At 36.0% G+C, this 121,896-nt stretch overlaps 1 protein-coding gene and 1 long non-coding RNA gene across 3 annotated transcripts; one reads left to right on the top strand and one right to left on the bottom strand.

The window, feature by feature from the left end:
- Positions 1-18,923: 18,923 nt before the first annotated feature.
- LOC139075056 (uncharacterized) lies at positions 18,924-28,060 on the bottom strand. The gene is made up of 5 exons (XR_011525084.1): positions 27,899-28,060; positions 27,163-27,322; positions 22,969-23,006; positions 21,616-21,657; positions 18,924-20,643 (listed from the first exon to the last, which is right to left on the bottom strand). It is a non-coding gene; the product is annotated as an uncharacterized lncRNA (long non-coding RNA).
- GABRA1 (gamma-aminobutyric acid type A receptor subunit alpha1) lies at positions 25,170-82,753 on the top strand. 2 transcript variants are annotated; one of them, XM_070569093.1, is made up of 10 exons: positions 25,170-25,877; positions 28,177-28,265; positions 31,586-31,695; positions 45,066-45,133; positions 52,178-52,398; positions 54,694-54,776; positions 61,215-61,358; positions 70,349-70,501; positions 75,082-75,284; positions 79,869-82,753. In XM_070569093.1, exons 1-10 carry the CDS (start codon positions 25,569-25,571, stop codon positions 80,178-80,180), a joined length of 1,692 nt encoding a protein of 563 aa, XP_070425194.1. In that variant the 5' UTR covers positions 25,170-25,568; the 3' UTR covers positions 80,181-82,753. The 2 variants fall into 2 exon arrangements, with proteins under 2 accessions (XP_070425194.1, XP_008527581.1); XM_008529359.2 differs by having other exon boundaries at positions 25,830-26,000.
- The last annotated feature ends 39,143 nt before the right edge of the window (positions 82,754-121,896 follow it).

Genomic DNA, 121,896 nt, shown 5'->3' with positions numbered 1-121,896 from the left:
ACACACACACACTCTGTGCTGAGGGAGTAATGAATATATTCATCACATTCTATGATTTTTCCCATGTTTTTATATCTTTGGGGACTTTTAATTTTTCTCTGGCAATCTATTATTCAATCTCAGTTGTTTTCATCTTCCTCGGAAAGCCATCCCTGGTACTTCCTTCACTGGAGGCAATCACACTTTTCTTTAAACTTTCTCTAACCTTTATTTATGGGCACCTTAATGAATTTGTTTATTGAATTATTATTCATTTATTCCCAAAATGAATTTCCTGTTGAGAGATTACTTTTCATTTGTCTTGTGTTTCTTGTGTGTAGTAGCCTTGGGTTTAAGATTGTTTAGACATTCAACAAATATGTTCTAGGTTAAAGTCTGCCTTTCGTAGATACAGAAATCCTGAGTAACTACTACGCATGTGGAAATAAAGTGAATTCAGCTTATGCAGTAAGAGTAAAACCATGATATTTGTTATTAGTCATTTGCCAAATCCCACCTGCAAAAAATACTGTAACTTGACAAAACAAAAGGAAATAAAGCATAGATTCTTAGTGAGATTGCCATCACTCTTAGGAATTCTCATGCTTTTTTCTTTGTGGCTGTGGAAGTCCATATGTATGACAGATATAATGCAGAATAAAGGATACAATAGAGTCAATAAAAAGCTTTATTGTCTAGAAAATTGAACTTGGGAGAAATGTGTCAATATACCACAGATACTACCTTCTTTATTGTTTTGATTTAGGCACTTTAAAAATAGTGTGTCCACTGAGCAACTCTGCTGCAATTTATGAGGGGTTTTGGTCTTTATTCTTTTATTCAGAATGCTGCTGGCCTTTGAAACTCCAGGGCCTTGGACATGTCAGGAAAGCAGCAGTATTTATTACCTGAGGAGGCAGCGCACTACGAGATCACTCTCAGCTCTGACAAACAGGATCACACCTGTGAAGGTACTTGAAAAAGTTAAAAGAAAAAAAAATTCTATTCATAATCCTGGTAATAATGGAATATGACATACCTTCCAGATTCAAGATTGCAGAAATTAGAAAATAGACTACATCTGCCATAAAGAAGAGACTTCAGGGGATATATTTATTATTCTGTTGAAAGTTATCGTTTCCTCCTCAGATTTCCTCACCTCCTTTCACAAGGCCGCTGAACTATCTAAAAATAACATAAATAAAAGTAATGTTCTAATGAATTAATTACTTCAGAAAAAGAATCACAGACCTCAGGGAATGTGTGAATTCAACTAGAGTCTAGATATTTGTGGGTAAGATCTTTGTTTTTCTTGTTTTCCCCTGTAGATCCTGCACATAAAACAGTGGGACAAACATGGTAGAATCTCAATATTTGGGCACTAACAAATATTTTATTGAATACTTAACCTAAATGTAAATGAAAATCACTGTATTCTTTCCAATGATCAAGTGGTCTTCACTATTGATATATCTATTATTATATATAATACAATATAATATAATTATGTGATACATAATTATTATATATAATAATGTTATCTATTGTTATATTAATATATTATTAAAATTATATATAATTTTAAAAGATTTTCTTATTGAAAGGACCTCTGATATTCCTCTTACCCAGATGTTCCAGTTGTTGAAGTTTGCTGCATTTTTCCTATTACCCAATCTATCTATCTCTATGTATGAATATATAGCCATTATCTTTCATCTCTTCCTGAACTTTTCAAGAGTGAAATGGAGACATATTGTCCCCTCCTTCCAAACGATGCAGTGTTTATATTCCCAAAACAAGGGTATTTTCTCGAATAATGATCATATGACCTTCCAAATCAGGAACTTAAATAGATACGATATTACCATTCAAGCCCAAGTTTCCATTCAAATTTTGTCAGCTGCCCCAACAATGACACTTCTCCCCTTCTGGGTCTGGTTCTTATCCAAGACTCCATGTTGCATTTAATTGTCAGGTCTCTTCTGATTCCTCCATCCTGAATCAGTTCCTCCGTGTTTTCCTGTCTTTTGTGTCTTTGACATGTTTAAAGGGAACAAGTCTTCCACTCTGTAGCATGACCTTCAACCTGGGTCTATTTGATGATTCTTCATGTCCTGACTCACGTCACACACTACTGGGAGTTGATCCACAGAAATGATGTTGCGCACTTATTGGTGCACCACCTCAGGAAACACTTGATGTGGAAAAATCCTTCCTCTGGTGACTTTAACCTTAATCACTTGGTGATACTGGGCTCTGCCAAGTTCCTCCACTATACAGTCACCATTTTCCCAGTTTAATTGATTAGTATATTGTAGGGAAGTATTTCAAAAAGATTTCATCAACCCATTCTTCAAGCCACCACCAAATGACTTTAGTATCCATTGATAGCATCTACTTAATTAACCAAGATCTCTAACAGTTGCTAAGTGGCAATTCTCTATTTCCATTATTCCTTCAAAATTTGTTGGCATTTTATTGTGAAGAAGAATTTTAGCTGTACATATATTTATTTATGTAGCTATAATAGAATACATATAGTCTATCCATAATAGAACCTATAATTCTATTCATTCATTCATTCACTCCTTCATTCATTCATTATTATTAGCATAATATCCTGGGTTCCTTTCTTATTCAATGGGATTTTAACTTATTGTTATATATTTTGATGTCAAAATCATCCCATTCAAACAGCTTCTATGTGCTTTAGATATGTCCCCCAGCATTCACTGAGCATTTGCCTTAATTTTAGGCACAATGTGATATTCAAGGCTCATCTCTCAATTTCCCTGTTCTAGTCCTAGAAAAGGTTAGTTCTCCAAGAAGCCCTGACAACAGCATTAAGTGACGACAGCATTAAGACATCAAGGTCTTGGCACTCACTGTACTCATTGGTACAAGACTGTCATTGCCCTATCAATGCACAGAGCTTGGATTCACAGGTATATAAATGCGTATACAGCTACAACTATTTATCTATATATATAGTTTTGTGTATATATTACAAACTTATGAGTCCATACTGAAATCTCCAATTTTAGTCCAACACTCCATATTTCCTTACATTCTTTACCTTTCTTTGTTAATATCATCTCTTGTTCCAGAGGCTTCATACTATTCTGAATACATTTACTTATTTGCTCAATGAAACCAAACTCTAGTCATGCAGGCCATCTCTTCTGCCATCTCCAACCTCCTCCCATCACTCCCATTGTTGGTCATCAAATCTTCTAGTCTGCTAGCAGTGTTATCTCTAACCCTTTCCCAATGCTCTGCATCTCTGGCCACCATCCATCTTGCCGTCCCACCTCATGCAGTTCTCCAACTCCCTCTTCCCTCACCACATCACATTCTAGGCATCATATGTTCTCCTCTACACAGGGAAGAGAAAGGAAAGAAAAACTCGTAAATGAATTTTTCACAGCATTTTTTCCCACTGAAGAGTTCTTCAAGAAAGATTCATTAAAAATAGTTGATGCTGTACATTCTTAGAATACCAACATAAAAAGAAAGGAAGAGGGGAAAAAACATAGCTCTTTCTGTTTGCTTCCTGGGTTACATATTTAAATTTGAGTCATTTAAATTTGAGTCACTTGTGCCTAAGATTTTATCTCTTTGTAGTTCTATCCCCAGAAAAAAATTAAAAGATGTGTATTGTAAAATTCAAGACCTGCCATTTGTAAACCCTGGTATTAGAACTAAAAATGCTGTGGTGCAATACTCATTATATGAACAGTTGTAGGTTTCTTTCTAGAGAATATTCATGTAAAAGTTTTCAAATTTTTAATTCAGTAAAAGTGACTATATATTATATGCAAAGCACAGCCCTTACATAACAGCATATGTAGGTGGGGCATATTTGCTGTCACCATTCAACGTAAGAGAACACTTAGCCCAAGGGATCGAAAAGTTTCCTAAGGTCTCCTAAGAATCAAATTCTTCCAATTTCACTATATCATGCTCCTGACTTTAAAATAATGTGAAACATAGACCTAGAGAATATTTTACTTTTTTCTTCCAAAAATATACTGTACTGTGGTAAGCTCTTCATGGACGACTTTAGCCACAAACAATAGAATATCTCAGTTTAAGGGTTAATCAGTGGGGACATATATGACCTCACACAACAGGAAGCTCAGTGTCAATAACTGTGAAGGATCTGAGATTTTACTCTACCTGCAAGCCAAAAAATAAGCCTGCAGCAGTTTCATGAGTGCACGTGAACACTAGACTCTGGGAGAAAAACAAAGGCTTATTACTCACAGCAATAATGATGGCCAGAGATCAGCTTTTTGCTCTGATTCCATGAGTCCAGTTTCCACAGGGAAACTCATGCCTGTACATAAAGCTGGTTGCGATACAGGAAAGGAACTCTAAGCTTAGGAAACTGGAATCTTTTAATAGGTTGTAAGCTTCCCTAAACTTTATCTTGGAGGTAAACATTATCTTTATCACACTCAAAAGTAAACCAACCAGCTCTTTGTTGCAGAAGGAGCCTCTATTTTCCAAGCCTGCTCATTATACAAACATCCTTGAAAAGATAGTCAGGAACAAAGGCAGTCAGTACCACTGCTTGCAAGATGTGCAGAAATGTAAAAGAGCCATGTGAAATCGTCTCTCAATGCCCAGCTGCAGGTGGATTCTAGAGCTGGTTGTGCAAGTCAGCAATATCATCATGGACCCAGGTGCTCGGGATGGTAGTCCTCTGTTGTCCTCAGCAAATTGGAGATGTTTTTACTCATGATTGTAAGATGTTTGCAGCAGTTTCTTGGTATCATTTTGACATATGACCATATCTTATGAAAAAGAGGGATGCTTCTAATCTTGCATCTTTTTTGTTGGTGAAGTCACTTTGATAGATTTACCTGCCTGTTCTTTCGTCCAGGATCAGGTCACACATTCATGCCTAATCAATGGCCACCAAGGAGTACGAGACCTATCATCATTCTCCCCCTCTTTTCTTTTCTGAATGATGTGAGGGTGAACATCCAAATAAACAGCACTTCTGTAACAAAGAAGTAGGTAGATGGGGCAACCAACTGAGACTGCCCAGGGACTGGATTCCAAGGACATTTCTACTTCCCTGCTCTGTAAATTTTAAACATTTCTTTTGCAGCATAGAGATGGAAAATGGTCTTTCTCTTCCACCTAGAATTATGGAATAAGAGCAATTGCAAAGCCTTCACATTTGTGGAAAACCAGTTGGGGCTAAGTGGGACACAGTTTCATCCTATTATCTGAGAGTCTGTAATTCTTACTCAATTTGTAGGGTTGTAATTCAGAGGTTTGTTTTCTTTTCACCCTGAGGATTAGATGATGAGCATCAGCATTACTGTCCCTTTAAGAAACCCTTCCCAAGCTTCCATTTTAAAGTGTTCCTTCTTATTTATATCTTGAAAAAATATATGAGTAGGACTGCTCTTTAAAATCAAATTTCTTTGTGTTCCCTTGAGAGTTTATCATTATCTTCTTCATCAAGAAGTCATCTCTTGAATTACCAGAGAGCCAATTAGCATGATTCCGAGAGCAATTTGTATTTGAATGGTCTCTAAATATGTATTCTATGGAAGGAAAGTGACAGATATCTATTTGATTAATTTAATTACTAAAGGTGAAACTCCAAGAAACAGAATACTTTCCCTCCACTACAGGGGCTCTTCTTTTTCTCGAGGCTAAACTTTTAAATCCAAGAGCACTCAAACATGTATCCTGCTGTGATACAATGGGATCTTATGAAAGTGGGTTACTAAGTATTTCTAGAAGCCCAAGGAAGATTCTTTATTCTTCTAACTCATAGAGCCTCAACTGAATATAATAAAGGTCTTTTATTGTTATTTGAAATAATGTGTTCTCATGTCTCCCTTCCTTAAGGGAAGTAAATACATTAAACATTCTACGTAGTTTCAAGAATATGATTTGAATTATGTCACGTTTGGTTTCTAAACAGAGCACCTTTCAGTCTTTTATCTCTGCCACTGATTCAAATGTTTCTTCAACCGGTTTTTGTAGATTTTTTTTTATCAAGATTGTACCTTCTATCAAAAATTCAAAAAATAAATGTGTCCTAGTTCACACCTACATGCCTATCTACTTTATCGAAGGGGAAGGGGCAAAATTAGAGTCCTAGTCCAGTCTCATGAAATATACTGCTCATATGGAAATAGAAGGTTGAATTTAATTGAAGTAAAAGAGGAAATTCTACCATGTGCAATAATGCCTTTTTCTTTTGAATTTGTGCTCTAGGACGTCAGTAAAACTTTAATAGATGAATGATAACAAAGCAGAGGTAGTGTTCACCACTAGGCCACGCCAAATTCATTTTGGGAACCAGGTGGAATCCAAATAGAAATAAACAAACTACACTTTTCCAAAAGTAGGCTATTTTCACATACGTTTCTAAGCTATCTAATCATTATTTTCTAATTAAACTATTTATTTATTAAATCCTCCAGATATGCAACACCATCACACGCTTTTCCCCTCAATCTGTGTATTCAGCCTTTGCCGTAATTTGATGGAGGTAGTGATACTTTCTACCAAAAATCCTCATGAGTACTGATTCTTGGATACTTTCTCTTGCATGAGATGATGTATTTCATACACTTGAAAGGAAAAAGTTTCCTAAAAGGATAAAGTCAGAAGTAGGAGTCTTTGAAAAGGAACATAGATGTTGGGCTAAGGCAGCATGGATGAAACTGAGTTCTAATTCTCCTAATTCTACACTGACTGATTTCTCCCAGAAATATAGTTGGCAAATGGAGGTGATGAGAGTTGTGGATGGTATATAAATGGTAGCAAAAACCATTATTACAATAATGAAGAAATGTACCTCCAACCATCTCAACAAGAAAACCCTGATAAAAATGTAACTTCTCAGCTAGGAACCTCACTCAAACATATTTTAAAGTTCCTCAAAAAAGGTTGCAAAGTAAGCACTCTATACTTAAAAGGTGGTATTGTTCAAAATCTCCTTAGATTTTAAAGTGGTAGGAGGTTGGTACAAGAACTCATGAGGCTGGATATGCACTTCTGTTCTTTTAATTTTAGAGATGGTAACAGATCCTAAAGGTGTTATTGTTTCCCAGGGAAATAATGATTTCCTCTGAAATTGAGACTATGCAGATTTTCCTTGATGCTGTGATCATTGGTTCCTGAGCGTAAATGATAGCACTTCAGTGAAAATGACCCTGATCTCAGTCACAATGCTCTAAGTGAGCATACTGCTGAACGCCACAGTGCACTGTTTCTCAGCATCTTCTCAATGCCAGGAATGGTGGGCCCTGGGAGAATGGAACCCCTTGACTACAAATATGAAGAGAGGAGTAGACTCTGTGCTCTTATCCTGGGATAGTGATGCGTCTGCAAAGTGGCAGAGAAATCAAAAGCATCTTTAGCATGGAGCCAGCTGAGTGTTAGTGGGAGAATCAGATTAGATCAAAGAAGTGTCTGCATTCTTGTACTCTTATGAAAAAGTAGTTCTTTAAAAAATTAGTGAATGGCAAGTTTTTTTAAATTTTAATTCATGGAATCGGTTTCTTCAAACATGGCCTTTCTATTGATGTAATAGTCAACATGCCTTTATCTCCTATGATTGTTCATGGAATTGGCATTGTTCCATGAATAAATACTAGTGGCCTTTTACTAGTCAAAGAAGTTACTAATGCAGTAGTTTGTGCCTTTTTGATATCTGCTCTTGACGGTTCCAGAAGACTCCAATTTAGCTTTCTTGTATCTCATTTTATGCCCTGTCCCACCCACTTCCCCAAATCAGCTTCCCTCTGCCATTCTCCACATGGATGCTAAAGAGGTCATTCAAGAACACAAATTTGATCTTATTTTTCCTTGCTTAAAATTGCTTATTAGTCCCACATTGCCTAGAGTATAATGCTTAAGATCTTTAGATTGGCATAAAAACCCTTTCATAGTTTGGCCTTTGTCTACCTCTCCAAATGTGCAATCTGTCCCACGACCACATATCCACCCAAAAGACCATCTCATTTCTATTCTCTAGCTATATCAAAGATGCTGAATTTCTCAGGAAACATCATATTGCTATCTCTTTTCATTTATTACATTTTCTACCTGTCTTGTATTTCCATTTCTTTCCTATTTAAACAACTCCTATTCATCCCTCAAAATTTAACTGAGCTTCTTTTGGAGAGACTTCCACGACATACTCAGAGTCAAGAACTTTCTCTTTTATTTTCCCAAGACTTCAGCATTTTGCACAGTGTCTGGCACATGGTAATTTCTTAATAGTTATTTTATTTATGCATGTATTATTTATGACAGTAATTTTCAGGATCTTTAATGAGCAAAAGTGCCTGCAAACCTTTAAGAGGAATGTGGAATATACAGAGTGTATCAGGAATTGCATCCAATTGCTGGTAAGTAACAGAGATCTGGCTACAATGGCTTAAACACGTGTTTCATATTCTCACCAAAATCAGTTAAGACATAGATATACCAGGGCTGATGTGGTAGTGCCACACAGTAAATTGAAGTTTCATCTACAGGTTTTTGTAGTGTAAGCCCTGACAATTGGCTTTTCTTTTTGTAATGTAAGTGCCTAACTTAAGCTTTGATTGCAGAGGCATCCACTTCAAAGATGGCTATCTCAATGAACACACTGCCAGTCCCCCCTCAGGCTGTTTTGTTTTAGAGAACCTGATTGATGTTGATAACTGAGCAGTCAGGCTGGCTTTTTTCCCTTCTCATGCTTTAAATTCCCACGCTTACGTTTTAAATTCACTAATGCAGAGTGAGCCTTCATTAACCATTGGCCCCCATTCTCGACCCCAATAAAAGCAGAACCGGATGCCTGTACGCCCGAGCTCTCTCTGTCTCTACCTGCGACCTCCCTGTGTGGCCTCAGATGTGCCGTGTAATTGCCAGGACTTGTAAGTAATAAACTTTATTTTCAAAGTTTCCTGATGGTTATTGCTGAAGATATTGATAGGCTGAGACTGGCGCAAAACGGTTTTATTATGCTAATTTTGTGGATTTTATTCTAAAAGCAACCCAATGTCACCAGATTGTGAACTACTGGAACTCCAGTCATCACACAAAACCAACAAGCATAAAAAGTAAAACAAAGAAGTGGCAGAATGGGTCCCCTCCAAAATTTCTTACAGCCCTCTCCAAAGAACTTTCTTCATAGTACAATCCAAAATTAGATTTACGTTTCATTGGCTTCCTCAATGAAATATAGGCTGGGAAATACACACACACACACACACACACACAATGTATTAACCTGGTTATAATACATTATATTAACCTGGTTATACCCCTTCCCCAATTAAAACTAAACAGGGTTCTTTTACTAAGAAAGAAGAGATATGGATAAATAAATTCTGCTGGAGGTTTTTCACACTATGAAATCTTAATTTCATAAAACATTAGCATTTCAAGAAACACGCGTTGTTTGCAACACAGTTTTCGAAATACTGGTCTAGACAATCTTTTAGACATTTTGTCCCAGTGTAAGACTGTGTCATTACTTACTAATTATGTAAGGAGTGAATTTCAGATCCCTTCGGATTTGATGTTCTATTATTTTATTAGATCAGAATCTGCCTTGTTAGTTCAGATAATCTTTTGTTTTCCCTTCCCTTTGACTTGGTGCATTTATGAAGCATTTTCTCTAGGATGATAATAATACTTTCCCTTTAGAGATATTTTCCAGAAACTCATCACTTTCCTTCCAAAGGACCAAAGTCTAGAGGCACCTGGAATAAAGCATGGGTCAGCTATATTTTCATGCTAGATGACCAATTTAGGCACTTCTGCCTATCTTATTGTGTAGACATTGTACATCTGCTGTCTGCTACGGGATCCACTGGAAGAAAAAATGTTATGTGCTGTATTTCAGATGCTATATAAAGCCAGGCTTTTCAAACAATGCAGATAAAAACCACCAATCAGTTTGTCCCATGACTGAACCTAGCAATCTCTGGGATACCACAATTCTCTGTCAACTGAAGACAAGGCTGCCTGCTTTATAAGGGAAGAACATCTGCAGCCTAAAGATGCTGCTTTAGAATACAGGCTGCATATTCTGCAGAGATCCTGGCTCTGAAGCCCAATAGTTCCAAGGTTCAAATCCTGGCTCAGGCACAGGCTAGCTGGAAAATCCCAGGCAAAGAACTTCACCTCTCTGAGCCTGAATTTCCATCTCTGAAAGGAGCATTGAAGCTTTTGCAGAGTAAGTTTGAAGTTTAGAAGTATGTAAAGCATTGAGCATAGTTCTTGGCACACTGAGCGCCCCCATGATTTCTTGTTTTCCTCCTTGTCTTCCTCCTGCTCCTCCCCTTTCTCTTCATCTTTATATTGTTATTTTTAGCAGTGATAGAGGATTAGTGTTTTAGATGTAATAGTAATAGTAATAATTATTTTCAAATATGCTTACTTCTGTTCTCCAAACATTTCTAGGTAAAGGCTTTTTTTTTTTCTAGAAGTTCATACACCTGCATTCCACAGTGCAAATGTGTTCCTTATTTTCAGAATACTCATGGCATCGACAAACTTTGTGTCTTTTAAAAATAATGAGGAAAGTGAGCCAATTTAACTTCATAAAGGCAAAGAGACAGCATCTAGCCCTTGTGATTGCCCACTGTAGTCTACAATTTTCAATGTGATCTAGCTGCTGCACAAATTGCTAAATTCATCTGGTATCATTTTTCCTCTCATTATGTTCCAGCTACACTGCTTTTCTTTCTCTTGTTCAAGCCTCAGTGTCTCAACTCATGCTGCCCCTCTCTCTCTCTCTGTGTCTTTCCTTTTTCCCTCCTTCTCATCCTTTCCCTCTCCCTCTCTTTTTCCTTGTCCTTCTGGAATGTTCTTTCCCCAAAACTACATGGCAGATCTTATACCAAATGTCATCACTTCAGAAAGGCCTTCCCTGATCACCCTAATTAAAGAAGCTGTACTAATTACATTATCTTTTTCATTTAGCTTTATAACCATCGGAAATATAAAAACTTATTTATTCACCTATTACTATTTGTCTCTGTTCATTAGTAGGTGTGCAGCAAGAGAGAAGGGAAATTGTCAGTCATAGTCAGTACTGTATTCCTGGTACCTAGACTAATACCTGTCACATGGGAGGTGCTCAATATATGAATAAATAAATTAATGCTAAGTTAACCTTTATTAAAAATGAAGCAAGGGAACCACAGGCTATTGTTTACTCTTTTACCCTTCTAGAGTTCTTTTATATGCTGTATCTCTTTATTTCTCTATGTTCTGTCAAGAACTATGAAAGGTCTAATACTTTATCCTACTTGCAAGCTAACACTTTTTTATGCTGCAGTTTCATGGGTGCTGGCAGAGACATAAGACTCGTGCATCAAAGACAAAAGACTTTATTATTCAAAGCAGAGCAAGCAGCATGAGCATCAAGCATCAGGAGCATCAAGCCACATACCCCAATTTCCACAGGGCAACATGAAGGGGGCTAGATGATATCTACATATGGAGTGGGGTGCATTATAGGAGAGGAACCCTCAACTTAGGGAACCCACATCTCTCATTAGGAGAAGTCAGCATGCCTGCCCTTTGTTCCAGATGGAAACAGTATCTCTACCTTCCAAGGCTGTAAGAAAGCCTGCTCTTTGCTCTGAAGAGAGAAACTCGATCTTGCAAGGCTGTTTAGTACAAAAACAACCTTGACAAAATAATCTGGAATAAATCACTCATTGTCTCTATTCATAAGATGTGCAGAAATGGCAGAAAACAACACAGAATTGTCTCCCAATAAGTCCCACTAACTCTAACTCACACTTCACCCCAAAGTATAGTTTGCTCTTCTAGATTCTACCTTAGATGTGTCTTGCTCAATTCATTTTGTTTACTCTAAATGCTCCTGGCTCTCAGGGAGCTTACTGTCTAATATTGGTGAGTAAGGAAACCCAGATTTTCCAGCTCTGAAACCAGTTTTCCTACCCTGCTCTACTCCCATGAGCACAGCCTCCTTAACATTTGAAGTAGCTGCCACTGTTTCTCAGGGCTATCTCCCTAAGTACACCAGATGGGAGGTAGTCAAGCAATGCTTTCCAACGAGGATGGAGGGCTGGGTATCCTCTGAAGCACTTAGAATATTAAACCCAGCAGGAGAAGTTAAAGCATGATTGAACAGAGAAAAATCCCCTCATGTGAATCACTGTTATTGGTATTAGCCAGCTAATCAGCATGGCTCCAATACTTTAGAGTTGGAAATGTGCCTGTCGTAGTTTGGAATGAAATCAGTCCATATTTGTAGGGTCATGATTAGGGGAGGGAAGTTTTTAGTTCAGTAGAAGCCTAGGCACCAGTACTTGAACTGTCAAGTTTTTGAAAATGTTCAATAAGGTCTTTTATCTTATGCATAAGGGATATATGAGCTGATATACAGGGAAACAATATTCTTGCTTAATTCCTGCAACTTACTGTGACATAGCCTTTAGTATTCAAAAAGAAATAGAGAAGGGGATGGGCCATACACAATGTGCAACCCACAACATCAACGTATTTTTACTTATGCATAGATTCATGAAGCCAAGGAGAAGAAGTAATTGTGCATTCTGACTGATCTAACATCAGTGTTCCTATGACCTGAATATTTCTAAACTTTTATGAATATAGAATGTACCATTTAAGACTGGATTATCTAAATCCCATGATGACTGCTCATGCTAATATACATTGGCATCACTTCTTCCAGGAATCTTGAATTCAGCCATTAAATCCTAAATTGTACAGTGCATTCAGAGAGGAATGTGTTCCTTGATGTGTGGCATTTACACAGCTATTTTGTAAATTCTCAAGTAATGGTGACATCATGGTATTCTCTAAATAAAAATGTTATAGTGTCAGTCTCCAGTAAAGGTCACTACAGTGAAATTTCCCCTGGATTATTGATTTCTAACCTCACTGTAAGGAAAAAATATTAATCTCAATCTCTAGATTTAGAAACTGAGTCTCAGAAGGTTTTATTATAATAACGATAATGATAATATTATTAGGAAGAAAAGAAATAATAGAAATAATATCAGTAATATTTTTTAAATGTTTATTGAGCATTTATCACGTGCCAGGCACTGTGATAAGCATTTTATTTAAATAACTAATAGGCTTCATAAGAAAAAACTTGAAGTGGCTCTTACTCCTACTTTTCAAGTGAATAATCAGAGACACAGAAAGGTGAAGTGACTTGTCTCAGTTCAGCAATTAGCTGAGCTAGGACATGACCCATGTTTCGCTGAAACTGCCCTGCCATACCTCCACTTGGACATTTATTTCAGAGAGTTTGTTTTGAACAAAACCCCTCTGCTTTCTTTATGCCCATCTTAATGCCCCTGTCTCTAACTTCAACTCTCCTGATCTCAAGAGCAGAAGGGAAATCCTCCTTGTTATGACCAGCCTGGATGGATGCCTGCCACACTTCACTGTATTGTACGACGTGACCATCCAGTTAATCTTCACTGATTTCCTCTTCTGAAAAGCAAACTTCCTTAGGCTAGGTGAGAAATAAGAAATGCTAACCTCATCTACCATTACTCAATAGCAAAAGGCAATGATCAGAGTTTTAAATTTAGAAGTGTTTCAATAAGCTGCTGTGGATACATTTTTTTTTATCAATGATTGAGCCTGATCTTTTCATCTTTTAGACAGAAATCTGTGCTTCCAACTCGTAGAAAATAGATGCCCAAAATGCAATGTATATTCATATATGGAAGAATCATTATCTTCCTTTGTACAAAGATGCAAAGTAGAGCTATATTTCTCTCTTGATCATGAGTTTAACTTTTTTTTTAATGTCTCCATAAACACTGAACTTATAAAGGTACATTTTTTTAGGGATGACAACAAACAAACTTTAGACATTTAAATTTCCTCTCTATTTTAAAACTTACTCTCCTTGTTGAGGCTATGTGAGGAAAAAAAAAACCACCCCAAACAACAAAAAAAGCTTCCAAATGAGAGAGAAGAGCATGGTTGATAGGGATTTGGAGGTACTTACTTACATAACTGTTGTATAAAACCAGAGGCAAACTTATACATCATTCAGCATAAAGGATGAGGGGATTTATTTAACAATAGGACCATGAAAATTACATGACTAGTGAAGAGTTCCAAAGTCTACAGCAGAGGACTAGGCAAAGAACTCTGGTTGCCATCAACGTGATGCTAACGTACTTAAACATATGCTCCCTACGGTATTTAGCAGGCACAAAATGAATTGTGCCTGAAACCAAAAATAATGAACTGGCTTTAAGTCTCCACTCTAGTAATACTATAAAAATGATCTGCTATTCATAGCATGTACCAGAGAGTCTTTTATACTTAACCATGTCTGTTCAGTTGATTGACAGACTCTATTTTTTAATCATTTGTTATTGAATTTACAGTAAACCTATAAGCACATTATTTGGAGCAGTGCCTAAGATTCTGAACTAAGTGCCTTATTTCGGAAGGGAAGTGTTACTCCTGGATGACTATATAATTAGGGAGATGGAGAAAGTGAGTATGAGCTTCTAGCACCGTGCTGCCACTTCCTCCTCAGCTTCTAAGAGGAGTGAATGAAATCTCAGCAATTTTGAGAATCCAGCTCCTTCTAGGTGATAATTATGATAACAAACCTGTCTTTGTGAACCTAGAGTCAGACTTCTGGGTTTTTTTTTTTTTTTCCTTTTTCTCCCCAAAGCCCCCCAGTACACAGTTGTATATTCTTTGTTGTGGGTCCTTCTAGTTATGGCATGTGGGACGCTGCCTCAGCGTGGTTTGATGAGCAGTGCCATGTCCGCGCCCAGGATTCGAACCAACGAAACACTGGGCCACCTGCAGCGGAGCGCGCTAACTTAACCACTAGGCCACGGGGGCCAGCCCCAGACTTCCGGGATTTTAAGCGGACGCCAGTGTCATTGATTCATTTCGTCTGTACCCAGGAATCAAACTCATATTCTTCTCTTTTAGTCATTGTTTTATAAAAAATTTTATAAAATGTTTAGATACTAAAAAAAATTGTACTATATGGAAAGGATAAAATAAACAGTTATGATCTCTGTTGACAGTTGTGTGTATTTGAAATGGGTACCATTTCAGACTTGTATTTTATCTTGATGTTATACATATTTTGCAAAACAGAAATCATACTATTTAGATGTTTGCTTTTTGATTCAGCAATACATTGCAAGCATCTATTTGTGCCAATGGGTAAAGATTTCTTCATTTTTTTACAACACTACATATGATTTCATGATGTGAATATATCAAAATGTATTCAACCATTTCCCTGTTTTTGAGCTTTTAAGATGGCTCTAATTTTAGAGGTATTTACAGATGATCCTACATTAAACCTCCATTAGATTTACCCTTCCCCACTCGCACTAAAATATCTATTGAATAGATTCCTAGAAATAGGGTTACTGACTTAAATTTTGGTATCAAAATTTGGTGTATACTAACAGATTGCTGCCAATTCTATTACCAAAAACTCAGATGAACATTAAATAAGGACATTAAATTCTTTAAAAAGTTTTATTAATCTGCTCACCAGGACATTATATTTTTGTAGTTTGCATTTCCTTGATCACAATTGCAGTTCAATATCTGCTCCCATGCTTCTGTTAGCAGAATCTCATTACTGATGTACCATTTCATCCTCGGAACCCATTTCTCTGTGAGTTGTTTGCCTTTTGTTACTGATTTAATTGATTTACATAATTTTTGTAGATTCCTACCTTCCCCGGGAATTCATTTTTATTTACAGTTGGAAGTACAAATCTAAATTTAAGGGTTTTTCTCGTCTGTCTTTTGTTTCATTGTAATGTGTGACTCACAATCTTGTGCCATGTATTTAATAATAAATTGTGTCACATCAATTGGAAATACTACCTTTTCTTATAAAATTTCTCATACAAGCATGGATCTCTTTCTGGGCACTGCATTGTTTTTATAGCTGTACACATCTTTCTGAACCAGAACTATTGCATTTATTTACTATAGTTTCTAGGCATACAGATTGTTTTACCAGATAGACCAATGTGGCAGAACAATCCCTATGCTTAGATATATTTTTCCCAAAAAAATTCTTGGTGATTTTGTTCATATTTGGTCCTTCAGAGGAACTTTTGAATTGACTTAATCAGTTCTAAAAATAATCTGGTTATATTATTCAGTACATTTGTAAAGATTTTGTATGAAATAAGTTCTGGAAACTGCAAGGCAGTAATATATATAGATGCGAATTCTGCAAATGAGCCTGAGAAAGTGAAAGCAGTAGGCCTGAGCAGGTGGGTCCTTTAATAGAGGATGCTGTCAAATGAGGGAATCTCAAATCTGGATTTGGATTTAAATTTGGACAGTAGATAGAAATAATGATGTGAACAACAGATGTTTGCTGAGGCCTCTTCCAATGAAAACGGCACAAATAACTAGCTAATATTACTCAGGAATCATTTTTTTTAAGATTTTATGTAAAATTATATTTTTCCATGATATTTGATGTCCTGAGCTCTGAAGACCATACTTCTCTTTACGTCTTAATCAATGTATTTCAAAAGAGAAGGGATTTTAGGAACTTTAGGGTAAGAATGACGTATCAAAGGGAAGAAAGATAAGAAAATTGTGGACGACAATTTCAAATCTTACACTTTCTCTACCGGTACCCACGCGTTACAGTAGAGGAGCTACCATAAGGTTAAACAAATTTAGTCCTAAAATGTTTTTTATTTTTCTCTTATATTTTCCTGGTGCTTCACAAGCTCTTATCAAAGAAGGTATTAGCCCATCTTCTATTCTTATTTTTTATTTTCTTTGTTCTTATATGTTGCTCAGAGCCAAATTGTCCACTGATTTTAGGAAATGTGAGGGTAGGAGACCACAGTTTGTAATGGATTTTTTTTTTTCATAAGTGATGAGGTCTTTCACGACCATATATATGGGAGAGATGCTGCCCTGTCTGAGAATAAGGCTTGTATTTGCATCCTCCTTAAGCCTTTGACAAAGGCTTTCTGAACCTTAGCTGACCTTCCCCAACCATATTCTTCCAAAGCCACAGGGCAGATCTGAATTGCTGACTTGCTCGGGTGCCTGACAAAAATTTCTCCAGGCCCTGAAATCATGACTTACACATATGGCTGTCAGACTAACTTAGGACAGTTCCGTCCCTGAAATAGCTAGCTTTCCTAGAGGTATGAGTCTCTCAAGGTCACTTAAAAAGTCACTATAGTATTTTAACATGGTTCACAGAGCTAATAATGAAGGATAGGAACAGAACATCAGTCTAGTTAAGCTGCTTTTCAGACACTGTGTCTAAGTTCTCGCTTTATTTCACTTTGATAGTTTAGAAGAAATAGAAGCACACTCTTAACTCAAACCAGTCTATTAAACAAGTCTGTCAAAGAAGCATAAAGCAAAACATAATGTTTTATATGATTTTTAATTCAGTAATAGTTCCTATTTGTGTTTCAGAACAGTGATATGACTCACTTGGTTCACAATGAAATGAACTTCCCTGTTGAAATATTCCCATAAAAATAAATAAAAGAAAAAGCATGGTATAGAAATAGATCTCCACAAGAGTGTTCTCTGATTCTTTCTTTGTCTCGTAAAGTTTGCTTTGCAATTTCAGAATTTGCTGAATCCATAATAAATGACTGTCTGTCAATATTTTCTTCTAGAGTTTCTGAAGTGTTTCCTACTTCAGCAATATCTACTATTGTGACAAAAGAGTAAGACATAGCAAGAGTAGGTAATACTCCTTAACCTCTTACTTATTCATTAATTTTATCCCATTTACTTTGTATTCCATTTTGTCTGATTTTGATATTAAGCCATTCTCTATTTTCACTAAACCTACATTGTCACGTTGGCAAAATACTTGAGCAGAGTTGGATGGAGACAGAATTTTTCACCTCCTATTGCAGGCTTATGGTTGAGTCTTACAGTTACTTCAGCCTTGAGCATTTTATGTCTTATGTCTTACCACCTGCTGAGTCAAATTTCTCTGAAATAATGAATTCACTTTCCTTGCAAAGGCTAATGCTTTCTTGCTTCAGGCTATACCTATATGATATAAAAACCAAATGGTCAATCTGGTATATGATAAATTTTGGTGAGTGAGTTGGTTCAACTGCAAAGTCTCAACTTAATTGGTTTCCATGTGTAAAAAGTTAATTTCAATATTTGAAAAGCTAACAAATGTTCTATGAAAAGTTACATGTGTATCACAGGAGGTCACATTGTAAAGATTGTGTTAATAATAACCATAGCTACCAACCGTTGAAAATATTTTAACGTATTAACTACTTTGCAAGTACTATATCATGAATGTCCCGTGTAAAATGAAATTATTAATCTTCTATTACAAATAAAGAGACTGAAGTTCAGAGACATTAAGTGGCCAAACAGTAATTGACAAAGAAAGAAAATGTCTGACTCCAAATTCTACTGTCTTAAATACATTATTCTGCTTTCCCATACTAAACTTTTTAAAAATTTTAATTTATAAGAACTCTCATTCATCATTCCAAATATTTGCGATCATAAATATTCTCATGAGTTTCTCATGACAGTTCTACTCCCAGGCTACATGGAAGGGTTTTACCTTCATTGCCTTACAATCGCAAATTTTTGGAAGCCACAAAATCCATGCCTGGTTTCAAATCTGAGTTCTGATTTATAAGCCATGTGTCTCTGGAAAAGCTCCTTATTCTTTTTGAACCTAGATTTTCTATCTGTGAACAGAACTATTGTAAGAATGCAGTTGAAAGAATTATGTGAAAAAAAAAAACCCTGAGTATACTGTCTGGTATGTTATAGGTACTAAATAAGAGCTTATTTAGTAGGAGGAAGGAGTATTTTGGAGTTCCTTCTCTCATTTCCTCGAGCGAATTTAAGAATGGTCTACTTTATGTTAAATTTCTTTTTTTTTTTAAGATTTTATTTTTTTCCTTTTTCTCCCCAAAGCCCCCAGGTACATAGTTGTATATTCTTCGTTGTGGGTCCTTCTAGTTGTAGCATGTGGGACGCTGCCTCAGCGTGGTTTGATAAGCAGTGCCATGTCCGCGCCCGGGATTCGAACCAACGAAACACTGGGCCACCTGCAGCGGAGTGCCCGAACTTAACCGCTCGGCCACAGGGCCAGCCCCTATGTTGAATTTCTAACACTGAATGTGAGTAGTGACAAACAGTAAGCCCACTCACTTGCTTTCAAAATCACATTTTACATGTTTCAAAGGCAATTATGTGCTGTCATCTTTATAAGCAGTTGAAGTGTGGGGCAAGTAAATATATCTTCATTTATCATCTTGATTCTTTATGTTAAGTTGGTATTGGATGATATGGTTTCTCATATTGTATCTTTTTACTCATCCAGAGCAATGCTTTCTGGGACAAATTGTGAGTTCTCGTGGGAGAAAGTCTACATTTCTGAGATTTGCATGGGCTTATCATTGTTTCATCAACAAAATTACTTAAAAATGATTATCACTAATCTTTAAAACTCCCTCCCTACCCTTGCTCAATATATATACAATTAAATTGGAGGTTATGAAATTTTCTCTAAGAAAACTCTTGGTGAATGTTATTATAAGCAAAATTGGAAAGGGGTAAGTTGAGAGAGATTCTTTTGTATAGTTGTAAATTATAGTAAAAAATCTAATAAGTTATATTTTCTACATTTAACACAAGAATATTTGTCACATTTGGATATATTTGTAAATTTCCATAATAAAAAATGCATCCACATTTCACCAACTCGTTTTCATTTCGTTCCACAGAACACAATTATTGTAAACATCAAGGATTGGGAGCTCTTAAACAGATGGGGCATTAGTGTCTTAATTCTTGACCTTTGTTCTAGTAAATCCTTCCATTTCGTATCCTTTCCACAAATCCTATGGCCATTCGGGGCATGATGAACGATTTTTTTAAATGCTGCTTTAATGTTTGTGTCACTTTTTGTGGTTTATGATTTCAAACAAATATGTAAATGCATCTGCCCAATAGGATAATGAGGCCACATTAAAATTCTCAAATATTCTAGGTATATCCTAATCATGCTATAAGATTCTGCATAAAGTAAACGCAATTTCTTGGTGGCAACATATCTATTGTTTTTTATTATTTCTGATAATTAATCTCTCTAAATTGATTCCCCAGCTGAGATCTTTATTTTTCCTTTCTGCATACCAGACACTTACTAAATGATATTGATTGAATATCTATTCATTTTGTTCACCTTAACAAAGAAAAACAGGGGTAAATAAGCATTCTTACGATTTAAAAGAGTTTACACAGAGACAATGTGTACACATACACACATACTTAAAGTTTGCCAAAGAAAACACATATACATCCTGAATGCCTTAATTTTGTTATAAAAATAGAGAATGAACGTTACCTTAATCAAGTCATATAAGACATAGCATTTTAAGATATCTAAGCTAGAGTTGTGATAGCATTTTAATAAACTATGCTCATTTTCTTACCTCCTTCCTGGCTTACACTGCAATATTCATGTTGCCAATAGAATCTAGAGTCCTAAACCCTTATTCAAAGTTTTTAAAATTGTTGATATTTGGAAATAAATAATTTCTTTCAACTGTTAGCTTATTATCACTCCTCTTAACTCTGAATAAGTCTGCATTTTCCTGCTTGGGTTGATGGGTTTGACATCTGTGAAAAGAAAAGATTTTGAAAGAAAATCAGTGAATCTAGGTTACATGTGAGTTGTTGATAAACTGAAAGCTGCCACAGAAGAAAATTGGATAGTGTCCTACTTACATGATTATTAAATAGAGTCTGGGTCGCACATATACATTTTATTCCTGACGGGTATTGGTTGGATCCTTCTTAAATCTTATGAAAAAATAATGTTGTAAAATGTTCCTCTGGGGGAGTCCGTGGCTGACTGTAGTAGCTGTGGTTGAAACATGTGCTGTGGTTGGCTCTATCTTGGAGCATATGCTCTTTAAATCTTCCTGGTTTAGAGTGTATGTAAAATACTCTATGCCTAAGGCAGGTGTAGTGAGAAGCATTCATTTTCTCAGAACACCTTAGAAATAAGCACATGGGCTTAGGATTAAGGTGGCATGGGACCTAACTTGTCACACTATCTTGTTTGATAACCGAGGATTTTATGTTTCAGTTAAATCTTAATGCAAAATATGGATAATAAAAACAGTATTAGGAGTTATATGCATGTGCCATAGAGAATGCACTAAAATGCACAAAAAATAATGAATTTGTTGAGATAAGAGGGAGAGAGGAAATTGGCTTCATTGCATACCTGTTAGTTGTCATGCAAGAGGACTATGTGATTCACATTTATTTTCCCATATTATTCCACAACCAGCTAATAATGTAACATTATCTCATTTTAAAACTTTAGAAGATGAGGTTAGGAAAGTTCAGGGATGTACCAATGGTCACACAGCTATTAGGTGTCTTCAGATATCTAGCCATGTAGGAGCATTCACTGTGCCATGCTAACCTGGGTTCAACTTCTGCAAAGATCACAGCAATAATTATATAATCTTTGTGATCTGTCAAAGTGGTTGGGGCAGACAATCTCTAAGTTCCTTTAGAGTGCCAAACATTTATGACTCAGATATGAGAAAATTTTGGTTTTGATTTTACTGTACTTACCATGTCTGTCACTATGCTGAGATGTCAAACTAGCCTTCCAGTCTGCAAAAAGAATTTGTCTGAGTAACCCACATGACAAAGGTGTCTACATTAAGGTACGAAAACTATTCTATTACTTAAAGCACAATTCTTTTCTTTTTCTCAACTAAGCTATTATCTCAATACCAGTTGTAAAAGAAGAAATAACCTCTGGATGTGCTAGTATAGTTCATTCACAAGATGGTCTGTATTATGCACAAGGAAATTAGAAAAAGTGAACTAGTTTGGTGAGTGTAAACATTCTATATAAATATCCAAGTATATATACATAAATATAGGAGAAATCATGTTTAAATGCAACCTGTGGGTTTACTGTTGCTGATTGATAACCATGTTCCATAGGATGTTAACATTAAAATATGTTTTCAATGTATCTATCTGAGCCATGAAAATACCTTTATAAAGAGCACTTTATTCTAAATTTTAGCTGAAACTTATTTGATATTTTATCATTTTTACTTGGCTCTTCTCCTCCCTCACCCAAAATTATTTTGTGAATGATAAAAAGCCACACTGAATTAATGAGAACACTCTTGCTATTTTTTTTTCTCATTTGGTTCACATTTAGTTGGAGGAAGTAAAAACATTTTTGTTGAAAAGAATCAGTACCACTTCTTCAATTAGGTCAGGGCTTCCTGCCATTTAAAATTGACAGAAAAAGCAAAATGTACCAGACTGCGACACTGGAAATAGAGCTATCAGGCCTCCCCAGGATCCCTGGTCCTGGGTTTGACCTCAAATCCCTTCTGCCCAGAACTCGAGACTATTTGGAAGGCCTTTGCAGCTGGCCTCCTGAGACAGAAGGAAGTAGCAGAAAACTTGGAAATACTACAGTAAACCTGACATTATGCTGCAGTTGGATGCACTAGATCATTGAAAGAAAGAACGTCATCTTGAATAAATATTTTTTTTAAATATTCAAAGGTAGGTTTTATGTAACTGATATGAAGACAGCCAAACATAGACATAAGAGGAATAAAACAGATTTTAACGTAAGCTCACAACCACATCGTAAGGAAATAAAGTAATGTAGAAAGAAGTGTGGTTAAGAGAATAAGCTTTGAAGTCAGAAATCTGGGTTTGCATTCTAGCATGAGCACTCATTAACTGTGTGACCTTGAGCAATCTCTCACTCTCTCTGATCCATAATTTATTGAGCGATTTGTAAAACAGAGATATTAAGACTATCTCTCATGGACTTGTGCTGAGAATTAAATTGAATGATTTATGCAAATTGGTTAGCACATTACTTGGCACTGAGTAAACACTTTAAGAATATTAAACATCATGGTTATTATTGTTTCAAGAACTTACTTCAATCAGATGTCCACACTTTGAAAGGATTTATTCTCCTGGGTAACAGAAAAAACAAGAATGTCAACAATTATGTAAAAGAGTAAATGTAACAAGACATTATAAAGTAAATTATATCTTTGCTACTAATTTCTTTTTTTGTTTTTTGCCATTAACTTATTACATTTTATTCCCTGTTTTTATGTGCATATGTTAATAATACCTTAGATGGAAAATAATAAACACGTTCATAGTTTAGAGTTGCAATTGCTGTTTTTGGAGCAAATTATTAATACTTTAAACAACTACAATTTATTTATTAAATTTATTTATTAAAAACACACATGTCCCAAAACAAATTATATACACATTATCTAGTAAAAACTACTTTTGAGTATCTTAAATAGAGAATCATAGTATGGACATTTCCATTTCCATATGCATGGTATAATTTTAAGATAAACTCAATAATTATTTATAAATATTTATTTGTTTTAAAATATATGGAAATGCTGAGCAATTGTACCCTGTTGGATAGTCACATAACACTTTTAGTTTGAGGCAAGATGTGATTGGCATTGTTCTCAGAGATTACTACTCAAATGATAAAGATTCAGTGACTGTGCTTGAAAAAAACATAATCAGTAGAGTGATTTGGTTGTATGTCATCAGATGGATAGGAAGTTATTCTAAATTTGTAGAGGAGAGTAAAAGGAACTGTGACAATTTAACCAGGAGAGAAAAAAAAGACTAAAAGCTCACATTTTTAGGACAATCAGTCCTTGTTGAATCAAAACAAAACCATGGAATTGCATTATATATTGTCAGGTGAGAAAATAATGTTTTCTAATTGTTAACCCAGGGTTTCAAAACCTTACTAAAGTGAGTTTTAGTCTCAGAACTGCTCAATAAGTGAGTTAATGAATAAGCAAATAAATAAATAAAAATTAGGAAATGTCACATAGGGAAGCTATGATGTTTCTTCAAAGGATCTCTTTTAGGATACATTGACATTTGTTGTTTCTGAACAGAGTAGGCAACTCCTGCCCAGAAACAAGCATATCATATAATCTTCAAATCTCCCTTCCTTGAAGATTTATTTCTAAAATCATTTCCCAATAACACTTCTCTTTCAAAACTCAGAAAATAAACTAGCCCAACTCTGAATATAGCCTTCAATTTTATATTCCTTGTCATTTCAATACCTGTCTTAAGTTTTAATCATGTAAGCTGATCGCATTGCAGCACAAGGTCAAAGAACACTTGTAGAATCAGAAACCTCTGAGGGGACTGGTCATTTAGAATTTTTCTTCACTTGGCCAAGCTCCGCCCCGATCCCAAACGTCTCCTCTGCTAGAAGTCCTCTTGGGGAAAACGGCTAGGGAGCTCACCAAAGTTCGGACCTGACTCACCAGAAGCGTTACATGGAGGCGCCCCGTCTCTTCAGCACCTCCTACCTAGTCCGGGCGAAAGTGCTGAAGGGACAGCTCCAGTGTTTTAGGTCATTTCGGTAAGCGCTCCCAGGAAGACAGCACCCGTCTCCTCCCTGCTACAAACACCCATTCACAAAATCCAGGGAGAGAACTACAGTCGTCTCTGATTCCTTGGAAATGTAGTTAGACTGATGTGGAAACACACCCTCCTTCTCTAAGTGTATAATTATTCGTGGGTGGAGAGCCACCAGGGAGAGGAATAAAAGAGGGCAGAGAAAAAAAGTAGAAGAGGCTTTTGTCCTGACTTCTAAAAATCTTTTTGTTAATCTTCTCTCCTCCCCCTCTTCAATTTTCCTAATCCCGAGAATTATGGAGTTCGAGGCAAGCGAATGATTCCGGAAATGGAGATATGACTCTCAAACCTAGAAATGATCCGGGCGATTTATTCAAAGTTAAATACTCCTCATCCTAGGAACCCAGCACAATCCAAATTTAAGGGAGCCTGCGTTTTCCCCATCATAACATAAACAGACAAACAGTTGCCTTCACAGATTAAAAACCCTGTTCCGGAGCGCGTTTTTGCTGTCCTCTAAGCTACAGACTAAGATGGGATGGAAAGCGCTCACAACCTGTGAAAGTGCGAAAGACTCTCTAAACCCGGTGGCCAATTCCCTACTGGCCAGAACTCTTCCCTACAATCCCTCATCATCCGTGACTCTGCAAGACACAGGGACCAGACATGTGTGTGGGAGTACGTGTGAGGGAGAGGAGAGAAGAGCATCGCTCTCCACATGTGTAACCCTGCATCGCCCTGTTTCGTAGCTTGCATTCATTCATATGCATGCAGTGGTTAAATATTTGATCAAAGGTGAAATAGTTATACTGATCAGTTGTATTTTTAATGGACATCCCTTAAAATAGAGTGCTCATAGATTGAAAGTGTGAAAAGATTCTAAGTGTCGTCCGTATGTCTCTAACCCTTTCTACCCTTCCCTCCCCCATTCCTATTCCCCCCAAAAGGGAAAGCTTGCAGCAGATTGTAGAAGGATTTGAGTCTGCAGCTAGAGAGAAGGGGATTAGGGCCAGCGCGGTGCAAGTTAAATTGTGCTGCATATAAAAAATGGGCGGATTGGTCTCCAGATCCAGAGGCTGGTACCACCTTCCTTTCTAAAATAAAATCTCTCTGGCATGAAGTCACCGCCTATTTCACATCCGGTTTGCCCTGGGACGTATTACTACTGTCTTGGTAAAGAAATCTTTTGTTGTATAGCTGCAGATTGGATATTGGGAAGCAAATTTGGGTGTGAAATCTTCAGCAAAGGAGCACGCAGAGTCCATGATGGCTCAGACCGAGTGAGTGAGAGGCAGAGCGAGGACGCCCCTCCGCTCCCGGCGCGCCCGGACTCGCGGACTCGCGCTGGCTCCAGGATCTCCACGATTTTCTCTCGCAGACTTTTCCCGGGTCTTGAGCGATCCTGTGCCCAGAGGGGGCCCGAGGTAAGTGCGGCTTGGGACTGCAACACATAGAGCTTTGAACGTGGCTTTTCCTAGCTGGAGAGACAGGAATGCTATAGACAAAACAGAAAGAGGGAACAGGACAAGAGCGTGATCCCATAGCAGGTAGATACAACGAATGTTTTTCTTTCTGGGCGAAAACCGCAGCGATAGGAGCGTTATTTTCTTCTCTGTCTCTCTCTTTTTCTTTCCCCCTTTCTTAGGCAGATTTGAATTTGTTCCGCGGGGTGGGTGGTGACATGTTGTTTTGGTCTTTTCTTGCAAGAGGGAGCTGGGATGAGGTGGGGAGGGGCGTTGGGGGCCATCGTCTAAAGTTACGACGCTGGGACAGAAAACCTGTCTCGATGTTCTATCCTGGGGAAGGCACTCTCTCGTTCTGGCTGTAAAAATGCCTTTCTCCTTTCCAGTGGACGCTGCTGATATGCCCTCTGGTGTAGGGGTCTCTCCCATTCTGCACACGAAAAACTCAACTTATCATTTGATATGGGTGGCATGGGGTATGGGTATCGGAGTACGTGTGTTTGATGGGGGGGGGGGGGTTGAAGGTGGAAAGGGGTGAGGAGGGAGCTTAGCATTTCTTTTAAACTGTTCTGTTTGCATTTGCAAGAAACTTTCTTAACAACTCGAGTGCCATGATACGTTTGTTTTTCTCTTTTTAAAATGTCAGAGGAGGACAAAAAGCTCTGGTACCTTGCCTTGGCGTTTTGTTTTCTTTCATTTACCCCTTCAGGCATTACCTTTTTTTATAAAGACCAAAAAATATTCAGAGTCAAAGAAGTTGTTTTTCCTTCATAACAGATGTTGAAGATTAATAAAAGGGTGAATTATAATTGTGGATTTAGGTGCAATATTTTAACATAATGATATTTATCCAACATTTCTTGTCATATTCAACTCATCTGTGTCAAAACCAGCCACTAAATCAAATAAAAATTATGAAGCTCATTGCTCTTATCTCTAGATTTAGACCATTTCACTCTAAACACATCAATTATGTTTCATTGCTTACGTGCCTGTTTGTAATGGTTTTTACTGATATAAATGATACCCGAGAGTGTGGAAGGCATTTGTGTAGATGTACGTAAAAGCAGACCACATTAAAATATAGAGTGCTTAATGAAAAATAAGCTTTAAAAGACTTGCAATCCATTAATCATTGACTCTGCTAAAGAGTATAGATCCAGGGAAGTGCTAACAGATACCTTGAACATTTCTCAAATTATGGTTGGAATTAATTCTAGCATATTAAAATAAAGTGTTACCATACCTGCTTCTTAACCAGGTAGTGCACTGATTTTTAAAAATTGACTCCACAAATTGATTACAATTTTTAAAAATTCTCTAAGCTCTCCGTACTCCTCCATTCCTCCAGCATCCCACTACCAAGTCTAAATTCAACAATCAGATGGTGATTGATTGCACTTTACCTAAGAGAGAAAAAAAGATTCCCTTATTCATGCAAAGCAAAGCACTCCAGCTTCCATCTGTTTGAGATGAAACATTTTCCAGCAGCAACCTGGCAGAATTGGAGAGGGCTTAAAAGATGCGTGTGCGCATGTTTGTATACATTTATGTGAGTGTGGTTTGTGTGTGAGAGGGAGATCAGCACATGGCTTGACTATAAATTGTGTCCTTTAGCCTCACAGAAGCATTAGTGAGCATATATAAGAAGGCAATCACAGGCAGAGACTAAAAGCATGACTTCGGCATTCAACAGTGTGTTTCCTATGGGTTTTTAAAAAAAGATAAATATGGTTGCTTCTGAAATCAAGGAACATCCAGAATTCAAAGATGAATTCAGTCATCAAAGCATATTAACCTATCCCATCCCAACCCCCAAACACGCTTTCCCTGTTATAGACACCAGCTTAAAAATTTCAGTGCACAGTTTAGTTGTGGCAACTCAAATCAGAAAGGTCAAAATTTTCGGATGATAAGCAACAAGAAGAGAGTAATTCAAACTATATTGGAAATATAAAACCTAGAGAAAAAAAACAACTCACAGTTTTTATGTTGAGCAATATTGTCACCTGAAAGCATTTCAACTTGTATTCTTTTGCAGGAGACATTAAGACACTGATATATTTCTGAATGGAGAAATGGAAGGGAAAAGTGGAGAATGGATGGTCCAGGTTTCCATTGCTTCCAATGAGGTGTCATATCCCAGTGAGGTCATTTCCTGACTTCAAAGCATTCATCTGAACTGCCTCAGTCAGCCCTAGTGGTTATAACCTGATGTTTCTTGCAAGAGACATTGATCTCTACTTGTTCTACTTTTCAGCTGCACAAGCCCGCGATGAAGAAAAGTCCGGATCTCTCTGACTATCTTTGGGCCTGGACCCTCCTTCTGGGCACATTGACTGGAAGAAGGTGGGGACACTTTATTTTAAATCTGCATGAGAATTTCTGCAACTTTTTCATTTATTTTTTCAGGGGGAAGAAAATTGTCCTTAGATGAATTCATGACTAAGGGAATTCAAAAAACTTAACTGCAATAAAATTTCAGCTAAGAATAAAGAAGAGCAGTGTGAAAAAATAATCATCTTATTTGCATGTTGGTTAGAATACGTTTAGCACACTTTTGTTAAGGAATGTATTAACATTAAAGTCTTAAATTGAACTTTTCAACTGTTCAGTTGTAACTGAACAAAACATGCGGTTTCCTAATTCATAGAAAAAGTTAACCCAGTTAATGTCTACATACCATGAGAGTTAGTTTTCCAACAAGAAAATTTCTAGCCAATTGGAAAGATCATAGAACAACTTATGACTATAAGGAGATAGAAAGTTTGAAACAATATTTGTAATTTGAAAGTCATAAGGCTCTGTAAATGTATGTGCATATTATGTTTTGAAACCATTATTTATATAACCAATAGAGATAGACTATACCAGAAAAAATTTTAAGAACATTAGATAAAATCAAACTTGTCTATTTAAGTGTAACTACTTTGGAGACAAGTCATGGGCAAAATTTAATAATATGCTTAACCATATTCAAAATACTTGCTAATGATTCAATCAAGCGTATAAACATTTTATAGTAGCAACCATATAAATGACTAAATATTTCAGATTCTCTGTAATCTGCTTTTATATTTCTTGTTTAGTCTACTCCTATGGCACGTAAGAAAGTCTCAGACATATTATAAAAACCTGAGATTATTCAAAATGGAACAGAAAGTGAGCCCTTATGAGTTAAGGCAGAGAAGTGGAATTGTCTGGAAAGACATGAATTTAGAGGATGTTTTAAATTGAGAAGTTGTCTGTTTTTGTTTTTGCCTCTCCTGTATGGTAAATAATGAGTGCCAGATGAATGGGAAATGCATTATTGCCAGATACTCTTAATCTGAGGAGTTAAATGTTCTTCACTGCTTTTGAGAAATTATCTGAAGTGTTACTATTGTAATGACCTGTAGATGGAGTCAGTGCACAGTGTTTTATTATATAGTGGTTCATATGGAATCAAAATCAGGTACTGCAACTGACATTTGTCTTCAAATTATATGTTCAATTTAGGAAACATTACATTGGCATAAGTGTTTAATAGCAAATAAATAATCTTGATCTTTATCCTAGGGTTGTTCTCTGACAATTACAATTGGACACAGTAAATTAGAGGTGAAGACTAAGAATAACCTGATTAGAAAATCACGTAAAAGAAAGATTATCATTCCAATTGGGATGGTGGAACTAGTTTTCTGGGAGGGAGGGAAAAGCGTCTTTCAGGTGTTTGTATTCCAATGCAAATATTTGGTGAAAACAGCATTTATAAGACAAAATCAGGGGAAAGAAGCATTTTCTGAATTTGATATAAACTGTAAAAACAAAGGGAATGCAAGTAAAGATAATAGACAACTCCATGTTCTAGGAATCGTATTAACAGTCTAATTGTGCTCTGTCATGTCCCCATCTCATCTTTTCCTCCCTTCTTATTTTACTGCTTTCTTCTTTAGACTACTTGATCAGGCCCTCCTCACAACTTAAGGTGTGCTAGCATTTCTTTTCCACCTATGTCAAGATGACCTTCCAATATCCTTGAAAGATGCATGCATGGCAGTTGTTTTTGTGACAATGAGTTTTAATAAACAATTGCATTTGGAAAACTATTTTTGCTTTCTGCACTCATATGCTAATGAGACATCCTGAAAGACACAGAGCTCGTTGAAAATTTAATTTCAAAAACTAGTAAGATGTTTAATTTTGCCAAAGGACAGTAAACTCTCAATCTGCAGGGTATTAATGTTGAATTTAGGAGAATGAAAAATTATTTCATCAAGATGTGTTTCGTATGTTTAATATCTTCATTAGCTTTTAGTTATAATAGCTTTGTTAAATTAAAATTTTCTCATAAAAATGGTTGTTGCATTTTGCCGATATAAAATTAATTACCTAAAAAATAGTGTTTGTTTTTGAAATGATGCTTTGATTATCTTTCTTGCTCCTGTCAAATGAATGAATCCTGGTTTCAAATGTTACTGTTTTGCTTAGATTGATCAGTAATATAAACACATACGAGTGAAGCCAAAAGCACACTAAATAGAAACTATGAAAGTGATATTTTTGTGGCAGTTTCTTAGTTTACACTCTATATTCGTTTTTGTTTACTCAAGGTCAGAGCTATCATTGAAATATATCAGTGAGTGTAATCCATCTTAAGATGGGAAACTCTTCTCTCAAAGGATTTTGAAGGTGTCATCCTAATCATTACATAAAATATGGTGCAAGGAGCATAGATAATAATGTGATTGATGTAAGAAATACACAATATTTGAACTGCAGTAACTAGCGTGAAACTCAAAGACTGGTAATGGTAAGGGATAAAAACTATACCTTCAAGTAGGAAGATCTAAATAGAAACAATTTCTCCAATATAGAAGAATGGAAATAAAGTTTTAGGCAAAAAGTTGAAGAAAACTGGGTTCTAGTTCAAGCTGTGGTCATGAATAGCCGTGTTTTCTTAAAGAAAACACTAATCTTGCATTATAGTTTAGTAAACCATATATTAAGAATATTGGACCATATCTTTTTCAAGGTATCTTTTACTTCTAAGACCAGAAATAACATTCAATTAATTAGAGGTTGGACTAGATAAGATAAAAATTTGTTCATAAACTTTAAGGGGAATGGAAATTGCACACTGATGTAAAATATAATTGTCCTAAGAAACAAGTTTTATCTATTTTTCTCATCTAAATGTCTTGACAGCATCAAAACAAAACAGTTATATATGAAGTGGATGAAGGAAAGGATGTTGGTAGGCAAAATCTTAGGCTTACGCTACATGTTAAATGAAAACAAAACTATTAATTATTTTGGTATCTCATAAATGCATATATCTACTCAGGAAGAAGTTTCTCAGATTTGTTTTCCCTAGCATGCGTTAGCAGTCTTGCTCGCCCCAAGAAAATAGGCACTACAGCATTGTACACATTCTGAGAATTATAAAAGAAAAGAGACAGAACTCGTTTCCTGGAATTTTCCTTCCATAGTTAGAAATATTAGAATAAAGAGCTTACCATCTATGAGAAAATGGAAGAATTAGAGTATAACTTTTTTGCTTTACCAGAAGGGCTTTTCAAATTAAGATCCAATAGAAAGGAATGTAGGAAAATGTGGGGAAGACTTTATTTGGAAAAAGGTTTGAGTAGAAATGTATAATTTAGATATCACCTCTATGCTTTTTTCAGCTGTGGACAACCATCACAAGATGAACTTAAAGACAATACCACTGTCTTCACCAGGATTTTGGACCGACTCCTAGATGGTTATGACAATCGCTTGAGACCGGGATTGGGAGGTGGGTCCATTATTTTTTGTTTTTAATTTTAGAGAACAATATTAGATCTTTTCTATTAATGCCATGCTTTCCTTCTAAATGGTAAAGTAATAGGAGCGGCAGTATGTAGTTTGACAACTAATCCTATTTTTAATAGATTGCTCAATGTTAATTCAATTTACCATGGTAGTTCCATGCACATTCCCCTACGTAGTAAAAGGCAGATACAAATTTCTCATAATGATACGAAAGAAATGCTGCATTTACTTGACAATCATAATGTTTTCCTTGTAGTGATTTCCTTATACAGGGAAAACATAGGGGCAATATTCTCCCTTCCAGCCCAAAGACTGCATCTCCTTCATTCGGCATTGCTATGTCTGCGTTGAATTCAAGTAGAATATCTCTCATCTATTGCTCCAAACATTTGTTTTGGAATATTGATCACTATTGTTTTGGAATATTGATCACATATTGATCGCTATTTTGTGTTATATTACCATCACCTCTAGGATAAAAGGTGAATGAGACAGATGGTAATTTGTTTTAACCATGCATTTGAACTTAAACCTTAATGCTCTATAGTAAATTGTATTTTTCTTTGTATACCAATTAATTGGTTATACTATTAAATTTCCACTTTGGAAGAAAATAGCACTTACAAATACAATATTTATAACTATAAGAGTAAATAGTGCTAGACATTACACACTTATTTGAATAATGCTTGAATACAACAATCAACCTGTCTTATATAGTTAAACAAAGTCTAATGAAGCCAAAAGAAAATATTGATCTCAGAGTAAAAGAAGTGAAGCGAGGAAATACATTATATTTCAAAGTCACATAAGAAATCAGGGTTAGAATCTATGATTTCCAACTATGACTTATGCTGTACCTTCTCGAAAGCATGTGTAGAAAGTATTCAATAGCAATACTGAAATTACAATTAAATGGCAATATTAAGAAAATCATCTCTTCTTCATTTAGACAGTGAAGATTTGCAAACAATAAGAAGCTTAAGAATTCAAATTTCGATTTTAAAACTAAATGATAGCATGGATTTAGTCTTTTTTTTTTTTTAATACTTCGGATAGTGTAATCACATGGATGTGGATCATGGGTCTGTTTTGAAGTTGCCAAATATCATCAGTGTTTCAGAGGTTTAAGGGGAACTGCTTTATCAAGGACACAACTGGAATACACGTCAAAGGTCTGACTAGGTGTCCTTTCTTACCGATCTCAAGCATTCATTCTAGGACATGTGATTCAAGTTTCTTCAAGTTTGTACTCTACCTACTTTTCCTTTACTAAGTTCTTAGGAAGAAAACCTTAAGGAACAAAGGTATTGGTCACAAAACGGAGTGCATAATTGTGTATGTGGTGTATTAATAGAATGTCTGTGCATATCTAAGCAGCTGGATTGGCTTCAGGAAAGTCCTTCTTCATTCAGAAAATTTGAAATAAATTACAAAGACTGCAGGTAGGGGAGGAATGTACAAAAAGAAGAAACAGTCAAGATAGTGATGTAACTTTTGAAAAGCAAGACTTTCTAAAGGACTGATGGGCAAGTGTCTGATTTCCTTACTTATTCTCTTTCCCACTTCATGATATCAATCCTTACAAAATCAGTAGAATTTTATAACACATCTAGAAAACCTTGTCTTCATTCTAGTTTAGGAAATCCCAATTAATACTTTAATATGTGAATATGAGTATCCTCTGTAAGTTCTGTGCATAGTTTTCAGTTTTGTTATAGAATTTTACATATACACACACGTACACACACACACACCCCTTGTTTAATGATCAGCTGTGTGGTTGTATTGTTGTTTGGAGTACAGGTAACAAGTCCATGACTGCTCATTTACATGTAATTACATGTAATAACTCTTTAATAAATGTGTATGTTGGCTTTTTAATCAAATACAGTGTAAGCACAAAGTATTTTACCTACTCCTCATATCTGCACCCATGTTTTGGAGAACCACAGACCTTAAGGAGGTGTAATGTAGACTAAGAATAGGTTGAAAAGTTAATTTTCAAAACGCAAGATAACGGTAGTTTTGTTAACAAAAACAACTACATTAATTCATATGGGAATATTACTGTTTTCGTAGAATCTACTTTTATTATCTATTTAATCTCCCAAAAAATAACAAAAATAGACATGTATTTAAAGAACAGAAATAGTAGTTGGCCAAATATAGACAAGGTACAATCTTTTTAATTGAAATGGATATAAAGTGCTATAGTAATAGAGAATTCAAGGACTTTGGAAAATTAAAAAGAATGAATGTGCTTTAACCTTTGCTAAAGTTGATTTTTTTGATTTTTATGATTCTTGGAAACAGTGATTTTCAGGATATGATAGACATTAAAATGAATTAAAAAGTAGCTCAAATATCTTCCTTCATTTCTATTTTATGTATCATCCTGGAACATATTGCAATTAAATTTGATGGATTTGAGATTTATGAAAAAGCTTTAATACTGACTAACTTAACTGTTATTATTGTTTTTAGAGTGCACTTTTTAGCCTTAAGGGATTAATGCCATGTGCTTCTTACATACATCTCCACAGTCATTAACATTTTAAAATACATTTTAAGAATGTCTCGCTGTCTTTAGAAAACAATACCTTAAGATATTAAACATAGTTTTTAGATATTTTTTAAAACATAATCTGCTACAGAATAAGAAAAAAATGCTAACATCATGATTTCTAGATACTATAAATTGAAATTATCCAATATATATTTTTCTGCAGAATTATTTAATTTTATTTCTTTACCATAGATTTCTGGCAAGTTAAGTATGACATGCATTCCAGTAGATCTCCATTGCAAAAAGGGACCTTTTTTTTTTTAACATGATCCATTTGATTTCAGATGAAAAGACTATGTAGAAGAAATACTCAAAAGATGATTATCACTAGCTTATAAGGGGTAAAAATTTCCTCTTAAGTAGGTTCATGATCACAGCTGGGATAATCTTCTTTTGCAAGAGAAAGGGGCCCACTCTCTTCTTATTACAACAAAAGTCTGGTTTTATAAAAATCACAACACTGTGCAGAAGGCAGGGATATTTCGTTCTGAATATCCTCAGAAAATACAGAAATGCTATCAGCTAAGACTTCAGACTAATGTAAGAAACTCTTGTTTGTGCAAATTCATCTTTAGCTGTTTGCAGAAACACACAGCTCATCAGAAGGTGGAGCATAACTCTTTGGAGATGCACACCCTAGGTCCAATAACTGAGAAACACAATATATAACTTGGTTCATCCTGCTGATGGAAATCAGTCTGTGGACATTGTAACACTATTTAGAAAGGCTACCTTTTCAGGGCCAAGAGCACTCCTGAGAAACTGAAAAGAAACGGATAACAGAAAGAGAGACATCCTGGAAAAAAGAAACTTTTTTCTTTTTTTTAGATAGAAGAGCTAAAAAGAATAAGAATGTGTGGAATTCTAATAATATACTCTGTTCAGAACCATAATGAGAAAAATAAATTGGCCATGTTCATATTTTAAGTGCAAAGTTAAGGACAAAAACTTTGAATAGACTTCAATTGAAATACTCAGTAGCCAAAAAATACAAAGCCAATTGTCAGTAATTGTTGAAATCATTTTCATTTAAAATCTCTTTCTTTGAGGACACGGCGCAAAGGGCTGCTGCTTCATTGCAACCAGAGCCTGATGAACGTTTGTGAGAGGTTCTTGCCTAAAGCCTGGTCCAGATGGAAGAATAAAATGTTTGGGGACAGTAGGGGGAGGGAGGCAGGTAAAAGCCAGAAAAAATGGGAAGATAAGAAAGAAAGAAAAGGTTAGAGAAAAAAGGAGAGAAAAAGAGGGTACTGAAATTAAGGAAAGAAAATAGAAGGGAGAGGGATGGAGATTGTGAAGGAGGTCAGCTCAGAGGAGACGGTAAAGGAGAGGCATCTGTGTTTGAAGATGGGTGGGCTCAGGTGTCCTTGATTAATCAAGATTCCTTGTTTTATTTTAAATCAGGACCAAACCAAATACTATGTGAGAAAATTCGTTTTCCCAAGGTTTCTCCTTGTTGAGTGTGATTATAATAAACTAAAGAAGGCTGGATTTTCTCCAACTTCCTAAAAAATTCAATGATGTTGCCCTGAACTGAACCCACCTGGGTAAAATTTCAGCTACCATCATCGCAGCTCCCCATGCACTCTGGGTGGGGGGGGCAAAACCGCCCCATAAGCATAGATCCAAAACTTAATTCTGAAGGAATCTTACAGGTTTTTAAGGACAAGTAAGGCCCCTCCAATGACAGCTTTCCCTTCCCTTTGGACCCATTATATATACAACCTACCCTTTATTGATGATGTGACAAAATCCCAGGTGAGCCAGGCAGATGCTGTATAGTTTATTGTCTGGAACATACCACCAGGCTGAGGGTTTGCCCTTCCTCCTATGCACGGGCTCATTGTCACGCATCTAGCTGACAAAAGACATGTTCTTCTATAAACGATTTCGTTTCACTTCTTGGAAAATAGATTAGGGCAAAATCATTTCTGCATGGAACTCAAACAGGATAGTGCCAAAAGAAGGAGATCTTGGTTTAGCCACATTTTAAAGGAATTACAGAACTTTTCTCCCTCTCCTTCCCTGCTAATGGTAGTTCCTGGAAATACTGTATAATTTCTAAATTCTGCCTTAAATTTAATCTCAATAAATAATGTATGGGATGCTGGATGTCTCTCAAAGATTTTATCATCAAACCATATAGAGAAAGAAAGGACAGGAAAGAGAGACAAATGCGTACTCATCATGTAACAAAATCCAGATGGATGGGAGGAGAAGTAGATAAATAAATAAGTAGGTAGAGAATTGGTTTTTTTTTTTTCCTACTATACCCTTAACAGATATTTAGTTAAGATCTTCTTTTTCCTGTAAGTGTTATAGAATTGAGGGAGGAACAGTGTTTTAGATTTTACTTAATTGAAGGTGTCAGTTAGATGAATATCTGTAACCAGAGTGTAACCGGGGTTTTCTCTCAAGGTATTTCAGCAGTGACTTTTTATTTAATGAACAATCTATGCCTCAAAGCAGACTTTCTCCTTATCTTCTTACTTTTCTTAATTTTGGATGTTTTTATGCCTGAATAAGACTTTTTAGACTTTCTTCAACCCAATTATTGCAAGAGACCTCAGCTTTAAGGTAGAAGCACCTTCATATAAGCAAGGTGAAGCACGCAGCAGGCAAAGCGACGTTGGCTCCTTGGGGAATTAACCTGGGATCTTGGGTTATGTTTCTCTACGTCAAAAGAAATAAAGGTGGAAAACTGAGTGCTCTGAAAAAAAAAGCAGATGAACTTTTTTGACGTTTTGCTCAACTTTGTAAATTTAGATGACTAGAGGTTAGGGAAAGCGGCATAGTTTAATGTTTTTTACAATTCAACTTCATTCTATCTCAAGATTATAAGACATCTGATATTCATGTGGTCTTTTATTATTTTTTTGGTACCCTGTTTGACATTGAGATCAGAGGCAACCATTTTATTCATGTTCAACTAAAGTTACAACAGACATTTTGCATTTATATTAAAAACCCAGAATTTCAAAAATTTAGGGGACAAGATATTTCTGTCACAATGTGATAACTTTGGATAAAATAAAAAGATTCTAAATTACTGACAATGCATATCAAAAAAATTTAAAAGGTTAGATTTATCCAATATTTGTTGTTGCTGTATTTACTTGACCAGATAATGGCTTCTAGTATGATCTTTTGAAATTCTACTCTGGAACTCTTTTTAAATTTGTTATAGTTTCATCTGGTGTTTTTAATGTAAGGTGTGGAACAGTTACTCAGACTTTGGCAGAATGATATCTGTTTCCACAGAAATCCTGTGTATAGGCATTCCATAATTCAGTTGAATTTCAGAGAAAAGGCAGTTACCAAAAAACCCAAGAGGAATTGTTAAAATGAGCCGAGAGCACCTTTGAACCATTCCTAGCTGAGAAGTCCAGCCAGCTCCTGAAGCCAGCCTGTCTGATGAGTCCCCTCTAGATACCCAGAGGAATGTTGTAGCATGTTCAGAAACTTTCTGCCCTCGTCTTTTTCTATTGTCTATAAATCATCTACTGATCGGTGCCAAGAATTGCCTAAGATAAAATCCAGCCACTGCAACTATGCTCAAGTCATAAAGGCCAAATTATTAGTAAACGGCTGCACTTCATTTTTTGTGTAGTTACTTTTGACTTTTTATGTAGTTTCCATTTCCCATCTTGATTCTGGAGCAAATGTGGAATATTAAAAATATATATTTTTTCTATTAACGATTGCCTTTTTCAGATAGAATCTGAATTCTTTATTTGAAAAATAATGTTGTAGTGTTTCTGAGACAGGAATCCCATTGTTAATAGTCATGGACTCTGCATTTTGGGAAACTTAAGAGAAAACAAAGCCCTAAGTGGGTGCCATATCCTCTAAGGTTATTATATTGTTATTCTCATATAACTAAAATGCTATAATGGAAACAGGAAGCATGATGCCTCAATGCTCTTGCAGGTTATTCAACTTTCATCAACTTATATAGACCAAAAGAAACCCATTCCTTTAACACAGCAATCATACTGTTTTCAAAAGGTTAGCCCTCTCCCAATAGAAACTGCCATAATACAAGGAGGAAAGGAGGGAAATTCTCAGTGGACATGAGATAAATTTCTGCCTCAATAAAATTTACCTTTTTTCCTGGGAGATGCTTGTATCATTTGAGTTCTTAGAATCAGAAAACACCAGGGGATCAGAGATTGGTTAGACACTTTGAAATATGATTTCTATCCCATATCCAGGTTTAGTAACTGAACACAGCCAAAATTAAGTAGCTGTATCAGCTAGGGAAAATTGCCAACAATTCTAAAGAATTAAAGGAATGGAAATGAAGGATAGGGAGCAAAAATGTTGCTCCAGGCAGATAGGCAAGGAGCTGAAACATTGTCCAATCCAGGAGTACACCTTGATCATTCTGTAGGGAGCCCAGGATATTTTCAATTTCCAAACAGGACCGTTTCAAAGATATACTTTATTACGATGACTAATGCTAGTCCATTTAGTCTCCATACAATGACTGCCTCTGTGAATTAATAGACACAATGTAGCCTCACAGAGGCAATAAACCTTCTTCATAAGTTAGGAGTCCACCGAACAGGGCCCAGTGAATAGTACTCTGAATTCCTCAGCAGACAGCGTTTTCAGTGAAAATACTGCTAATGCCATGTTAAACAAATAGTTGTAATAGACATTCCTAATAAAACACCACCTATAATTCTTCACTGTTGATTCCTTCTTCCAATTTTTAATTACACTCTTACAATACATTATTCAGATAGCATCAGCTATCTTCTTAAACTGCAAGTAACATCATTTCACTTCATTACCCAAAGGTTTCTCATGGCATCAGAATAAAAGTCAACTGCTTAGTGAAATGCACAAAGCTGTTTAGGTGTGGCCCTACATGCTTCTAGAGTGTTACCTTGTACCATGATCATCAGCATCACCAGGCTCCAGATATATTGGACTTTTTATTTCTTAAAGGTAACACATTCATTCTCACCTCGGATCTTGTTCTTTCCTCTCCTTGAAATTTTTCTCCCTGGATCTGCCCATCCCTTAACTTTTCTCATTTTTCAGGTCTAAGTTCAAAGTTATCTCTTCAAAAGACATCCTTTCAGAGCATTTATAATGATCTGAAGTTAATTAATATAATTGGTGTGTTTGTGTTTGTACATAACTATGTATGTAATTATATCTATCTATCATCTCTCTATTGTCTATCAATCTATATTTCTATCTAAAATATTTTCCCTAAGACCATGACATATGCTACAGAAGAACAGGAACATTTGCACTTTTGTTCACCAATGTGTTACTGTTACTTACAACAGCGCCTGCCTGGCACAAAGAAAGTGCTCAGGAAACATTTGTTGACTAAATTAATGTAACCAACACACACAACTCAAAGTATTTTTCGTGTCACCGTCTTTTTTGACCTTCACTCACTCCAATCAGAGTAGTTGACTGCACGGGTATTATTTCTTCACTGAAAGAGTGAGAAAACAGGCTCAGAGAGATTGAAGCATTGATCTAACATCACAGTTTGTTCTCCAGAAAAATCAGAGTTAAAATTCAAGTGTTTTGACTCTTAATCCAATGTGCTTACCACTTACTATACTACACTGCTTTTCTTATTTCTGCCTCAAGCAGTAATCACCTTTTTGAATTATCACTTCAACACATCTGTTATTTCAATGCTTATCAGCAGGATGTCAACATTGCAAGAAATCTTCAGTAAGAACAGATCTACTGCTGTATAGCACCTGTAGAGTCTGTAATACAGTGTGTGTATTTGTGTGTATACTTGTATGTGTGTGTATATCTATCTATATATTTTTATATATATACAACATGTCTTTGAAGGATGTGCTTGTTTAAAGAATGATTTTAATTCGTTTAATACTTCATTTACATTATTCTACTATTTTAAGATATCCCCAATCACTGTAATAGTAACAATCATCATCATGATAATCTCATTTTACACAACTCTATTCTTTTTTTTTTTTTTTTGAGGAAGATTAGCCTTGAGCTAACTACTGCCAGTTCTCCTCTTTTTGCTGAGGAAGGCTGGCCCTCAGCTAACATCCGTGCCCATCTTCCTCTACTTTATATGTGGGATGCCTTCCACAGCATGGCATGCCAAGCAGTGCCATGTCCACACCCGGGATCTGAGCTGGCAAACCCCAGGTGGTGGAAGCGGAACGTGTGAACTTAACCACTGTGTCACTGGACCAACCCCTTACACAATTCTATTCTATGTTTATCCCTTGAAAACTTAAACAGGTGCATATATCTATATTAATTTTAAACAATCTGTTGATTTTTTTTACATTGGATAGGGAACGATTATTGTGAAGAAAATATTTTGTTGAAAGAAATTATTTGCTGATTAATCTACTCTTTGATCATTTCTTCCAACCGAGTTATTTTAATTGATTTCCATTTTCAGATGATTTTCTAGTTACATAAGAGGTTCATTCATATTTAATTTTTGGTAAGTGTATAATCATTCTAGTTGAACTTCATTAGAAGTTCCTGACTCCTGTTGTACACTCTTAAGTGGAATATTTCGAGGCATAAAACTATCTTGACTTTTCCTCACAAGATCTTTAGAAAGGCTGTGAGTACTTTCTAGGTATTTCTAATAAGACTTTAGAGTCTAGCGCTGTCAATACAGTCTGGTATTAGAGCATACGATTTAGATTCTAATGCTCCAACATTCCTTAAATAATAAATAATTTGCATATTATATATATGTATGTGTTCCTTAGACAATAAATAATTTACATATTTTATATATATGTTCTCCCCCTTGGGGATTTCAAGTTGGAAGGGAGGGGGATAAGATGACTAAATTTTCCCAGAATTGGGAAAAAGAAGTTTCCTCAACAATTCCCCTAGATCTCAGCAAAGTGCATACATATAAGCATATCTTCCATTTAAGCCTGGTCCTGGACCTAAAAAGGTCTTGATTTCAAACCACTATTTCTTTGCCAAAAAAGCAAGTTAACCATGTCACTATTTACAATTTGGCTGGTTTATTCACAACAATCCTCTGAGTATCTAGAACCTTTGCACTCTGGATTATAAATCTTTTGTCTTAAAGAAGAATGACTTCATGTTCCACTCAGGGAATTCCTAGTGAGCAGTAGTGAAAGACACACTTTTGGTCTAAGGAGCCTATTCCTTGTCATGGAAATTGTAGTCAACTGAGTGAGAATGTGGGTTGAAGATAATCAGTAAATAGATATTTTAATAGAAAAAATATGAGAGAATATGTCAAGATATTAACAGTGGATTTATGTGGATGGTGGTATTCCATGGAATGTTTCATTTTTTCATATTTTTCTGAAATTTCCAAACTTATACTATGAAGCTGTATTTTTTATTTTACTTTATATTTTTTTTATAAACAACATGTTTTATGTTGTCCTCATGCTTATCCTAAAGCTTTTGTAATGTCTTCGAGTAGCATTCCCAAATAAATTTGGGAAACCAAGGGTAAACAAAGTTGACCGCATTTATTTAAAACACGATTTCTTAGAGACATTAGCATGCTAATGTTCATGACGAATCTTCCAGAGGCATACATAATAAGCAGAGTGTTCCAGCAATGGAAACTTTTTGTTCCACTGGGCACTCACTAGCAGCTGATGAGAAGTCAAAGTAAACTGTTTGGGTGTGTGGCAAGGGAAATACATTAGAAGGGAAAGTGGAGAAAGTGGTTGTTCTCCTCTTCTGATTATCATATCCCGAGCTCCAGATGGCCCCCCCGGATTATGTTGCCCTGTGCTCCTTCCTCTTTGATGCCATCACTCACCTCTTCCATTTAGTAGTTGAGCGGTCACTGCAATCCCCAACAGGCAACCTTCAGTTTGGGACTTGCAAATTTTGCTAACTTCAGCTTAGAGTTTGTGAATTTGTTTGGAGGAGAAAAAGGATAAACAATGAGCAAACATCGGAAACTCTTTAAGGATATCTGTATGATTAGAGTGCATGGTGAGAAGGTCATTTGAGAGATGCATGAGATGAAGGCTTTTGGTCGGGGTATATGTCTTGGAATATTGCAGGAGTGAATTTTGGGAAATATCTTCTGATATTTCCAAGTGGCTAGTAGAAAATAAGATGAAGCACTGGAAGGTGATAAGCTAGTATAGTAAACACACTTAGGGGCGAGGATAGAGAAAAGATGAAAGAAATAAACTTCTAAAATGTGGTTATAACCGTTTATGTGAACTGCTTTCCATTGATACCTGATCTCTATATGGCACAATGAGAATTATGCTTGGTAATTAATGTCTGTAAACTTAACCATGTTTTATGTTCTATTTGATGGGTACAGTAATTGTTATAAATAGGCTTTTTGGCCTTTGGAATTCATTGCTTATAGCATAGTCATCTCCTAACAATCTAAAAGCAGCAGAAGGAAATAGCGCATATATTTGGCAAGTGGATATCTCTTCTTCAAAGCACTTTATCATGCTAAATAAAACAGATTGGTTGCTCCTAAAACATCTGGTAAGCCAATTTTCGTAAGCGAGTTACCTCGGAGAGTTACCTTAGAGTGCAGAAATTATGCCTCCTCATACTCAAGAACTAGATAATAGTGAAAAAGGAGTGCAGGAGGGCTGTCCCATGCCGCCAGGCACTTGCAAGTGGCACACAGGAATTAGCATATATTTCCCAAACAGGCATGCATTTAATGGTAGATTGCTGCCACAGAATAAAATGTAAGCATGGACATCATTTAATTCTATAGATGCCACTCGAGTTCATAAGGTATTCACCATAAATCGTATCATTTGTAATCCTGAGAGAACTGAAACTCAACCTTGGAAACAAAATTAGGTTGTCAACCAACTGCAAAATCAATAAATAACAAGAGGATCTATTTCAAGACTTATGTAGAAAGACAATGTAGATATTGGTTTTCCTTGATCACGCAATTTAAGGTGCTTTTAATTCCAAGATATTAATCTGTAAATAATAAGACATAAAATTATTTCCAATAAGAGGCATCCCTGGTACACAAGGAATTTAGGAGGAAAATATGCCCAACTCTCTATAATCTATCTTTCTTTTTCTACTTTTTTTCATGACAATAAGTGCATATTTTATTAAATCAAAGGAAATTCAACTGATGGCTCCTTTCCTTCATCTAGAAAAGGAAATGCTGACAAAGAGAGGATAAAAATAAGCTCAATCAATAAGATAAATTCTAGCTTTTGTGAATAGATAGGATATATTTACTTTTTATTGTTATTATTTTTATTTGAAAGCCAGTTCTCACATTCTAATAAAGTATGAGCTTGTGATAGCCTTAAGAAATAACAGATGTTTAAACTAAGGAAAAGAGTCCTTCTGGTAAAAAATTTGTATGGAAAGAGCATGTGCAACAGAGAGAGAGATGTATAGATTGGGAAAATGACTGCTGGAAGGGGTGAGAATGGGGACCAGTATTAAAGACAAGTAGTTAATACAGGCGACATTTACTGCTGACAGCTGCTCCTTTCAAGCTACGCAGTTGCTGGAGAATGTTAAAGCTGAGGTTGGAAGCGAGTTCTAAAAACACAATTCTATTTTTCTTTATCTCAAACTATGTCTTCCATTTTGAAGTTCTTAAAGGGGAAACCCCAGAAATTTTTTATGTCCAGGGGCTCATTTAAGCATTTGGGAGCCAATGAAATTGATTACCAAAAAAAAAAGACAAAAAATATTGGATTGGTTGGTGGAGGGACTATCTCTGCCTCCAAAGTATTTTTTCGTTTGAGGTAGACATTATGTGGAATGTATAACATGACCTCCTTGAAAGAAATTTATACTGAAAATATTAGCTATTTACAAGTGAATGGCTGAGGGATAAAATTCTTGATTTTCAAAAGAACTCATTATTGCACATATTGGATCACCTTTTTGACATCTTATGACAGACATACAAATGTCTTGATAAATGAAATGAATTACTTAAGATACTGGACCATTATTTCTCAAAGCTAAAGTTGAACATTACAAATTCATCTTTTCCATTCACACCCCTCAACAAATTGTTTCCTTTTATGCAAACAACATTTTTTTGGTGAGTGACTATATTTTGTTGAAAATGTCTGTGCTGAGTTGTCAGCAAACTACGACAAAAATGTTTTATTGGTTGATATATATACCTCAGAGGCCAATAAAATAAAATCATGTTGAACTTCAAATGGAATCTATTAAATGAACTTTTTCTGTGCCATAATATGTTCTTCTCATCTTTAAAATTGAAGTTACCTATATAGGTTGTCAGATTCTTCCCAGGGATTAATTTGGATAATTCAGTTATGATTTAGTGCCAGAAAGCAATCATTTGCAAAATATACCCGTGGGTCCTTAAGGAGTTAATAAAGCTTGCTACAGTATACTGTATACTTCCCAAGAGTAGTCTAAACACCTGGAGGATCTGGTGAGCTGTAGGAATATTTAAGCTTAATCCGTACCCACCTGCTAACATATTTTTATTACAATGTGAAATGGTTCGGTATCATTTAGGAAATTGTGTCCATTCTTGAAGAATTTATTAAGCAGCAGCTGACTTCTCCATAAAGCCTCTGCCTCCCAAAGTGGAATATTTAAGCTCCGTTCTCCACTGAAAAATATTAAGTGTGAAATTTCATGTGTAAGCAGTAAATTATCGGGACTACACAGTGGACCAATTTTAGAAATAGCTAATCAAAGCCAATAAATTTCCCATTTGGATGTGAGGATGTGGTGGTGAGATCTAATAAGGACTGTTGATAGACATTCACTGTCCCAATTTCCTGCTTCATCAGAGCGTGTAACTGAAGTGAAGACTGACATCTTCGTCACCAGTTTCGGACCCGTTTCAGACCATGATATGGTAAGTGACACTGCATTTTTGGTTTTCTTGAGGTATTTTCTAAATTTAACTTTAAAAGAAAAATGTGGACTAAGTATTTAGCGAGCAACTTGGAATAGCTTGGCTATATATTTGTGTCTCTCCGTGTGAGTAATAGGTAATACATGATATATATAATATTTATATAATAGAAAATATCCGTTTACTTCCCAGGCCGGGTCTATTTAAGGCTATCAACCACTGAAGTCTTCTTTTTTTCCATCGTGGAAATGATTGCTTTGCCTTAGTTTATGTTCTGTAAGCCAAATAGTGAGAGTCGACTTACATTTCAGTTAGGAGGACATGTTGATTCAAGGATGCTAGGTTTCTGAGTAGCTAGCACTGTTATGGAACAGCCATAAACATTGTGATTTATGAATTATTTTTGGCTGAAAAGGAGAAATGATTTTAAAAAGCAGCATGAATACTTGACCAGAATTAGACAAGGAAATAATCAAGGCATTTGTTAAATTACTACCAAGAGTGGGAATAAAATGAACACATACCTTTTCTTTGTTTTCCGACCCAAATAAATTAACGTGAATTTCTCTTCTATCTGATGAGAACTGATAAATCAGTAGAGCTCTGTAGATATTATATAATATTTGTGAACTCATAACAGCCAAGCTCCTATATAAGCAAAAAAATCATAAAGAGGCCATGAAGACACATCATTATGAATATTTCAAAGGTATAATAATGGAGTGTTATTTTTGAAATGCCCTTTTTTGACGCCAGACTAACATAAAAACCCTCTGATTTCATAGTAGCTCAGATTAATTCAGAATAAAAGTTACAAAAAATATCGACTTCGACCACATTTCTCAAAGTGTAGAAATTCACACTGGATGTACCTTGGCAGGGTAGAAGCTCTGACAAGTCCTGAAGTAAGAAAACCTGTTTAACTACATTTAATCTAGTGTTTTTCAATCATATTTGTCATGCGATAGTTGTTGACATTCTGTAGCACTAGTATGCTGTGGGTCAAACATTGGGAAATGCTGGCTCAGGATAATGAGATATTTTACATCTTAAGACAGGTAATGAAATGTACCAACCATGCAAATTAGAGTCAGTGGAGCATATGAGAGACAGCAGAGTGGTAGGGAAGAATACAGATTTCGGAATCAGAATGACTAGATTTATAATCTCAGCTCCTCCACTTACAAAGTTGTACCCTTGGGGAAGTTACTTAATATCTCTCTGCCTCAGTTTCTTCATGTGTAAGATGGGAGGAATAATAACACCTCATGGGGTTACCACAAGTCTTAAATGAGTTAATGCATGAAAAGCACTTAAAAAATTCTTGGCATATAATAAGTACTCAAAAATGTCAGCCATTTTTAGTATGTAAGAAATAGAGATATGAAAGTTACCATAATTATGGGTTTACCCCTCTGGCAACTCATTTCGTCACTGTGGTCAGTCTGTAGACCTCTTTATTGAAATACTTTGTGATACAATATGTTTTGCTAAATTGACTGCTCTCTGAGGACCTATTATGTTGCTTCCATGTTGGAACTCATTCTTCCCACAGCAGTAGTCTCCCAAGCTACTCTTCTAAGTAGGAACATTTGATAGATCCCAGTCAGGTTTAAGGTCAAATTTAAAGTCCCCTGCCTGTATTCCATACAACCCACAAATGCTTTTACCACTTGTCCTCACTCCTTCCCGGTATTGACTATTGACTTTAGTCATTTGCATAAGTGCTACTTTCTGTGAGGCAATACCACTCGTGGGCCAGGAGGACTGGCTCTAGGATTCAGCCTGGTGGAATTCCAACCCTGCCACCCGCAGCAGAATGACTTTGCGTGAATAACTTAAGCTTACAAAGCTCAAAGTCTCTGAAGTGGGTGTGTTATTAAAATTGCCTATCCTTGTAAGATTGTCAGAAATTTTAAATGAGATATGAAACTAAAGTGTCTATTGATAGTGCTCAATAAACTTATTATTATTTTTACCCCTGAACTCTTTTGCATGCCATGTACTCTCCATGGAAATTTCCTGTATTCTTCACTCATCTGAATCCTATATTTCCACAAAGGCCCAAACCAAGACCCAATGCTTGATGAAAACATTTTTTTATTAACCCAATAACAAATTTGCTTTCTCTTTCTGCATTCTAATCACATTTATTGGCTGTAAAATACAATTTAGCTTTAGGTCTCATATACAGTACTGTTTTGCAAAGTTTTTTCTCTTATATAAATGTCTTATTTTCCTAAAGTGATGACAAAAAATGTAAAGACACACTTGTTTCACATTCCTTACAGTATCAGAGCATTGCTGATTTACCATAAGTGTTGAATTACTACTTATTTGATGATAGGTTTCGGAGTCTGTATTATCTTTAAAAACTTAAGGGCTTAACAGGACTCAGTAAATAACACCTTCTTCCCTACCTGAGTTCTGAACCTTTTGAGAAATAAGACAATAGAGTAAGGGCTATGGAAAATGAGAATATCATCTTTATTAGTAATGATGATATTGCAGAAGGTGGTTTATGTCGGCAGACAAGTGGGTTTCCAGGGAGTAAACATTGGGATCAGCCAGATTAACCAACCTAGTCAATTGGCATGTTGGCCTACCTCTGCCAGGGTGTAGCCTGTCCATGCAAAAGTTGTAGCATGATGGAAAGCAGCAGAATTTGTGAGTCCGATGGACAGTCAGCTTCCAAAATGGAAAAGACAAGATAAATAGGCTGAGATAGGCAAGATTGATTTCTCCTTACACGTTCACCCATCAGATTAAATTATTCCTCCCTCCTCCCCGCCCCAAATAGTAGAGTGTGAGGGAATGGAGAGCATTCAGAAGCCTTACCCTGGTAAAACTTTCTTCTCATTGACCGAAACATTAAGAGAGGTGATGAAGCATTGCAAACATCACACACAATAATGATATTACTTCTCCTAATAATAATAATAATTAAAAATGGATCTTCTTTCTCTGTCTCTTCTTTATCCCTGTCTCTTCTTCTCTATCTCTGAGAACCTAGCATGATGCCTCACAGAGTACATGCTCCCTAAGAGTTACTAAGAGAGAGTGCCCAGATAAAGCCAAATGCCATCGAAAACTTTTCTCTTGAAAAATATTTAGCATGCCTCTGAGTTATTGGTTCAGATTAACTGCAATTTAAAGAATCGATGATATCTTTTTTTCAGACTAAAGGTGAACAATAGGATTTTGATACCCATTAACCCTGTGATTATCATGAATTACTTTTCACACTTGGCCTTTGGTCAAATATCGGATAGGAAGATGGAACAGTGTCTAACCCAGTGATACTCCCTATTGCCTAAAACTCATGCATCAGACAATGTTTGAATTGTTCTCTCAAAGGATCAAATTATCCATAGGTCTGCAACTGATTTGCTAAGTGGTTAGTGGAAATTGTACCTGACCACTTTGTTTGAGAAGATTAATCATTTAAACCGCATAATGGGAGAATTATGCATAAGAAAGAGCAGTATGATTTAGAGGCTATCAAAATTAGAAGGCAGAATGACAAAGCTATTTTTCAAGACTGGAAAAGCTTTGTCGTTTTTAAAGTGTGAACTAATAAAATACCTAATTAATAATATTAACCATAACAACAGTCTACATTATTGAATGCTTGCAATATGTTAGGCACATGCTAAGAGTTTTACAGATCATATTTCATCTAACCCTCATGCCAAACATTTTAGCTAAGTATTATTATTATCCACTTTTTTCCCGAGGAGGAAAGTGACCCAGCTAGGTAGCAACTTGAACTCAGGCTGTCTGTCTCCAGAGACTCCACAGCTCCCAAGGCATCTGACTTCATCTGGAATAGAAAACAAAATTAGGACAGCTCCTTAATTTTATCTTAAAAACCATTAATTGGCAATCAAACAGCACATTCCCAGAGCACCAGGTTCTGACAGAAATATCCAGGCAGTGCAGTCACAGAGCCCTGTTTTCCATCCTGCTTAAAATGCGTTAAATCAAAGCACACACAGAAGCTCACAAATGGTGCAAACGGGGACACCTCAATACAATATTTATTTAGGAGCATAATGGATGTTTTGTCCCAGTCTTCGGAATAAAGCTCACAGTCTCCAGGGACCTGCTCGGTTGAACCGGGTAACTTGGAGAGATTTTCACTTGCGTGGTGGGAGCTGGAACTTGGAATCTTAAACAGATTCATCACTAGAGCTTTCTAGCTGTGCAGACACTGTTCTGTGGAGTCTTCTCTTTCGCCTTCTGTTTTTGCTTTGCTTGGTGACGACCACCCTCTCACTTTCCTCAGGTTTCATGTCCTACCACCCTTCCTAAGAAATAGCACTTTTTCGTTCCCAGCAACATAGAAATCTAATATAAATTTGTGTTGATAAAAAAAAAAGGAGACAAATAATAACTCCTAGCATTTACTGAGAACTTCCTATGTTACAGACATTCTTGCAAGCTGTTCCTTTGTATTAACTCAGTTCTTACAATAGGTACGTGTAGTAAGTACTGCCCTGATCCCCACTTTATCGATAGGAAACTGGGGCTTGAAGAAGGTAAGAAAATGACCTAAAGCCATTCATCTGGCAGACGAACAATTCAGTTCTAGTTAGTTAGGAGGTTTAAAACTTACATTTGTAACCATTGTGCGGTGGCTCTGCCCTCTCCTCCTTCTTGTTCCAACTTCCTGAAGAGGGGGATCTGGCCCATCTTGGTCTAAATGCACTGTGACCATGAGGGCAAGGTCACCTGAGAGCTGCCAGCTGCTCTCATGGCAATCTTGCAAGGGCGATTTTTAGGAAATGAGAGAGCAAATATTTTCACTCTTGATTAGGCAAGATCTGATCACTATCAACTCCTTTTATTTCAGTCTTCATTTCTAGTTCTCACAGAGTGGAACATGGAAATAAAAGCTTATCTAGTTAGTTTTGTTCCGTGTATGTGTGCTTGTGTATGCTTGCATGCTTGTGTGACCAGTACAATATTTGAAGGGAGACTATATTAAATGAATTTGGGGATTTCATTGTCTGCCATTAGCACCGGTAAGTAAAGCTGGCTGTAACATGCTAAATATGTAAACATCAGGTCTTGGTAAATTTTGATGTAATTTTTTGAAATCATTGCCTTTGGGTTATATCTTATGGAAGTTTGATAATAAATATATTTTAAGTTTATTTTATAGTTAACATTTTATTTTCAAAAATCTCCTTAGACCAAGCAAACAAATGTACAAAATTTTTAGCTCCATGGGAACATGGTCAGTTTAGACATCTTTGGAACTTTGGTCTACAAGTGGCCACTCCCTCTGCTGTTGACCCAGCGAAAGTAGTTCAGTTGGACAGAGAACAGAGCTTATGTGTCTGATTCCCAAGTAATAGGAATCTTATCATTATCATACCCCTGTCTCATAAGCTTACCTGTCTGTTGTCCAGAGAAGAGAACGTGCACAACCCAAAGTAAATCCATCCACTCTACTTCCCTGGCAAGCGCTGCTGCTCCATAGCATCTCCTGACGTAATCCACAGGCTCCCTCCCCATTTCTCTCCTCATGGAAAATACCATTCTATGCCCATGCTACTCCTCCATGAGTTTTTCTTACAGCATCCAAGTCTAAATAGTTTCTCCCTCCGCTGAATTTAACAGATGCTTAGGAAATGTTTCTTGGTGAGTAAATTCCTGTGTCCTGCTGCCTTTCAGCTGACGCTTCCAGACACAAAAAAACCTAACCAACAAACAAAGTAACTTCTCTTGCCTACAAGGAGAGACTGGCAGCGTGTTACACTTCCTTGTTTCTATCTCATCGGCATTTAGCACTATGCCTGGGGCATTATAAACTATCCAAAAATACTTGTTAGTTACTTGATCTGTGAGAGCTCAGCCATACCAAACACGTGCCAGAGGGATAAACCTTTATTCAGTCTTTACCCAATCTTGCTTAAACCTTGGGAAAGAGAGGGGTAGTTAAATTCCTGCACAAAACACCTACACACAGACATTAATTATGTCTGTCCTAAAGACGATATGTACAAGATTAAAAAAAGAACAGCTTTCTGACGCATCAAGGTTTACAGGATTAAGTAAATGTAGCATGATGTTTTCGCGTTAGTCTTTCTTCCTGTTGGGAGCATGCTAAGAATAATGGAGAATGTGGCCATCTTTATTTCAAACCATTGAGTTCCAAATTTAGTGTCAGAGTAACAAGTACTGCAAGAAAGATGGATATTACCCTTTTCAATTTTAGGAGCTGCGAAGTCATATTGCTTGCTTTCAGATTAGCAGATGTTTGTCTCTGGGTATTGCCATAAGGAATGCTGTGTTTATTCAAATAAATAGATTCCCTGGCTGTGAATGATGATGAGCTTCACACATTTCTTATGCGTCTCATACACACATGCACTCACAAACACACACTGATGCACACTAGCGTATTCGGCATTCTTTTTTTTTTCCTTGGAAAAAAATCCAAATTACCAGTTAAACAAATTTCTTATTTTCATTGTGTGGGAGAATTGGAAAGCTGTATACAATGTCTGTGAAAAAAAAAATGTTTACTTAGCCAAAAAGAAGATGGGATTGTCACACCCACATTAGAACCACAAAGAATTTCACATTGGGTGTGAGGTTTTCTGAGACCACAGGAGGGCCTCCCCAAAAACACTGTGCTTTATCTTTATAACTGGAATTGTCTAATTTAAACATTTTCCTATATGTAATAACCTCCAACATGAGTTTTGTTTTTGTATGCAATAAGTTCTGTCTCTTCCAGCGCTGATGTAGTGGAGGGTGTTATTTTCCTTTCACGTATCTAAGGAGATAATCAGCGGAATTTTTTGGACCAAGGAATATTTCAGGCATTTATGATATTTTCAAAAATGGTTATACCAATCAATGATTCACTTGACACCAATATGTACAGGCCACCACAAGTTTACTTCTAGAAACATCACCTAGCTCATATTTTGCTTTTACAGTTGCAAAAATGGTGCATTGTCTGTGTAAGCTATTTGCATTGCATAATACAGCACAGTGAATTCTTTGCCATTTTCCAAAATTACCTAGGAATATACAATAGACGTATTTTTCCGTCAAAGCTGGAAGGATGAAAGGTTAAAATTTAAAGGACCCATGACAGTTCTTCGGTTAAATAACCTAATGGCAAGTAAGATTTGGACTCCGGATACGTTTTTTCACAATGGGAAGAAGTCAGTGGCACACAATATGACCATGCCCAACAAACTCCTGAGGATCACGGAGGATGGCACCTTGTTGTACACCATGAGGTGAGGACGACTGCCTTTCCGTTTGTGAATCTGTCTGTGCTTTTCTTTCTCTCCCAAGTGTAGGTGAGCATCAAGCTGATGGGCCAGGATAGAGCATCTGGTTTCCCGTTTTCCCTGTTTTTTCAACTTTAATAATTACCTTCCTATGAAAAATAAACTGGTTAAAATATTATTCAAGTATTCAAGTGTTAAGTAAAATGATTAGATAAAATGGAAAAGCATGTTTAAGATGTATATTAAGTAATGCAATGTATCTCTCCAACATACTCTAATTCAATATGAGAAACTTCCTCTCCCTACTATTAACCTTATATATTCCTGCATTCCAGTAAGGTCTAGATTAACTTTCTAGAAGCTGTCTCAAAGCATATATCTGAGAATGTTTCTACTTAATAAGAAGGGAAAAAGAATGAAACTAGGGAAATCTCCAGTCTTAAAAAGCATAGATTCATATGGGAGTATAAATTTGAAGAAATATATGAATCCACAATGATATTGCTAGATTGATACTGTAGATATTCTTAATTTTGCTTAAATTGAAAACTACATATATATTTCTGCTTTATCAACGTTTCCTCCATTTTGAGATTACTAGGAAGCCCAACACCTAGATACTAGTCATTCATTTATGATTGAATGAAGGAAACATGGATCAAATAAGGTTTTGAATATTTTTAAAGAAAAAAAGCAATGTTTAGAAATATTCCTAATTTATGAGAAATAAGAATTGTCCGGGACTCATTCTTAAGGGAAGCGGTTATTTTATACACAGATGACTTGTTAGAATGTTGTTTTGTCGATCTGGACAGCACTTGGCAATTCAGGTTGTTCAATTATTGCTTTGGTATGAAAAGGTAATGGAAGCAAAATCCTAGACTTAGTGGATTCTGTTTAGCATGGGAATAGAGGGATATTTTGCTTTTGGAGAAAGCTGCCAGAACTCCTAGCTTTTTATACACAAATATGCAAATGAGGAAGAAAGAAAAAATGCTTCAAGAGCCATGTTAGATGTTGGACTCAACAAGTAAAAGTGTAATAGGATTTAAAGAATGAAAATTCCCAAAAGAGACAAAGAAAATAGAAGATCAGCAGACAGATGTGTTGAGACTTCTCCAGATCATCTGAGCAGGACCTATTTATATTTGAAATTTAAAATTTGAAATAGTCTCCCCCTGCAAAATACGCTTCACATGTTTTCTAGCCTAAATCCAATATTCATTCCACCCAGCTGGCAATTTTCTGGGGAGCGATTTGCATATGCTGCATAGTTTACCAATCAATGGTTTCTGATATATGCAGTGTTCTTCATCAATAACTAGCTTATATGTTCTATTTAGTAAGTTTCTCAGTACCTTTGCTAATGTGTTATTACTTGCCTTAATGGTTTGACTTAAGAATGCAAATTTAATCATTAATTTACTCATTTCCTATTCGGCTTACTCAATATTATAATCATTTAGGGCTTTTACTGGCTATAAAGACATCCTATCACATTTCTTGAGCTACTTAATAGATAAATATATTTTCTAAAAATCATGTGAGGAATTTGGATATAAATTCTCTCAGAATTCCACCACATGAGATCCAATCTATTTCAGTGAATTCCTTTCTTAACTACCCTTTCTCAAATGTAAATAGAATCAGCATTCCCAGAACACAGGGACCAAAGAGAAGCAAAACAAAGTGCTGGCTTCAATTAGGCGGTGGATTTGTAAATAAAACTAAATGGTTGGAAAGTGGTTAGATCGCAGATAAAGTCTCAAGTAGACTTTGCATCAATCTCAATTTCGCAAAGCTGAGGGACAGTTCCTCCTTCACCTGTTCCTTTGTTGTGTTACGCATTTGGTACTACTTTAGAGAAGGAGGTAGGAAGAGCTCCAGTTAGGAAGGGAGAAATTCTCTTCTCTTCCTTGCTATCCATCTTCTCAACAAAGGATGAATTAGTATTTTGGCAAGTATTTATTTGCTTACACCCAGTTTTATTCTCAAAAGATTTCCTGTAACGAGGTGGGTTGTTTTGGAAAACGTTAGCAATGCTTGCCCATGATGCAAAATCAGGTGTCACCTATTTTCTCAAAACAAGCAAAAATATGGGTAGAGTCCAGTCATTGTTCTAAATAATTCTTTTTAGATCATTTGATGATTGACAGCTCAGAATAGCACTGCAGTTTGTGCCTGTCTCTCCTGCTTTGTTAATATATTTGCTATAGTTAGTGAGATCTCAATCAAATTTATCAGGAAGTATCTAATCTATAGGGCTCTTGTTTATATCCTATATTTCCCTTAATCGATAAGGCTGACGGTGAGAGCTGAATGTCCAATGCATTTGGAGGACTTCCCTATGGATGCCCATGCCTGCCCACTAAAGTTTGGAAGCTGTGAGTAAATTTATTTTAATTGTTTTTTATTCTTATGAGAAGTCTAAGTCTTTAAGCAAGAGACCTCCAATTCGTTATGTCTGCTAGAGAGACAAATAAAGAGCATCAAGAAAGTTTAAATAGTGATTTGCTGCAAGTACTTTCTATAAGTAATAATATTTGACTTCACTTTTTAATATTATTTCAGGAAGGGGATATTCCCAACTCCTGGACTAGAAAGAATGAGTTTAACTATTTTGTGGAAAAATTCTGTTTGTTGAAGTTGTATTCATAAAAATCAAGTGGAGAATGGATGCTTATACATCAAAGATAGCATTTTCTTTCCAATAAATGGAGATCATTGTCTTTATTTTATATCATTACTGACACTTGTTTGACCTTAAGAATGATTCAACTTGTTTATCAGATGGAAATATTGGTAGGTGGCAAAGGGCAATAATTAGGTGCTTCTTAATAATGAAGCCTACAGTTAAAAGGTGTAGCCAGAAAAGAATTTACTCTGATCGTCGTGTTGAAAAAGCTCTAGAGGCCAGTTTGGTGGTGTAGTGGTTCAGTTCATGTGCTCTGCTTTGGTGGCCTGGGGTTTGTGGGTTTGGATCCCAGGTATGGACCTAGCACCATTTGTCAAGCCACACTGTGGCGGCATCCCACATAAAAGAGGAAGATTGGCACAGACGTTAGCTCAGGGCCAATCTTCCTCACACATGCACACAAAAAAGTTCTAGATTTGTTTGTCTATCCCATAAAATTCATGTATATATTAACGCTCTGGAAAATATCTTAGATAAATCCCCTTTGTAATAACTTTCTGGGTTTCTGCTACTTGAAAATACGCAGGCATGTGTCAGAGGAAGCAAGAGAACAGTGGGCAGCAGAGTCAGGTCCTCTGGTCTTCCTCTCCCCTTCTGCTCTGACTAGTACGCATGCATAAAGTGAGTGGGAATATGTAGTCCTGGTTTCCTGCAGGGGAGTTACATACAAGGACTGAGTCAACTCCCAGACTACCTAACCAGCTTTCTGTTCTCACTAGACAGGCAGTCTGAGCAACTATTTTGGTGAAGATATGATTCATAGAAGAAAAATAGTGGTAGTGTAGGAAGACAGCAAGTAAAGAAAATAGCAAAGGGCCTTCAGGCTCCTAGCAGCACTAGTCATGGAGAGACAACTTCCTCTATTTATAAATCTCATTCTATCTTGAAACCCAAGGATAAACTACTTCAACAATTGTCAGCTAAATAGGCCTTTGGTGCTAATTCCTTTCTCTCCATTCTTTTCCCAATTTAATTTAATGTATATTCTATGCCAGGGACTATTATGTTTTCTCCTGATTACCAGTTCCATTTTTAATAATAATATTAAGTATCACATGTTAGTAGTATGCCAGGCAGTATATTAAACATTTGTATATGCATCGGCTCATCTAATCCTCAAAGGAACTCTCTGGTTAGGGAGATCATGCATCGTAGTTTGCCTGGAACAGCACTGATTTATTCCTAATACCCTGGTATAACTACTAATAGTACCCCCTTTTGCCTTCAAAATTATGTCATTTTGGACAATGAATTATATGTTTAGTATATTAGTCAAGAATGCTTTCAAGCAATGAGTATAGCTGGAAAAAAAAGAGGGGTTTATGTTTTCATATAAGTTATGCAAAGGAAAGTGACTGCTGATTGATTGCTGGTTAGTTCAGCATCTTAACAAGGATAATATCTTAAGATGTCCTTAGATGTTTTTCTTGACCACAAAATGGCTGCTGCAACTCCAGTCATTGCATCTGCTTTCAAGATAAAGAGGATGAGTGGGCAAAGAAGAAAGGAATAGTGCCTGCATCAAAAAGAAAAAAACTTTCCCTAAAATCCTAACAGATGTCTTCCCACACTTCGTTAATCAAAGCTGTGTCACCTTGCCAATGCTAACTACCTGCAAAGGAGGGTGGGAAGAGGTATTTTAAAATATATACATTGCCCTCCTGAAGAAAATTGGAGGTATTTTAGGAAGGAGGAAACGGATAGTGAGTAGAAAACGAATAGTATCTCTTATAAGAAAACCGAAGTTAAAGAAAAGTAAGCAAGCTATTTTCCACCTCAGAGCCTTTGCACATGCTCTTTTCTTTGCCTGGGTTACTCTTCCTCTGGTTCTTAGTGTGGCTGGGATTTTTTTCTCTCTCTACATCTCAGCATAAATATTCATCTCCTAGGGCCTTCCCTGACGACCTCATCAAAATTTGCATACAAGCTCATCAGCCTTCTTGATCACAAGACGAGTTTATTTTATACTGTTTGTCACAGAAATAATTATTCATTTTATTGATTTGTTAACATTTTTACTGTCTGGAGACTGTAAACTCTGTGAGAGCAATATCTATTTTGTTCAGTATTTCCTAGCATAGAGCCTAATACAGTGTAGGCACTCAATAAATTATTTATTGAATGAATAAACATTACAATAATCAGGTTTTAAATGCCCCTTCAGTATTTAAGTCTCAGAAAAGAGGGTTTAAGACCTATGGGGAATTAAACTTAAACAGAGTAGACTTGACATTGAAAAGTAGGCTCAGAGGGCACATGCTTGGTGGGGGAGCACACCATGACGGAACCATTGCCTGCCATTGGCATGACAGGAACAGTGGTGGTCCATTTATTGTGTAGCCATTTCTCTGACCTGGACTAACTAGCACATTTCAGAGATGAAGAAACTGAGGCAAAAGTGAGCTAAAAATGTTTTGACCCAATTTTTGAAGCAAACATCTTGCCAAACATCGGAGAAGAGAATCAGCAAGAGAAAAAGAAGAGGATTTTGCAATAATTTAGTAGAACACCATGTAATAAATGTTTATGAAGCATCTGAAGTAACTTCATCCATGTGTTGATAAGAACCAAACTTGGAAAGGCAGATGTTTCCTTACCACTCTCCATTGGATTCCGACTGTCAGAAGTAAATTACACTTTCTGCTTGTTGGTGATAAAGCCCTCTTCATAAGGTCGGATATCCTGAAAACAATGTGCATCATGTAGCGGACATCCTTCAGCTGCTTTTTGAGGAAAATACGAAATAAGGCTCTGATTCTAAAAGAAGAGATTCAGATTATATTTTTACAATAAGATCTGGGCAAGTGCTAGATCTAGTATGGACTTAGTAAATGATCGTTTCCTGACTGTAAGCGAGTCACAGAGAAATTTAAATAAATTCTGAACAATGAATAACTTTAGACATTACTCACTGTGCCTGCTTCATACAAGTGGAGAAACAAAGTCGCATAGATGTGAAGTGACAGTGCCAACGAGCAGATGCTCTTCTAAGTCCATGCTCCCAGTGCTGCATCACCGCAAAGTTCTTTCATAACCCCGACCCAAACCTTTTCGTCTTTTTAAAAATATTTCTTTAGGTAATCTGCTGATTTACTTGAGATCTGAACTTAATATTTTTGACTAAATAATTGGAGACTCTTTTTTAACCTTCTTTTATTTATACTGAATAGTCTTAAATCAAGAAACTTTTCATAGGATCTGCTTTCCAGATACTGAAGTGAAGAAACAAGGTATACTGATACCACCTATTGTGAGGCCATGGGCATATCCGTTTTCTACATCTGAAAACACCAATTTTCATCATGTGAATTAACTGTACATTTTGGGAGATATCCATTGAGAGACATGAACAATGAGTCATCTCATTTTCACAACAATGTCATGTTTATGATAGATTTCATACACAATAGAGTTTCCAAGAAATTAAGAAATGAAACACTGAATTACATGGAGAAGTCAATGGTGACACATTTTTTTCTCTCTTCGACTCTATTAGCAGCACATTGGTGACACCTGACAAGGTATAAAAAGATAGATGCCAGGCACTGTTGCGAATGACAGTGCGATACCGTAGCAAGAGCTTTAATTTATTATAAAATGACACAGGCCTAGACTTCATCAATAATCATGTGACAACCAAGTATCGTTGCGTGGCTTTTGAGCATATAATATACAGTTTTTGCCTAGAAAATCCTTACTAACAGCAGTGGAGTCGAATGAATGGCATTCTATGTTCTCATCTCAGTTTTCCCACTAAGCAGCTATGCACCTGTAAATAAATCGTTGAGTGTTTCTGTGCCTCAGTTTGCCATCTGTAAAATGAGATAAACTATATGACCTCTAGAGTCCTTCCACATTAGCATTCAATGATTCTATGTTACCATAAACTCAATATGTCTTCTTGGGTATAACCCTTCCTTTTAAAAAATAAGAATTTATCATGATCAGAAAAACATTTTGCTGAACATCGGTACCTACATTGTAAGCAATGTGGTTCTTCTCAAACTAGTGTGCTCTGCTCTCTTCAAAGGGGTTTTTTTTTTTTAAATAAATGAAGTTTTAGAGCCTCTTAACAATGCGATCCTCCAAGTATAAACAATGCTGAAATCCTTCAGGTTTTTTTTTAAAGTCAATAAGATGTGTTAACTCCATGGGAGGAATCCTTTCACAATATATACATATATCAAATCTTCACAGTGTGTACTTTAAATATCTTTCAATTTTCCTTGTCAATTATACCTCAATAAAGCTGAAATTAAATAAATAAATAACAAATTAACAAATAAAAGACTAGTGAAGTGAAAACAACAGTCAATGAGGACAACTACAATTAAAAAAGATAAGCTAATGAAGACAAATTCAAAATTATCCATTTGTCACTCTTAACATGTTTCATAAAAGAAGCAATACCACTAAATTAATTCCTAGTATATTCTCTCAAACTTCTGGAAAAATTTGTTTAACAAGATATCTGTAAGTTGTATGTTGGTCCATAAATGATGCTGGAGCAGACAGAATACCCACGTAGGGAACACTGACTACATTTTTCTGGGTCACTCACCCAAGGTACAAGTGGTCACTTTAAGAAGCTTTGTTCAGAGAATGAGGGGCACGGGCTCACATTATTTTAGGCAGCTCCATGCTTGGGTAAAAAGACAAACATCGTTTTACATCTCGTAATATTTCGGCTTGGATAAATACAGATTTGGAAAAACATCCAAGCCTTGTTACCTGGGGAAGGGGATTGGGTCAAGTAGGGACACGTTATGACTTTTCTGGGCCCTCAGCACTTTTGCATTTGTGGACTATCCCTCCAAAAATACATATTGAAAACTTATTTTAATTTTATGACTGTTGATATAAAAGTGAATGTAATTCAAGGTGGAGAATATTCATTTTTTCTTCTGATTTTGAAAGAAATTAGAACATTTTTGTGCCTCCTAAAAGCATTGTGAGCCCTGGGTACTGTACCTACTGTCCCTAATGGAGAAGTTGGCCAAGGGGTGAAGCTTTCACAGTAAGACCAACTTTTGCTATCATATCTTTCTCTCAAAATCCAGAAACAGTTTGGTTTTGCTATTGTGATATTCCTTAAGTACTTAATATCAATCTATATCTAAACAGAGAAGAGTATGTACCATTATTTCAACCTATGTGAAGCGGGTGTTCTGTGACTAGACATCAGAAAAGCTATGGAATTCCTCTTCCTTCTCTCTCACTCTGTATACCTCCTCCCCCAACCTTCTTGAATTAAAGATCAGGATTAAGACCTAACCTCTCCTATAGGAGGATGGCTAGGTGAAAAAGTGACATGGCAAATGAAAATGCTTGAAAGGGGTAAAGAGCTTTATGGTATAACACATTATCATCATCCTCATAATAACAAATACCTATAAAAACTTAATTTAAAGACAAAGAAAATTAGACTTCTTTTAGAATAGATGCTCAGTAAAATTTCCAGTGTTATTTTTCACATTTATCATGACCTTCTCCTGACCTGGCATAATCCGGACCCAGATTGCTGCCTCAAACCTCATTTCATCTCTCATGTACTTCATTCTAGCCACATTGGTCTTCCTGTTCTTCCTCAAACATGTCAAGATTTTACCTGCCCTCAAGAAGAAACTTGTTAGTTTGCTCAAAGAGAGTACTCTTCCCCAAGACTTATTTCTGTCATGCACTTGTATAAATGTCATTGCCTTAGTGACCCTCTGTGAGTCCCTTACCTCTTCATTCTCTATCCCTTTACCTGTTGTGTATGGCTTTATTGCATTTAACACTACTAGAGATTATATATTCATTAGCTTAGCCATCTTCGTCCTCATTACTGCAGTGCATGCTCCACAAGACCAGGAGACCTTGTTTGTTATGTTCACTACAGTATCCTCCACAAGGTATTTTGTCCTTTGCAGATGCTTAACAACGATTTGTCATAAGAGTGAACAGATAACTGAATGAATTGGGAAAATATGTTTTAGTTTTCCTACATTAGGGGATATGAGCTCTCCTTTCCAAGCCTAACCTCTGGAACCATGCAATAGAAAATATGAAGCTGATAGAACACACCAACTAATTAGGAGAAATGAAGTGACAAAACATGTGGACATTTTTCATTCTTTCCTTTCAGATGCTTATACGAGAGCAGAAGTTGTTTATGAGTGGACCAGAGAGCCAGCACGCTCAGTGGTTGTAGCAGAAGATGGGTCGCGCCTAAACCAGTATGATCTTCTTGGACAAACAGTAGACTCAGGAATTGTTCAGTCCAGTACAGGTAAATGTATTCCAGATATGGAGAAAGGAGCCTCAAAAGTTTTTGTAAGAATATGAAAATTCAGTGAGTCCTTCAATAACATAACTAGAGAGGGAAAAAAATTGCACTGAACTGGGGAAGAGTTGAGCTGAGAACTAGCATAAATTCTATAGACCTGTGACCTTGGACTTGTCATTTAAAGTCCTTTAGCCTTTGTTTGTCTGTTTGTTTGTTTTTAAGATTGGCACCTGAGCTAACATCTGTTGCCAATCTTTTTTTTTTTTGCTTCCTCTTCTTCTCCTCAAAGCCCACCAGTATATAGTTGTATATTCTAGTTGTAGGTCCTTCTGGCTCTGCTATGTGGGACACCTCCCAAGCATGGCTTGATGAGAGGTGCCATGTCTGCACCCAGGATCTGAACTGGAGAAACCCTGGGCTGCCCAAGTGGAGTGCTCGAACTTAACTACTTGCCCACAGAGCGGGCTCCCATTTCTTTGCAAAATAAAGCACTGCTTCTGTGTGATCAGTGTAGCACAGTCCCTAAGTATGAAAACTCTTGGAGAAGAACAACTGGGTTAAATTCTTACTCCTCCACCTTGCCAGTTGATTACAGTTACTTCACAGGGCTTTTGGAAGGAATAAATTAAATCCATGAAGAGTACTTATCACACTTCCTAGCAAATAAAAAGCTCTTAATAAATAATAGCTATTAATGTCATCCAGGCCCCATTTAATGCTATGATTCAATGAATCTTGGTGAATTTGGAGGAGTGATCATTACATACAGGATGCCAAAAAGCCAATTTCTTCTACAAATCCCCCTGTATTTCTAGCCAAGGATCTTCCACAGCTAAAACCTACAGAAACATAATCACATTACTCATCACTCCAGTTTGGAATCAGAAGTAGGTAAGATGCTATCCCTCTTAGTATGGTAACTGTTTTACTAATGAAATACTCAAAACTAGATCAGACAGGGCTAGACAGCTGGATACAAAATTTTAAATTTTTAACGTTATTGCAAGAAGTAAGATGAGTTTAGTTATGCAAGTATCCATTTTGTAACCAACTGAATGTGATCATAAGGCCATATAATCATAAGTAAAATTTGGATTCTAACAATTAGGAAAACTTACTCCCCCTCAATCCCAAAATTTTAAATTATGTTCAATTATTGAAAGCTTAGCAAGGGTCAAGAATTACTTTTATGGTTGTCTTTAAAATTTTAAATTAGTTCACTCACTCTGAGTTGTAACTTCTAAAGAAAGATAATGTAGTAATAAATAAGGACAAGACTGAGATTTTTCTCAGAAAAATTTCTTTATTAAATTTCAAACTTTATATGGGGACCCTGATCATGTTAACATATTCAAGTAATAGGTCAATATATCTTGCTATGATTATTGGGTAGTCCCTGCTTAGCAGGATCTGTCTTTTGCTTGTTTTAAAGCATCTATGGCTACCCTAGAAGCTTACATATTTGTGTCTCTTGCTTTGAAAAATAAAGAATATTGTTTCCCAGCTTTGTCCACATTGGAAATGCACATCACATAGTGGAAAGGTCGTTATTTATCCAATTAGAAACTCTGGTCTCTTTGAAGAATGTGGACTACAATTTTGCTTTAAGGTTGAGGTAATATAAAACACTAGGCAGAGTATTATATAGTAGATGCTCAAAATGATATGTAGTAGTTTTTGCTGTAGTCTTGAAAATATCCCAGAACATGGAAAATACTGAAAATTTTCCTTCCTCACAAGTTATGTTGGAAAAGATACTAAAATGAGCAGTGTTTACTTTTTAAAAATTGAATGCTATTATAAGCTGGATATTGTGACAAGCACTGGGGTCAATGATAGACAACATAGAGATCTTGCTCCCAAGGAATCTGAGGGCTAAAGGAAGACAAACACATAAACTGTAATTATCAAAATGGGTGGCAAGTGCTGTGATTAACATTTTTGTGAGGGCAGGGACCATGTCTATCTTCTGCATCCCTATTATTTACTATAGTAGCTGATACAGAGGAGGCACTAAATAAATATTTTGAATTAATGAATAAAAAATAAATGAATCCAGCCTTGGATAATCAAGGAAGGGTTGCTGCAGGTGTTGACTTGTATTTTGTTAATCTGTGTTTCTTGGGAATCAAATAATCACTGTTCTAGGCCCAGGGCATTCAAAGTAATAGACATAGAACTCTTCCTCAAGAGATTTCCCATCTATTATGACTAGAAGGGAGGTTGGAGGATGCCAGGGAAACAGTAATTCAAGTGCTGGAGCGTGTCTGCAATAGTATAAGTATATACAAGCCACAAAGGTTTCTCAGAGGAGAAAGGGCTCCATTCTAGTTCTAGCACTAGTGACCTTGACATATCACCATATCTCTCTCTATGTCTCAGTTCCCATGGGTGCAAAATGAGTAGCTTAGTCTGATGCACTTGGAGAACTCTCTGACCTCTGGTTTCCTTGGGATTCAACCTACCTGCATTATAGTTATTCTAAAAAGATACAGTGACAAATAGGGGCAATGGGATGAGAGACAGTGGCCCAATCCACCACCACCAAACTGGCTGGACCTTATAAGTTTGGTCCATTAAAAGTCATCATTCTGTGCTAGAGCAGCAAGATTATTTGCACAAAATAAGAGCTTTTTCTTATCATTCTCATAATGGATATGGGGGAGAGACAGTGAGGAGAATAATGAGTAAATTTTCAAATGTAGGAGCTCAATTTAATGTACATTTTCAACTCCACAGTAAGATAGTGAACTACACTTCCTCTGGATCTACTTTAGCTCATCAAAAACGCAACACGATAGACTTCTATGGGAAGAAACAAAGATCTTGTGTAAGGTGTTCAATCTCATATTTCACATCTTCTCGTGGAGCCCTGAAAACATTAAGATAAATGACATTGAGTATTATTACCTCCCTGTTTCTGCCAAAAGACTAAGAATGATGGCAGGAAAGAGCACACATATTGAGGATAACTAGATAAAAAGCATCTTTTTCTAACTTAAAATTCTCTGTGGGGAGAGAATCAATTCAGATCACCTCTTAGGAGATTAGAAGATGTTGCCCCACTTGCCTACAACCAACACACATGTGGACACCTACTACCTGTGACCTCTTTCAGGTCAAAATACTTCTAGATCACTTCAATGACACAGGAGGAAAAAATATGAGTCTCAATCTAACATCTGGATTTTTTAATTCAGTGCAAACACAGTAGAGGTTCGATCCCTTCCTTGGAGTCTGCCATCAGATTTGGCGGGAGAAAATTATAGACTTAGTTTGAAATGCACTTATTCATCTGGCAGAGCATACCTTTACAGGCACACAGAAGGATGAGTTCAGTCAGTTTTCAAATCCAATGCAATTCTCTGTTATTCATTTATTCACTTATCCCTTCAATCATTTGCTCATTTGCTGTGTTTGACACTGTGATTGGCCCTGGAGAAGAGAGATGGCAGACACATAGTTCCTACTCTTGGGAAGCTCATTGTTGAGCGATATAAGTAGCTAACATGTATTGCCACAGTTCTAATCCTCGCATCTAATGCCTACAACAATCTGAGGATGTAGGCATTATTATTATCCCCATTTTCCAGGTGGGACATAACTGAGGCCCAGAAAAGTTTGACAGTTTTTCCAAGATCACACAGCTAGGCAGTGGCAGAGTTGGGATTTGAACCTGGATAGTCCAGCTGTAGAGTCTGTGCTTTCAACCACTTGACACACTAGTAACTGGCAAGATAGACGTGTGAAAATGCAGCAACATTTGTTGTGTGGCGCAGCACAGAGTTTAAGAGTGTGGACTCCGGAGTTATACTGCAAGGGTTTGAACGCCAGTTTTATTACTCATTAACTGTGTGACCTTTGGCACAACATTTCTCTGTTCATCTCTCCTTTTGTACTATCTGGAGATAATAAGAGGATCTACTTCACGAGCTGCTCTGAGATTGAAATAAGAAAAATGCGTATAAACTGCTTAGCAGAGTATCTGACATAAAAAATTATGTAATAAACATTAAATATTACTATTAATAATGATGATGGAGTTATTACAAGAGAGCTACAGGATGACATGAAGAAGAGATCATTTCTGCTTGAAGTATCAGGAAAGGCAGTTTGAAACTAGACCCCAGGCATGGCCCCCTGTCCCATTCTGCTACACTACGTTATGCTTGATTGGTAATTCTTTAAAGAGAGCCCAGGGAAAAAATTATAATAGTGATTAAAGAACATGAAAACATGATTTATACCAAGAAGTAAAAATAATTAAATTAGTTATTCGGCATAAGAAGAATATCATGGCCAGAAAAGAATAAGAATGTAATAGTATGTAATGCTTTTTTTAAAAAACATACAGTGATGACTAGAAAGTCCTCATCTTTGCCTAAGTCAAAAGACAAATCTGATCAAGGAAAATGTAGGTTGGTTTTGCTGAATAAGAATGTCTATTCCTTATGAATGGCTGTCGTTTATCCTTAGGACAGCTGACCGCGAGAAATTGCGGGATGCTCTTTTCTAGAGACAGTCTTCTCCGCATGAGTTGATTTAAGGATGACCCTGCAGGGTCAAAATGAATGAGGAGCTCAACTGTCTTCCCCAACCAGGGAGAAACAATGATGATGAATATTCTACAAAGAAGCCCCAGGGCTCGCATTCCTACAGCCTAGTACATAATCTCCAGAGAAATATTTACAACCATAAAATGTGAAAACCAGGGGTGACAGAGGAAGAGTCTATAGTCATCTGGTCAATCTATTTGTATGTAAGATGAGAAGACAGTCCAGAGAGGCTAACTGGCCTAAAACTCTAAACATTGTTTCCTTATTTCTATTTCAGTACTCTCTGAAGCAGATTTTAAAATACCAACCCCACCTTCAATGATATTTTTGATATCTCATTCTTCTTAAAAAGTTAGCATCTGTAGAAAACACTAAGTTGAGAATACTTGAAAGGAAAATGACAGCTTTACATGGAATCAATGTTTACCACAATTTTGTTGAAGAAGTGAATGGTTAATTTCTTGAGCTGGAGAGAACACATTTCTAATCTTTCTATCTTTACACTGTAAATCTGTGTGTGACTCAGAATTTTCCAAAAGTGCTTTCACATCTATTATTTAATTGTATCTTCACAGCATCCCAGGAACAGTTAAGTAAAACACTATCATTTTAATTGAACAAATCAGCAAACTGAAGTCAAATAAAGTTAAGCAAGGTATTTACCCTTTAAGTAACTAGCATTTAAGAAAGCAAAGAATGGGAGCCAGGTCTAAACAAGCCCTTGATGCTGCTTTACAAAATTATGTCCCTGCTTCGTTTCTTCCACTCCCCTTAATTTTTATTGTAATGTATCAGGAATATTGTCACATCTGATTTACAAACGTCCCTCAGAGTTACATGATGTTCAAGGGTATATGAGTTAAAATCCTTCTGGACTGTTGAATTGGAGGAAAAGAATTTAACATGCTTCGTGCATAAGCACTTGATGTCTCGACATACTCTTTCAATCCAATTTAGGAGACTGATTTTCTTTTGTGTTGTTCTTTCATTTTTAGACTATTACAACATGATTCTGATTTTGCTGCCTTTTCCTTTCCTTATTTAAACGTTTTGCACCGGAACTTCTTAGATTTTCTTACTTAATTTAGGAAGATGATTTTAAAAGATTCGAAATTCTTCTCTTCCTTCTTTCATTTGTTACTGAGGAAGTGGTTTATAAAACAAATGTAATGTCAAATAATAACTCCTCAGATCTCCGAAATCATATTCTTTGCAGAATCTTCCCAAAATGTCACATTGTGAACAACAAAAGATGATAATGGAATATATGTAGATGTTCATTTTTCTGATATTATATGAAAGATGGAATTTTATCCTTTGAGCTGATGACATTCTGCAGGCCACAACTGAATGAATCGTTAGGAATCATAATGCACCCTCCTGGGAGGGTGAAATGTAACATATCTGTGTCCACACAAGTCACAGTTTAGCTGAGTCCTGGGAAAATTGGTATCATGCATTTTTCTCAGATTTGGACCACTGTTTTCAGACGACCTTGAAAACATCACCAAAAGTATCTACAGAAAATGAAAAAAAGATTAGTTAACGTTTTGTGTATCCTTCAAAAGAGATGCTCATGGATGTTCATTTGAACAAGTGCCCTTAAGCCCCGGTGCATGCCTTTCACCATAGGCAGGTACTGAGTACTTAGAATATGTAAGGCCATGCTATGTCCAAAGACCTATCTTGCTCCTCAATTAGCCTTCAGTTTGGACGGAAGGATATAAGTTTATAAATATCTAAAATTAAAAGTATGAGATATTATAAATATAAACAGGAGCTATCAATAAAATTGAAGTTAGTATTCATCAGTAAATGGCAGGTTTTATCATTCATGAGCGTTAGTAATGAAAGCATATGTGAATGCATAAATGATTTTTTAATATAGAGAGTAAATACATTTCTTCTACCAATACTTCTACCAATTCTGATTGAGGAGAAGAGAGAAGAAAATGCAGAAAAAACATGAAATTTATTTTAAAATTCTTATGTAGCATAATCTTAGTTAGAGTCCGTATTCTTTATTTGCCCCACAATATACTTCTCAGCATTTTAAAAATAAGGAAACAGGATCAGAGAGTTTAAGCGAGTTGCCCAAGGCTACACAGCAAGAAAATAGCATATCTGAGTTTTGAACCCAAATTAATTTGCTTCCAAAGCACATTTCTTCTACAGTACATTTCTTCCTTTTCCACTGTGGGCTTGGTACTTGGGCTGAGCCTAACTCATAGATAGCCAAAACATTCAGTAACAGAAGATGTCAAGCAGAGAATATTTCTAGGTCAAGATTCTGAGATGTGAAAATGCGTTGTGAGACATGAGACGAGAGACTGAAATGCGTCTTAGAGCTAGGATGTGGCGAGTCTTGAATCCAGGTTAGAGACTTTGCTTTTTAGTTTGTAAAACTGGAGACGTTGCTTGTCATGGTGGGGGAGGGGAGAGTGTTTGCTAATGGCATCTAGTGAGTAGAGGCCAGGGATGTGTCTAAATATCCTATAATGCACAAGACAGCCACACACAACCATTATCTGGTCCAAAATGTCAATATGCTGAGGTTGAGAAACCCTGATGTAGATAATGGGAATCCATTAAGGTATCCTAAGGTGTTTACATATGCTTTAAAAAGATCACTGAGACATCAAAATTTAGGGAAAATTGGAGTTAGGACTTGACTGGAGGCAAACACAACAGTTAATAGATGATTGTAAGGAATCTACAAAGGAGATCAGAGCAGTGGCCACGAGATAAGAGATAGAGCGAGAGATACTGCACAGGTGAAATTAAAATTGTGGTGATCAAAGGATTCCTTTCTCTTTCACAAGCCCTCCTTAACATCCAGGGATTAACTCCAGGTTTTTAGCCTGAGTGAATAGACGAATGGCAGTGCCGTTAATCTAGAGATGAATGCCAAGTGGAAAAGCAGCACTGTTATATGCTGGTCATTATTTTTTATGGGAAAGGTTAATGAATGTCAGTTTTGAAAATATTTAGTTGGTGATGTCAGTTAAAAATCAATATATCTATAAGATATCTAGTAGATATTTGGAAATACAGGTTTCAATTTTGAGAGCAATGTCACTTAGAGATGCAGATTTGGCAGCCCTCTGTATAGAAATGACACTAGAAGCACAGGGATGGGAAGGAGGATCCCCTCTTAGAGTCGCGAAAAAATGGGGCAGAAAGCTGAAGACAGAGCTACACCAGGAACCTCTACCTATACTCTGCATAAAGATGAAGATTAGTGCCTAACAGACAGAAAGAATTCAATAAATACTCCCTGATTGAAATAATCAATAAGTTAGCAGAAGAAACGCAAAATGAGAGATAAAGGGAGAATATGAATCCAGAGTGGGCTATCAAGATGATGGGGCAGTCAGCAGTGCTTAATTCCTAATGCTGCAGAGGAGGCGAAGAGTCAGCTTGAAGATGCAGATCTTTAGGACTGAGGTTTTGAGCAGTTTTAGCCACATTATAGAGGCTGAAGCTAGATGGCCGTGGCTGAGACATGAATTGCAGGTTGAGTAGGGAAAAGTTTGGAGGTGAAGGGAAGGAGAAGGATAGAGAAATATGAATGCAAAAGAGAGTAATGTGTTCTTAGCAACCCACCCACAGATATCTCAGCATATACTCAGAGCGAATAAAGCTAAAAACTTCTAAGACTTGTAATTGAAAAGATATAATATTTAAAAAACAAAACAAAACAAAAACACCTCCTGCATTGTTTCCCAGACCAAGCCAGGAATCAGGACAAGCTCAAAAGCTTGTTATAAATGCAGATTTTCCTGGCCCCACCTGAAAGAATGCTTTGTGTATCTAGGTGGGACCTGAAGAATCACGTTGTAAAACTTTCCCAGGTAATTTCTGAGGAAAGTGTTCCTCAAAATAAATTTTGAGAAACACTGGATTCTATCCCACTCTCTTCTTCATTCTGAAGATCAGACTAAATTAAATGACTTACCCAAAGTCAGAAAGCTATTGAAAGGAAGTGCTGGAGCTAAAATTTGGCTCTCCTGATTTGGATGCCAAATCTCCTTCATCAGGCAGCCTGAATCTTTCCTGCAGTGGACAACCCTCAAGATCTGGTCTGTTCTAAGCAATTGGTGTATGTCATCAGGATCTAACACATTGCCTTTATGGTCATTAAAGGCAATCTGTAAATATATGCTCAGATGTGTCTTAAATGTATAATGTACCAGGATTAGGATGTAAGAATATCTATGAGAACTTGGCATCTCAATCTTATCCTCAGAGCTATTTTGGAGTGTTTTAAAAATGCATCTTTTCTTTCTTGGATGAAAGCTTTTCTCTTCAGGAACCAAATGTCACATGGAGAAAGGATGTGTCAAACCTCTAGGTCTTTACTGCTAATATCAAAACTCAGAGATAACTTCTTCTCAAAGTCAAATTTCTCAACCTTACTGTCTGTTCATCCTCTAGGAGAATATGTTGTTATGACCACGCATTTTCACCTGAAGAGAAAAATTGGCTATTTTGTTATTCAAACATATCTGCCATGCATAATGACGGTTATTCTCTCCCAAGTCTCGTTCTGGCTCAACAGAGAGTCTGTACCAGCGAGGACTGTCTTTGGTAAGTGCCAATCAAGACAAGCATGCAAGGGTCGGGAGGGCAAGTTAGACTGGTGACATGGCAAATGGAATGAAAAAAATATTATACACTGAAATCTTAAGTTGGTACAAAGAAAAGTTCAAGGAATTACCATTCTCATTATAGCATGATTTCAAAAAAATTCTTTTCTTAAATAGTAAACTGTTTTAGTGCATGTAAGTAGATGGGATTAGTGAACATTTAATTTGATATTTTGGGAGAGAAGTGAAATAAAGCAGGCATAAAATTCATCAGGACAGATTAAAACACACATACACAGAAACATTAATATTTAAAGCATACATTTAGAACACATAATCATGTATCAGTGTATATTCTGAGAATCCGAGAAAATATCAGCAGAGCTACTTCCTTACATATATGAAAGCAGAGGTTCCTCGTGTAGGGAGAGCTCCTTTGCCACCATCATATCAGTAAAAGAATATCTCACTTTACCTAATGTGTGCACTTCAGAAGAGTTACAAATATAATTTTTTCTATTAAAATATTTTAAGTTCTCTAGATGCTTCAAGTTAGGGCAATCTAATGGAAACTTGTTTAAAAGGCAATAAGCTTTTAGGATAACTCACCCCCTAATTTCTTATTTTAGAAGTTTAAATTTCATATAAAGACATATTTTCTGCCTGTATCATACTACACTACCTTAATTGTACTTTTCAGAAAGACGTAATCGAAGGATTCCATTACAATAAACTTATTGATTCATTCATTCATTCAGGGAATTTAATTTAAAGGCTACTATGAGCTCCCACTAAGTTCTAGGCACAGAATGCAGCAATGACCTTGACATAAACCACACCCCTCATGACAGTTATATTCTGGAGCTTAAAATTTGAATACAATAAAATCATACATACTGTTTCTTGAGTGCTTTTATATCAGACTCTGTTGTATGAAAAAAGCCTGTATTATCTTATTTAACACTAAAAAAATCCTCTGTACAATTATTATCCCTGTGTTATAGATGAGAAAACCAAAGCACAGGAGATTAAGTACCGTGCCGAAGATCAGAAGCTATTAGGTAAAGGAGTCTGGAGTAAGATCCAAACTCTTAGATCTAGAGCTTGTGCCCTTAAAGACCATGTACCACAACCAATGTGCCATCTGACTGTAATGACAAGACATGAAATGGGGTTGTCGTGGGCAACATCACTCATTTGGAAATAACAAATAACAACCACCTATTTATCGGTGAAAGGTGCAATTAGCAAAGTCCATTCCAAAAATATCAGCAAGGCGCATGCTATATTTAAGACCATTTACTACAGAATAAAAGCCTGAAGAAGCCTACAGTCTAAGCTAAGGATTACTCATGTGCAGAGATCCCTCTGGTATCATCCTTCAAAAACAGGCAAGGTGTGAAAAGTCAGTTACCTCAAAAAAAAGCAAGACTCTGCTAGAAGTGCCCCAAAAGGAGTCCTTTCTTCTGAAATTAGCAAAGTGCTTCTAGGTTGGAAACCACCGAACCTTTGCCCTGACGATAATCTAAGAACAAGCTACATCAGGATCCAGGTATAAAGCAAAAGAATAGTTCATTTCAAACTCTTTGTTTTCCTTATTTCCATTTGTGAAGATTAGCTAGCATTGAAGCCTCTTATTAGAATTGAAGATTGAACTCTTGTCAAGATCCTCGCTTCTATCTGTGTATGTAGTTCGAGACCTTTATTCACTAGGAATTTTACAAAAACAAATTATCACACACAAGATATTTACTTGATGTTTATTTTGTAGAATGAGCCCAGCACTATAGTGAAAAAGATTTTTCTCCCCCTCTCCAAACAAGTCCTACCCTTCCTTTTTGGAAATTCTCTAAAGCATTTTGGAGTGTTTTATAGATCCAAAACATTGCTCTTAACATTTTCAACAATCTGGTATCTCAGCTCACTCGTGCCCTTTTGCTGAACTTAACTACATATCTGTACACTCAGCTGTGGCAAGTATTTCTGTTTATCAAGCTATATATCTAATGTTTTAAGTTCAATAAAATCACGAACACAATTTTCGAAGACCTTTAGCCTTTTAACATTTATTTAGTACACGTTTCCATTCTTTTTAGTCTGAACTCAGCACATTCCTCTGAGCTGTGTGAGATGCCTGAGAGGGTCATGAGTGTCTAAAGAAATAAGAGGAAAAATCCTAGAAGTTGTACTTTATAATAGTCTATTAAAGGCATCTAGAATGCAACAAAAGTGAAGGCTATTTTTAAGTCTTAAAACATCATTTTCTTGACCTTCCATATTCTCTCGTTTGGAGGCGATGTGGTCATGTCATTTTGCCGCCAGATAGATGCAAGTTTTAGGTTCAATCTTCATTTTTCTAAGCTTCAGTTGCCTATAAAATGAGAGTACAATTGAAGTCAAATAGCACAGTTTAAAAGATTAAGTGAGAAAAATAAAATAAAACACGTAAATTATCAGGCTCGGTAATTGAAACTTAACGGATCCTTAGTACACTGTCATTCCCCTCATTTTCTCTATAGCAGGAATTGTAAGACAACACACACACACCCCTCTCTCTATACTATTCCTAACTGCTTTTAATTTATGGATGCACTTGTTTTAGGAACACCCATTCGCAAATTACTTCTGACAGCTGCCTACATAAACCAAAATTTCAAAAAATAGAAATTCACCATAGCAGGAATTTATCAAACAGGACTGAAGTTGTCAATAATAATAGTCATTAACTTTGCCCTTAGTCAGTATCAGGCCAAGTGCTAAACACTTTATTACACTATTTTATTTAATATTCACAATAGCCCTCTGAGTTAGACTTATCAAAATTAATTGACAAGGAAATAATTTGAGAAACAAAAAACAGAAGCTCAGAATCGTGAGGCAATTTTCCCAAGGTCATTGAGCACTTACAGACTTGGGATTTGAAACTGGGTTGCTCTCTTCTCTAAATACGGACATTTAATTACCTTGCAATTTGCTCAAGTAAATATTGATATTTAAATCTCGGGGCTGTTTTCCAGCCAATATTCCTTAAACCATCTATTGGTTATGTAATACGGATAATGCCTCAGAAGTTTCTGTAACACCTCCAAAGTTCAAAGTAAGTCTATTCCTTACAACTTGACCATGTCTCAAAAATATGATTTAATAAAGCCTCAGTGTTTCTTCTTAATCCTGTGACTTGTTAATATATTTACAAAGATTATCTGGCTTGAAATTCCTGGAAAACTATGGAATATTGGATGGTTTAAAGCAGCCTCGACAAATTAGCCACCTACTAGCTGTGTGACCCTGTTGATTCTCTAAAAATTAATTAAAAGAGGAATAATAGATACAAGTTTTAGACATGTGATGACAATATCTTCGATGACAATAATTATCATCTTTAACATGCTTTCACATATTATTACATTTAATCCTCAAATAATCTTGTGAATGTGCAGAAATTTCCCTCTCTTAGAATTTCAACAATGATACAGACAGTCTAGAGAATGAAGTCTAAATTACCCCTTTTACAGATATGAAGGCTGAGGTCTCTGGAAGTTAATTAACTCGCTCGAAGCCACAGAGCCAAGAAGTGGTGAGGTTGGTACTAGTCACCGGAAGGGGTTAGAATTTTTCCACACCATACAGCCTGAGCCACCTGCTTTGGGTCACTGTGAATTGTTTATTATACATTTTCAAACGGCTTAAAAAGGATCTTAAATATTCTAACTAGTACAGTACATTACATATTAGTTTGATAATATTAATTTGTTAAATGAACATTATTGGATACCATCATTCACATGCCAACTCATAATTATGTAAATAAACTAAAAACAACTGACTTAAAACTTTTCTGAATATGGATAATTTTAATCACTACAGATGGATTCACACGATAGGGAAGATAAAGCAGTATTAACAGAAAGGGAAAGATTGTGGGCATTTAAGTCAGAAAAACTTGTGTTCAAATTTTGGTTTTGCCACTTCTGAGCTATGTGACCTCAAAGAAGTTACATGTAAGTTATGTCAGGAATTTCTTCAAAAGAATGGCTATTTCAGAATCAAGAAAAAATAGCATAAAAGCAGAAGAATTAATAATGTAAGAAAATATTATCCTAAGATAATGCAATGATCTATCAATTATCAAGAAGGTATTGGCTTCTTGGTTTATACATTCGGGGTACATGAGTGGAATATTAGACAGAGCTGAAGATCCAGAGATTTCTTGTGGATCAGAGACAGTGAAGTGCTATTTCTTTTCAAAGAGTTGGGGACAGTGAGGGAATATTATTTCCTTTCCTCCCCAGGACACCATGTTCAAGATGCCCATTTAAAGGTGTTTCCTATCTTATTAACAGCTTCTCAATAGCAGAGCACTTTATCCCTCCAACAGATCCCCCTCAGTACTGCCACACCATGAACTGAAAACTACACTGAGGTGAAAGTAAAACTCATCCATCTCAAACCAAAGTGGGATGAACTAGAAAACAGTCTCTCCGTGGTCCTGTTGGTTTCCCTTTGCGCAAGTACGCTGAACTCCGGGGATGAAATTTTGTGGTTTGAAATTACAAATTCACTTAATTTCTTTCTTTTCAGGAGTAACAACTGTGCTAACCATGACAACTTTGAGTATCAGCGCCAGAAATTCCCTCCCTAAGGTGGCTTATGCAACTGCTATGGATTGGTTTATTGCAGTGTGCTATGCCTTTGTGTTCTCAGCTCTGATCGAGTTTGCCACAGTAAACTATTTCACCAAGAGAGGTTATGCATGGGATGGCAAAAGTGTGGTTCCAGAAAAGGTAAATGCTTTAATATCCCCTGTGATATATCACTACTACGTCTTTTTAAACCTATGAGATAGAATGTTTGGAATTGGGAGAATGGATGAAAGTTGCAGAAAGATGGCAATGAGGATTTTTTTTCTTCTGTCATAAATGGTACAGTGCTATGATAATTTTGTTATTGCTAAGGAGAGAAGTTGTTTGAGCGGATAGATGTGTATAGCGAAGGGGATAAAGGAAAGATACAAAGGTAAATATTCTGCCTCAAATATGCTTTCCTATGGTTTCTATTGATTTGAGAACAGTTTTAACAAACCTGACATTAGGAGCAAATAAGCTTACACACACCCTTATAATTTTTACAACTTAAAAATCATAGTCTGTTGGTTGTTTTCTGAGCCTAATCACTTTGGTCATATATTATTACTATAATGCCTCAATTTAATCGCGTTTGCAAAATGCATTATCTCCAATTTTCAGTGAAGTGTAGAGCAGGAAACATATTTTCTCCCTCCAAAATAGAGCTTTGCTTTAAGGATCATGACACACAGAAATGACAGAAAAATTCTTCGTTGTAGAAAATTATCCAGTCAAGACTATCACTGTTCTCCTTGATTAGAACCTATTGTAGAGCGGGTTTTAAAGCACAGTCGGGAGGATAATTGTACTTCTGAGGTTTGAAGGAAAATATGTCAGAATGCAGGCGAGCCTTGGGATGGTGGAAAGAAGGGCAAGGTCAGAGACACCGAGCTCATAAGACATCTAGAAGTAAACCAGGAGGAGTCACTCTACAGCGACTGTCCCAAAATTCTGTTCCACTGAATACTAGTCCCTTGAGATAGCCCCTGGAAATACACTTCTGTGGTAAAATATACTTGAATAATGGCGCATGGTGGGTCACAGAGTCACAGTGTATTAAAGAGTCTGAGGGGGTCTGTAATAAAGAAATCCGTTTAGTGATACTTTTTCCACATCTTCACAAATGTACCAGAAAAGAGAATCATTTGTGGTGGAAACATTTGTCATATTTAATAAAATCTAAAGTGTTACTAATTATAAGGTGTACCATTAATATATGTATAAGTGAGAAAGGAAATATGCTGCCAAGTGAAAGCTCTTTGAGATTTACCCTTTAGCCATGAATGAATCAGTTGAACATCCCAATCATCTCCTATACTAGTAAAAGCAAAGAAGGTTCTGTATAGGATATGCTATTGCAGCCAACATGTACCAGAACCAGGCTCTCAAAATTCACCTTGTCGTGACATGTTTACTCAGTATAAAAAAAATCTCTGAATTTGCAATCCAAGAAGCTTGGCTCAGGTTTGATAGAGAGAAGATTGCATTTACCAGTAGGAGAGGGGCGGGAGGGTGGAGATAGAGTTACTCTCAAATACTTGCCTTAGCCATTGATGCCCTCCACTTGTCCTAGAATGAAAAGGCAGCCCAAAGAAGAGAGAGACAAACCCCGAGATGGGTGATCCTAAGACACTACTAATTGTAAGACGTAGCCCATGGTCATAGACATGAAAATCTTAAAAATGCACGACGTGGAATCACTGAAATGCTCCACTAAAGATTTTTTCAGAATTAGTAATAGGCAAACATTGGTGATTTGCAACTGCAAAGTGAAGTGTAAACACTGGGAAAAGTTGCTTTTCTATCCTAATACTTTCTCTGCATGCTGCAAGAAACCAGTGTCTTTCAGATTCTGGCTTATCAGTATCAGGTGTTAGTGACTAGTGGTTAGATGAAATGGAATTTGGTCTGAAAGCATAGAATTTGAGTTGAGGCATTGGTGAGCTCATAGTTCAGTTTATATTTATCTCCCTGACCTCACATTGTCTTTGAAGTGCTGTGTCTCAAAGTATTTTAAACTCTATCAATCTAGTCATTGTTATTCATTGTACATATATAGATTTGGTGTAGTCATATCTTATTTATACCAATATGTGCATATATATTTATAAATGCTACATCTATATCTATATTGATCATCCTAATGAGAAAGACATTATTTTCTATAAATTATTTATGCCTCTGTAAAAATCTTCCCTAGGGCTTTGCCAATTTAATTTGCTTATTGCAGAGAGTATGATGCAGGTCTCATTTTGACATTCAGAGAGGGTGAATAAAATATTTTTCCTGTAACCAGGTAAGTTAAATTTCTGGTCTCTAACATGGAAAAAGAAAATTCCCATAGGTCATCACATTATCAGGTGAGCATACAATAGCCTGCCTAAGATCCATCCTCATACGATTAATTGCTGATAGAAATATCAGCTTCTTAGAGAATATGAGGGAACTCAACATTTTCAGAAGTGAAAAAAACTATTAATTTTTACTAAAAACTTAGCTTGAGAAATTTTAGTTTTGGGGTATTATGATATACTGGCACTGGGAGAGATGAAATCTATCAATAATATCAACTATTCAAGAATTTTTCCTGTTGCAGATTGTTCATTTCAGTTTATCTAACAGAGTGTCTGTCACTCAACACGTTTTGAATAGATTGGAACCCATTTTCTCTTCAACATCAGGATACATATGCATTTTATCTGAAGGATATACTTGCTTTTTAACGTATCCTTTGATAGTAGAACTCTTATTTTTTAACAAATGGACTCAATACAAGTTCTGTTTGGCTGTTTGTGTTGAAATAAATCATATCTATTTATGACCTGTAGTCACTTGGACCATATTGAGAGAGAATCACATTTACTCACTTTATTTTTGTACAAATAGTTATGGAAACTTCTGCCACTCCTCATAAAGCTTAACCAAATCTGCCTTCACTACAAAATGGGTGTACATATACTTGAAGTAAGTGGCCTTGCTGTTAGTGATATAATACTAGAAAAAAAAATCCGGACTTTTTTTTTGTCCTAATATATGCTTAAGGTTTTGGAGGGGAGAAAAAGTAGCAGATAGTTCACAGAGCTGTATAATAAAGAAATTAACTCGTTAGAATTCCTGACTTGTGCCTTGTAAAAAGCATCAGGTATTCTGGAAGTAATATTTCATTGTGATTTGATAATAAAAATACAAATTATCCAGATAGCAATTCTAGTTGATGAAGTTTAGCTGCTCATCGATATTCTCTGTATAGATTTTTTGGCATAATAATCAAGTTCCACTCCTAGGAATTCTGATTCAAAATATGAGATTGTGCCCAAGACATTTGCACTTAAAAAATTTTTAACTGGTGATTTAGTGCACAAAAGAATGAGAATGACTCTTCTAGACTAGTACTATCCAACAGAAACATAAATGAGCCACAAACGTGAGCCATATGTGCAATTTAAAATTTTCTAATAGCCTTATTCAAAAACCATAAAGGAGTGAAATTTAGCTTAATAATATACTTTAGCCAATATATAAAAGCTATTACCTTTACAACGTGTAAACCATACAAAGCATTATTAAGGAGATGTATTGCATTCTTTTTTTTTTTCATACTAAGTCTTCAAAATCCCATGTGTATTTTATACTTACAGCACATCTCAAATCAGACTAGTCACATTTCAAGTGCTCAATAGTCACAAGTGGCTAGTGGCAACTGTATCAGACCACATAGCTCTAAACAATGTTCCACTTCATTTTTTAGAAATGTCTATCTGACGGAAACCCTAAGAAATGCTGCAGTTGTCAATCATTGATGAGCAGCTGGCACTGATCAAGATTTGAATTCGGGATACCCTGAATAACCCTGCTTTATCATTTGCCCATTTGTAATATGGGGAGAAGGAGCAAACAATAGTTGTCTTGGTAATTTATTGCTACAAAACAAACCACCCCAAAACTTAGTGACCTAAAACAGCAACCATGCATTTCGGGCTGAGAATGACCTGGGTGGCACTTCTATTAGTCTGAGCTGGGCTCAGTTACATAGTTGCAGTAAACTGGAGGCTCTGCCAGGGAGAGAAGATCCACAATGGCCTCTCTCGCAGTACTAGGGCCCGATACTGGCTGGGGCTCTTGGTGCACATGGTTTCTGGTCACTCAGTAGTCCAGTCCCGGCTGCTTCACTTCACATGGCAGTGGAATATTTCAGAAGGTAAAGGCTGAGACTGTAAAGCTTCTTGAGGATAGGCTCCTAAGCCAGTACAGCATCACTCTAGCAAGGTCACAAGTGTAGTGACTTGAATGAGTGGGGAAATAGACTCTACTTCTTGATGGGACAGCCTGGAAAATATTGTGTCTGCATTGTTTATCCAACTTTACAGAGATATAATTGACACACAACATTGTGTAAATTTAACGTGTACAATGTGGTTGATTTGATACATTTATATGTTGTGAATTGATTACCACCACAGCCTTAGCTAGCTGTCTCCACTCGGTCACGTGGTTACTATTTCTTATGATACAGCATTATTAACTGTAAACACCATGCTGTACATTGTCTCCAAACTTGTTAATCTTGTAACTGGATATTTGTATCTGCATTTTTAATTTATCCCAATAATACAGTCATAAATTACATTTCGTAGATTTTAAGCAAAGCACAGATTTGAGTTTCAAAGTAAGGGCCACTTTGCTCGGCAGCTTATAAACTTGCTTTCCACGCTAAACAAAATGCTTTTATATTTCCTTCTACAGCCAAAGAAAGTGAAGGATCCTCTCATTAAGAAAAACAACACTTACGCTCCAACAGCAACCAGCTACACCCCTAATTTGGCCAGGGGTGACCCCGGCTTAGCCACCATTGCTAAAAGTGCAACCATTGAACCAAAAGAAGTCAAGCCGGAAACAAAACCACCGGAACCCAAGAAAACCTTTAACAGTGTCAGCAAAATTGACCGACTGTCAAGAATAGCCTTCCCTCTGCTCTTTGGAATCTTTAACTTGGTCTATTGGGCGACATATTTAAACAGAGAGCCTCAGCTAAAAGCCCCCACCCCACATCAGTAGGTCCTTTATTCATAGTCAGTTGTTCAGTCCTCTGCACTGGGAATTGCTTTCTGTTCCCAACTCGGTAATTCCCATCTGCTTTATTGCCTCTGTCTTAAAGAATTTGAAGGTTTCCTTGTTTCCATAATTCATACAAGAACAGCAGACCCCTGTCTGGCAGTCCAGAGCAGAGCAGAGTATACAGCTGAGAGACAGGATTCACAGAGAGGGAGCAAGAAGGCAAAATCGCGACAGAAGGAGACAGAATGAAAGAAAGAGGAGAGGAGGGGGGGAGTAGGTCCAAAGGTATGAGGAAAAGTAGAAGAAAAATAAAACTGAGCTATCACTCCAGGTCATTTGTAGATACATATTTCCAAATACTCTTAAAAGAAGATACTGTATATGTCAAAAAATATTTTTATGTGAAGGTGTTTAAAAGAATAAATTATGAATGTTTGATGCAGAACAGATTTTAAAAATCCATGTCTTTATTGCACAAACGACAGCGTGCTTACATTTTTGTTTTGTTTTAAAACCGATGTCTAGCTTTAACATTTTGTTTCCAAAGCTGAAGATCCCCATTCTTTCTCCTTTTAAAAATGCCTAATGCATTATTTTCTTGGTAAATGCTATTTTAAAATTCATGGGAGTTGCATAGGCAAAGGTGCACATCCTCACTATAGAGCACATTTAGTCCAATGGAGAGAAATGCTTTAAATAGGCTACTTCACTCTCATCGGAGCTTTTACCTCAAGACTCGATGAGGAATCATCTTAGCAGAGACATACACTCAAGAAAAACCAAAAAAAAAAACCATTAAATAAAATAAAACAATTAAAAAAGATTCCCTTTCATACCCTGTCTATATCCACATAGCACATGGGTCCAATAATCACTTGATTCTCATTATGAAGATGTTTTTAGAGGGGCAAAAATATTTTGCAAGCTCTAGAATTGTTGAATGTATTATTTTATATAACAGTACATTAAAAGCTTTAGATTGATATTTATGACCAGTAAACAAAAATAGAATATATAAATTCTATATGTAAATATACAGCATGAGATTGTACATTTTTTACTTTTTTTAAAGTTCTGTTCTTAAAACGTTGTGTAGGACTCACCGCTCTTAGCTGTTAGAATGTTGTTAAGTGCTGTGGAAACACCTTTAGAGCCTGCATTTAAGACCAGAATAGCCTGTGGGAATCAGAAGGAACTTAAACTATTTGGGTATGAAATCCACTTATGTAGAGAAAGCTTATAATTTCAAACTGTTGTCTGGTATACAGTAGTATGTCAGTTGTTATCTGCTCCAATCACGCCACATTTCCCTATTTTAGGCTCCTATAATATAGAAAGAAAATGGAAAAGCATTAGTGGGCGCTAGAAGATCAACTGTATATTATTACTATCTTTGCTGACACCAACTATTTCAATAAGTGTTGTACCACATGTAGCATCGAATATAAAAGTTCATGAAAGAATGTACAGGAAATAACTTTTATTGAGTAATATTATTACATTTCGTTTATACTGTAGCAATATATTTGTAGGTATACTATGTAAGGGCTTTAACTACAAGAGGTCCATTAATACTCCCTATGAAAATTCTAGTCTGTTTCATTACTTCCCGTATGTTTTAGAGATAAATATTTACGCAGAAGGTATTTTTGAAGTCTCCTTTTGTCTGATAGAGCTTCAGAGATATTTAAAATTAGTGTTCAGAATCCATAGTTCACAGTCTACACACATTTAGAATACTACAACATAAACTTGTCAGCAGAATTGCCAAATAAGACAGTTGGGATCCATACCCAAGCTTTGAGCAATGTTTTTCTCAAAAAGCTGCTATCCAATGATATAGGAAAATACGTGGTTTGTGTTTTCCTAAACAAACTCTGGTTTTCTTTCTAAATATGTTTTATTGTTTAATTTGGTCCTGCCTAAATTCGATGAGCTAGGCCAATGAAGGCTGAACCAAGGATGCTACATCCTCTGGTATCATGTGTAGATATCATGTATAGATAATAAAATAAAATATGGCTCCAACTTCTGTGTTGTTGTTTATCTTGTTATTTTTCGGCGTTAACCTAATGTGTTTATTATAAGCATTTTACCTTCCAGACTCCTCATGGCTAACATTTGGTCTGTATTTTGCTCATTAGATGTGAATATTTCTTCTTAGTCTGCTTTCTGCTATGCAATGACTGCATTTCTATCATTTCTTAGTTTGTTAGTATATGTGGATAGTATCTATTGTATAAATTGATTGCACAATTTATCAAAGACAAATTATTCTGTGTAGCTTTTCTACAGTGCTTTGCTAAACCATGTAATATTAGTTAAGTCTTCCTTGAAAATAAAGACACTCTTATAGAGGACAGTTCCTGTTTACTCCCAGGAAAATTTTTTAAAAGATGACACTGAATGTTTATTGCACCTTAGTGCAGTGAAGTGGCAATAAAACCCAACATGAATCGAGGTTGTTTATGGCAGATGCATGTATTGCTTTACAGAGTTTAGCAAAAGCTCTTAATTTTATGTCATACTGTATTCTATTATAATAATAAAGCTAACATTATTCAATAACAAAATGGAATGCTTGACTCTCTTTTCATATTATTATTATTATTTTTTAAAGATTTTATTTTCCCTTTTTCTCCCCAAAGTCCCCCAGTACATAGTTGCATATTTTTAGTTGTGGGTCCTTCTAGTTGTGGCATGTGGGATGCTGCCTCAGCATAGCTTGATGAGCGGTGTTGTGCCTGCGCCAAGGATCCGAATGGGTGAAACCCTGGGCCGCTGAAGCAGAGCGTCTGAACTTAGCCACTGGGCCACGGGGCCTGCCCCCTCTTTTCATATTATTCATGGGACCTACCATTGCCTGTTTTAAAACATTTTCGGGTAGGAGCACCTCAAAGTGCCAATTGCGAGCAGTAATCTAGGCTGCTTAGAAGATTTTTGAAGTTGTAGCAATAGTATGATCCTAAACTATGATTTTAAAAGAATTACTTTTAAAAACACCTGGTATCTGGTGTTACTAGTATCATTTCAACTCAAAATTGGTAAAGCATAAATAGAGTAGAATAAAAATGCTGAAATGCTAGTAGAGTTTGCTTGTATCTATTGTTAACACAGTCAATTTGTTGTCGGATCTACTCCGCAGACTCTGATTTAATTGTTTTGGGGGAGGGCTCTGAGTACTATAATTTTAAAAGCTCCCCCGGGACATCCTGAATTTCTTAGTGTTTCTTTAACCACAAAGTCAGATTAAAGTGCGAAATATTTCTAATTACTCAAAGGACAATAGAAAAATCACTGCAATATCATTTGCGCCTATCAGGCATAAAACCGTACCTGGTTTCTAGAGACAAGACCACATGAAGCAAAATCTTTCTGTGTCAGATGGTGGCAAGGCCAAAAGAAATTATATTTCAACAAATAAAGCATGTATCTTCCTAAAAAATGATTCAGGACCTAGAAAAATTGATAACTTTAAAATCTTCCAACCAAATGAATTATTTAATTCAAATACAACTGCCCATGTAAACTACCTGAGCCATCATGTTCATTGATTTCTTAGCTCTCATTCAAATGAATGTAATAAATGATGATTATTTTGGTTATCAAACTGCATTCATGTCAAAGTTCACCATAATAATTATCAAAGGAATCAAAATAAGAATGAACTTGGCATTGCTGCTGACCATCTGTTTGAACTGCATTATACCTGTTCATTAAGACCTTCTGTTGGAGTTTTCTAAAATCTACCCAGCTGGTGACCAACAAGAAAGATCGTGTGACTTGATTACAATATAGCTAGAATTCAGTCAAATAAATTAACTCCAAATGTTAATTTCATTTGCTTAAACTAAGTTAAACTAACATTTGCTGAGTCTCTACTCTGTGTTAAGTATTGTGCTGGATGAAAGGGATGTAGAGACTAATATTTCATGGCCTTTTTTCTTAAGGAAAATCACAGGTCTGATGGAGGAGGAAGACAGAGAATCAGGCAAAGGTAATAATGTAAATATTGTGAGAAAAGTAGAGGATGCTCAGTGCCACGTAATAGGAATACCTTGCCACTCTTCATAAGGTTGGATCATTGAATCTGGAGGAACTAATAATGTCCAAGATGAAACATGAAATACAAGAGGAATTGAAGTGGTTCTGGACCACAAGTCAGTGGGCTTGGGATATACTGCCAGCCCTGTGAGTTGTTAGCCATTTAACTTCTGGCTAAGTATTTGAGACCTCTCAGAATCCTTCAGCTACTGCGGTAGGTACTGAGATGACAGAGATGAAGGTGACAGTACGCTCTTGGAAAGTTTATAATTTTGTAGAGATCCAAATGAACCTCAAGTTATAATAATGTAAACAGGAAGTATAACTGCAAATAAATGTACAAGAGATAGGGGATTTATGGAAAGCTAGCTGAACTAGGGTTTGAAGGATGATTCAACATTTATCAGGCACTTTAGTGATGGGGATGGCTGCTGGTGATAAGGGACGGACTTTTCATTAAAAGATAATAACACATTAAAACTTGCCTCAGAGAGTCTCAAAGTCTGCTGCGGGAAAACAAACATATATGTGTGAAGTAGACCAAATACGACACTAAGGGAAGCATCGGGGACTGCGGGAAACGGTACATGCCTGCTCTCTTTAGCCTCAGCTCTAGCTATTTGGTGCGATGTGGGGAAAAAGGGCTGTGTATTGCTATATATTCTAATGTTACCAAAAAAACCCTTGATTTTAAATTCTTCTTAACTACAATTTTGAGATTAGTCTGTTTGTCAAACATAATGCATGAGCCAGTTAAATTTGGTTTCTGAGCAACCAATTAGTGAACTCTTTTTTCAGACTGTCTACATGGATTCATGCACTCATTTGATGCTCATTAATTGAGCAGCTCTACTAAGTTTGGTGTTATGATTATTTCACAGAGAAAGGGAAAGTTGTCCTCACTATTAGTTAGCAAACTTCAAAACTCTATTTGAGAGAATGCTGATTACTTACAGTTTTCAAGGCCACATTGTTTTTCAGCAAAACATTTATGGTCTAAAGAGAAGTCAAAGTTTCCTCGGTGCTGTAAAATATTAAGATTATTTTTGCTTCTGGTTGATAATTTACCTTTTTTTCTCTAACTATAACATGTAGCACATGTTATTATGGAAAAGATTATTTTCTCATTACTAGTCCATCAAAGTAGAATTATGCATATTACCTTCTTTGAGTCTACCATGGGCAGTACAGTTATAAAAGAAGAAATTCATACGTGTCTATTGATTTGCCTAAAACGCTGTCTAAGTAAGTGATGTTGCCAGATTTTAAAAAAAATTGTACTTCATTCTAAAGCTGATACCTTTAACACTCATCTTTTTAAAAAAAATTACACTGGATCTCCTCAACTAATGGCCTATTTATTTTTTAATTAATAATCTTATAAAATATTACAAACAACATAGAGAATAGTCACTTCATGTCAAAAGCAAAATTCATTCTTAATAAGCTGGAGATGATGAGGGTCCCACCATGGGTGCTTTGGTACCCATTGTAGCAGAAAGAGCATGGTCACTGGAGCCAGAGATCTCACTTTAAATACTGTCTTGGCCCATTGGACAGTTCCTTCTGATGCTCATTTATGCTGGACATAGGGATAACAGTAATTAATGTGCATATTTCTAGTATGGCAGAGTAAGGACCTGAGCAAATCCAGTCCCCGAAAGCAATGATGAAATTGACAGATTTTGTAAAACAATAATTTCAGGATTCTGGAAACCAACCAATGCCATACAACAAAGTTAGGAGTATTAAAAAGAACTTTTCTAAGAGTGTTTATGTGTAATGTGTTAACATGAAATTACACTCATGACCTCTTCAGCTCCATTTTTCCAATAATACTACCAGTGAAGGATAAGCTGTGTAAACAAGAACCTTCACCATTGGAGAATTCTTACTTAATTTGGGGCAAAGCTTGCAAAAGTCCCATACCCATGGATGCTGTTGGAAACAGTAGCAATCTTGTAGGCAAATGAATACAAAGGCCAATGCTAAAGGTAATCAGAAGTTGCAGTCCTGATTAAAGCAAAGGATATACCGGCAGAAGAGTCAGAAATGGAAATTTAACAGGAAGATGAGGAAAATAAGGCATCCATAGTGTGGGCTGACTTCAAAGCAGTATAAGTGTGTTCAAAGAAGGAAAATGCTATGTTTAGCTAATAAAGAAAAGTATCATGAGAATGATACATTAAATACAGAATCTCAATAAAGAGACAGACATCATAAAAAACGTAAATCTAAAGGGAAAATCTGGACTTCGAAATCAGAATAATTGAAGTGATAAAGTTACTAGAGAAGTTCAAGAGCAGATCTGAGATGTTATTTTAGTCTTTGCACACAGTATCAATGTTATCCACAGCCTATGTTTATCAATTCATTGGTTTTTATTCAGAAACTAAAGTAACAATACATGGAGGTGAGCAAGTAGGGAAGACTGAGGATGTAAATGATGAAGTATGGCTTTACTAGGGAAAGTCTATAACTTTATTGTCAATGAGAAGGAATTCAAAGTTTCATTGAAATAGATCTTGGGGATCTATTTCAATAACTGTAATAAATTCAACCCACAAATGGAAAAGTGAGTATAAGTAAAATGAAGAAATAAAATTCAATGAACCTGTTAAAATGGAGGTTTTTTCTTACCTAATAAAACTCAAATAGTCTTGAAAATTAAACTGTTTTTTCCTTTAAAGAGGAAATTCAATTTCAGACATCATAAATGAGCTGTTATAACACAGCTATTTGCAGGTCAAGCAGTAATATTTGCTCCTACTGGTTGTAACTGTTTCTACTTTGCCCATTAGTTCTAGTTTTCAACTGCTGTAAGAGCAGGGAAATGTCTGTGGATATTATAATTATTACAAATTTTTACAATCTTGAAAGATGAGATAGCGTTTATGCTCAGAATGATGTAGTTTTAGAGGGCAGCAAATGTGCATACCGTAATGAAACACTGCCTAGATGTTCACAACATTAAAAGTTGTGAAGACACATTGTTGAATAGAATGTGAATTTCTGGCATCACCATTGTCTTAGGGTGAAGGGTGCAACAAGGGTCTCTTCAAAATCCTGTAGGGCTCTTCTCTCTAACACACTTATTCAAGTACAATAATAGAAACGTTTAAAATTGTTTTTATTAATATTGGTAATTCTGTGTTCCTTAGCCCTCCTATTTCTGTGCAGACTACCACTGAGAGTTGGTGAATTGACACGTGGGAACTGAATCGACTTACTTGGAGGGCAGTTATCCACATGTAAAGTTCAGCTTCTTCCCTTCCTGGCCACTGCAAAAAAAGAAACAAACAGAATTAACATACCAAAACTGTTTTTAAATTCAAGCCCTAAGTAGGACTTATTAAAGAAGTAGTCTCAGGAATATTTTTGATTCAAAAACTATTTTCTTGAATAAGAGATTATTCAAAGGTAAGATTAAAAGTCATGTGTGGCCCAAAGAAAAGGAACTATGTTTCCTCAACAAATTTTGCACAGTGCCCCAGGAGAAAGTTCAACCTTGAGGTTCAATCATATCTGTGCATTTCATGGATGTTAAATAGAACCTTCCCTAGGAAAACAAACCATTTTATGACCTACCAGTGATAACAACCACTAGTTAGTAGATCCCGGTAATGCATTGCCTTCTCAGTGTTCTCACTCTATCACTTTCATATGTTACCTTATTAATTCTCATATCCTTGTGAAGTAGTGATGGCAATTCTCATTTTACATATGAGAAAACTGAGGCTTAAAAAAGATTATAGAACTTACTTACATTGTTGTGTAGCCATAAGATTGTTGTGTGACTATAAAATGCTGAACCAAGATTAGAAACAGGATTGGAACTAGGTCACTTTTTATGAGCTTAAATGGACTTGAAAGATTATCTGAATTAATTCTTTGTAAATAAAGAATAATGGAAGTCATAATGGGTAAGCTTCCTACTAAAGGTAGATTCAAGACTGTAGTATGCACTTTTTGAATTCCAATAAGAAATAAAAATACAAACCGGGTTCTTTTATGTTGAACTTTCCATTGTACTGTCTTAAGCTATTACACTTTATAGAGAAGAAGAGAGCTATTTAACCTAAATGGTAGCAAAAGAATGTTTAGTCCAATCAAGACATTGAAGGTTATGGGTATTATAAGAAATTCATTCATTGAGCAGGTATGTGTTTTGTGTTGATATGTGACAGAAAATGCACTAGACACCGGGAATACAAGGATAATTATAGTGTGGGCTCTCCTTCTAGGAACACTTCTCCCTTTACGAACACCAAAGGAGCGTACAGAGTAATAGAATAAAGAGGACTTTATAGGAACATATATGAGGGGAAATGTCATGGGTTGAATGATGACCTACAAAAAGATATGTCTATATCCTAAGGCCTTGAAGCTGTGAATATAACCTTATTTGGAAAAAGGTCTTTACAGACATAATTAAGTTAAGGATCTCAAGATGAGATCGTTCTGGATTATCTAGCCCTAGACGCAATAACTAGGCTTTATAAGTGAATACAAGAAAACCATAGGGAGATTTGACACAGACAGAAGAGGACACAGAGAAGAGAAGGCCATGTGAAGACAGGCTGAGAGGGAAGTGGGATTCCTGACGCCACCAGGAGCATGAGAAGACAAGATATGATTGTCTCTCTATAGTCTTCGAAGGGAGTGTGGCCCTGCTGACACTTTGATTTCTTACTTTTGGCCTGAACAACTTTGAGGAAATAAATTTCTATGATTTTAAGCCACCAAATTTGTGGAAATTTGTTACAACAGCCCATATATGGATTTTCCTAGACCTGGAGGAAGAGGTGTTTTCTCTAAGTGGATGATTTTTGAAACAGATCTGTCATTAAGGTCCTCATGTTTCAGTGATCTAAATAGTCAATAGGTATAGATCTTTCTTTTATCATCAAGTAAGAGTTAAGAATTCTAATTTAAGAAATTTATAAATTATCTATTAAGGGATTCTGAGTCTTGAAGTACTGATGACTGTGATTATGAAACATGGTATATTTCTAAGGTTTTATCACAGTAATACATAACATTAATAATCTGTTTAATGGTGTATAATAGTTATTCCAAATGGTATCATTTGAAACCAAATAATTAATTCTTCTAAATCGAAAAGCACACAAGAAAGTATTATTTGTAATAAGTTTAAGCATTTAACAAGAATGCAGCAGAAAAAAAATGTTATTTTCTACATAAACCTCTGTCTCACTGGGAGGGAAATAGCGTCTTTTGACCAAACTAGCATACTCATTATCCTCCTTGTTTTCATTATCTTAGTCATCACCCAAAAAGCCTTCATTTACTAAAATCCTAGGTCATGGATGGTGATGAATAAAAATATCAACATAGAAGTATTGTTAACTTGTAAGAAAAAAAGAAAAGTAAAAAGATTATAAATAAATCCAAATGGATCATATTTTTTATTGAGTGCATAATGGTTTACATCAATGTGAGATTTCAGTTGTTTGTCATTTCTTGACTGTCACTACATAAGTGCTCCCCTTCACCCCCTGTGCTCACACCCCCACCTGCCTTCTCCTGGTAACCACTGAACTATTTTCTCTGCCCATGTGTTTGTTTATATTCCACGTATGAGTGAAATCATCTGCTGTTTGTCTTTCTCAGTATGGCTTATTTCGCTTAGCATAATTCCCTCCAGGTCCTTCTGTGTTATTGCAAATGGGATGGATTGGTCTTTTTTATGGCTGAGTAGTATTCCATTGTATATATATATACCACATCTTCTTTATCCAATCATCGGTCGATGGGCACTTGGATTGTTTCCGTGTCTTAGCTATTGTGAATAGTGCTGCACCAAACATAGGGGTGCATATGTTACTTTGGATTGTTGATTTCAAATTGTTTGGGTAGATACCCAGTAATGGGATAGCTGGGTCGTTATGGTAGTTCTATTTTTAGTTCTTCAAGAAATCTCCATACTGTTTTCCATAGTGGCTGCACCAGTTTGCATTCCCACCAACAGTGTATGAGGGTTCCCTTTTCTCCACACCCTCTCCAACACCAAATGGGTCATTTTTGAACATTTAAATACCAGGAATCACAATCACCTACATTAAGAATGAAAATTCAGGACATGGAATCTGAGAGCGACACCAAGGACAATAGCCTTATTTTGTAGATGAGGTCACTAAAGCACAGTGACATGAATTACCCTATTTGCACAGTTTATGGCAGAGGTAGTATCTGAAATGTGATATCAATTCCCCAGTCAGTGCTATTTTCAAGTTACCTTAATCACATTTATATATCTAAACCATGCATCAGCATCAATATTACTAAGACAACTGAAGCTTTATTGCAGGCACTGGATTAGGGAAAGGAAGCTAGATTTGGTCCCCTTATTTTATATGTCAACAAATTTCATATAATCACACTTCCTGTGCAAATAGTAGCCCAAATTACATTCAGCAGTCATGACTACCTGGAAGTTATTTTCTTGTCTTAAAAAAATAATGTGAAATCTCAATAAGTGACATTTTCCAATAAGTGAAACTAAGATATTACTAAATTCCCACCTCTACCCATTGAAAACCCATAGAAGGGTTTCCAGTCAAAACCCAGGTCTTATCTCCCAATGCCAAGCCAGGCTACTATGGGATCATTTGTTTGAACTACACCTCACTGTCAAGTCTTATAGAGGTTTATTGTTCTTTTATATGGTCTGTCAAAAGTAAAAGTTATAATGCTAACAATATCGTTAACATGAAAAACATTATCTAAACTACACTTGATAGAATATAAATATTATACTCATCAGTAAAAACTACTGGGCCTTTTTCCTCATAAAAGGCCAATTTACTGAGCAGAGGGCATGATAGACAGAATAAATTTAAAAGAATAAATTCCTTTGTTATTTTCTTTTGGAAAAGAGGACGGTTTGTGGTAAGCATTTGAAACAGGCCTTGCAGATAGGTAAGTCTCATGTAACTAACACCTACCTTCCTTTCTCCTCCTTATGAAAAAAACCTGACTGGATATTCACATGCAAAAGAATGAAATTGAACCTCTATCTGGAGAAGAGGGGACTCCTGGGAATGTCAATTGTATAGCCACCAAGAAAAACAGTACGGAGGTCCTCAAAAGATTAAAAATAGAACTACCATATGACCCAGCAATCCCACTTCTGGTATATATTCAATGAAATTGAAATCAGGATCTCAAAGGAATATTTGCATTCCCACGTTCCCTGCAGCATTATTCACAATAGCCAAGACCTGGAAGCAACCTAAATGTCCATGGACAGATAAACGGATAAAGAAACTATAGTATTTACATACAAAGACTATTATTAAGCCTTGAAAAAGAAGGAAATCCTGCCATATGTGACAACATGGAAACTGGAGGACATTAAAATAAGTGAAATAAGCCATACACAGAAAAGCAAATGCTACCTTACCCCAGTTATATCAGGAATCTCAAATAGTCAAACTTACAGGAGCAGAGAAGAGAGTGCTGCTTGCCATAGCCTAAAGGAAGGGGGAAATGGGGGGAAGTTGGTCAAAGGGTACAAAGTTTCAGTTACACAAGATGAATAAGTCCTAGAGATCTACTGTATAGCATAGTGCCTATAGTTAACAATGCTGTATAGTACACTTATTTTGCTAAAAGGCTAGATCTTATGTGTTCTTATCAGAAAATAAATCAATAGATTGACAGATTAATAGATAAATAAACAGTATCAGTAGGAAACTTTTGGAGGTGATGGATATGTTCATGGCATTGATTGTGGTGATGATTTCACAGGTGTATACTTATCTACAAACTCATCAAGTTGTATACATTAAATATGTACAGAATTTTGTATGGCAATCATAGTTCAATTAAGAAGTTTTTTAAAAAATTAAATTAATAAGTACAATGAAGAATATAAACCAGAGTAGGTAACACCCATAGTGGTCGAGGATGAGCTCTGTGGGAAGTCAACATATGTTCTGAGAGATGAATGACGAGAAGAAGCCAGAATTGGTCCAAGTCAGAGGGAAGGCCCTTTTGCTGGAATAAGTCGGTTGAAATTCTAGAAGATAAAGTACACATGCTGAAGTATTGTGGGTGAGATGTAGAGTTATAAGAGGTTCTGGACACGTATACAGGGGCCATATCCTGGACAGAGTTGTAGACCATAAATAAGAGGTTGGATTTAATTCTAGGTTTAATAAGAAGCTTTTATAGTTGTCAAATGCTAGTTACCAGGCTGATTTGTCTGAATCAAAAATTCATGTCCTTTAAACTCTAACAATTCCATATACCATACCTGTTTCCATAAGAGAGCCATTAAAAAAAATAACCATATAGAGTTGATTTTAAAATAGATAAGAATTGACTTAGGGAAAAAATATCATTAGCACACACCAAGTATTTTTTAGGAAAAAAGATGAAAATAAAGCCTATTTCTCCAAATAGGAAGAATAGTTGGGAAATACAACAAAGAGATTATGGGTCTGCCAATAAAATCTCATTTTCCAGGAACCAAAATCTAAATAGCATGTTTTCTTCTTGAGTATGTATTAATGTGAGTTTTATTTGTTTCCTATTGATTGGCTAATGCCTGGGAGGGATGAAAATATGGAAAATTGTAGGTACAGATTGGAATTTGTTGTAAGCTTAGATATGTAAAGAAAGACTGCCAACAGTAAATTAGAAATGGCTGCATGAATAATAAGTGATAGATGAAGCCACTCTCTGTAGCCTGCTGTCCTCACCACCCAGCACCCAGGTCTGGTTTCATTCACTGACATTATCTTTCTCAGCTTTGTAGGCATTTGGAGGCCCCTGGTCTGTAACATTGTGCACATTGCAATGGAAACTGAGCTGTCAGATTTTTTGATACAGTGCCTTCTTCATATATCAGTATTTAACTCTCCTTTCTCATATTTGGGGAAATAATAACTATGTATATGTGTATGTATATATATGTGTGTAGTGTCTTTTTTATCTTTCTCTGTCTCTCTTTCAAAACAGAGAGACAGAGAGAGAGAGGAATTCAATCAGACACACACATATATATATCTAGTTATTATCTCCCCTAAACATTCCCTCTTATTTGCAGAACCTGGTGAAGAGAGGGCAAAAAGCATAACAAAGATGGTGAGCACATGTTTTTTGGTCTAGAATTATAACAAGCCCATAGGTGATCTTGATTCTAAATGAAACTTCTCATGAGCTAATGACTTCTTGTGGTGCCAATGACACCTACATTTTTTAAAATAAAGAAAGGGCGAATTTTATATATTGGCATCCCTGGCTTTCAGGTACCTGTTTGTCTTTGTTGTTGCCAAAGGTTATTGGGACAAAGCAGAAATGACAGATTGTCTGGAAACCATAAGGCTGCTAGCAGCCCACGGCAGTCCAGGCAGCACCAGGGAGCAACCTTCCAGACTGCCAGGCCCTGTGCTCTTTAATCAGGACTGCTAAACGATGCAGGTGGTGTGGAGATTGGGGCATCCTAGTGTAACGCAGGAGAAAGAAGTGAATAGTCCCTTCCCACCTGGTCCATTTGGCTCTTCTTCTTTCAGTACAAATGTCTACAGGAGCAAAGGAGACCTGCTTTTCAGGAGAGGTGAAATTTCTTCTTTTCATCCCTAAGAATAAAAAATAAATACAAACCTAAGAAAAAAATAAAACAAAACAACAAGAGCCTGTTTGTCAGAAGCAGAAAAGGGCAGAAATACCTACTAGGCCAAAGATTTCCATGCATGTTGCAGACAGAATGTGTGGTTTTCGCCTTTCCCTGCTCTGGAGAGGACTGTCTCCTGAATGGGCTCGGTCAAGTCCCTGGACCAAAAAGTAACCTCCCTGTGAACATTTGCCTTACAGGGTACACCTCAACCACCCCAAAGTCTTCTTCAACCTTCAAGGCAGAACTTTTATTTTAGATCGATTTCTAATTCTTGTTTCCTCCCATGTAACTGCAGGTTTGTCTTCCGTTACTCTCTTCACCTGCAACCCAGCCTTCATTTGCTTCGCCTGCCACCCACAGCCTCAGGTTGTATCTGCCTACTCCCACACCTGCCCTGGGTCCTGAGATTCTTACTGGCCAAGAGACTCACTCTGGAGGCATCCAACAGGTAAAATCAACATTACCCTAAAGGCAAAGTGACCGTGTTGTTGAGTCACCCACAATCCAGCTCAAATTAACTCCCAATACTGTGCTCTTAACCTCAACAGAATTTCACTAAAACCACAAGCAAAATGGTGAATAGAAGGGACGAAATGAGGCACTATGAGTTTAGAGGTGTGTGTGTCAGTTTGAGCTCAGGAAATTAGAGAGGAGTGCTACTACAGCTACCCCAAATGAGTAGGTAAAGTTTGAACAAACCTATCAGAAGTAGTAAGCCGAAAGAGAGAGAATCCAAGGAAAAGGTGCCAGTTTAGAAACAACTGGGGCATCTTGTGAGAACACTGAGAAAATGGGCTGTTTAAGCCATTTTACTTTTAAATGGGAAAGCAATAGAGGGAGCTTGCATTGTAAGACAAGGTTCTAAAATCACGTGCTTTGATGTCTGCATTATTTCCATTCATGACAGATCTCATAAAGTGCAGTGTTTAGGAGTATGGATTCTCCTTTAGAGAGACCAAAATTCAAATTTCCTCTGGCACAAATTGTCTGTATGAGCAAGGGTAAACTCCAAATCCTGATTTAGAATGGGAATATTATTTTGTAGCTTCCAGATTGATTGAAAAAAAATGAATGAGGTCATGCATGGAAAAACTAAGTAGAATGCCTAGCAGATAGAATAATTCAGGAATTATATTATTATTAATTATTCAGTTATTCAATAATTTTTTGGAACATCTATTAGGTTCCATTTGCTGTGCTGGTCACTAAGGGTACAAGGATGGGTAAAACTGAGTTCCTGTTCTCACCTCATTATCTATTGAAGAAGAGAGTTAACGAGCAGTTCCAATACCATTTCATACATAACATCGATAAGGTCAGAACAAAAGCTCTGGGTCTGCTGCAGTGGAGGGAGCAGCCCCTGGGGCCGAGGGGCTGAGCTTACCTGATTCGTGCCTGGGAGGTCAGGTAAGTCTTCCAAGACGTAGAAGCAATGAGCTGACGAGATTGAGGGAGGATCTTCGAAGCAGAAGGAACAGCAGGTGCAGAAGCCTCACAAATAGTTCAGAGTGGCCCAGCCAAACGGTTCACCTGGAACACACCCAGCCAGGGCAGGAGATGGGGCTGGAGGGTTTCCCAAGGACCTGCCTTTTGTTCAGCACTGACCGGAGAGGGGATGGTGGAGGATGTCACCTTCTGTGTGAAATCACAAGGAGAAAGAAGAGGGAGATGAGTCCTCATACAGTCTGCAGTAATAGTTAAAGACGTGGACTTTGGAGACACAGAGGTTTAGTATTTTGCTTGTTTGCTTTTTGTTTGTTCGTTTTTCGGTAAGGAAGACTGGCCCTGAGCTAACATCTGTTGCCAATCTTCCTCTTTTTGCTTCGGGAAGATAGTCCCTGTAGCAGTCATCCTCTATGTTGCATGTGGGACGCTGCCACAGCATGGCTTGATGAGCCATGTGTAGGTCTGCACCCAGGATCTGAACTCGCGAACCCCGGGCCACTGAAGTAGTGCATGGGAACTTAACCACTATGACACAGGGACAGCTTAGTTTTTACCTTTGTGACTCTGATAAAGTTAACTGTAGGAAACCTCATTTTCCTTATCCATAAAATGGGGACAATTTTTCTCACAGAGTTACCACAGCAATTAACTAAAATAACGTGAATGAGCAATTAGCTCAGCTCCTCCCCTGTAACAAGGACTCTGTATTTACTGGCTCTGCTTGTCACTGATTGTTTTATTAATGATAATAACTTTGGCTTAAGAGTGTCGGGAACAGTTCCAAAGCCATGCCTACTGCTGTCACCACCTCTGCTTTGTGTAAATAAGACGTAATCATCTACAAAATTTATATTGAGAAAAAGAAAACTTAACCTTGAAAATGGAATGCCAGATTACAAAAGAGGTGGAATTAAAGAAAATCTTGCTTAAAATATCGTCCAGGATACTTTGGTCTCTTGTCCATGTTTCCTCTTTCTCCAGACCTTCTTCACTCCCCCAGTTCGCCTCTCCACTATCTTCCATGATCCAAGTCCTACCCGCATTCTCTGGACTGTCTTCATCCCTGGACTGTAGGAAGTAAAAGAAAAGGTTTTGCAAAAAAGTCACAGTGGGATGGGTAGCCCTTTATAACATGGGGCCCTCCTCGCTTCAACATAGATGATTGTATCAAAGCTTGAAAACTGACACAAAGTTCTTTCAGGAGATTTGGAAGTTGAGTCACGTAAATGTTATACTTGAACTAAAATGTCACGATAGAAATATCAGCTAGCACTTATTAATTTCTTATTATGTGCCAGGTATTGTCTACTAACTTTACCATGTTAGTGTGGTATGATCCAATTATTCTATTTTACTTATTTAAAAATGGAGGGACTAAAGTAAATTGATCACGTCATCACAACTAAGTGATTTTATTAATTCCAAGTCTTCGATTTAAAAAGAAAACTTAAATTCGATTATGAAAACTGAAAACTCCAGACCAGAAACTAGAAAAAATAATTTTCTTGCTGATTGATTGGTGGGCATTCTTTGGTAAGCCCTCTTACCCTCTCCAGCCGTTGACTTCCAAATCTGTAAAGTGAATAGGTACATCTGAGACATCTTAATTTTATCTTGTATAATTTTACATGAACCCCCCCCATAGATTTCTCAAACTGGCATTTTCTACATCTCCCTGGGAAATTCCTGTAAACATTTAATTCAAAAAAGCAACTAGGGGATAATAGATTTTACCAGCATATGGATGGAAAATACCTATCACTCCTGTTCACACTCCCTCATTCTTCTTTCAAGGCAGATATTGCTAATCAATCACCATGCTCATTCATGCCAAAGCTGGATGAGGCCTCATTATCCCAGTAAAAATCAGAATTGACATGTAAGATAAAACGTATTTGTCAGCACATATACATGGTGTTGAAATGCTCCCCTAGAAAAAAGCTGCAGATTTCATAAGCAGCACTTTGAAATACAAAGTTTGCAATTCTAAAGCCAAAATGTCCTCCTTATTATTATTTTTTGCACTCCTTGGATCCCGTTGTCTTCATGGATCAAATCAAACCCCCGGTCCTTCCCATAGCTTTTCTTAGCAACCAGCACACTGATGTCTATTTTTTTTTTCTTTTTTTAGTAGCCAGACTTACTGCCTGGACCTTGATTGTTTGGGGTGAGATTACACAATGTCTTGTAGAATTAAATGAGTTTTTCTTATGTTAATTCATTCATTCATTATTCAACAAATATTTGTTTTTATGTACTAGGTACTAAGCTTGGCACTATGAATAAAATAGGAAGAAGATAGACACAGACTCTACACTTCCAGAACATCCTCTTTCACAGCAGAGAAGCAGCAACTGAGAAGCATGATAAATGATTTATAGGAGCACACAGAAGCATCTTGGATATGGAGGAAGTCTTCCCGGAGAAAATGAAAGTTGAGTTCTAGAGGCTATGTAGGAATTAGAGAACTACAGATAAGAGGAATGAGGTTTCCATGGAAAGGGGACATGAAAGCCAGATGAGAAACAACTGGGGCATATTGTGAAAACAGTGAGAAAAATGAGCTGGGTGAATTAATGAAGCACAGAGAATTCATTAAGTTTCATATGAAAGGTGGGGAATTGTAAGAGATTAGGTTGAAGAACTATGAAGGGATCTATTAATAAATGTCCTTGAAAGTAATCAAAACCTACTATGGACAATGTTTTAGAAAACGAAGGAATTGACTGAACTGGTTAAGTCACATAATTGATGGAGAAGCTGTGTAGCCAGATCACAAAAAATACAGGAACTAAGAGAGTCCCAGGCATCTCAGTAGCAGGAACTCAGGACATTTTCTTTAGAGCTCAGTCATTGCATTGACTCAGCGCCAACTACCTGAGGTAGTTTTTGGCACTCTACTCTGGATTCAGTTTTTAGAAGAGTTGGATTGGTCTAGCTTAGGTCACGTTCTCACTCCTCGGAGAGACACTGTGGTTGACAGTTCTAGCAGAACACAGTAAAATGGGAGGGGTAATTTTCCCCAAAACACATATGCATGTGGGGTGCTATGTTGGCAAAGAAGCTGTAAGGAACAAAGAGCAACAAATTCAAGAGATGCTGTTATATCATGATGAGAAATTTGAATGCTAGCCAGAGGGCAGTGGGGTGACACTGAACACTTAATACAGGAGAAGGACATGAGCAGGTCTGTATTCCAGGAAAACCACAAGGAAGAACGAATTAGGAGTGGAGCATCCTGGAAGCCAGCAGGTGTATAAGTGTGAGATGATGGATGGTGACTTTTACAAAGAAAGTGGTAGGAGGGACAGAGGGAAGAAAACTGGTCCAAGAGATATTAATCCTGTAGAAGGAAAAAGGCAAAAGGAGTACTATCTGTACCATAGCAGCCAGCATATTTCCAGGAACAAAGCAGGAACTCAGCAGATATTTTTTGATGTCTACTGACTACAATGCACAACTCACGGGCTTAGTGAGTGCTTAGTAAATTTCAGCATCTGTATACATTCTATACATCACCATGTCTGCATTCTTTCAACTTGTTCTTCACTTTTCACCATCATTTATAATAATTACTTTTAATCCCATGATTTTGTAGTTTTGTTGCCTAATTATAAGTAAGTACACACTCTTTCATAAGGAGAATGCAGTCATTTCATTTGAAGGAAAATCTTCATCTGAGAAGAAAAGTGACATGCAGAAAAAATAAATAGTGTTCCAAACTTGCGGGCATTGCTTAAAATGCAAGAAAGTAGAAAACTTTGGTAAGTGGATACGTAAGAGTAATTGTGATAAATGTCCTAAAAATGTAGGTTTATTAATGATGGTGGCTTAATGTTCTTTACCCATTTCTGAGAAAATATAAATAATTTCCTCTGCACATGGAATTTGACAGTAATTAATTGGAAGATACGGATGTTACTAAGTTTTGATATAATCTGACTTAAATTAATTAAATAATTTTACTCATTAAGTTAGAATAATGGTAGCCCAAATTTCAAATAGTTTTGTGTTTCTGGAATGGAGAGAGATGAGAAAGGAAAAAAGAAAATCACCAAATTTCCAAAGCAAAACAAAAATGAAAACATTCTAGGGACAAGGTTGCTGTGGCATGGCAATGTGAGTAGAGATTTGGGAGTTACTGATGAAAATCTATAGTCATCACCCTATACACCACTGTCACAAAAAAAAGAAAATGAGAAAGCAGAGCCAGGACTCAAGAGAGTTAGAAGTGAAATATAAATTAAATGTAATCATCCCACGTGTTACCACCCCTGCTCCTGCACAGCTCAAAAACCCATTTCAGCATAAACACAGAGCCGCGCTGTTCCATCTGTAACAACTTGACCTCAAAGGGCAAAAAAAATAGTCTATTTTCACAACTAAAGCTTACTCTTGATTAAGAAGATACGATTGTAAGGGCAATTTTGGCACGGTGTTGCAATTCAAATGAACTCTTCAAATTAAGAAAAATACCATCCATCAATCTTTCAGGAAAACTCTCCTTTTCTCCCTCTCTTTGTCTATTTCCTCTCCACTTCTCCATCTCTCTCTATCTTGTGTTTTAATTATTGAGATATAATTGCCATAATATTGTGTAACTTTAAGGTGTGTGATGATTGATTTGACACATTATATATTGTAATGTGATCACCACCGTAGCATCAGTTAACACTTCCATAAAGGCACATAATCATCATTTCTTTTTTGCGGCGAGAACATTTAAGATTTGGTCTTTTAGCAGCTTTGAAGTATATAATCCAGTGTTGTAGACTATAATCGCTGTGCTGTGCACTACATCTCTAGAACGTACCCATCTGGTTGCAAGTTTGTACCCTCTGACCAACATCTTCCCAGTTTAATGAAAGTAATCCAGAATCCAGAAGGAAAGTATGCAATACAAATAATGAAAAAACAGATACTCCTAAACTCTACATGGTTTAATTAAATTTAATTCCATTAGCAAAACTAAGTTCCATTAACTACTTATTGTTTAAAAATATTAATTTTGATTTATTTTGAAAAAGAACAACAGAGAGTCTTCAGCTTCTGGCCATAATGGAGTGACTGGGGTCAAATTTACCTTCTCATTGTAAAGGACTAGAAAACACAAAAGCCCACAGTATTCATACATTGGAGGACAGAGAGTAAGGACCATGAGCATTGAGAAAAGGGAAATAAATGAAGCGAGCCCTGTGATCACCCCTTATTTCTGTCTAGATGCAATTTCCTAACAGTCCAGGGGGGGTGGTCCTGATTGAGCACAGTGATCTTACTGAATTGATATGATGCTCAGCATCATTAATCATCCAGGAAAGGCTTATTAAAACCACAAGGAATACCACTACACATCCACCAAAGTGGCTAAAATTAAAAATATTGAAGGATGTGGACTCACCACACGATCTAGCAGTTGCTCTCCTAGGTATTTGCCCAAGAAAAATGAAAACGTATGTCCACATGAAGACTTGTACATAATCTTCATTGAAGCTTTATTCATAATAGCAAAAAAAAAAAAGAAAGAGAGAAACCACCCAAACGTTCATCACCAAGTGAATAAACAATTTGTAATATATTTATTCAATAAAGCACTATATACAAACAAATGGAACAAAGTACTAATACACATAATATCATGAATGAAAGTCAGAAATAAGCTGAGTGAAAGAAGCCAGAAAGGATAGACTAGGTACTAGGCATGATTTCATTTACATGAGATTCTAGAAAAGAAAAATCTAATTGAGTACAGAAAGCTGGTCCATGTTTTCCTGGGTCCAAGCACATGAGAGATTGATTGAAAAGGAGCTTCAGTGAGGTTAGACAGGTGAATAATTTCCTGTAATTTATTGAAACTATGCACTTTTGTTGTTTTTAAATTATACTTTAATACAGTTAATTCAAACGTAATAATGAAAAACCTAGGGAAACATATAACTAACAAGCATATGAAAAGATGCTCCACTTTACTAGGATTTAGGGAAATGCAATAATGTACCATAATCAAATTTACAAAAATTAAAACATCTGAGAACACCAACTGTGGATGGGGATGTGGAGATGGGCACAAAGGAGAGGCATATGAACGTGACAGTTTTTCTTACACTGGAACTAATTTATTTACTGATGTTGTCTGCTGGCCCCAGGAGCGCTGAAGTTTATAGTCCCACCTCTGAAATAATGAGACTTATTTTCAGCACAGGTTTCTAGCATATTTCACATTTACAGACTTACTTTACATACATGTGTACTTATCCTTGTAGTTTTATCAGATATGAATACTAATACTGAATTTACATTACTAAATAGTAATTTAAATGCTTAGTTCTTTCATTGTACTTAACATCAACTTCTTTTACTAGAATTTTTGGCTTCAGTTTTTTGGTGGGCTTTCTTATTTTGCGTAATTCCTCTATACTTTAGTCAGGTTTAAAACTGGAAAGCCTGGATGCAAACAAGTGGAGATAAGTTACTTCTTTTATATAAGTTCAATATTGATTTTGCTCATTATTTCATAGTGTCATCAAATCACCACATACTTTCGTTCTTATTCTAGTGCCTCAAATTCCATTATTGGTTAGGATGTTTTGTAAAAGCATTTTATCATTATACCATAAATCATTTCGGAAGCATTTTTCAGAAATCAATGGATAAAATCATATAATTTCAACATTTTCCTTAAAGGTAAATTGAGTTGTCAGACTGAATGATCTGGGAATTAATAGAACAAAATTGAAAACTGTTCTTTGAGAAAGAGAGAGAGAGGGAGGGAGAGATACTGAAAGAGAATAGAATGAAACTAATAAAATATTTGTTCAGAAAAAAAGGTTTTCTTAGTGCCATCTCTTCTAGTGCAGCCTCTCAGGAGGCTGAGGTTTAGAGCATCTAAATTCATCACCAAAAAGAGCAAATGAGGCAGCAAGAAATAAGAGCAAATATTTGTTGAATAGATTTAAAATAAAAAATATGTTTGTTGATGTTTCCTGAAATACAAACTCAGATTAAATGACTTTTAGCTACTAGGAAATTATTTTCTTTAAAGTATTTTTTCATGCACAATTACAGTGATTTTTTTCTGGGTAGTAGCATTAGAGATGATATTTATCATATTTGGGCTTTATGTACTAATGTAAAGTGTATTACTTTTAGGAAATTTTATTGTTAAAATTTATCTAGGCATCTCAGAAAAACACAAAATTTAGAATAAGAATTAGATTTTATTGTCATGGCATGCTCAACATCTAGGATCATTCCAGTCCCTGAAACTAGCCAATTGTTAAAGTTAATAAAACACTTTATATTATAGACAGCCCTAACATGAAAGATACAGATTTGACTTTTTTACTGAATAGCTACAACATACAATCGATTGCAATTCTACAGCACAGTAGTTAAGAATGTGGGTTTTGTAATTTGCATTTCTGGGTATGAGCTTTTCTAGCTGTGTGATCTAGGGTAAATTACTACATTTCTCTGTGCGTCAGTTTTCTCACTTTATAAAGGGAGATATTAAAAGTTCTTAGTCCCATGGGTTTGGTAGGACAATTAACAAATTAATACAGGTAAAGCACATAGTGTTATGGACTAAATGTTTGTGTCCTCCCAAAATTTGTACATTGAAGCCCTAATCCCCAGTGTGATGGTATTTGCATGTGGGGCCTTTGGAGGTAATTCAGTTTAGACATTGTTGTGAGGGCAGGGCCCCTCTGAATGAGATTAGCATTCTTATGTGGAAAGGAAGAGACCAGAGCTTTGTCTCTCTCCACCACGTGAGGACACAGGGAGAATGCTGCCATCTGCAAGCCAGGAAGGGGGCCTCCATCAAAAACCCTGAGGTGCACCCTAATCTTGGACTTGCCAGCCTCCAGAGCTCTGAGAATTAAATGTCTAATATTTAAACCATATTGTCCATGGTATTTTGTTACAGCAGACAAGCTGAGTAAGACACGTAGAAAGCTAGTACATAATAAGTAGTTACTAAATCAATGTCAGTTTGTGTTATTTAGTCTTTTGTTTCTTGATGAGTATGTAATTTGCACTCAAATGTTTGATTTAGGCACCTTTACTAAAATGTCAAAGGGGAAGGAAACACAGAAATTTAAAACTAAATGTCAACCTTGAACCAATCTATTACAACCACCTGCCTACCTTCATTTTACAGTTTATGGCACAATTATGGTTCAACATTTCACAGTGAAGCAAGTAGTCAGAAAACAGGACCAGGATGGAGTTTGGGGTTTCTTCTTCTGGGGTCAGCACTCTTTTCACAAAACTTCTCTTATTTATCCTTAAATACTTTCTTTAAATGGGTCATGGATCATAACACCCTTCTAAGAATAGTTTAGAGTGATAAATAAGAAATAATAATTCATATGACTACGATTTCTACAGATATAAAATACTTCAAATGATTCCTAAGATCTATTACTAATTAATGATTATTTGTAGAAAAATTTTGGTTACTTCAATTCTGACTAACTAATTGCTTGGTGATGACACGTTGGGACTGCCAGGAGAAAATGGTAGATTCAACGCTAGGCTGTCACATTGCTCCCTCGCCTCACTCCCACTAAAAGGTCAGTAAGCAAATAATATAGACAAGTATCTACAATGATAAAATGGATAGGAGGGAAGCAACTGTTGACTAGAGTGTCAACAGAATATTGGAAAATAGAAAACAGATGGTCAAGTGCTAGCTGACATAACCAAGCAGAGAAAGCTGAATATGTATGACCATGAGTTTTCTCATCAAGAAGCAATCCGCTGTGCGCAGGCCGTAAAAGGTTCACAAAAGGAGATACCAGAATTTATGACTGTAAGACTTGAGGAATGGACCTGGAGAATAGAATTGCTTGAAAATCAAGATAAGTAGCTTTAGGCCCCCAAAGATCTCATTACCCACATCCTCCCTCTCTCTCATTCACACACATCTGCATGCAGCTAGAAGCCACCTCTCCAACCAGACGGCTGACAGCAGTTTCATTCTCTGGATGAAGTGGATCTGGTAAGCTCCACCCTAGGGCACCAAGAAATGGATGCGGCAACATCCTAACAACAGCGATTTGGGGACTTGAGAAGTCCTAATAAATAACACCTCTCTTTCCTCATCTGAGTTGACAACCATCTGAGATATAGACATACTTCGTACAGGTAGAAATCAAACTACAAACTTTATGACGGGCACAGACTACTTGGCAAGATGTACCTTTAGATCTCAAACAAAAATAGCCTTGCTAATTCTTCTCCCAAGAATTACATTGACTTACCTACTCGGTCAAAGTCAGAACTATGAAACTCCAGGCTACCCCTGTAGACTTCTCCACTGTAAAATTTATGGCACAGAGAAGGTGAGGTTGCCTGTGGTTAGGCCGGCTCCCAAAAAGAGAAGAAATGTGGTGCCGAGCATAACCAGTTCCTTCTGATACGCTCACTAATCAGACCACAGAATTAGTGAAAATTTGAGGAGAGAAGCCAGAAAATTCTCTCTCTTTCTAGGAAAATCCATCTAACAACAAGGCAGATTACATAGATATAAAGATATTGAACCTTGAGCCACCTTCAGCCTCTTTCTTCAGCTCATTTCCCAAAAAGGCTGGCATCCACTTCCAGCCCACTCTAGGTAGTGGATTGGAAAACTTTTCTCTAGAGAAATTCAATCGCTCCCCTAAAAATATCTAGAGGCACTAAGAATTGTTTTCTACAAGATTCTTAACGCATGGCCATTTATTTCTTTTTATTTTTTTGTTTGTTTGTTTGTTCTTTGACATTGAAAGTCCACTGAGAGCCTCAAGTTGAAACCCATTCCACTTGGCCATTTATTATTTCTTATTTCTGCTTGGTTAAGTCTCTCTCTTGCCATAGCTGTTTGTTGGTCTGCTAACTTTTCACCATTCCCATGACCTGTTCAGTTCAGGGAGCCATCATTCCTCACCCACAATGTAACAATAGCCTCCTTAACTGGACTCCCAGCATTCAGAAGGGTGCATTTCTGAGGACTTTGCACATACTAGCTACTGATTCTTTCAAAACATGAATCTACCTGTGCTATTGTGATGTATTGACTGCTGTTTACAAAACACCCAGAAGGCCTTTCTAAGCCCATGTATCATTTGTCTCTCCTTGTTTGCTTGCTCTTTTGCTTCATTTCCCTATTTCAAAAGTAATACATGTTTATTACAGAAAATATAGAAAAACAGATTATCAAAAGGAAGAAAATAAAATTACCTATACTGGAACCACTCAGATCGAGGTGAATCCTTGAAGACTTCCGTGTGCATGTTCCCAGTAAATCCAAGTTTTGACTTTGCTTTTTCACCTACACTAATTTGCTCCTAAGGACATGTTGACAATGAAGCCATTTTGAGCTCATCACTCATTTGCTTTTGTTTTGAAAACAGCATGGATGTTTCAAATACAGAATTCAAAGTGGTCAGAAATATACAGAAAATCTATCACAGTGATAATATCTGTCCATCTTGAATCATAGCTCAGTACTGAAATACATGAGATAATTTGCTCAAAATTTTTATAAATTAGCTAAGAAATAAAATACAAATCATAAATCTTTTGCTCAGTTGATAGTTCAGAGAACTACATAAGAACATCAACCTAAAATAAAATAGGGAGTAGCTAGCACTTGGCAGTAAAATTTGATATAAATGACAGAATGTCAGTGCCATTTAAAAGTTAAACTATGTGATGCAGTAAAAATCAACTTTGTGGAAACAATCAACAGGGACTAAAACTTACAGTTTCTAAAACTACTTGATAAAATTTTTATTGCTTAAAATTGGCACAAGAATCAATTCTTGATGACAAACTTGTATCTGAAAAAATGACTTTTCTGTGGTTTGTTTCTTTATGAGACTGTTGTCTTATCAATTTTGTTTTTGGAATATATAATACAAAGGACTGAAAAGAAACAAAACCACAGAAACTATAATCGGCAAGATTCAAAATAAAAATTCAGTAAATTAAGCACATAAATCTTCATTGTAAAATGTATCAGAAAGTAACCTTTCCTGTTGACCATCATGCTTAAACTTTCCTATTTATAGTTTTGACCAAAGAATTACATTTGCTTAATTGGGGTATTATCAGAAAACGTCATTCAATAAAAATCCACCAATGTTGGTATAATTTGATTAAAATGTACCCTAATAAACTGAGAGTTAAAAGATTCTGGGTTAAAAGAGAGGACAACACGGTGGGGTCAAAATTTCATACACCACTTGTTCCTCCCTTGCGCTGGATTGAAACCATCATGCTATACATTTCATTTGATCTTCAATGTTCTTTAATTAAGAATTATAAATAGTTAAAGATCACTAAATATAATTACACAACTAATATATTTTACCTCTAATCTTACTTATTCTAGACACATTCTTATTTAAAATACTTAAAATTTTAAGTATTTTGCCTCTTAAAATCTTAGAACCCTTTATAGCTTAAGAAAGAAACCATGACTAATGCTGTTGAACCTGCATGTGCCCTTCTCTGCTCACATTCTCATATCTTGTTATAAACAGAAGCTCTGTCATACTCCTGGTACATTTCTTCCATTTATAACTATTCAAGTCTTCAGACAGACCTAAGCTCAAGCCTGGCTTTGCCATTTGTTAGTGGAAGGATCTTTTTTAAGCTACTTAATCCTTAGAGCTCAAAGCTTCCTTAATGTAGAAGTGGGTGAATAATCTTACGATATCCTTCAAGTTGTTGTAGGGACCAAGGAGATCCTTCAAAAACTACTTAGCACTGTGCTTGGTACATGGTAGATGTACAATAAATGAGTTATTATTATTGTCATTATCCTTAATAAAATTAAGATTAATTTCTAAATCCATTCAATGATCTCTCTTGGGAAGGGCTATCAACTAGAGACTTAAGAGTAAGGCAGTTGAGGGGTTAGAAATAAACATAAAACAAAATAAAAGTCACATTTTACAAATGACATATGAATATTGAATTATTTGTATGATGGTACAATATTATTTATAATATAGTTTATAACTTTTTCAAAATGTATTAAAAACTAAACTCCATTTAAGGCAGTGCAGAAAAACGTCTTGTAAAAGACAACGGTAATAATGAAATAAAATATCACCTCTAATATCAGCACATTCTGTACACCACAATAAGACAATTGGTGGGAAATTATTTATGCATGTTAACACTATAACCTGTATGCATGAAGAATAGATCACATATGACCAAGAGGTGTGTGCAGCATACCCATCCTATATTTGAAGAGCTAAATGTATTCCTGTTCATTTGTTTGTTTTTACACATTCTCCATTGTAACTAAAACTAATTACACTTAACCATCCCTATGTTTACTCAGATTTACTCTAAAGAATAGCCTTAATCAAAAAAGAAGCATTCACATTTTTTAGCCTGGAACATTGAATTAGGAACATTGAAAAATAACATTTTAAAGATTTCCAAATGCAAAATATGTAAACCATTCAGGAATTATTATTACATAATCTAAAATAAATTACATTTAAATCAAGTGCATAAAATGGCAGAATACAAAGTACTGAGTCAATATGGCAAGAAAAATACTATTTTCTGCAGTAACTGGACTTCCTATGCAAAGACATAATAGTAAACTGTATTTTTTCAGCAAATTTGTTAAATCACAAGTATTTTTCATGAAAATTTGATGGAGTAGAAATTACTGTTTAACTTTCAATTGGTTTGCCTTCAGGATTGTTCAAAGAAAAAAGTAGCAGAGAATCATTTAAAAGGCATGTTCAATTTTCAGAGTTATCTTCAAATGCAACCTCTAAAACTGGGTGGTTGTAGAAGATATCCATGATATGCATAGGGCTCATCGAATACACCTTTAACATAAAGGTTCAGCTATAATCAGTACAGCTGATCAAGGCTTATCTCTTACTTAGAGGAAGATCAAAGAAGTGGAAAAATAAAAGTAACAAGAAGTAGAATACTTTTTTTCCCCAACTAATGTCTTTAAAATACCTGGTAGACATAGTATATTTAAGCCTAAACATATTTAATATTGCAATATTTTTATTCTTAACTTGATTTTCATGTAATGACACATATATTGGCTGACACAAATGTTGATGTAGCACGCAACCTCTTCATTTTGAAAGTTCATTCATTCCAAGAGTCTCAGTCTAAAAAACACTTTTTGAAGCTGTAAATATAGCTATGAAAGTAATGTAGTTGCTTTTGTATACAGTTGTAGCATTGTTCCTAAGAAAGTGGCAGCCCCTAAATTTTCTCCCTGCCCCTACACACGTTTCAAAGAATATTTCTAATTATCTTTGGTGCCTGTACATATGCATCTGCCCAGGGGCTCTCTCTCTATGGGTATCACATTTGGCATAATACTTGGGGACACACTCTCATTTCTACAAGTCAAGTTAGTCTTAATATCAGAACATAGTCTCTTTTAAAAAAACCATGCAGACTTTTAAATATATCAAAGGTCAGAGTGGAATCAAACTCATCACTTTGGCCATTTTTTTTTTTTTTGAGGAACGTTAGCCCTGAGTTAACATCCACCACAAATCCTCCTCTTTTTTTCTGAGGAAGACTGGCCCTGAGCTAACATCCATGCACATCTTCTTCTATTTTATATGTGGGGTGCCTACCACAGCATGGCTTGCCAAGCAGTGCCATGTCCACCCATGGGATCCAAGCAGGCAAACCCTGGGCCACCGAAGCAGAATGTGCAAACTTAACCACTGTGCCACCAGGCCAGCCCCTACTTTGGCCATTTTTTTGTGTTTCAAAGAAATTTTGAGAAATACACATAAATCAACTAATATTTTCTAAGCATCTTGTCAAGGAAAAGTAACATGTGTCCCTATGGGGAATAAAAAGTGCCCAAGTATATACCATGTACTGGTTGAGTTTTCAATCGAAGGGGGTGTGAGTGTGTGTGGGTGTGTGCATATTTATGTGTGTGATGGGGAGTGAGCATTGGGGTAATAGTAGGATAGGGACACAAGAAAGTTAAGCTGCAGCAATCTAGGGTAGAGCGGGAGGAAGTGCCACAGTGTGTGCTATCTCAGCCCCAGCGCTCTAGAAATTCAAAGAAGGAAAGGGGTGAAAAAAGTTCTGTACTAGATGTTGAAAAATAAAAAGAAAAGCTTTGGGAACACAGAGAGGGTGACCAACTTAAGCAAATAAAAAGGAGGAGGATTTATTTTTCACATATTTGATTCAGAAGATCAGACAGAATGGCTTTATTCCCAGCCTCCCCATGAAAGTGGGATAGTTGCCTTTAGGACTGTGGCTACATTGAAAGATTTGAGACTATAGGAAAGAGACTATCTCTCTCTTGGAAAACCCTTGCAAAGGTAGACAAGAATTAGCTTTGATTGGGCTGCGTGTTTGTCTTGAGACCAATACCTATGGACAGACAACGTTATGCTCTGATTGCCCTGAACTGAATCATGTGGTACTTTGCAGAAAAAGGTGGGAACAGACTTGCCTAAACACCATCCCCAACAGAAGGGAGGATGAACGCTCAGGACAAAACCAATAAATATCCGATATACACAGGCTCACATAAAATCGAGTAACACTTGTATTTGTTTTCGGAAATGTACAGCATATACTGGCATAATTAAATTACCAGCTTTTGACAGATTGCACCACTGAGGTTGTAATTATGCAAGTTCCTATATTTAGTGTTTTATCTAGGAATAAAGGCAGCTACCATTTACTAAGGGCCCTTTATCATGCATTGTCCTTGGTGCCCTTTGTATGTCATCTCTAATCTGTATTAAACCTATTTCATTGAAAACAATATTTTTATTTTGTCTAGCTTTGAAATCAGATTTTTTTCTTGTTTTTTTTTCAAGCTTTACTGAGATATATTTGACATCTAACATTATATAAGTTTAAGGTGTACGATGTGTTTATTTGATACCTGTATATATTGCAATATGATCACCACCATGGTATTAGCTAACACCTCCATCGCGTCACATAATTACCATTTCTTTTTCCTGGGGAGAACATTTAAGATCTATTATATTAGCAACTTTCAAATGTATCCTACAATATTGTTAACTATAATCATAATGCTGTACATTAGATTCCTAGAACTTATCCATCTTCTAATTGAAAGTTCGCATTCTCTGACCAACATCTCCGTTTCCCCCTTTCCCAGCCCCTGGTGACCACCATTCTACCCTCTGTTTCTACAAATTTGGCTTTTTGTAAATTGCACATATAAGTGATATACAGTATTGTACATCACGGCCTTGCAACTAAACTCAATTCTAATTCTTGAGCTTTCTATAAATTTCTAAGATTTCTTATATTATTGTTTTATTCTTTGGAAATTATCATTCTTTTCCTTTTACAATTTATTTTAGTTAGAATTACTGAAGAAGAATGGCAATTGTCTTATCAAAGATCTTCTCTTTCTATCACTCCAAATTTTTTAGTACATTTTCCTGGTTATATACGAGATAATATAACGACCAAGCAAATGGGATCAGTAGTCAGATAGATCTGAATTTAAATTCCTGTTATGCAACTAAATAAACCCTGGAAAATAAAAATCTGCAGGTAGAGTTCTTTTGGGACTAAAATCTAACTTTAAAATTATTTCTCATTTTAGTTTCAGGTATTATTTCTACCCTTTTAAAAAAATAATTTTAACTGGATTTCCCTGTCAACTTTAGACTTCTTGACTTGCTCTCATTGAATTTGACTTTATATTTCTCAGCCTTCATATCCTCATCTGTAAAATGAGTCATCATGGTAAGTATTTAATAGGAACTGGGCTAATTACTTTGTTATGTGATTTAATCCTCTACACACTGATTTTACAAATGAGAAGGCAGAGATTCTGAATGGTAAATGAATTGACAAAAGTTACGTATGAGGTCAGAGATAAAATTTAAATTATGATTGCCAAACTCTTGATTCAGAACTCTTTATCAATGTTCTATGCACGTGGAATCATAATTCTTAAATTCAATATTTCTAATGTATATTATGAGGAGATTTCAGAATTATAGTATGGGCCTTCAGTCTTGGCTGTTGAAACAAGAGTGAAACTAACTTACTAACTCAGACACTAATGAGGGAAATTAACTAGGCAATATCCGTCCCCTCTTTTGATCTTGAACAGGCCACAATACCAGTTCTGCCAATTGTTCAAAGTCTGGAGATTCTCACATGAACACATAAAAAGTCCCAGAAGAATATTTAAATGACATTCTGTAAGGTGGCTCCCCTCAAGTGGTATTCCTTTTTCTCCCTGAAACTTTTTCTTAAATGCAATGTGGGTCTCAATAATCTAAAACGAATTGTTTTAGTTAACAATAACTTTTTAGTCACTTTCAGAGTTGCAACATTAGAAGCCTGGTTACCTTGCTTTTTGAAACATTGAAATGATGACTATTGTTCCTAAATTTTCATTTAATAGAATGTGGTCAGGTTCAAAAACCAAAGATATCAATGTGATTTTTATTTCTTCATTTTCTCATCACTACTTTAATATTGCAATATATAATTGGAAAATATATATAATACAAAGTTGTACACTATTTTTATCTTTTAGAGAATTTGTGTATTATTTTTCAAAGAAATTAATTTTATAGTAAAACTAAGGCATAGTAAATTAATATGAATATTTATAAATCATATGTCTAGAATTGGTAGATATTAGTAGAATAGATATTAAAGAAAATCTATTGAGGAGCATAAGAGGAGTACATATTTTGAAACATTGCTGTTGGAAGATGAATTTCGATAACTCTGGAGGATAATTTGCAATATCATTCACAATTTAACATGTACGTATTGACCTAGCAATCCCACTTCTAGCAGTTTTTCCTAAAATTATTTGTGTAAATATTTACGTATGTGCATCCAAGAATATTCTCTGCAGCATAGTTTGTAATCACAAAATATTGTAGAAATCTGAATGTCCACCAACAGGAAGTTGAGTAAATAAATTAAGATACATTATTACAATTAAAGAATATGTAGTCCTTAAAAGAATAAGGTATATCTATATGATCTCGAAGTGAGACAATCTCAAAGATATATTATTAAGTGATCAAAAGGAAGTTGTGTAAAAACAGGTAGAGCGGAATACCGTGGAAATTAATAAAGAAATAGAAACGCGTACTTGCAGAGACATTGTAAATTAATAGATGGTAAAGATAATTTTTCTAGAAAGAAGAATTGGTGGCAGTGGGGTGGAAGACATTTTTTACTTTACACACTTTTATAACTTTTAATTTTTTATGTATACATTAAGTAAATAAGCTATTCTTTTTAGAGAATGAATATCTGGCTAAAAACAAAGATTTGTACTTAAAGTTCTTTGGGGAGCTATAACATCTAAACAGTAAACATTACTGGTGCAATGATGTTCGGGGCCACTTTCTAAGCTGAACTTCCCATGGAATTCCTACCAAAATCAATCAGAGATATATAATATACATTAACACTGTACTTGCAAGATTAAAATTTGCTAAGAGAGTAGAACTAAATGTTCTCACCCAAATAAATAATTAAGTGAGATGATGGATGTGTTAATTAACTCAATAGGAGGATCTTTTCACAATGTTTACTTATATGAAATCATCTCATTATATACTTTAAATATCTTACAATTTTATTTGTCAATTATACCTTAATAAAGAAAAATGAATTTTAAGACATTTTAAAGAAAGATATATAACATACAGATAGAAAGAAAAGCATTCCAATATTCTTGATAAAGAAACTAGCTATTGACATGAAGTTAGGAAATTTGCAATGCTAGTTATAAAATAGCACAATATTGTTACTGTGTTATTGCTTACTTTGATTTTTCATATTGAAAGGCTACTATATGCAAGACATTTGTTATATATGAGGCAGGCAGGGATGCAGCCTCAAAGCTCCAATAAGCTGACATGACCCGATTTACTCAAGGTCACGCAACCAACCTGTTTTAAAATCAGAAATGAACTACAGCTTGTAATGGAAGCCTCATTTCGCTAGACTGCATTGTCTGACAGAACAGGGTGGCATTCATCATGGTGACACATTACTTGTACACTGGGCCAATGAAGTGTGACATCCATAATAAAAGAAAAGTAGTGAGAAAAAGAGAGAAAGAAAGTCCATTTATTCAAGTTAAAGAGTATTCCTCTTCTACAGTAACTCCAAATTTACCAGTATACCTATTTCATCCAACGGCTTATTACAATAAGTTGCAACAAGATGGAAGAACAATACTTGGGGTAAAGAAAGCATCTAGAATGAAATATGGATTTTTAGATTTCATCCCTTCCCCTTCAGTCCCCAGACTGAATTTGTGGTCAACATGAACCAAATGAGAATATATTTTACAAAGTCATTTTCTCAGCGCTCTTTTATTTGCTCTCTCTAGTTATTGTGAATACAATGCATTTTCAGAGGCAGAAATGTATAAAAGGTATTCAAATCTGACTTCTTGTCCTTGAAATATGGTTCACACCGTCTCTTGTGACATTACTTATCTGCAAAAATCAAATGCAAGTTTATTACAATGGATATATACTTCACAGCTCACACTATTTAAATAAGTTTGAATAGTAATTGTGTTTCTCAACAGTCTCTTGGGAAGAAATAAAATACGATTTTTTTTCTGACCTTCAACTACAGGAAAATGACTTCATTTTTACTTTCCTCTTTTTGTAATAGAGTGTCTCTACAATCATTTACTTTGATGTTACACAATATGAAATATTTTTATCCATAAATGAAAAACATTTTCCTTCATGGATACTTTTCTAGAATCTCTAATTTTGGACAAAATATAAACACACACACATACTTCCCAGAGTGAAAAAATTAAATCAAATAAATATTCGAAGATATAGGCAAAATTCTTCTGAATCTTCTCTTCTTTCCGGTTAATTCTCTTTAACATTTGCTAGCTCATCCATAGATGCGTTGACCTTGTCAAACCATCTTGGCATGTGGTATCTATCCACTGCTTAAAAGCAAAGAATTATTTTCTCCCTTGTGCTGACCCTGTCCTTTCCTTTATTAATACAAAAGAGGATCACAAACTATTTTTTAGGTACTTCATACTATTACTTTATATTGAATTAAAATTCCTACAGCTATTCTACCCTTATTTTAATGGGTAACTAACTTATTGTTCTTGTGAATTTCCTTTTGGCAAGCAAGCACACATTTGTATTGTCACTTAGTTTTTTTTCTTCTTAAAGTAGAAAATTATTTCAACCTTTCAAGGACTATTTTGTATATGATACTGTAATCAATCATTTTGTCATTTTACAATACCTGTCACCTCAAAATTAGATAGGCAAGCTATCAGTGTTCTCATCCAGGTCACTAATAAAATTTTGAATGTGCCAGAGCCAAAGAAAATGCCTTAAAATTCTAAGTTGACATATATCTGTTGCTGGTAGTCTATGATTCCACTCTTCTCCATTATTAGCTATGAAATATTTCTATAGCTGGTCCTCTAACATTTCTTGGAACTCTGTCAAATGCCGTACTGAAATGCAGAAGCACTGTCTCTTCTAGTCTATGAAATCTAGGTTTTGGGAAAGGTACAACCAGTAGAATCTTCACTTAGATTACAATAAATAGCTTAACATTTATGACTGTCACAATAAAATTTTCACTAATTTTAAGCAATATTATGAAAAATAATACCACATATCCTTTTTAGAGTCTCCTCACTATCTTACTTTTCTGCACCATCCACTTATATCCATATTTCAAATATGCCTCATTTCCTTTACACCCGAATTTTGGACCTAATGGATTAGTTCAACTTAAAAAAAAAATAAGAGATCCTGGTAGTAATAAGTTGCCAGCTTTTTAATTTTCTAAGTAAAGAGGACACAAGTAAACCAATTCATTCATTATTATTTGCATTTCATGAAAGCACTATTTTTTATCATTAAAAACAGGAAGGGTATAATCTCAGAATTTTAAAAAAATTAATGAAATTTACCTTCATGAAAACTGACCACATTTTCTTATTTATTTTTTTCCACTGGACAAGAAAATATTTCCACACACCATCTTCTGAAAATCACTGATCTAGCCTTTTCTGTTAGTCAATTGAAAAAGAAAGATATAATTTGCTCAGTACACATACAGAAAAAATTTTATGTTCAGGAACCATGATAGGTGCTAGAGGGAAGGAGTATTTCATAAGATACGCTTAGTTGAGGAGAAGCAGCAGACAGGCAAACAGGAAATCAACTGCAGTATAGACTGGTGGAAAGTGTTATGACAGGTGATACGGGAACATAGAATGAGAGGTACCATACTGATCTTGAATGAGCCAGAAAAGGCTTCCCAGAGAAAATGAGGGCTAAGTCAAAAGCTAAGTAATGATGATACTGATAGTGACTACGATTATGACGGTAACAGAGAGATGAAAAAGATACAGAGAGGAAAAGGTAGTGCAGATAGTGAGAACAAGTAATGAGGTCAAGCACTGAGAACAAAATTGGAATAATACAGTAACTAAAAGTGGTCTAGCATAAGACACAGAATCCAAGGGTAAGATTGATGAGATGTTAGAACAGAGATATTATTAGATTCTTAGAGATAACAATGCTTACTTTTTATTTAGTTTCCACTTGGCACTTTACAGTCATTATTTATTTAAATTAATTTCTTTCTTTCATTTTTATTATATTTAACAAGCACTTGTAAAGTACTTACCTTTACCAGACTCTCTTCTAAGCATGAGAGAAAGAAAGAGAGAAAGAGAGAGAGAGAGAAGGAAACTAATTTAGTCCTCAAAATATCTATGAGGTATGTGTAGTATTATCCCCATAGTACTTATGAGGAAACTGTGGCACAAAGATGCTACATAACTTGCTCAAGTGATGCATTTGGTGAGTAGCATAAATTGCCTTCGAATCTAATTGAGTTCCAGAATCCATGCTCTCAAACGCTACATTATGCTGTAGATAAAACATAGTATCATCATTTTGAAATTGAGGAACTCAGTCAGAAGGCTGGTCCAAGATTCCTAGGACCAGAACTCGTGTCTACCATACCTCAACTTCTATGTTCTACCACTATAGGAGAGTGGCTCTGAACATTCTAAAACCAGACTGTCAGTGTTCATGTCACTACTCTACTACTTATTAACTGTGTCACTCTGGAAATGTTTCTTAGCCTTCCTATGCATCGGCTTCTTCATAGACAAAAAATTCAATAGTAAAATACCTGCTGTATAGTGTTGTTGCTAGGAATAAAGGAATTATTACTTCTAAAATATTTTAGAAGAGAGCACGATTGATAACGCTCAATAAGAATCATCTGTTACTATATTGTTTTATACTGCTTCCTGGTAACAGCAGGCTCTGAAATCATTCATCATGCTCAAATAGAATTTCAGAGGTGTACGTTCAAAGGAAAATACTTTCTGTGTGTTTTATAAAGCCAGACCTGACCAGATTAAATGAGGAAACTGATCATGTGACTTTCTAGATCACAATTGGGACATTAATAATAATTTATTTAATATTAAATAAATCATTAACTTTAAATATGGTTTGTTTTTCTTATTATTAGAAGTTTATATATAAGACGCTCACACATTAGTTTCAGCTAATAAAAAGGTTAAAGTGATCCTCTTTGTTGCCAAGCCTTTTGGAGGAGTGGCTTTCCTTTCAAGAAGAAGCCAGCATCCTCAATTAAAACGGTTTGCTCTGTCAGATGAACAAAACACTTGCTGATTTCAACAATAAAAACAAAATGTCTACAACTAATTTTGTAGTCAGTTTTTCTTTATTTTAGGGCTCCTTAAAGAATTAAATGCAACAAAAACAGTTAGCTGAAATTTAATGGGAAAAATAAGATGAATTACTTATAATGAAAATGAAATGTTAAACGTGGCTAAATTGTGTATCACCATTATAACAGATGTAATTTATTGTCTAAGCCGACCTGTGCTCTCATAAACTTGTCTTTCACACATTTTGTAATTTATTAAAAATTTTTTTCTTGAGTGTCTACTATACATGAAGCATTTTAAAAAATCTGTTGAACAATGTACAATGTATACCACACTGTGACTTCAGTATTCAAAGATCTACGGATTTATTTCATTTGCATGTTTTTTTCTAAAGTTTAATTCAGAATGTAAACAGAACCTGAGATTTCCTTTTATGTTTGGGAGAAGCTAGAGGAACTATAACAAGGTCACTAGATGACACTACTTAAATCTACTATATTATGCATCACTTAAAACTCTTTGACTATCAGGCTGAGTATACTTCAAATATAATTAAATTTTATAAAATCTCATCAATGTTAGCTTGTCAAAAATCTGTCAGTGGTTTAAATATCATACACAACGGGCAAAAGATGTGCTCTGAGTCTGTTTGCTGCCAAGAAATAAAAATAATTCAACAAGTACCACAAAAGGTGACGCTTTTTAATAATCAGGGAAGAATATAATTATAGCTTTCTCATTAGTCTAATCTCCGAAAATTTGAAAGGATAGAAACAGAGCCCAGTCAACTTGAATCCATTCATCTATCTATCCACTCATTCAATAGATCTTTACAGAACACTTATCATGTGTTAGGTACATGCTGGACACCAACAATACACAGAATAATAAGAAATGGTCCCTGCCCTGAAGGAACGGTTATATTTCTGTTATTTTATAATTCCAAAATTCAAATTATCACTGAACCTAATGTTTAGCATTGATATTTATTCTATCAGTAATAGTCAAAACATAAATGCTATCAGTCTGTTTCAAATTAATATCTGTGCTCCCCTAAAAGGAAAGAGGAGCATATTACGATACATCCATTGACATTTTGTTCATGGAGATTCTCTCCCTTTCAAGTTAACAAGTAGACATTTAAAACCTTGGTATAGGCAGTTTGGCCTTTCTTAGATCCGTAATCAAGAATTATTACCCATTGTTGATACAATTTTTGGTTAAAGAGGAAATGGATTGACTGTCTCCATTTTTGTTTGGGTAGATGTTTTAGCCTTAAGAAAAAAAACATTGTTCTCAATTAAAACCAATCAGATAAGAGATTCCCAAGGTGAAGTACAGCAAAATGCACTCATTGGCATTGTACACCGCTCAAGAGAGTCTCCCAGATAAAGTCCTGCCTCCTACATTATAGCGTCCCTTTGGGTTTTTGCATTGAGGTCAATATTTTTTTTCTTTGTACATAAAAAAGAAAACAACAAGTAGTACAATTTTGGGGGGTAAAATATGGATTTTTCCATCATATATAATGTAAAAGATTGTCATCTTTTTTTGATGTCTTTTTGCACTCGTCTGACAGGAATAGCCATTTAAGAATATTTTGTAGGATTTAATTAAACCTTCTTTTTATTTTCTCAAAGCTATTTATTTAGAAGGTATTTCAAGATGACTTTCTTTCCTTTTCAAAAGGGGAAACATAAAGGCCTCTGAATGAATTGGAGGGGTATATAATCACTATCTACAAAGACGGAACTTTAGATATGCCATTTTACTAACAGTCAATAATATTCCTGATATTTTTCTGGAAAAGAAATAGTTTATTAACATAAACTAAGACTGTTTGCCTCTCTTACAGAGGCAAGAAGTGAAGAAACGCACATCACCTTAGACCTGAAGGAGGGCAGGAATATCTGAAATCTTACTGCGAGCCCACATCAAAGTTAACAAGACAGTCTTTTATGATTTAAATTGAATGTGTGTACTTTCTGAACACAAATTTCTTTTACTTTGAAAAGGGATATTTTATGCATGAATTGCTATGAACTGACTTTGTCAGTTGAGAAAAATGCCCATGATTTACATAAGATGGCTTTCAATCAGCTCTGTTTCTATTAAAAGCAATTGTGTTTCTGTATCCAGAGGAAGCACTGGACAGCTATCCTCATCGTTGCAACTAGAACTGTTTTCTCTAACGTTTCAAAAGAAATGTTTATTTTGCTCTGAAACTTTCCACTTAGGGCAAATAAGAAGAGTGATAAGTTTTTACTAGTTCGTGGACAGTAGAATATCCTAGCAAAAGTGTCCCGCCTTCATCAGTTACCTCCATTAGGAGGAGCTCTAGCAATATTTGGCCTAGCTGGGTTTAACTCGGCAAGCCTCAGAAGCTAGTCACTTACACAGTGCTACAAAACATGTTGAACTTTAAAAACCAGAATGTATGCAATTTCTGTCTTTTCCCTCTCTGTGTAACAGCAAAGTTTCTTTTTTTTTTAAACATATGCATCTCCGAGTCTATACACTTCTTTGGCTCTGTTGATACACACTAAGAGAGCCTCTTCAAGCATATTGGCTCAACAAAGAGCCAAGTCTGTTTTTCTGGAGCTCTTAGAGATGGTGCTGAAGCATCACAGTTAGACCAAAGAAATGGTAGAAGCCTGAGAAGCTGATTTAGCAGGGAACAAGTCACTCAAATTCTCACTCAAATATGATTTAATCATTTATTTCTGATTTTCATACTCTGCAATAATAGCTACTATATTTTGAACACTTAGCATGTTCTGGAACTGTTCCAAAAACTTGCTATAGTTTATGTAACTTATTTCTACATAATTTGTGATGTAACAAAAACAGAAAGTTAAGTCACTTGCCCAGGTTACCAGCTAGTAAAGGGAGAAATCTGTCTTTCATTAAATCATAAAATTTCTTATTCAAAAATGTTCACAAACATTTTTTCCCAGACCCCTCCCACTATGTCATTTTTTCCCCAACCTTATTAATCAAATAAGGAAACATAAAGAGAAATTGTAAAAATTAGCTTGTTACTGCTGCCTTCATTTTTGATACTAAGAGGTGTCTGATTCCATCTTTTCCAGTGAAATTGTCTCATTCTTTGATATTCCAGGTCGACCATGAGCAGATTTTTAGCTTCTCCAAGTTAAGAGTCAAATTCCTGGAAGTGGGTTTTCGAGTGGACATAAGTTTTCATTTTCCTGGTATAAATGCCCAGGAGTGCTGCCATGTTGAAGGAGGTCATCAAGAGGACATGACCAACAGTTGACCCAAGAGCTGGATCCGGGCAATTGGAGGCTTCTCACTCTCTCCCCTGTCCTTGGACTGTGTGTCTGGCCACCATTCCCACAACTGTTGTCAAGCTGTATTTTAAATATTTCAGCATTTTTCTCTACTACATGTATCCTAACTCTTTTTTTAACTTTTTATTTTGAAATAAGTACAGCTTCACAGAAATTTGCAAAATTTCACAGGGAGGTCCTGTGTACCTATCACCCAGTTTTCCCAAATGGATACCTTATAGCACAATGTTAAAACAAGGAATTTGACATTAGTACATCGTGTGATTACAGTTCTATATCATTTTATCACAGGTGTAATTTGCGTAACCACTGCCACAATCAAGATACAGAACTATTTCAGTACCACAAAGATCTCTCTGCTATTACCCTTTAATAAGCATACAATGCCTCCACTCCACTCTCAGTAAACTATGGTAACCACTAATCTGTTTTCCTCTGTATAATTTTGGAATTTTGAAGATATTATATAAATTAAATCAGAAAGTATTTGATCTTTTGAGATTTTTCTTTTTTTCTTTTACTCAGTACAAGTGAAATAATGTGTTCCTTTTTCTTGCTGAGTAGCGTTCCAAGAAATGTTACCGAACCAAAAGTGGGTTCACCTCCTGGTGAGTTGTCAGACTCCACCAGAAGTATTTGTCTCACAAAGTAAAGTATATTTGCAGCAAATAGGAGACCATGTGGAATCATTCCCAAAGTCATGGCTCCCTGAACAAAGGGAAGCAGGGACAATTATTTCAGACGAGGAATGAATATTCAAAAGGGAGAAGTGGGAACGCGGCATGGGATAATGTTGGAAGGGCAACTGAGTCAGGTCTTACACAAGGTACTGTGGAAAGCCATTGACAACTTTAAACTTGGGATGACATAATATAATTTTCATTTTAAAAGAGCCTTCTTGCTGTTGCGTGGGTAACAGATTATCTGAGATCAAGATTGAAAGCAGGTATCAGTTAGAAGGATATTGCAAGAGATTCTCCGGGTGAAATATGATCATATTTTGGGCATAAAGGATTAGAGATTTAGAGAATCAGATAGTAAATATCTAGAGAATCTGGAGATAGTTTGGATGGGTGTGTGTGAAAGGAAGAAGAATCAGAAAGTGGATATATTATATATATATATCTCTCACAATATATAGTTTTTCATGTTTTGATTTATTTTCTGCTATAATTGCTGTAAATATGTGTATATACTTTTTATAACATATAGATGAGTAGGTGGTATGTGCAATGTGGACAAGAGCATCAGTTCTGGACTCAGTCCATTTGATTTAACAGCCTATCTTTGGTACTTACAGCTCATTGAAAATTAGGAGATGTACTTCATTACCTCCTTGAGAAAATTAGAGTACTAATACTACAATACTATCTATCATGTGGGTTGTTGAGAGGATTAAATGAGAGTACAACTAAAGTGTCTGTAACAGAGCCTTGTATTTCATATCTGGTGAAATAAAGTATAATAGAGTGGAAAGCATTTATTGGACACATGGGAAATAACCATCAATTCTACCTGTACAAAGTCAGGAAGGTGCTTGTAAAAAAGTGATAT

The sequence above is a fragment of the Equus przewalskii genome, chromosome 13 (genome assembly GCF_037783145.1).
Source record: "Equus przewalskii isolate Varuska chromosome 13, EquPr2, whole genome shotgun sequence".
NCBI lineage: Eukaryota > Metazoa > Chordata > Mammalia > Perissodactyla > Equidae > Equus > Equus przewalskii.
This window is presented reverse-complemented; position numbering and strand designations above follow the sequence as displayed.

What these genes read in the sequence shown, in the direction of transcription:
- GABRA1 (XM_070569093.1), top strand. Translation starts at nt 25,569, where the DNA reads ATGAAGTCACCGCCTATTTCACATCCGGTTTGCCCTGGGACGTATTAC. An exon ending in GGCACATTGACTGGAAGAAG is followed by an intron (nt 28,266 to 31,585) that starts GTGGGGACACTT and finishes TGCTTTTTTCAG; the next exon opens with CTGTGGACAACCATCACAAG. An exon ending in AAAGTGTGGTTCCAGAAAAG is followed by an intron (nt 75,285 to 79,868) that starts GTAAATGCTTTA and finishes TTCCTTCTACAG; the next exon opens with CCAAAGAAAGTGAAGGATCC.